The 105,071-nt window shown below is 37.4% G+C and overlaps 3 protein-coding genes across 3 annotated transcripts; 1 reads left to right on the forward strand and 2 right to left on the reverse strand.

Annotated features, from left to right (window-relative positions):
- The first annotated feature begins 494 nt into the window (after positions 1–494).
- Positions 495–49,710, forward strand: LOC134804467 (aquaporin AQPcic). The gene is made up of 7 exons (XM_063777517.1): positions 495–696; positions 27,971–28,069; positions 29,525–29,646; positions 34,335–34,604; positions 40,119–40,283; positions 40,521–40,646; positions 47,338–49,710. Exons 2-7 carry the CDS (start codon positions 27,982–27,984, stop codon positions 47,377–47,379), a joined length of 813 nt encoding a protein of 270 aa, XP_063633587.1. The 5' UTR covers positions 495–696; positions 27,971–27,981; the 3' UTR covers positions 47,380–49,710.
- A 4,658-nt stretch (positions 49,711–54,368) lies between these two features.
- On the reverse strand, positions 54,369–73,327 carry LOC134805154 (exostosin-3). The gene is made up of 10 exons (XM_063778454.1): positions 73,117–73,327; positions 70,452–70,577; positions 69,559–70,070; positions 69,156–69,461; positions 68,064–69,072; positions 67,274–67,476; positions 66,871–66,972; positions 65,040–65,214; positions 63,132–63,236; positions 54,369–55,039 (listed from the first exon to the last, which is right to left on the reverse strand). Exons 1-10 carry the CDS (start codon positions 73,234–73,236, stop codon positions 54,935–54,937), a joined length of 2,763 nt encoding a protein of 920 aa, XP_063634524.1. The 5' UTR covers positions 73,237–73,327; the 3' UTR covers positions 54,369–54,934.
- Positions 73,328–83,407: 10,080 nt separating this feature from the next.
- Positions 83,408–101,524, reverse strand: LOC134804322 (uncharacterized). Its single transcript, XM_063777331.1, has 3 exons — positions 101,226–101,524; positions 92,216–92,344; positions 83,408–92,131 (listed from the first exon to the last, which is right to left on the reverse strand). Exons 1-3 carry the CDS (start codon positions 101,239–101,241, stop codon positions 83,724–83,726), a joined length of 8,553 nt encoding a protein of 2,850 aa, XP_063633401.1. The 5' UTR covers positions 101,242–101,524; the 3' UTR covers positions 83,408–83,723.
- Between the last annotated feature and the right edge of the window lie 3,547 nt (positions 101,525–105,071).

Genomic DNA, 105,071 nt, shown 5'->3' on the forward strand with positions numbered 1-105,071 from the left:
TCGTGCAGCACGGACCCAAGATATTTGAATTTATTCGTATTCACGACAAAATCGTCTCCTACCTTTATGGGGTCGGGGTCCGTGCCGCCACATGCCATGTACTCGGTCTTTGCAACATTTAGTTTCAGACCGCCGTTCTCTAGGGCACCCTTCCATTGGTTCACTTTATGCTCCAGTTTCTGTTTGTCCTCATATCTTTTCTTCTTTTCTTATATCTTTATATTTCATACATTTGTAAAATAAATAAAGGATTTGTCGACCTGTCTGGCCTCTATTGTCAAGGCGTTAGAGTGTATGGCAGATATTTTTGAGCATCTCGGCCACTCCGATATATCTGATGGCGAATGTACCCAGAAATAACGTACCATAGAATTTACATCTATTTCACAATAGATGGCGTGGACATCAAAGAGACAACCATGTTTCCAGTATTTCCGATGGGTGGCGCTACTGTCGACGATTATAAAGCTATCACCCATCAGCACCCATGAACGCGGCTTCTTCAAATGTGCCGCTCAAACGACATCAAAAACTCGCGACAAACGGTTGGGGTGGATGGACACTAATTCTACTTTTTAAATAAATACACGCAAGAAGTTTTTAACTCAAATCGTGCTACGTGTAAAAAAATTGTTTAGTGGTTATATTTGCCTTCCTAGTTGAAGATATTTAGACACTTCGTTGTTCGTGTTTTAGGTAAGTCATCAAAACTATACCATTTTGTAAGCAGCCATTTATATTAATTTGGTTTAGGATTATCTTTTCATATTTCGTACGAGTACCGCTTACCTAGAGTTCTCGTAATGTTTGTATTCATTATAAAAGTGACAGTGAGCAATTGGTGAATTGGGTTAGATAAGATAACTTTACGCAATGATAGGCCAAGTATCTTTTCTACTTCTATATTTTGAGCATACCTGTTGCCAGCCTGTTGCCAAATATTTAAAATAGTATGATGTCTATTGTCTTACATTCAAGTATGGAAAATAAAAGGTAAAAATTGTATTGTAGCTATGAAGCACAGAGTATAATTTTGGTTTAGGGTTTTTATCGTGGTAAAATCTACACATTAGTCTTAAAACTTTAATAAAGTTACCTCGTAGGTCATAAACGCTTTCTTTGTATCGTAGGTACTCGACGCTTCTTACGCCTTTTTTCCTTTCTTTAATATGTATAAAGTTTGTTTAAAATTAACCTCGTAAGGCCCAATAAAGATTTACAGCTCACAATTCAGCGTCCTATAATAGGACAGTTTTTATTCTAATTGCTGTCATCGAATATGCCTATGTAGGTACCTACTTAAAATTATTTTTTAAATATTTACATATTCTTAAGTAGGTATATCCTTTCTAAAATGCCTTGGGGCGCCATGAGTGGACCTGTTGGCCCTTACGACGTTAAGAAGCATTTAACGCGAAGTGTTTTAGGGCGGTTTCAGGCTAGCGTTTTATACGCGCCTATATGCTCGTCTTTGGAAGCGCGTGTAGGCGCGTATAGACTAAATGTAGCTAAATATAACGCGCGTGTACACGCGTAACGCCGAAACGACACGACACGTACACGCGCAGAAAAAAACGCTCGTCGAAACCGCCTTTAAGATTCTCGTTCTGCAATCTCGCGAACGTATTTTTAATTTAACTTTTTATGCATGATTTTTTTTATCTACAATAAACAGGACACAATTGACTGTGGGAAATAGTAAAAATAAAGTTAATAAGTATAAGTACCTAGCTAATATGTAATACTGCATGTACTAATATTTGACCTCCAAAATAGGTACATCGACACGTAACACAATGAAATCAATTAGGTGTTGTAGGCACGATATACTCGAACATCATCATCATCATTCTCTTGCCCTTGTCCCATTCACTTGGGGTCGGCGCAGCATGTCTTTCTCTTCCACACCTCTCTGTCGCCCGTCATTTCATCATTCACTTGCGTTCGTTTCATATCATCTCTCACACAGTCCATCCACCTTTTCCTCGGTTTTCCTTTCCTCGTACTTCCCTCCACATTCATTCGTAATACCTTTCTCGTCACATGACTTTCATCCCTCCGCATCACATGCCCGTACCACGCTAGGCGATTTGCCCTTACTTTTTCTGTTATGGGTGCAATTTTCAGGCTTCCTCTTATATAAGTACTCATTCCTTATCCTATCCATTCTCGTCACCCCACACATCCATCTTAACATTCTCATCTCCGCTACATGCAATCTCTTTTCATCCGTCACCTTTAGGGCCCAACACTCTGATCCATACATGACGACAGGTCTTATGATTGATTTATAAATTTTACCCTTCAACCGAAGAGGCATTCGGGCGTCGCAAATGGTTCCCGTGACGTGTCGCCATTTCATCCATCCTGTGCTAAATAAAGGTGATGTAAACAGGTGTTTACAAAAAGTATATTTCATGTTTAAAAGGATTGGCTCTTACGCGAATGTTTATTTTTATAATGATTACCTAATACTCTGCCGTTATCGAACAGAAATATTTCTAATACGCAGATAAGATCTGTATAAAATCTCTTCTCACACTTGAGTCAAACTTAACAATTTACATAAAGCGTTATACTTATGTTTTACTAGCGACCCGCCCCGGCTTCGCACGGGTTAGTTATACACCTAAACCTTCCTCAAGGATCACTCTATTGATAGGTGAAAACCGCAAGAAAATCCGTTCAGTAGTTTTTGAGTTTTTCGCTAACATAAACACACAAACAGACAGACGCGGCGGGGGACTGTGTTTTATAAGGTGTAGTGATAAGTAGGTTTTCAATGAAAAAAAAACACCGAAAGCGCAAAATAGGTGAAAGATAAACTTTTACTTGACATGATTTTTACCGTAGGTACTGTCAGAGCGCCAAAAATGTTCGTAAGGTTTCCTGCTGCTGCGCCGACATTTACCTACCTAGTTATTTACCCTAAAAGTTTTGCGACGCTGACAGAAACTAAAAATATACGTTACGTGCTTGTTTACGTGCAATAATTAATTTTCATAATTATTTGTAAACGCGGCACGAGCACGAGGCCGGACGAGGAAGAATAAAATTAATCCATTTGTCCCTGACGTGAACAAATAGGAATACATTAATTCCCAGTTGTCCGTGGGGACTATAGCAAATAATATGTTTCTATTTTTGCCTATTAGTAGTCAAGTTAGCACACCTAAATTTTTTGTTAGCCACTTTTTTGTAATGTACAATTAGGTATGGGATTCAAAACCGGCCAAGACGATCTCAAGCTCAGTGTAGGGTTCCGTAGTTCGCGTTCGTCACATTAGGCGGTCGGTACATTACAACTGTTTTATTTATCAAAAACGGAGTCTAACACCATTTAAAAAAAAAATATTTTTATTGCTATATGAAAATACTGGTTTACTAATGTGTTGCAGAAAGTTTTTTGACATATATGTATTTGTATTCCATAATGTTACTTGGCAGAAATGTCGTTTGGCAGAATTACCTTTCGCGTATATCATTTAGCATACAATCATTTCGTAGAGTTTTAAAATCCAGAACCATGTTTTGGCATACTGTTGATGCTCATAATAGACTTTTAAACGAATATTGTTTTCGCAGATAAGTACATGTATTGCATAATATTTAGGTGGCATAAAGTTATCAAGTTGAGTCTTCGTCTACGAGGAATGGTGTTAAAGATTTAATAAAACTATTACCCTTTGTCCTTCCACGGGTCTCAAACTATCTGCATACCAAATTCCATCTACTCGTAAATCACTTTAGCGGTTTGAGCGTGAAGAGGTAACATACAGACGGATAGAGTTATGATGCAATTGCTGTTTGCTAGTTTTTAAAGTGTGTTTATACGGTAAAATAATCAGTAAATATAAAGTCCGTCGAGTAAAAAGATTAGACTTAGATTAGACCTATCTTAATATTATTCTCTAACCTAATGTATTTTTCTGGCATGTGTTCGTTTTTGTTGAGGTCGCAGTTCTAACCTAACCTACTTTGCTCGCAGCCGTTCGTTTTTGTATGACGTCGCAGTTCTAACCTAACCTAACCTACATTTCTGGCAGCCGTTCGTTTTTATAGGAGGCCGCAGTTCTAACCTAATATAACCTTATTTTCTGGCACAGGTTCAATTTAGTTGGGGTCGCGGTTCTTACTTAACCCACTTTTCTGCTAATAGCAGAAAATATCACTATGCCATAATAAGAGTATGCTGCAGGATGATTGTGGTACATAAAATTATGCTAAACTAAAGTCGGCGAAACTAATCTTCTGTTAAATAATATGCTGGAAAATGTATTGTATGCGTTGTAATAGTAATGCCAAGTAATAGTTATGCAAAATTATCATTCGACTAAAAGTGTTTCTGCGATACATGTTATGCGAAGTGTATTTCTGACAAACAATATTATGCCAGATGAGGGGAACCCGAAACTATTAGTATGGTGATTCGCAAATCGAGATAAATATGACATGGCTTATTTTTCTACAAAAAGAATTGTATTCGATAGAAAATTTATTTTTAATAAATAATTACGGTCGGCAATTTTTCGTAAAAATGGGTAACCGCGGTTAAAAAAATGAATATAAAATTTATGGAGAAAAAACGTCAACTATTTCACTCGAAAACGATGCGGAACATTAATTTTAAATTTTTATGAGTATAATTAATGCTATCCAGGCATAGGGATTTTCGCTCATGTCATCTCGGAAATGGGTATATTTGGTATTAATACATTCAGTATAATTTCCAGGGCGCGTAGCCAACGTGCCAATCGTTAATCGTATCGTAGTCATCTCTCTCTATCACTCTTCCAAACTAGTGCGACAATGACAGTTGCGTTTCGTTCACTACGGAGCGTTAACGATTGTACGTTACGTTAGCTACGCACCCAACACAAATGATTGCGGACATCTTTATATTTTACTCCAATTAAGACGTAATTAGAGTGACAAAGAAAGAATGCCCGCACTTTGCGAACTTCAGCGTTCGCGGTAGGCCCCTCTGCACCAAAAATGACAGCCTTATCAATCAACGTGTTAATTAAACAAACGTACCTTTAATTCCGTTACTTAAACATTAAAAAAATACTTTAATCGCTGACTGAAGTCTGCGCTGACGCCTATTTACAGAAAAAGCTGATCGGAATGTGTTTATTAACCAACCAAAACTTAAAGGTGAATCCAATTTAGCAATTTGTAAAAAGTAACGCCATTATTGTTTCCAAATCCGCCCCAGCCCTGCGGCCTAGTAGTGCCCATGATATGAGCCCGGCTGGCTGGACTGTGCACAATCCGAAGAACACATTTTCTCAGAAATTTAATAATTGTCATATCAACCGAGGCATTTCCTTACATGGATATGGATTTCCTTATAATAAATAGGTACATATTGGCAAAGTAAACTTTGCACCGCGTACCTAACTAGGGCTGGCATTGAGACGTGAAAATCAAAAGTTATATCGGCAATCTTGTTACAATTACCGCAGTGGTGTTACATTTTTAGTGTCCCAAGCGTGATAATTGATTAGCCATGAGCTGCCGGAACCGCGCCTGCGACCCGGTTAGAGACAATGTGTATTCGAATATTTCACATCGCCCCTCACAATACCCATCGACACATGCATGTTATAAAATATCATAATATCTACATATACGTTCCTATCACGTAAATCTGAGCTTGGCATTATTTATTAATTAATAATTCTCTTATTTCAACTTAGTAAGTAACGAAAAGACGCAACCTTCAGTACAGTAGCTCAGCTTTTGAATTAATTTAGGTACCTACTTGATGCTTTATCAACGCCATAGGAATGCTATCTGTCCCATATTGTTAAGACCATAAAATTTATCCGTCTTCATATCTATTACTACAATGCAGAAATGATAACCATGCGACATGTCATGTAGCTGCTGGCAAGTATTCATGTCGGAGTGACGATTGGCCCTGGCACGCAACGGCGGGCGGCTTCTGAGTAGATTTGTCTTATGTGACAATTACACCGAGACGAACAAAACCGCTCCAATAACCCAAGTAGTACAACCGTAGCCAATCTGACGTATTCAAGTCACCCATCACACGGACGGCTAACATGTCTTGTCATAGTATCGCTATCTTTATGTCTGTCTCAATGCAACATGCTAAGAACTAGAAAGAACTAAGTATTTTCAAATAAAATGAGTTGTGTTCTTAACGAGTAATCTGAAATTTTGATAAGAGTCCGAGGTTGCTAAAGCAAACAAAAGACGCGTAATTTTCTTTTCCCTTGATTAGCGTACTCATACCCTGACGTGAGATTGACGTTGTCATCTCTCTACGTGTCATAAAAATAACCATTAGCGGGTGTGATGATATTTTGCAATAAAACAAAGATTAGGCCTGTTTACGCTAGATAGTAATTACCTACCGCCACTTGAACGAAGTAGCTACGCACCATTCAAGATAAGGCATATTTTCTTTGGCCAGCCTGCAATATTTATTGTAAGTTCCTCATGTCATCTGTATTTTCGGTACGCAGCAATTCATAATATGTATAAAAATTCAATTGCATAAAAACACTGAAAATGTTCTTATTCGTTAACCACATTCTAAGTGTAAGTTATGACATACGATGTATTCGTGCAAACTCCGTGCAAATATGTACATAACGTTTCACTTCAGGCGTTAGGGTAAAAGGTTATTTTTATAAATAACCCAAAACGGTGCAATAATTACGTAATAGTAATATTTAATCTGCAGCGAAGGCGGGCGGGCGGTCCGAGCCATGAAATACGATATGGAAATGCGGACCGGATTTCCGGCGATGTTAGCGCCGCTTTTCCATTTAGGTATTTTATAAGACTGTCCTTGAACCCCCATAATTTATCACTCACGAACAATAAGAAAAATACACCATTGTAGTTACACTCATTTCCTGCTTATTTTCGTAATAGCTTAGCCAGAAATATCTCGTCGTTGATTGATCATGCATGATCGCATTGTTATGAATACCTTATTTACTTTATTTGTATTTTTACCTACCATATTACATAAATAAGAGAATAATTACCTAGCAATTAATGATTTAGTTCGTCATGTTGCTTTGTGTGAATGGTATGAGTTGGTACCTGGATAATAATGAGAATTACTACTGTGCATAAAAGCGTAGTCATAAAAAGCTAATGATCTAAGACATCTAAGTGATAATTATTTCAGGTCACGCAAGGTGCATGGACATAGTACTACCTGTTCAGAGAACTTATGAGCAAGAAGTATACCTCATAGTACCTAATACCTACTTAGGTACAAGCTTAAACGCTGTGCGCGCTGCTTGAAAGACCGTCTGTCTTTACGTTATCCTATAAAGGTTAATAAAGAGGAGATACGATACCGTTTAACCTCTTGTCTGTGTACGATATTGATTAGGATCCTGACCAAATTATTAACCAACTTTTTGCGTTATTTTTAAAACGTATTTTTCTGCTCTATACGGCACAATCGAGATTTGAGCGACACGATTGTTGACCACACACATGCATAAGGTTAAACAACATGCCAAACGCATTCCAAAGATTACATAATATTTATATTTAGATATAACCTACTCGTATATTTACATTTGTGTTGGAATCAACTATCAAACTAAATTTACTAAAGATATTACTTTTGGCTGGTTGGAGATACTTCAAAAAACTGGTCAAGTGCGAGTCGAACTCGCGTCCCAAGGGTTCCGTACTGCACACATTTTCGAACGAGCGAGCAAAGCGAAGTTCATAAGTACATTCAATTTTTCCACACACGGCTGGCTATCTTTAATTTTGTTCGAAGTTCGCAAATTGCTGGCATCTCACCCTGTCACTCTAATTACGGTTTCATTGGATAAAAGAGAAATCCCCGCAATTTGCGAACTTCGGTGTTCGCGGTAGACCCTCTGATATACGGCTCATTTAGCTACTCGTACTTAAACCAATTATTTGTTCTGTTTGAACACTAACCTCCTAACGATCATCCTTCGACCTTCGCACTAGCTGTCCATACCACGTTTCACGTAAATCAATTGCGGTTGTGGCCCTGATAGAGCTTATCAGCAATTCTTATTCTTAAGTCCGGATCACGCTTAATTGCAGACTTCTTATACGTTTTTCCAGTAATCTATAGGTATCGGGCCCAATCGCTTAACAAAAGATAGAACAAAATCGACGATCTCCTTTGCAGGAAGCATGCACATGTCGAAGGCTCCGGGCCTTCGACCTTCGCATTCAGACACTTGTACTATAATTGTTCTGTGTTTAAACACTAACCTCCCGCAACTCGGCCTTCGCCCGTGCGCTTCAAAAAGCTACTGGGGGATGCTTCGGATCTTCGGCCCTACGCGTAGCTCGGACTTCGGCCTTCGCAAAAGCTGACCACACCGAGTTTCACGTAAACCATTACGGCTGCGTCCCTAAAACAGCCCAACCGCGTTTTTTTTCTTAAGTCCGACTCACGCTTGACTCTAGATTTCTAATAGGTTTTCCTGTCATCTAGAGGTAAAGAACTATTATGTGTATTTTTTTCAAAATTTTAGACCCAGTAGTATCGGAGCTAAGGGGGAGGGGGGAATGGTCATTTTTGCCTATTTTCTTAAACTATTTCATATAAAATTATAAAAAAAATATATTTGAGATCCTCAAAATAAGCCCTTTCATTTAATATGTAACACGATATGGTTTGCAAAACTTTGTTTTTTAATTTTCTCATATTGCCCCTAAAAGAGCCCCCTATGCTTAAAATTCATTTGTTTTTATTACATATCCGTCTTTGGGTCACAGACTTCCATATGTGTACCAAATTTCAACTTAATTGGTCCAGTATTAGTTTTGGAGTAAATAATAGGCTGTGACAGACGGACAGACAAACGCACGAGTGATCCTATAAGGGTTCCGTTTTTTTCCTTTTGAGTTACGGAACCCTAAAAATATCTCCAACCAGCGAAAATGCTTTGACTTTGACTAGACAAAACAAAGTCAAAAATGACGGTCGACTACAAAATTACTTAGTTACCGCAGCGTCATATCCAATTATTGAGTGAGATCGTGACAGACAGCCTTGGCATTGGAAGCGGAACCAGTTACTGGGGACCAGCAAAAAGCACTGGCTACTGAGCGCGTATATAGATACTTAGGTAATCACCTCAGTGATTCATGCCGATTCTCTCATTGTTTTTGCCGTGAGCCGTGATGGAGGCAAACGGCCCGCTTGAACCACCTGCAACTCGAAAGGTGTCACATGCGCGCCGCCAACCCCATGAAAGTAAAGGTGTAAGGATTCATAGCGTTGACATCTTAAAGGGTCTAATGCAGATTGCTTTCGTTGCCTAATACGGGCCATTAAACATGAAGGATATCTACAATTCCCATACCTATTATGTAGGTATTCTAGATAGGCGATGTTTCCAAAGACGACCTATTTAGGTAAATAAATCAAAGTGTCTTCTGACTAACTAGAATCTGTTTTCCTTAAAAGATTGCGATTTATTTGCCAGTAATGATTAATTCACCATACAATTATTTTATCAAAGGCTTGTGCCTACGCATCTATTGAATGGAATGAGAAGTACAACATGCTATTTAGGTCATGTTGTATAATTATTTAACTTGAATCGCTTACAGCATACAGAAACAACGCACATGAACATTCGTTTGCTGCCCAGCGGGTAAGCTTAATCTAATCGAGAGGTAGGGGACCATTGGGCAGTCGGGAAGCTCGGGCACCCCCTTGTAACTCGTCTTTATTTACAAGGGGGTGCCCGAGCCTGCTGACTTTTTACTAAGAAGGGAAATCTTTTTTGCAAAACTCAAACGGCTTAAGCGATTATGTTCATTATAGTTTTTATTGACAGGCTTTAATTAAGCTTAAGTTTCATGATTTTTCTGGTCCTACACGGTTTAAAAGTTAAAGAGAAAGAGGGGGACAATTTTTGCTCGTTTCAAAGCGATTATTTCCGAAAATGTTTACTGTAACAATATAATAATCCTTGAAGACCCTTATTTCTTTTAAATGGTACCTACCTATCCAACGAAACACTACAGCGTTGAATCAAAAATAAAATATTCCCCACTTTACGTGTACTCGCAGGTGAGGTTTTTATTTTATCATTTGGTCGGAGCACAAATGATCAGTGAGCTAAGCCGCGGACGAACAGACAGATGGACATGGCGAAACTATAGGGCTAAGGGTGCCTAGTTGACTACGGAGCTCTAAAAAGTATTTGGGATAGAATATAGGTACCGGTACCCATATATGAATAGAATAGAATAGAATATGTTTATTGCTCACATATTGATCTTACTCTACAAGTACAATAAGGTTACAACATGTTACCCTACAAGGGCATTGCAAATACACGTGCATATAAAATATGTATACACATAAGAAAGGTACACTATAATTTATCTATTTCTACGCCTATTAAATATAACAAAATTATTATTTTATTATCTATGAATTATACTTATTTTCATTGAAAAACTCTTGCAGGGAGTAAAAACTGTGATCTATTAGGTAGGTTTTTAGCTTAGTAACAAATTTTGTGTATGTTTGCTCGTTAGTTATTTCTTTTGGAAGGTAATTATAAATTCTTATAGTCATTACGTGAGGGCTCTTGTTACTAATTTGTAAGTTACTTGATAGTATGGCTATTTTATCTTTATTTCTTATATTTATGGCACATGTGTGGCGGTCTGTTGCTTTTGTATATAAACTTGGATTCTTGCGGACAAATTTACTGGCTTCTAGAATATATAGACACGGTAAAGTTAAAAATTTTTATGTTTTTAAAGTGAGGTCTACAGGTTTCAAGGTTTTTAATATTTGTAAGAATTCTTATGCACCTTTTTTGCAGTATGAATAGTTGTCTGTGCTATTGCCCCACAAAATGATTCCATATTGGAGGCAGGTTTGGGTAAATGCATAATATGCAGCAACGGCCGTTTTAAAATCTGTGCTTTTTTTAATATTTCTTAAGACATAGGTAAATCGAGAAAGTTTTGTACTAATTTTGTCAATATGAGATTTCCAATTGATATTTTCGTCGATATTTATACCAAGAAGACTGCAATTACTAATTTGTTGGAAAGTATTATTCAGGTATGTGTAATTTATATCTATTGGGGATCTTTGATGGGGTCTAAACTGTATAAGGTTGGTTTTTTTAAGATTTAATAGTACTGTTCTTCGACTTCTAATTTCGGTATCAAAACTTCGGGTTAAATTGTAATTTATCACACATCAACCTATCTATGTCAAGATCTCAAGTGGGAAACTCAAGTCGAAAGGTGGGCGTAGAATTCCTACAAGCAGGCTCCACCATTGTGCTTAGAAAGCGTGTCTGAGGAACAACAAAAAATTAATGGAAGTCGAATTTGTACTCCGTCCTTTTCTTATCCGGCCCATTTGAACGAAACGATATACCGAAGATTTTTTTCCCCAAAATAACTGAGTCACGGACTCTCCAGAGCGTAACCCCGTCGTTTTCCTCCTCGGTTCTGGGATACAATTATGTTGGTATACGTTGGCCGCGTGATCATTAAATTTATGCTCAAGAAACAAAAAATCTCCGGATAATTGACAGTGCGGGTCTCAAGTTCGGCCGGCGTACTCATACGTCTCTACCTACGCCACTAGCTGAATTATGTTTTAGCATTGTGTGTTATGGACAGCTTTCAACAACCTCAATCCTCATAAGGTTTTAATTTACCCCTATTCTTTTGTTATTTTACACGACATATGTAGTGGATAAAATTATCAATTTATCATATAGGAACATAAAATGGACCTAAACTTTTAATTAGAGTCTCTTGAATCTGTCCTCACATTATTTATTAATTTTATTAAACTAATATAGTAGGTATTCGTAAGACTTGACCGGTGACCAATGCAATGCACCTATGCTACGCAATGCAATGCATACCTAATGCTGGTGTAAGTGTGGTATTTAATTTACTTAATTTCTAAATGATGAGGAATTTTTATCTGAAAACGACTTATAAATTTATAAAAATAAAAATAAGTTTTTGTACGGAACCCTCGGTGGGCGGGTCCGACTCGCACTTATACGGTTTTTTATCCTACTACCTAATTTGATTCCGCTCTGCCGAGTTTTACTTTTAATATCAATGGGCATATAATTTGATAGTTCGTTAAACCCGACTTTAAATGTTAGATTAAACAATGATAAGACGAGAGAATTGAAGTTTTTTTCCAATTATCGCTGTTAATCTTTTAGAAAATGTGTTTAACTATGTAGGTTACATTCTTTTATCTTCGCATACTTACCTTATATCGGAGCGAAATTGCCTTGAGAAAGTATTCTCTTGTAGGTACTTTTAACTATCATATGTTTAGAGTAGGTACCATAATAAATAATAACCGTCAAGTAATGTGTAATAGATTGAGTAATTACATACATAGTTGAAGTATGTAGTATTATGTAAATCGATAAGAAATAACCGACTCCACTTGTCATGAGACTCATGAGCAAGGTTGTAAGCGGTGCGTAAAGAATCAGATTTCCATCTCATTTCGCTAAGCTAACTGAAACACTTTATGATAAGTGTGATATCGAGCGTTGTCGTTTTGTTAAAAGATGTAAGGTAAGTATATGCCGTTTTTCTCAGGATTGACGCTTGTCTCAGGCTATTAGGGAGAAGTTATCATTGTTGACTACGTTGTTGACGTTAGGGTCGAAGGTTTCACTAATCACTAAGTCACAAAGTACCTACTAAGCAAACACCTCATAACTACCCCGCCTACCGTCTGAGTACTTTAATTTATGTAGCAGAAAAAAAACGTACATCGTTACCTAATTGAAAAGACCGTCATAATATGTTACCTATAAGTAAACGATAAATTTATAACTTCAGTTTTTGTAGACATTATTAGCAGGTATATGGGGACATCATACAATCCTTTTAACTTTGTACATCACAATTTACAATGTAACGCAAGTACTTTTTTCGTGGAATTACGATATTCTCAATTAGGTATTTTTTTTTAGCTGTTGTACTATTCCGATGCGAGCGTAGCCGCAGGGCGTCACTTATTGTCCGAGATAATAAATAGCTCCGCTCCGCTGGGATGTCGATAACGGAAAATGAATCTTTGATCACTCAGTAATCTAGCTATGCTTTAGTTTGGTTAATAGATTTGGATTGTTAGAATTGAGTGATATATTCAAACACTTATACATACATGTACTTATATGTATATATGTGTATGTACCTATGGTGATTTAATCACTTGCGTTGTCAATTTCGTGTGAGGAAAGAGACTAGGCGCCGCTAATTGCTACATACGTACTGCACACATCTAATAACTTTAGCATAAGCCCTTATACGAAAGAAATCATCCGAAATCATTAATAAAAATTTACTAAGCTAAGTAGGTAGGTATGTACATGCATACTTATTTATAATGCTTTCAATACAAGTGAATAGTAATAATTTTGTAGTAGCGAGCTTTGAGCATGTCGTGACGAGGACTCTGAGAGCATCGCTCTGTCGTGCCACGGCGTGCCTGTCGCAGGATCCTGCGTGAGACACTACGCGGAAACAAAATATCCACATCCAGCATTCAATAAAATTAATATCTTAACGACAATTACCATTATTGTGTCGGTACTTTTATTTTGGTAAAAACAAGAAATAACGGTGAGAGATTTGGCATAACACTCAATGGAAGCTTACTTGAAATTCAATTCACAATCTCCTTAAGCGCCGCTTCGGTCAATATCCTTAACTGTGCAAGTATGTATGAAATTCTCCTTTCTTTAAACAAGGTACTTTGGTTCTATTTTTGGAAGCATATTTATGAGCATGATCTTACGAGTCCGGTCCGCCGCCCGCGCCTCCCCCGAGGGAAGCCGGCCATTACCTTATTTCCACATGCCATTTCTAGTTTCCTATGTCTGTCCTATCAGTCACTTAACACTTTATTTAAATAGGACAAATGCTACTATGTAAAACTATGGTGATAAATCTAAATGCCGGGGCCACACTAACTAACGGGAAACGCCGGGAAACTATCGCGATAATTGACACTTTTCATACGGCCGCACTGGGATTATCGCGATAATCGCGTTTAAAAACGGCGTTTCCCGCTAAGTAGTGTTGCCCCGGCATAAAGGGCAAATAAACTCGATAATCTTGATAGTTTCATTATGGAATAGATGCGCTAAACCGTCAGTTTAGAGTTCCATAGCCAAAACAGAACACTTGTAGCACAGAAAACCGCCTAGGTGGTTGGTCTGCGACTTGTAGTTTCGTCGTCGGTTAAATTGTGTTCTAATGTATGGGGAAGACAAACTAATTATAGCCAGCCTTTTATGAATGTAGTATGATACCTTAGGGTATGGTGCTTTACGCACACTAGCGTCCCTTCCCCTCCCCCTGACGCATCATTCAAAAAGGGGGGGTCCCCTTTTTGCATGAAATATGTCCCGGTTCACAGTTTTTTACATTTTTTGAGGAAAGTATACATTTTAGGAAAAAAGTGTCAATGAAAGAAATAAGTAGGTAAATTCTTAATAAAAAAGGTCATATCCATTATTTTTATATGATGCACCATATTCATGTATTAGCTTGTTAAAATTCGAAATAACATAGTTTTTACTTAGGATTCGAAACTCATTTATTATACACAATGTAACACGAGGAATCTGAATAATTTTAACAGCGTATTCCTGATCATATTTAGAGACAAAGTTGTCCTATAATTTTTTTTGAAATCCGGCTAGTTTCAGAGTTAATACCAATTAAAAAAAAAAACAAGTTTTTATTGTTACATAGTACAAAACGCCTTTTTGATAGCGATGTTGCTACTATGGGGCGTAGTCTAAATATCCTTATTGATAAATGTCAAAAAGTGACAAGTAACAAAATATATATGTAATATATATATAAAAGAAGGAAAATATGTAATATGAGTTTAGGTCAATTTCACAAAAAAGATTTTTTTTTGTTTTTTTTTTTTTAATTTTTTTAATGTATTTGTACATAAAAAGTAAATGCTATTGGTAAACTTGTCACCCAAAATGGATTTTTACTTTTTTTTTCGTAAACTTAGCTTTTGCAAAGTGTTACTTGTCACTTTTTGACATCTATCAATAAGGATATTTAGACTAAATCCCATAGTAGCAACATCGCCATCAAAAAGGCGTTTTGCACTACGTATCAATAAAAACTTGTTTTTTTTAAATTGGTATTAACTCTGAAACTAGGCGAATTTCAAAAAAGTTTATAGGATATTTTTGTCTCTAAATATGATCAGGGATATGCTGTTAAAATTCTTCAGTTTCCTCATGTTACACCGTGTATAATAAATGAGTTTCAAACCCTAAGTAAAAACTATGTTATTTCGCATTTTGACAAGCTAATTCATGAATATGGTGCATCATATAAAAAAAAATTAATATAACCTTTTTTATTAAGAATTTATTAAGGATTATTTCTTTCATTGACACTTTTTTCCTGTAATGTATACTTTCCTCAAAAAAATTAAAAAACTGTGAACCGGGACATATTTCATGCAAAAAGGGGGGGTTGCGTCAGGGGGAGGGGAAGGGACGCTAGTGTGCGTAAAGCACCATACCCTAAGGTATCATACTACATTCATAAAAGGCTGGCTATAATTAGTTTTTCAAAAAACACAATTTGACCGAATCATACAGTGAGCATCAATAGCAACGGATAAAACAACGCTCCATAGGTATGTACCTGCCATCCTGGAATAATTTTCCTAATAGAGATATAGGTACTTATCTCTACAGTTCACGATGTAAAGTAACTGTCACAGTCTAATTGTGCTATACCTATAAATACAAGGATTTAAATTTTTGTTAAGCTATTTCAAAATTCAGATTAGGTACTACTCGTATAAACTCAACAAAAACATATATTATACGAGTAGGTACGTCCGTGAGATCTTAGAAGAACCTTCGGGTCTCGGCTATAATCGGACGTAATCGTGTAATAGAAAATGACAGTTTCAATGACTTTGGTTGACGAATTAGTGGCAGTCCAACACCCAAAGAGTGCAGTCGTTTTTCTCGTCTTGAACTATATAGAGCAGTTAATACCATCATAATATATTCGTTATTATTTCATTAGATATTTAAAAAAAATGATTTTAATGGAGACACGAGACACGTTTCAAAAAGGGTATATCTGTAAATAGTCAATCGCGGGAAATTGTATATAATGTATATAAATATTTTGCGAAGGAAGCGGCAACTTTTAAGAAGAGCGATAATTGAAAATATTTTAATAAACTTCAAGACCGGGTGATAGAAGCAACAGGCATTTCAAAAAGTACTTTAAAAAGAATTTTAAACGAAGCCAACCAAAAATTTGCGAAAAAAAAATTTTAATGGAAAAACATGATGTGCGACTTAAAAGGACACAATTTTTATCTAAAATAAAAAAATGTAGAAAAGAAGGAAAAGAAATGGTGTATATGGATGAATCGTACATACACACCTCGCACGTTAATGGCAAAGGCTGGTCAGACTCTAGCAACGCAGGGATTAAAAAACCAATTTCCAAAGGGCAACGTCTTATTATAGCTCATGCCGGCAGTGAAAATGGTTATATACCTGGTGCGTTGCTTATGTACAAATCTACGGACACAACGGGAGATTATCATAAGGAGATGAACAGCGAAAACTACGAGAAATGGCTTAAAAATCAGCTCATTCCAAATTTGCCGCAAAACTCTGTGCTAGTAGTTGATAATGCCCCATATCACAACAAACATACCGAAAAGTAGAGCTTGCATGCCGGACAGATTTTCCGATATTATAATTCCGGAACTGATACAACTGAATATCGAAAATTCCGGAATTGGATTTAAGTACTTTTAGTAGGTTTTAATACGTTTATTATTGAAAATTGTTAAGAAACTACACTATACTGGTGTTTTTGTTGTTATTAAGTGCCTCTTAGTCATTCAGTGAACTACTTATACCTACAGTATAGGTATATTTTACTTTTCTGTTTGCTAAAGCATGGGCTAATAAAAAAAAGCATGCGATTTACTTGCTTAGAATAGTCAGAATAGTCTGAATCCTACATAAGCGTATTTTAGGAATTGAAATTCAAAAATATTTGGATTTTTTATCTTCGACTCAGAGAGAATACTAGGTTAGGAAGAGTAGGAAGCTATTATATTTAACTATTTTATAAAATTATGCATCGAATGGCTAGCAACTATAGTTTCTCCAAATAAATACCCCGTATGATAGAACTGAATAAAAGTAACCATTTTAATAAGGTGATAAAATATAGAGGTGTAATAAAACTTACTTCAAATAAAAATATCAGAATTTCACATTTTTTGTTGTTTTTTACTAAAAAAAATCGAATAAAAATATGATGAACCCTGATTCCGAAACCAGTTCCGGAATTCCGCAATTGGAATCCAATATCGAAAATCAGTTCCGGAATTGGAAACCATCCAATATTGCAAGCCCTACCGAAAAGATGCCAAATTCGAATGCCCGGAAACAAGATATGATAGATTGGTTGAAAACTCGCAACATTCCAGTAAACACCCGACTAAACAAACCCGATATTTACGAAATTATCTCAAAACACAAACCAGAACATATTCAATATACAATAGATAAAATAATGGCTGAACATGGTCATTCTGTTCTGCGGTTACCTCCGTATCACCCAGATTTTAACCCTATCGAAAATATATGGGCTCAAATAAAACAATATGTAGCCCAGCGTAATGTTGATATGAACATGACAAGCATCAGGAATCTTCTCCAAGAAAAGGTTAATATGATCGGTCCGGAAGACTGGCGAAAAGTTTGTCAGCACGCAGTTAAATGTGAAGAAAATTTCCGTAAATACGAAAATAGAATTGATAACTACAGTGACCAATTTATAATTGATACACATGACTCCGATAGTGATGATGATAGGCTCACACCATAGCATTAAAAATGGTAATATTAACGCAGTTTTCTAATCTTGAAGTTTTACTTTTATATTATAAATTCAAATCTACTTCTCCTTATTCTTGGTCGTGACCTCATGACTGAGGGACGTGACTTTATTGGGCTATTCTTTCTGTCACTGCTCTCCAGGCCGTTCGATCTTCAGCCATTTGTATAGTTGCCTGGAGTGAAGTCCTGGTAACGTCTTGGACCACATCTGTCCATCTTCTGGGTGCACGCCCTCTGCTCATTCGTCCATCGACACTCCCAGTAATAATACGTCTTTTAATGCGTGTGCGACGTGCGTGCCACGTCTGATTGTATGATCGAAGAAAATCCAATATGCGATAGGTATTCTCAGCTCTATATAATTTCTTCCAGAAGCGATACATTGTGAGATGACATTCTGTTTTCAAATTTACCTCCGGTCGAAATTCAAATTCTGATTCCATTTTATTTTAATTATGACAATAAGTCTAATCGCTATATAGTTATCTAGCGAAATTTAATTTAAGTTCCTTTAGATTAGGGTTTATTTTATGTTGATGCTAATTGTCCACTTAACTTTTTACGATAACTTCAAAAAGTTTTATCAGCTATTAAGAAAGCAGATCAGCAGTATCACCTTCGTACGTTACCGCCGATAACCGAAGTCTTTTTCTAAATTACGAAGGTTCTTCTAAGATCTCACGCACTGTACTACATAATTTATACACCGAACGAAGCCTTGCTTTACTTTTAAACTAAGAAATGAAACCATGCATCCTCTCGCAAACCGAATACAAATTCTAATTCAGTGACAATATTTTCTTAAATGCGATGCGATGTTTTCTTAATAGAGAACATGCGCAAATTTACCAATGCTAATAAATGGTTTAATAAAATAAGTATTCTTGTTACAATTTGTTCTAATAATATTATTGCGGGGCATGGTTATTTTTATGACTAAGTAACCTTCGTGGAAACCTTAGTTAGATTAACCCGCGTTACATGTATTTTCCATTTATATGCAATTATTGCATGCCTTTACCATTAATGATTGCATCATTTCCTATTCACTCACAATGTGTCCGGTGCATGTCATAAGGCCTCGCAGGCTGCATAGGTTTCACCAGGTCTACACGGTAATGAATAATTAATAAATAATTCTCGCTACAGCAGTGTAATGATTGCATGCAGGTAAAGGCCGCTGGCACTGCGCATCTGTCAATTATGGAGTCACGAAGGCTGACCGTAACACGTTTAGTCAACACTTTGCCCTTTGGGACGTTGCAAATCAAGGATTCGTTACCTCGTAGGTATCCCCAAAGACTACTTGCGTCACATTAGATAAAGTACTACACCTTTTACTTTGATAAGTAGGGCTTCATTCAACTGCAACCGATGTAATTCCAAATTAATCTGATTATCAGTGCTAGAAGAAAAGTCTGCAGCGATTTTGATAGCCCACGCAGTGCAAGTGTTATTTATACGTCATAATTTCATAGACGTTTGACGTTTTAAATGAGACTTGCACTGCGTGGGCTATCAAAATCGCTGCAGATTTTTCTTGGTCTAACTCTATCTACTTTGCTGTTGAACAGATTCGAAGTCGGTCTCATAAAACCTATTGGTAAATACTTATGTAGGTATCTAGTAGATAATATAGGTTGAGTCTGTGCGGAAAGAGAAGAGTAGTAGAATGTATTGGATCCCATACGATACGTTTCACGACTCTTCCCTTTCCGCACAGACTTCTATAACAAAACGGTGGTTACGAATTATTACTTATAGCAATCAATAATAAGACATAACTTTTCATATATTTCATATACCTAAATAGCAACAAGTCTAATAACGTTGATAACTTGATAAGTTATATTCTCTAATTGATACAAACGTATTAGGAATCAATTTTATTATTGCCTTCGTCCAACCCCTATTTTTCCTTTCAATATAAATAAGCATGGGAGGGGTGTCCGATATTATTTGTAGGTAATGTAATGACTTCAATCTAAGTGTTACTAATTATTACACGATCTGTACCAAGGTTTCCCGTCATGAAAAATATGAAACCTAGAATTAGTGCTTAAAAGAGTCAGTCAATGTCAGATGATTAGACACGCCGATAGATCCCAGGGAATATTACGCAAAACTCTGCGTAGAGGGCGTCACTAACTCAATCACATGGCCTACCGTGAAACACGACACTCGAAAGTTTGGTTTCTGCCTCTCTATCACTCTTGCTTATTCGATATAGAGAGGCAGATAGCGAAATTTCGATATTCGCGTTTCGCGGTAGGCCACCTGTAAACAAACCGCCTTGATGCATCAAATGTCATAGTAAAAACTTGTCAAAAAACTGTTTAAGGCGTAGTAGGTATAAGTTGCTCTATGGTTTACTAAACAAATTAGTGCTGCACTCTGGCGGCAGAACATTGCAGTAATACTGCCTATTAGCACATTGCATATTTTTACTTGCGGACTTTTTAGTCCCGCTATATCCTAGTTGCTAGTTGCTAGACTGTTCACGGATAAAATTAAAAGCAAAGCTTTAATATCATGCGTGTTGACGTAATTACAGGTATGGAAGTAGGTATTACAGAAACAGATAAACATTCAGTAGTCCTGCGGGCTCAGCACGGTTCCATTTTGATCGACTATCACTATGCGCGTCCCTTTCGCACTTACATACTTGTTAGAACGTGACAGGCATGGTGACAAGGGATAAAAACTCGACCGTGCTAAGCCGCCTGTAAGACGTTAGTTTGTAGCAACTTCTTCACTATCCCACTCTGCTCATAAAGTTATAGCACTTATAGCACATCAATTTGTTGGCATGTTGTCACTGAATATCTGTGCTCTATTACGATCTGGCCAAGGCTTGCAGTGGCGTCAACAGACGCGTTCCGTACACAAATCATAAACGTTGTTATAGACTACAGTTATGACTGCAAGAATTACAGGCACGTGGTCGAAGCTGTTATCCAGCGTCCTAGATTTAGCCCACGCAAGTGCTTCATATAACTTTTCATACTCATACTAGGAGTCATGATCGTTTAATGCAACCATAGTGTACGAGTAGTACCACTAGTACCTACAGATCTTAATAACTAAGTAAGTATAGTGAGCTGTAAACGTTTATTCATAATGTGCCCAAGCAATATTGTAGCTCGCTGTACATTCAGAGTCATACAGGCCCACGTAGGACATTGCAATGTCACATTTTAATTTACAATTATTTATATACCTAGTATGGCCCCAAAAGCGTTCGTTAAGCTAACTAATGTAATGTGATTACAGTGATTACTGTACCAATGCTAAAGTAAGTCCAGCTAAGCTAAAAGTTAAAACAACAGAAAAAATTAAACGTGCCTACTGATGCGAGCACACCCTTGAGTCAAACAAGTTTTGATAACATCTAAAGTGTGTATCTCCCGTAGAAAAAAAACAGGAGCGTAACATATAATTATCAAGAGATCATTGACCCCTGTTTCATAAGTCAGAGGTAATCACTAATCATATAGCTACAAACGCTATGAATACATAATTACACTACCTAACTCCACCCGGTTGCATTCTTAAGAAGTTCGGTTGCCTTTGACTAACTAATCGCAAGGATTGACGCAGGCGCTGATGTTTACGTTATTGGCTGACATCTGATCTTCCATCTCTGAGGAGAAACTAGGCCTTATTCGGTAAGTCTGGTTTCCCCTGAGTGTTTTCATTAATCACAGAACTTGCAAAAGCTCTCTCTGTTTTCGCAGTTCCCTTGCAATTTGTGCTATATAGGTTCCACTGTATGTACAGTATATGGAAGAATTCCTCAGAGATGAACATTAAAACGCACATATTACAAACCTCATAACGTGTGTGTCATTTTGATGTTCACGGGCAAATTAAATTCAGCACACGGTACGCGATACCTACGCAAATGTATTATAAACACACGCTCGCTTTTAATTGTGAAATCAAGGAAGTTAAAATGAAAATTTAAACAAACTACGTTCCCAAATGTAACGAGTTATATGTACATATAGTGCCAACATATTAAATTAACTTACCTAACATGCCTACTGCATCATTAAGATTACATACAGTGTATAAATGTATATATATATATATTAATAAATGACATGTTTTTAAATAGATGTAAGAGAATATATGTAGATAAATCGCTTTAGTGATTTAAAATACCTAGATTAAAAAGTATGTTGTATAACAGGTAAGCGAAGTTCAGAAGCGAGTTGGGTATGTACTTTCCATTCCACTCAAATATTTGTTCTTGAATGGTCCTTGAACCTCCTAGCTAATGTTCCCACATGTCGATATCGACATCGTTAACTTTATTTTATCTCTAACTACATATCTAATCATAATATTTGAGCCACAACGATATATTTAGGTCAAAAAAACATGGAGGTATTGGAAGGTCGACACGATCCGGGGACAATAATTGCCTGGAATGTTCCTACATTAGATTATCACCTCGGTATATGAATTAAGGCGTAGGTGGTTGAAGTGAGAATACAAGTAATAATGTCTCATGGGCATTAGATACAACTTCGAGGATTGTTGACAACTTTAATAAAAAGTAGCTCCATTACACCCTTTCTTACCTATTTAGTTTAATATTTCAAATTTTATAGAGTATAAAATGTGCACAACCAAAATTTGCATAATTTCAAGCATATTACTTGTCGGGGACTTGACTGGCTTATCATTATCATAAAGCTGAAATATAGCTCCATTAGAACAATGAATACTAAGTAATCGGTCTAAAAATTCTACGTACCTAACTACCATTTTTAGACTTAAACTTCTGTTATGTATAATTTCGGTGCATATAAAAATTTAAATAATTAACACGTCACAAATACAGGCATGGAATTTCTTGAAATGTATAGAAGACTACAAAACGCAAAAGGCGCTGTTCTTATTATCAATGTTTTCATAAAATATTAGCGACAACTACGTATATTGGAGCCATGAGCAAACAAGGTAACGTACCTAAATGTAGCTAAGTTACTCGTACAGCTCAATAAGTATCGAAGGCGACGACTGGTCGACCAGGTCCCGGCCAATGGCAAAAATACTATTCATATTAGTTTCCTATATGGATATTGGTTACTAATGCTTGTTGTAAGGTACTTCTACCAACAATGTGTAGTTTGCTTTTATGGCAAGACGTAGGGCCGCGGCCAGGGCTAACCGCCTAGACAGCAGGCCTAATGATATAACTATAGGTAGGTTAAGTATTTAAATTAATTCTGAGGAAGACCCGATAAACTTGTGTAAGTAGGTAACACACTGCGAAACTACATACTATAATTTAAAATTATTATTTATTAACACTTGACTGCCTATCCATCAACTCGAAAAATCAAAAGCACTCATGACACACATCCGCCCATCGCCACGCCAGCAGGTCACACGCTCTGATGCTGATGCCAGGAGCACATTCAGTAGCCGCATTGCATTGCAATTTGCAGCCGTACGCGTCGTTGGTACATTGGTACCTACTATTAACAGGGGACGCACACGCGGCCTGAGGGTTATATTTTTGATATAAGTTTATTCTTTGTTATGAAATAAATTTAAACTGCTACTAGTTAAATTTAAAGTATTAACTTATGGCTGTTTCTCGCGCTGTAAAGATAAAAAAGATAACGATACCAATATTATGTATAGTATTATGTGTAAGCACATCTACATACATCATCTTCCTCGCGTTATCCCGGCATTTTTTGCCACCTGTGGCACCACCTGGGGTCTGCTTGGGAAACTAATCCCGAGAACTGCCAACTGACCTTCCAACCATCTTGTTGCAGTTAACAAGGGTAAACTAGACAAGACCTTATTAGGATTAGTCCGGTTTCCTCAAGATGTTTTCCTTCACCGAAAAGTGATTGGTAAATCATCATCTCCTAGCCGTTTTCGGCTACAGCGACTGCTTTTCTCCCGCTGAGAGCGTCGCTGGTGCGCTCTCAGGTGACTGACGTTGCCAATCTTTGCAACAAAGATAAATATCAAATGATATTTCGTACTTAAGTTACGAAAAACTCATTGGTACGAGCCAGGGTCTGAACCCGCGACCTCCGGATTGAAAGTCGCGCGCTCTTACCGCTAAGCCACCAGCGCTCTATGTAATATGTTATGTCTTAGATAAATACATTAAATAAATTGATTGTCCATTGTACTAACCTGGAAAATTCGGCTTTCCCCAAATTTCTTACATGGAACCTCAGAGAGAACCTTTGTTTACTGGACTATCCAGTAGGATAGTTTAACCACGTTAAAATGACATTATAATAAGAATAAGAATAAGAATATTTTTTATTGACAATAAAAGTTTAACAGGTACGTTACAGTTAACCCCGCACTAGGCATGGCCTGTATCGCGGGGTCATGATCATCACGAGTTACCAGTGATAGAAAATTATAATTATGTATATTAAACATAAGAAAAGGAATTAGGAAAGAAAGAGGAGTGTGAACTTGTGTGTTTGTAAGCTTGTTGTGAGAAGGGTGGTGTGAATGTAAATGTTTATTAGATTTAAGTGTGTTCGAGCGTTATGAAAAACTGAAACTGAACTCGAGGAATGAGGAAGTAATCCTATGAGTATGTGGAGTTAGGGGTCACTTGGGAAGGATTCAGAATTTCTTCTGAATCCTCGTAGTTCCAAGACTTTAGCAGGTTTAGTATACGAATTTTTGCCTCATATACGTTACAGTGCCTAATGTCACAAACTTTAACTACTTTATTGTAAATGTGCGGGAAGAGAAATGCCGAGAAGCGCTGCGCAAAAGAAGTGAGAACACGAGGTTTAGGGATACTGTAAATTCTACTTCAAGTGAGCGATTGATGATCCGGCAGACGACTGGCCATAATTTGAGTATATAAAATAACACGTACAAAAACAATTTGCGAACACTCAGGACTTGGGCTTCTTTGAAGAGTTCAGTTGTTGGATATCGACGGGGTCGCCCCAAACAGACCTTCAGAACCGCTCTTTGTGCGCGCTCCAAAATTATCATGAACGATTTCCCAGAGCCTTCCCAGGCAAGTATACAATAGTTTAAAATTGATTGACAGAGGGCTAAGTAAACAGCTTTAAGTATATCTATCTAATATTAATACCTACCCAACTAGCAAAATAGTCGTATAAGAATTGATTTACTCAGCCTGTAATCGTATAACAGCCGAGTTACGGTTGTTGAAGCACCAATATATCGTATAATAGCGGTTAACTCGACTATTTAGCAATTTTCGCTAATTAGTGCTATAATCATGTCGTATAAACGTTTATAGCACTATCTTTTAGCACTTTTATTCCACCTTTTAATAAATGCTGAGTTAGCGCTACTAAATCACTTTTATTCAGCATAATTGTTCTATTAAAATCATATAACAGCTATAGATTAGCTAATTGTCTGAATAAGGCGCTTTAATACAACTGTTACTTAACTCTCTTCTCTGTTGTTATAAAAGCAATCAAATAACCATTTGGCAACAATGCTGCTGTAACAGCGCGCTTATATCATAAATCGGGTAATGGGGTTCAAACCGCTGTTATAGGAGCTGAAGTGTATTTACAGGTTTTATTCAAAATGTATTCAGCTTAGAGTACTTTTAAAGAGTTTTGAACTACATTAACATCACAAGTCAGCCATGTTGACGTTTCAATATAGTCCGGTGGCCTACTGCATGAAACCCTACCTGACAAAAAAATAGAATAATCCTACTCTGTAGGGGTAGCTGACTTTTAGTAGCATCAACTGTTCTTGGTCGGCCGCGGCTTAATTTGGAAAATTTTGCGCTAATGGCAAAAAAGTGGCACAAAAATTCATAAAAAAAAACCCCATCGTATAATAGAATGAAACTTGCATGGTAGGATAGCTGCCTTTGAGGACAGCAAAACAAAACTGGTCAGCTACATCCTGTGTTGGCAGGTTCTTGTGTCCGACCGAATTTGTGGTACCACGTGACAGCTACAATTTACCTCATCGAAAAATAGAATCAAAACAACTGATTGTAATACCTACATTAAATTTGTTGACATATGTCTTGGTCGGCCTCACCTTAGCCTGACAGCGTTTTCAGTCCGTCCGCATTAAAAAAAAAGTCAATGGCAGCTATCCTACCATACAAGTGACATTCTATTTTTCGATGAGGTAAATTGTAGCTCACTTGGTACCACAAATTCGGTCGGACACAGGAACCTGCCAACACAGGATGTAGCTGACCACTTTTGTTTTTTTGATGAATATTTGTACCACTTTTTTGTCATTTGCGCAAAATTTGCCAAGTTAAGCCACGGCCGACCAAGAGCAGTTGAAGCTGCTAAAAGTCAGCTACCCCTACAGAGTAGGATTTTTCTATTTTTTTATCAGGTAGGGTTTCATGCAGTCGGCCATCGGACTATAAATCCATAAACATGGCGACATCATGTGCTATAAGTGTAGCAGTAAACGCAGTTACTCGACTTATAGTCGAATTAATGAGATATAACAGAAACTAGATCGTGTAAGCAAATTTTTACTTATTTTAATTAATATTTTTTTATTGTAATTTAAGAAAATAGGCAGCCCATGAATATATATGAACCAGTGCCTTTAGTTTTATCAATAAAGTATTTTTCGCGCTAGGTTTTACTGTATTACGTGTACTTACAGACAGTAAAAACTTATGTACACAATCACGGTAAAAATAAATGTCATGGATGACAGCAGTAAAAAATACTTAAGTACCTTTTTGTTTTATTAGACACGCGAAGACGATTAGGCCTCAAACTTAATCAAATAATTGAAATATAATCGCTTACCTGAGATCGTTTTTAGCACATATTAGTTGAATAAAAGCATTTACTGCACTCTTACACATTTAAAATGCCGAGTAAAAGCAATCCGGCTACCTTTACGAAACATTTTTGCTGAGAAAAAGCAGTGCGGCTGCTTTTATAGAACACTTTTACTGAGTAATAGTAAATTGCTAATGTTTATAGAACAAATAGTCGAGTAAAAGCACTATCGTTGCTATTAAAACACTAGAAGTGCTTTTATCCACTTTTACTCAACTCTTACAGCATCGATTTGCTTCTTATACAGCGCTTACTCGATTTTTATAACACTTTTAGTCTGTATAAGTGCGCCTTTTCGCGTTGAGTAAACGCTTACAGGACTTTTACTCGACTGTTTTTACACCGTTTATAGCACCAAAAAGCGAAAATAAAAACGTGCTCTCAACTTTTATAGCACATAGATTTGCTAGTTGGGTACCTATCGTAACCATAACATGTAGTTTAAAAAGTATCTATCAATTAGAAATGATTCTACTATAGCCATAAGTTTCCAATGGTTGACTGTACATCCTAATAATTTGCTTATTTCATAGGTACAATTAGTAGGTATGTAGATTATGTATTATATCTATTTTTATACCTACACAGCGCTCTATAATTATACTTACACAGGAACATGAAATGGCCACAATTAAATTTAGGCCCCGTATCATAATTGTATAAATGTCAAAATTAACAATGCGGAAATTAGATTTCCCATTTCCTAAACTGTCACGTGAGCAACGTCACATGATGGCGCTCGGCGGGATGATGGGGCGTATTCGGAGCGTAAACCCTGTACTAATTAGAATAATTCACGTCCAGCCACAATACTACTCGTACCTATTCGGCCATTAGCCATTCATTACCCTAGCTAGACGGGTGAATTATCGCCGAGTCACCGACGCTCTTTGTTGTCCACATAACGAACTCGCGGACGAATTCACTGAATAATGTTAATCGTCGGAACAAACGAATGTTATCTGATTTACTAAACTAACGAACTATGTCGTAAACCTTTCGAGCAATGAAGGGGCGTCGAGATTCATACTTATCAGCGTATTCCATCATAAACTAATTTACGCGTTTCCTGCATAAACAGAGCATATCATTAACAGCGTCTACATTTTTTTAAAGCTCCGCTCGATCCACGGGATGGGTTTACAGACCATTTAACAAAAAAGATTGTAATATGTTTAATTTTTACAGCATAAACGGTCATGGGTGAGTTGGGCACGAAGCTCGGCTTTGACGAGTTGGCGGGAGGAGCAGCGGGCATCAGCAGGGCGCTATTGGCAGAGTTCATAGGTAAACAAAACACATACGAGTACAAGTACACTCCTACATGTCAGATAGATAGGATGATATTGACCTATTTACTAGTTATCGGAATGGCGTGAAATTTCCCATGCGTGTGTCTCGATGATTAATATGATAATGGACAATCTATAAAAAGTTACCTTGCCTACGACTACCAATTCCCTAAACGACTTTGTTTGAGTAGTTTTTAGGGTTCCGTACCCAAAGGGTAAAACGGGACCCTATTACTAAGACTTCGCTGTCCGTCCGTCCGTCCGTCCGTCCGTCCGTCCGTCCGTCCGTCTGTCACCAGGCTGTATCTCACGAACCGTGATAGCTAGACAGTTGAAATTTTCACAGATGATGTATTTCTGTTGCCGCTATAACAACAAATACTAAAAACAGAATAAAATTAAGATTTAAATGGGGCTCCCATACAACAAACGTGATTTTTGACCAAAGTTAAGCAACGTCGGGAGTGGTCAGTATTTGGATGGGTGACCGTTTTTTTTTTTGCTTTTTTTTTGTTTTTTTTTTTGCATTATGGTACGGAACCCTTCGTGCGCGAGTCCGACTCGCACTTGCCCGGTTTTTGACAATTATAGGTAGGTACATAGGTTTCTGATGTTGTTCTAAATAATAGAAGTCTAGTGGAAAATATTGTATCAATTAACTATTTGTAGCTATTACAGTAGGCATCAATAGTAGCATATGAAACAAAGCGCCAGAAGTATGTGCCACCCTCGATTACTTTTCCAAATGCATAGAGATATATCTCAGTAGTTCGAGTTCAATAATATCTGCAACAGTTCAATAATTAAACTTTGTTTTATAATTAATATAGAACAATTATTGTTCTATATATGGACATAGAATGATACCATTGATGCATAGTCTAGTATATTGATTTTGATGCTGACTGTACATCGATAGGTAGTTTCATAGAAGCGACATTCCTAGGATTTAAAAAAAGATATAAATTTTTAAGAAATCAAAGTTTCTTCATACCTGTCTGGATTGTTTATTAATCTTATATCTTTTTTTTTTTGACGCAGGGGTTAATGCATTTACGCATCTCACCCCCGAGATGGGGAAGCCCATTGGGGTTGGTATGTGGGACTCGTTCCTTCTGGTATCATCCTCTGCTAGCCAGAGGGGAGGAGAATACCCACTACTAACATATATCCCCTACGGCGTCACCCTTTTTGCCGTTATAGTCCCTGGTGTTCACTTAATTATACGGCAAATGATGATGATGGAATTTCCTTTTGCAGAGTTGCTCCTTTTGACTCACAGATTGATTTAGAAAGGGGAACCAATCGAATGTTTGATGCAAAATTTTGAGTTAAGCCACTCTTAACAAATCAGACAAAATAAAGTGGCCAATAACTATAGCAGTCACCCTGCCTACTCTTACATGTGTTTCACGTAAACTAGTTTATGATAGAAACTGTTTTTGTTCAGGAAACCTGATCCTCAACCTGTTCGGCTGTGGTGCCTGCGTGAACATCGCGCAGACGAACGCTGCGACAGACATCGTACTCATCGCCCTCGCCTTCGGTTTGGCGGTCTTCGCCATCGTCTCAGTGAGTACCGTTTTACTTTACAATGGACGTTTCATACCGTTAGTATTCACAACCAAATTAGCTTGAACCCTAAATGGCTCACCAATTAAAGTCCGTTGAGTTTACCTAATAAGTTTAAGAGTGTTCTCAAAGCATAGAAAGCCTTGCCGGTGAAGTAAAAATAACCTTTCAATCTTAACCTCCTGACTATGACAGAGTTCAAAATTTGCCAGCTTAAATTGAACTCTGTCAAATTGTAAAGAGTCAAAACTTCAAATTCAAACCTTATGTACTAAGGGTAGGGTGCCGGTCATCAGGAGGTTAAAGAAATCTTTGTCTAAAAATAGAATCAGACACTTTTCCTACCTACCGCTTTATGCCCTTGAACTAATATATATACCTACCTAAGGAATATATTAGATTTCTAAAACACCTTGTATAATATAACCGTTATTTTGCCCACTTGGAACTATCTACCTACCGGTTTTACTTAAACATGGTTACACCCACTACTACTCGTATTGTTGTTTCTAAAGCCCCCTCCAGACTATGTGCGTGAATCGCGTCGCGGAGCGAACATATCGCGAAGTTGACGTATGACACCACACTGGCACACTTCACGGTGATTTCGCAGTTTGGTTAGCGGCAATATGGCGGAAAAGCAACAGCTGATCGAGTTTAACTGTTAGTTATCTATGGCATCATACGTGATTTAGCTGTTTTTCCATTTTGTTTTATTGTAAAACCGTAAAATACAGCTGCTTAATATAATATAATCATAATATAATTAATATTTATCTTGCCACAGAGGAGCCAAAATATTGTGTAATGTGGAGTCTTGCAAGTTCGCGCTTCGCGTCTCCTTTGACGCGGGCCGAAATACCGACAAAAAACGGAGAACTAGGCGCGAAGGCGTGAACAATCTGCGAAATCGACGCCACACTCGCGTTCGCGGCTTCGCCCGCGATTCACGCGCATAGTCTGGAGGGGGCTTAATAATCGCGTCGTTTTGTCAACGCAATGCACGAGAAATGTCACACCTTTGAAACCTGGAGCCATATTCGACTTTTGCTTTTTGATATTCTGTGATATCGGAAATATTTGTTTTATTAAAATGGTCATGATCTCGTGATAGTTAATTGATAGCACAAAATTTGTCATGTCTACTTTAATATACATACTTGGACTTCAACGCATTGTGCATATCATCAGTGAGCAGTTAGGACCACATTTCATAGCGCTGACTAGACGCCGGCGCCGACGATTTAAAAGAAGGCTATACCTATACCCAGTTATTTATATAGACATACATATTAAAAAATTTCAACCTCTTAGCTAGTCCAGTTTTCTAATATTACGGTACAATAATATGTAATTCAGTGAATATAGATACTCAGATGTAAAGGAGACTAAAAAAGTTATCACTACTTTTAATTAGAGGTTATGAAATGTCTAATCTGAAAAAAACGGGGTATATCTAGTGTGTATATTTATGTCGGCGAGTGTGGGGTGGCCTTAGGCTTAGGTTGTTCATTTTCATAATAAGGGATATGGTGGCCATGTTAAGAATTATCATTCAAAATGTCGAACACTGGTAAAATCTATGCAGCATAATACTCTATCTATAAACAAATGCTGCAATCTTGGCAAGATTTGAATTTGAAAGAAAACAAGTTTGTTTCATTTAGCAGGGAAAGAGTAAATAGTTCGTAACATTGGGCCTTACTGACCGGTACACTAATAAAATAACGGAGCCAACAGCCAACTAACGTCATCGGAGTATGTGCACTATGTGATGTGACACCGCTTCGTACCACCTGGCAATGAGCCCTAGCTATTTGTCTAGTAACTCTGATGATAAAAAACAATTTGATTTCTAAAACTATGATTATTGCTTTGTAAGCATTTTCATCCCTAAAATCTTTATTAGTCAAAAAGTAAGAGGACGTCCAAGGCTTGTAGTGTTTCTTAATCGAGGATTATTGTCTATTTCGTGATAGTAGACAGTAATATTTCACTTTTGGAAATACCTACCAACGTGTGATTATAAAAAAGTGAAAGTATGTATATTCCGTTGAGTTTGACTAACCAACTAGGTGATATTTGGCTCATAACAGTCATAACTCGATATAAATCCGTCCAAAAAACGTCTCGTTAAATCAATATCGCTCAAAAAATATCAACAGCATCATAGATAAGATAATTCATGTTGTAATAATTTACTGAACGAAGCCACTTGCCAGCGACATTTGTTAATGTTTAACAGTAATCGCAAACAGATGTAGATAACGTATACTCTCTCTAAAGCATCTGATTTAACTCTGCTTGCTTTAGCCGTATATCTTTGCACAGGGAGCTAAGCTAAGGCGATATTTGTATTGACTTAGTGTGTACAGTAGTTTTATGCCTCTGTTAGTAGGTTGCCTGGCTTTGTTGGAAGTTCTTCTTCTGTTCGGACTTCATTAGTCGCTTTTATACTTCACCGTGATCGCCCACGGTCACGGCACGTTCTACCGTCACGAAAAAGCAGGGGAGTTCACCTAAATAAGTAGATGCCGTCACTTTTAAATTACCGTGGGTGGTAGTTGACGTCCACGATTTGTCTTCAACATTCACAAACCATGTATGTCTACGGTAAAGTACAAGCGACCACAAAATTTGGAATATACAGGGTGTCCCATAAGTGACACGTCACAGTGACACTGGAGGTAGACCAGGCCAAGAGGACCCAAACCAACTTAACATGACCCCAGTAAAAGTGGCACGGTTTTCGAGTTATTGCCAAATTAAGGTTTTTCATGAATTTTGACCGTTTTTAACATTGTTGGTGCCAGTGTGCACTCGGAAAGGTCTCGAGTTAATTTTTTTATGTGTACGGCATCATGAATAGTTAATTAAGATAACAGAATAGGTATTTTATCGATAAACAATGTAAAATGCAAAAAAGTACTGGTTTAATCTTGAATTAAATTCACAGCGAAACATTAATTTCGGCTTTGACCACCTGTCGTGAAAAAAAATTACTAGAAAAATAATGAGCAAATAACGTCAAGCTATTGAGCATGTTATGCAGATTCAAAAATGGTATGACACATGTACCTTCCTGCAATAAAATAGGAATTATTCGAAAGTCTGAATTACGTGAAAGAAAATTAACTTGAAGTTTTACAAGACGGTGCCAAGCGTACATACGAGCCGGGGTAAAACAATTCGAGCACCTATAGTAAAATAAAATTATTTTAATAAATTGATTAAACTTCAACCTGCAGTGTTTTATTTTCTTTGAACCTTTATCAAATCAATGATATCCTTAAAAAGGGAGATAACCATTTTCCATCTCTTTCTTTTAGGCATTTGGCAAATACTGAATAGGCGTTTTTTTTTTATTTCTGTATCCAGAATTAGATACCTATCTTAACATAAATCGTTATTTTTACTAAGTAGCAACGGATTGCAGATTTCCTAGTTTTAACTTATTTTTTATGAGGCTTTCGAATAATTCCTATTTTATTGCAGGAAGGTACATGTGTCATACAATTTTTGAATCTGCATAACATGCTCAATAGCTTGACGTTATTTGCTCATTATTTTTCTAGTAATTTTTTTTCACGACAGGTGGTCAAAGCCGAAATTAATGTTTTGCTGTGAATTTAATTCAAGATTAAACCAGTACTTTTTTGCATTTTACATTGTTTATCGATAAAATACCTATTCTGTTATCTTAATTAACTATTCATGATGCCGTCCACATAAAAAAAAATAACTACGAGACCTTTCCGAGTGCACACTGGCACTAACAATGTTAAAAACGGTCAAAATTCATGAAAAACCTTAATTTGGCAATAACTCGAAAACCGTGCCACTTTTACTGGGGTCATGTTAAGTTGGTTTGGGTCCTCTTGGCCTACCTCCAGTGTCATTGTGACGTGTCACTTATGGGACACCCTGTATAATCAATAGTCATAGAATCTAGATCGGTAGGTACTTTTGTACATCCCGCGGATCCCGCCTTGTAAGGCACAAATCGGAGGCAATACTAATATTACTAATAATTACTCTAGCACCTTATGACTACTGTTTGTTCTTGACCTAAACTAACCTAAAAAGAACCTGGTATAGTTCTTGTTAAGTTAATACCAAACCTACCAGCCTCTTTTTAGGGTTCCGTACCCAAAGGGTAAAACGGGACCCTATCCCTATTACTAATTAGGGTTCCGTACCCGAAGGGTAAAACGGGACCCTATTACTAATTAGGGTTCCGTCCCCAAAGGGTAAAACGGGACCCTATTACTAAGACTCCGCTGTCCGTCCGTCCGTTCGTCCGTCCGTCTGTCACCAGGCTGTATATCTCGTGATCTGTGATAGCTAGACAGCTGTAATTTTCACAGATGATGTATTTCTGTTGCCGCTATAACAACAAATACTAAAAACAGAATAAAACAAGATTTAAGTGGGGCTCCCATACAACAAACGTGATTTTTGACCGAAGTTAAGCAACGTCGGGCGGGGTCAGTACCTACTTGGATGGGTGACCGTTTTTATAGTTAATGGTACGGAACCCTTCGTGTGCGAGTCCGACTCGCACTTGCCCGGTTTTATTTTTGTTGAGACTATACCTACTTGACGCATTGAAACAAGTAGCAGTGTCGACAATGGCTTTAACTCTTGTTGCTTAGCAATTTTAAACTTAATATGATGGTTGTGTGCAGGCGATAGGTCACGTCTCGGGAGGGCACGTCAACCCGGCGGTAACGGCGGGCCTAGCGTCGGCGGGTCGCGTGAAACCGGCGCGCGCGGTGCTGTACGTGATCGCGCAGTGCGCGGGCGCCGCCGCCGGCTCCGGCCTGCTGAAAGCGCTCACGCCGGAGCGCGCCGCGGGCAAGCTCGGTGTCACCGCTCTCGGCAACGACGTTACTCCGCTCCAGGGCTTCGGCATCGAGTTCTTCCTAGGTTTCATACTCGTCTTCGTTGTATGTGGAGTAAGTAGTTATTTGTTATATATTGTATTTAGGCAGTGTTCCAGTCATCGCCAATCTGTGAAAACCCAAAGTCAACTTGCTTCACAGTGCCCATGCCTGTAACAACCTGTAATGACAAAATAATCTATTAGGTACTTACCTCTGTTAATTGAAATGTCATCAACTGTGCCTCATACGAATTGCGAATATGGCTTTTGTAAATCATCATCATTAAGTTCAGAGTTATTCTCTTGTCGGTGGAGTATCTTCCAGCTTTCCCTATCTTGCGCCAACTCTTTGACTTTTGGATATTTTTGTAAATCCATTTTCATAATCGGTTATAATTATAAATATTGGTTAGAAATGTTATGATCATGACTTATGACCTATTGATTCATTTTAAATTCATTTAATTGTCGACATAATGGTTTTTTCTACTCAATCTATTTATCATAGTCACCATCAATTAGTCACGAACACCGATTATATATAGATACTGCAGTCATAATAGGTAGGTAGACTACGACCTCCAAATTTGTAGCATATATATTTATATACGAGTACTTACCTCTTGTATTATATTGTTTTTTTTTTCTAAATTCTAAATCTTTGGACACTATAAAAACATAGGACATTAAGTAGGTCAAATACATAGGTACATACTCAGTACATAGTAAATGGACGTGAAATGTCGTCGATATGGTATGTACCCTATGTAGGTACAGTTAGCATCAATATTAGCGGATGAAACGACGCGCCTAAAGTATCTGCCACCCTAGAATACTGTTCCAAATAGAGGTATATCTAGTATCTCTACAGTTCGCATTAAATAATAGGAATCTGTTACAGTCTAATTGTGCTAGGTACATATAGATACATATCTATTTTGTTAAGATGTTAAGAGTTAAAACTAACAGAGCTTAACAAAGCCGTTAGAGAATGACTTTTGACGCGTAGTTTGACCCGCAGTTTTTGGTGCTGACTGTACCTAAAGTGATTAAACCATCAACTGTATAGTTAAGTAAATGCCGTAACATTAATTTGTATTGATGTTGGTTGTGTAGAAATCCACAACCACATTACCGGCTCAATGACAAAACGTTATCTACCATGCAGCAGGTAATTATTCAACGTCGATCTCTCGCGCCTGCGGGCTACGAACCTTTTAAAATAGCACGTAATGATTATAATGATATAATAACGTCTACGTCATGCCATGCCATGAGTACTTTGCTTATTCACTATTTTTTATAAAAACACCAACGTGGGCCGCGGGCATGGCTTGTGTTTTTCACTGCCACATAAATTATTAGAACTGTATTAGGTAGTTATAGGTAGGTAAGGGGATTCGGGGATAAAATACCCAGTTGACCTTCAAAACCTTAACAGTCGAGTCACGTATAAAATTGAATTTGTTTTTTTTATTTCTAATAATTAAGAACTTGGGATCCTCAGGCACCAAAGATTCAGTAGCATCATAAATGTCATAATATTAGGTATATTATGCGTATTTGCTAGTAGTGCCTAATACTTATTATATTTTGATAAGTTCTTTCTATGCCTCATATAATCACGAAATTGTGGTGTCAGTGAATATCAAATGTGGTCTATATTAAGTCTAAGGTAGATCTCAAGTCTTTAATAAAGTTCTTTTATTACATATAGTTAGTTCAAAATAAAATTATAAACATGATATTAGCGGACGGATGGGGAGAATCAAAAATTCAAAACAATACGTGCATAGCTATAGTATCTTAATACCTTTAAACGAGCAATTAATGTTTATTTATATATTTCGGGGATCTCGCGGAAACGGCTCTAACGATTTCGATAATGTTTGCTATATGGGGGTTTTCGGGGGGGTCTAGCTAGGTCTTATCTCTGGGAAAACGCGCATTTTTGAGTTTTTATATGATATTTTAGTATAATTTGAGAACGTAGACCTAGGTCATTTTAGCGGATGATTAAACGGCGACAAATTCGACAGAATTCTTAGAGAGGATAACAACTCAATAGTATTTCAAGAAAATACCAGCAGCGTCACTCCTTGGCGTTCTCGTCGTCGCGTGATTGACTACGATATTGTTCGCTTGTCGGACTATAGGTAGACATAAAAGTAAGTCAGAATCTGCATAATCAATGTTTTTATATTTGACTTGGACGTAGCTACATAAATCACATAGGTACACCGATTAACGAATGATTAGAGCCCATTCAGTCTCCCCGGAGCCTAGCCAAGATGACAATCGTTGAAAGAAAACGCCAACCGAATACTTAATGTATGCGGAAATAGTCACGTGACTTTTCGTAGCATCTGTCATCCCGATATCCCCGATAGTCTATTCGGAAAGGATAGACTCTATCGGGCTCTATATGTATTGAGGATATATACATAGGTATAGGTAGAACGCATTGGATCCCATACATTTCACGACTCTTCTCTTTCCGCACAGACTACATTTTTTATTGAAGTGAAAACTTCTTTAGAGGCTATTCATAAATTACGTCATTTCAAATTAGGGGGGGGGGGGGTCTGGACATCGGATGATGTTAGCATGGCGTAGGAGGAAACGGGGTCATTCGAAGCATGATTTTTGGAGGATTTTAGGGGAGGGGGGGCAAAAATCGTCAAAAAACGATGACGTAATTTATGGACAGCCCCTTAGCGGCGCTGTGCACTTTTTGTGATGGGGCAAAAATTTTAAACTCGCGACAGGTCACGTGACCGTAAGATTCGTAAGACGTAAGACGGACACGTGACGTGGTCGAAAAACTGTTACAATGTCATTGAGTTTTCACTTCTGCCGGCACTGCCGGAGTGTTTTTTTTTTTTGGCGTTTGTCACATGTACGAATATCATCTTGGCCAGGCCCCCTGCTGGGCGCCTTTCTCGTCAGCGATTCCATTGTATTTGCTCCTTTTTATTTAAACGGGGTTTCTTGGACTCAAATTTACTGTAGGTATGTGTATTGATACATGGTCTAGGTCTCAAATTTACTGTAGGTATGTGTATTGATACATGGTCTAGGTACTTACAATAGGTAGTTACAATCATGATCCGGAAATTATTCTACTGAACTGAACTTGCCAATTTACTTGGAAGCCGCACTCGCTGAATCATTCAATAAAATGTTATTCCAACGTATTACAATACAAAGAACTATCTAGCAGATAAATGAGTCATTATATAAAAACCGCAAAGAATATCAATGATACGGCGTTGATTACTACTACTTAATCAATGGCGTCAGTTAATAGTAGTTGTATGATTAGGTAGGTACAGTATCAATGATAAATAAGATAACAACACTGCGCGAACCGCGCCCATATATGTATATTTTTATGTATAGGTACATATTTACATAATATAAATATTATGGGACAATCTAGCCCCACAGTAAGCTCAATAAGGCCTTGTGTCGTGCTTATATATACATATATATACTTAATAAATATATATACTTAAGTCGAAGTGCCCGCGCGAAATCGCCTGTTCATACAAACGTAGTCCTCATTTTCCTCTCTGGATATTAACATTATTGAAAATACTTAGACACAGTTTGTTGTATATCAACCACAGCTATGCAAATTTATATGAAATCTGTTTTTTGCACCTAAAAATCTAAAAAAGTCAAACTTTAATTTTTACTTTATTATGTTTTTGCTAGAAAGTGCATTGTTTTTGTTCTAAAAATAGATTCCTCGTCCTTAATTTATCCGAAAATGATATATACATAGGTATAGGTATCACATGCCCTAATATGTATTAGAGAAATGTTGCTTCAATTGAAGCGCGGCAGCGTCTAACTTTCCCCCTTCCCCCCACTAAATGTGCCGTGGCTCTCGATGGCTCCCGGTCTGAATCTACTCAAAACAAGCTAAGAGTCATTAACTGTGCCAAGTTTCAGCGCATATATGTGACGTTCCACGGGAAAAGGTACCTTATGAGGGTTTCTAGTTTCGGAGATATGAAATGTTTTGTAAAGAGGTGAAAAAATGCTCAATTTTTTTTTATTGTGTGATCTGAAACCTTAATGCGTAACGTTTGTTTACCTGTTTTTATTTTTGTTATAAGTTAGTTATAAGCCTAGTAATGTCGTCTCAGAGTTTAGTAGAAAAGGTACCTTATGGAAAAAAGATTGAAAATTCCCAAAAAAACTAGTCAATACGGGAAAAGAAGTTTGGTAGATTGGTAACTGTATTAGCATTCTGCAAAACTAATTTGATAATTTCAGTTCTGGTTGGGGCGCCTCGCAAATATTATAACCGTACATAGACCGACATCACAAATCCAAGTAGATTGCTATTAAATACCAAAGTTACTCTCGTCAAGTCTTTCTTAACTAGAATAATCTTCATTTGGTTTGGTCGCATGCAGTAAATCAGCCATTGGTTTGCTGAAAAATGCCAATACCCGACGCATTACCATATGGAATATCTGAGGTCATTGAACCTCAATGCCGCTTATCTTCAATAGCAACCGAAATATATTATTGATAAGAAATAGACGATTTATACCATCTTAACCCCAAAATATTATTAGTTTATCCTAACTGTTCCATCATCATCATGCCTCATCATGTAACTTGACCACAAGGTACCTTTTCATTACATACAAATTATTGGTCTTTTTTAAGATTATTATGACGAAGAACTAATTAAATTTGGGGCAGTTTAATGTAAATTAATATTTTCTATTCATAAAAGATAAACTGTAATATGATTGATATTTTGTAGTGATGTATTATTAGATTTATTTCCATAAGGTACCTTTTCGTAAATGTATGGAGCAAATACTGTTATTGTTATGTAAGTTTAAAGTGGCATAAGGGGTTAAATATAGTATTTAGTTGGGGTTTTAGGATTTATTTCATTTGAATGACAGAATTTCTTTCATATGTGCTCAGAAAAATTGATTGCGTGTCACATTAAAAGTAAAAATATTCAATTTTGTGATTTTATATGAAAAAGTCAGAAAATACATTTTCACCTCTAAATCGGTATTGTTTTTTGCTTAAACTGTCTGTCAGTGTCGTTTTCTAATAGATAAAATTTAAATCTTGAGAGCTCATTGCAATCAATCGTAAAAATGAAATAAAACTTTATTTTCAAGAGATTGGTTAGTATACACATAAATCAGTCGATATCAAAAGTTTCTATTTGCATTACAGAACAAGTCGCAATATTTTTTTAATCTCAGATATATAAGGTATTATTATTTGTAGTCAACTACGTAACTTACTTCAGGAACATAGTTTTTTAGGCGGCTAAACTTAAAACTTCTCTATCGTAAAGTTGCTCATTTCACAACATTATTTTCAAAAAATCATATCTCTGTAACTACGCAACCTAGAAGGTTGATCTTTTGTGTTATCGATAGCTTATTTATTGTAGATTACTGGGGTATGCATAACTCCATACCCGCCATAAGGTACCTTTGACCGTGGGACGTCACATATAGACACAAAATGCAAGGTTCCCATTCAACGGCGTACACTATCAAACCAGCTATGTATATTGAACCTTCGTGTTCAGGTCTGCGATCCGAACAAACCGGACGGCAAGCCGACGGCGCCGCTGGCGATCGGCCTCACTGTGACGCTGGGCCACCTGTTGGCCGTCGACTACACCGGCTCCGCCATGAACCCCGCGCGCTCCTTCGGCTCCGCGCTCGTCGCCAACGACTGGGCCAACCACTGGGTAAGATAATACAAAATTAACAGAATAGCCCGGTGACGGTCGGCCTCGCTGTGATGCTGGCTCACCTGCTGGTCGACGATAAACCAAAATGAAATCTCTAGCGACTAGAGCGACTACGTTTCAACGCTGTATTATATAATAAAGACTGGACCCAATCGAAAAAAGACAGTTCCTGATATGTGATATACCGATAGAACCAACGACGATAATATTTGACAATGATTTTTTGACTTGCAGGTGTACTGGGCCGGGCCTGTCGCGGGAGGTGTCGCGGCCGCGCTGCTCTACGTGCACGGGTTCTCCGCGCCACCTGTGGACTCCGCGCCGCCGCGGTACCGCCCCGTCGCTGCCGATGAAAAGGAGGTACCTACCTATCAATTTTTAAGCCTGGACTGCGAAAAAACAAATCCGATTTTACATTACGTTCTCAGTGCTTAAGGGTTTTGTCGGCTGTGGTAAAATTTTTGCACAAAGTAGTAACACGGGTCTTTCAAATTCTGATTTTACGTTTTGAAGCGCTATTTTGAAGTCCTTAAATATGTATTAGTAATTTGAGTAATCACAGCTGTCACAAAACCCTCAGAATCACACGGACTGGTCTCCAAAACCTGACCTTACCTGACAAAGCGAAGATCTTAAAATATGTACCTACGAGTGAAATCCTGCTTCCATCCGAGGGTTGAAAAGTTGAAATTTTGCCACAGTTTAAATTTTAATTACCTATTTTATTAGAAGACTCAACTGAACACCTAGCGTCTAGCCAAGCGACCTTCGCCAAGGGAGAGTTTTGATCGAAGGTGTCAAGTTCCACTCCCTGACACCGCAAGGTTGTGGAACTTATCGCAGCCATAATGTGTTAGATTTGTTAGAATATCAAGTTATATTTTGTAACAATGTTTCTACATTATTTAAGAGATTAATCATGGCTAACAATTATGAATATTTCGAGGGCCCAACAGCAGCAGATATAAAACTTTGGCGCATAGACACCTAACTAAAACATACCTACCCCAGTAGAATTCATTTCACGTTTTATGTGCAAAATACATTGATATTATTACTAGTGGCTCTGTGAGCTGTAGACCTCGCGAGCAGAGCTTGAAATAACATGGTGCTAAGAGCTTTAAATACGCCGTGTTTTTTTTTATTTCCGTTAATTTCAAGGGTGCATTCCTGAGCTTAAATCAAGTAACTTTCTCAAAGACACCGATGTTCTAATTAAGTCCATTTCGGAGATAATCCATAATTTATTTTTTTACTATAAGGCCTCTACAAGCGTGTACACTTGCCTTAGGGCCGGCTTACATATTGATTAGTGTTTAGAATGAGTTCATACATTTGCTACTAAACTTAAGTACAATCTCGGTCGATTGATGTACGAAATGACATTGATATGTCACAGATTTCAATTGTTTGGTTGAGTTAAATGTAATGCCCGTGTTACAACAACGCTATATGCTACATTAAATTACTTTTTAAACAAAAAAACTATACCCTATACCCCGAAGTTAACGGAATTCAATAAAAACACGGTGTATAGTAAATTAAAGAAAAACAATACGAAAATTATGTGTAAAAAAATACAAAAAGTTATAATATCCCAGCATACAATTACTGGGGATCGAACCCAGACCCTCTGTGCAAACAGAAAAAGCGAACGTTTACAAACTGAGCCAAATAGTTCTTAGATGGGTTGACGAAATTTAGCTACTCCTTCTCAAATTAAAATTAGTTAAAATTAAATATCTAAATACCGCCTAAACCAGCGATAATTTTTTTCTGCATTTTTTGCTATTAACTCTGTAAACATGTTTCAAAAAGAAAAAAGTCTTATGATATCGATACGACTATTTGTTTAGGCGCCAGGTATCACGACTCCGCCATTTTTAAAAATTTCCAAAAACCGGATTGACAAAAAAAATTTATGTAGTCATAAAATTCGGTCACAAAATTTCACGAGAATCGGTTAAGAATTGCGACCTGTAGAGGAGAACATCCGGACATACGAAAGCAAAATGCCCGAGTCAAAACGTAGACCTTCGCTTCGCTTCGGTCAATTATTATATACATTTCTAAGTATTGCAATTAGAGAAAGTAAATTAGAAAAACCTGCGTGACATCAGTCGACCTACCCAGGTTAAATGCAATACATAAATGGCTAATAACATAAATTGGAGTCGTTACAAGAAGCCATTGGCGTGAATATCAATAACCATCGGGCGCGAACTACACGGCCAGGCCAGGGCCGCGCGGCGCTCCCCGGGGCACACCCTCGCTTTCCAATACTTTATTACCACCGTAGCTTTTCAAATCAACATAAACACTCATAAACTTGCCAGTAGGTATAATAATACAGTCAATTGTTTATTCTACTCGTAGGTACCCCCAATTGATTTTTAGCTCAGTCAAGAGCATTGAAAACGTGTCACTTTGTATGGGAATTTCCACTAAGCCATCTTAACAAGTAAGAGGTAATCGTAGTATTTCTAACTCTACACTAGTAATTTGAGCCTGTTAACTACCTTTGCGGTATTTAATCTATAACACAGTCGCATTAGTTGCAATATTATCCGACTGTACGTATGGATGATTGTATAATGTACCTACATATATGTATACATATCTCTTTAAAGAGCACACAATGCAGCCAAACCAGCTTTATGAGTACATGAGGCATAAGTATATGGGGTAGTTGGATTCATCTCTAAACATTCATATGAGGGAGTTGCTGGACTTGCTAGGTAGTTTATTTTTTACTTAAACTAAAAAATAAAGGGTTTAATTAAGTTCTTATTTGTCCAAATTACAGAGACGCGTTTAAAGAGTTTAACTTCCAAGATTTGTCTCGCACAAACATATTACGGCAAATCAAATCTTTTTAAAAATATATATGTAGGTATCAAGTAATTAAATATTTTAGTTCCACATGTATATTTTATGTACAGTCACGCTCCGTGAATGTTACGCCATTTAGGGTTCTCGCAAAATTGGACATTCCATAGCATAAGTATGGAATAACCAATTTAGCTAGGACCATAAATGCCGTAACAATCGCAGAGCGTGATGGTATGAATAACTAAATGACTTGTATTGCAAGCGCGCTGGACGCCTGCCCGCCGCCACCACAGCCACTGCCACTGCTTGGACAGTGGAGCAGAGCGTAAGTTCTCATGTAGGCCTTTAGAGGCAAGAAGACTGCACTTGCACTATTTAAGACATTGCACCAAACCGACAAATTACAGTAAAGTTCTCTTTGACATGACAGCTGCCGTCTCCGTATTTAACGTTTAACCAAATCGTTGATTGTGCGTGATGCTACTAGCCCTTAAGGTTCGTCTATTTAATACGTCTCATGAAAGCTACAGATTGTAATACAAGCGCAAATATCTTTCTGGCCAGCCTTCAGTGGGCCCTTTCTTAAAACTACCTACTTAACAACTTACAATTTTACAACCATAAAGTCGAAAAAGAAAAATTGAGAAAAAGCCCAAGTTCATAGGTCAAAAGTGTGTCAAACGAATCGACATTACCGGTTTACACCTGTGGGTAGACGTTTAACTTTATAAAATCGGGTTCAGCTCGTATTAGAAGTTACATGTTTTTGATGTTTTCATGAAATTGACCCCGTGAGCCCGCGACTGCACCTGCTTGCGAAGTGCTCGCTAACTGATGTCGGGTGCAGTGCGTCAGCGGTTTGTGAACGGCGCCCTAGCGGTGTAAAGCCTCCTCCACACTAGTGCGCGAATCGCGGCGCGAAGCTGCGAACGCGAGTGTGGAGTCGATTTTCGCAGACAGCGAAATCGACTCCACACTCGCGTTCGCGGCTTCGCCCGCGATTCACGCGCATAGTCTGGAGGGGGCTTATTGCTATGGACCTTTAGCCCCCATTCGCACGGGAGCTTTTTCAACGCGCGTTAAAAAAGCGTTTGAATGACACAAATGGATAACCATGTATGTATTCACACGACAGCGATGGCGCTTTTTGTCAAGCGTTGTTGGGTTTTCGACTTTAAGCCTTGGTCGTTAAGTCGAATTTAGAGTGTGGACAGATTCAAGCGCTTTTTTAACGCGCGTTGAAAAAGCTTTCGTGCGTATGGGAGCTTAGGGAACTAGCTCGTCGTAATTTCCCAGCGTACCGTAATTTAGCACCTAATTGTCGATAGCTCCGTATCAGTGTTGGGCATTCAAGAATAAAATCATTATTTGAATAAGAATTTGTAGGAATAAAATCATCTCGATTTTATTCCCGTCAAAAATATTCAAATAATTTTGGCCGGGAATAATTCGTATGAGAAAAAATTGAATGAGAATAACATATTCTTAATCAAATAAATATAATCATGATTTTTATTCGAAATAATATTCCACGAATAAAAATGTGGTCTGGGTACCGTATCGGTACTAATTACGTATAGTTAGGTAGATGTAATAGTAGTTAGTCTCTTGTCTAATTTATACCCATTTTATGGAATAAAATCTTACAAATCGACTGTCGCATAGTTTCAGTAACCGTATTATTTTTAATTTACTAACCAAATCATTAGGTAAATTTAGCTGTTCTGGGGGCCTAGCCAACATGCCAATCGCTTGCGCTGCAACAACGAAGCGCTTTCTGTCTCTATCACTCTTACATATTAGTGCGATACAGAGGCAGAGATAGCGTTTCGTTGTCGTAGCGCAAACGATTGGCATGTTGGCTAGGCCCCCAGAACTGCTAAATTGTACCCAAAGATTTTGTTATTAAATTAAAAACAAAAATTTTCATCTTGGCTAGGCACCTTGGGTGCGTAGCCAACATGCCAATCGTTTGCGCTACTACAACGAAACGGTATCTGTCTCTCTATCGCACTAATATGTAAGAGTGATAGAGGCAGAAAGCGCTTCGTTGTTGGAGCGCAAGCGATTGGCATGTTGGCTAGGCTCCCAGAATTGCTAAATTGTACCCAAAGATTTGGTTATTAAATTAAAACAAAAATTGTCATCTTGGCTAGGCACCTTGGGTGCGTAGCCAACATGCCAATCGTTTGCGCTACTACAACGACATGGTATCTGTCTCTCTATCGCACCAATATGTAAGAGTGATAGAGGTAGAAAGCGCTTCGTTGTTGGAGCGCAAGCGATTGGCATGTAGGCTAGGCCCCCAGAACTGCTAAATTGTACCCAAAGATTTGGTTATTCAATTAAAAACAAAAATTGTCATCTTGGCTAGGCACCTTGGGTGCGTAGCCAACATGGCAATCGTTTGTGCTACGACAACGAAACGCTGTCTGTCTCTCTATCGCACTAATTTGTAAGAGTGATAGAAAGAGACTATACGCAACTCTACGGAGCGTTAACGTTTGGCATATTGGCTAAGCACCCTGATCGGATGATAGAACTAGATAGTGTATAGCGGAACTCTTCAATGTGTACTGTACCTAAACTAAAGTAACAAATATCAATTCAATCCGACTTTTAAATAGAAGGATGAAAATCAACTTACAAAATATAATCGATTGTACTACAAAAATTAACTTAATTCTAAATAACATTTTAATTGAATAAAACCTTATTTAGAATGGTCCCACTTCTAGAATAATTATTCTGTTTTTTATTCCGCATTTAAAATAAAAGTCACATGATTTATTCACCTTAATTTTATTCTAAAATAACTAGTGCAAGAATTATTTTAATTCAAATCGATTGGAATAAGAATAACATTTCTGTTTTTATTCTTATTCTTATTTAAGTAAATTTTTGCCCAACTCTGCTCCGTAGGTATATAGGTAGACAAAGTGTGCCCACAGTGAACGGAGTTAAATTCTTCTTTTTGGAATTATGTACCTACATAATACCTATATACGTACGTATACCTATTATTAAGTTTGAGTTCAAGTTTTAAAAACTATCAGTGGTATTGAAACAACAGTTTTATACCGATAATTAAAAAGCACTTGATTGAACTATTGCTATGCCATGGCCGACTTCAATCTATTTAAAATAAACTGACGCCAAGCTACGTTTACCTACAGCCAACTAATTAATTTACTTAGGTATTCACTTTGTCTTGATGATAACTTTTAACATAATAGTAAATGGTCACATTTTGTTAAGTGTCTCGTATCAGAACATCAATAAAGGTGTATAATATAGTAACATTAATGAATCGACGATGTTTTTGTTTGGAAATTAAACTACAAATAGCGAACGTCGCTTCATTCGCAAATTCAACTTTATGTCGAATTGCAGTCCTAACGCGTCCCTAAAAAGTCCATGGGCGTAGGCAGGTACAGGCAGGTACCCCTGGAGCTCAAATTTTACATACAATGCATGGCCCTCTGTGGCCTCTGCCCCCCCTCCCCCAGGCCTGTCAACTCGCCACCCCCTAGTTCACTGGCTGGCTACGCCCTTGAAAAAGTACCTGCTCGCATCAGGCGGCCTATCAACTTATCACCGGATGCGATTTGTACATCGCTCCGATGTGCAAGCGGGATGTCGCTATAATACGCGTATAGCGTTGTCTCGCTCAAACATCGGAGCGACGTGCAAATCGCATCCAGTGTAATAACTGCCTTACTCAGTAGCGTTCAACAAACTGTAACGCCCTTAGAGGCTTAGAGCATTTAGTAACTGGGGACGTCGTGGCTGTCATTTTCTGTACAAAACAGTTTGCCGATTTTGCGGGGGAGGGGACGTCAAATGTATATTGCTAGAGTTAGACCAAGAAAAGTCTGCAGCGATTTTGATAGCCTACGCAGTGCAAGTGTTATTTTTACGTCATAATTTCATTGAAGTTTGAAAAATAACACTTGCACTGCTTGGGCTATCAAAATCTCTGCAGACTTTTCTTGGTCTAACTCTATTTCTACATGATTTCTACGTAACATACAAATAGCCATGTCATGTCACACAAAAGTTTGCACAATTGTGCAAGGTTTTCGGCAGAGGGCTATGCTCTTAAAGGCAACTCTAGTTATTAAATGCTCTAAGCCTAAGGTAACGCCATTATTGTGAACTGCGATGCACCTGTATCTATTTATTAAGTATGTAGTTCAATAATGTGTGTTCTGTGCAGCTGAAGCGACTAGACGGAGGCAAGGCGGAGGAGCTTGCCTGAAGCCGCGAGTCGCTCGTGCGGCCCCGCCCGCGCGCGCGCCTCGCGCTCGGCGTCGGCGTGACCGTCCCCAGCGAAACACAACCCTACTACCGACACCAATATTGAAGCCAACTGCTCTACCCGCAGACATATAGCTGACTAGACTACACACAAGCACGTACAAACAGCAACACTTCTAACTGTACTTCGGTGGACCTTATTACAAAAGGCCAAAAGGCATATGGTTCACCGATGTACAGCTAACAGTGTGGGCGATGGTACTACGCATGCCATATAATGTTCTATACGGCACGTTGCACAGACGGGTTTCAGACGTTAATAAAGAATAGTTTTTACTCAATCCTGCTGGTACCTTTATCTGTATGTACCTATTGTCTAACTAATAGTTAGTCTCTCTAGATTAGAATTAGAATCTTAACACAAAATAATCAATAAAAATGCAAATCGTTGCAAGCGTCCATCACGTCCATGTATTACACTAAAATTGACACGCTCATTTTCATATAAATCTGGATACGTGCGACGTCTATTTAGATATATGTCTGTGCATCAACCCAATGAAAGCGAAACTCGCACACAACGAAAATACTTTGATTTCGCTACAACACTGTCTTCAGCATTTTTCCAAGTTCACATAAACTTATTTCTATTAAATTAAGTATATTTATCTTTATAATCTGCATTTGTATTGTCTAGTCGCCCACAAACCAATCAAGACAAACACGATTTTGATTCTTCAGAAAAACATTCAAAATTAGTAAATAGTTATTTGACGACCGGTCTGGCCTAGTGGGTAGTGACTCTGCCTGTGAAGCCGATGGTCCTGGGTTCGAATCCCAGTAAGGGCATTTATTTGTGTGATGACACAGATATTTGTTCCTGAGTCATGGTTGTTTTCTATGTATTTAAGTATTTATATATTATATATATCGTTGTCTGAGTACCCACAATACAAGCCTTCTTGAGCTTACTGTGGGACTTAGTCAATCTGTGTAAGAATGTCCTATAATATTTATTTATTTATTATTTATTATTATTTATTTATGGCCCTATACACTTTCGACATACGCACGGAAAGTGCTCTTTAGTGCGGGAAAGTAGTACTGTAAAGACCTTTAATTATGGGCGGCTAGAGGGTAGAAATTATTTTAATAAATGTGTTTGTCTTCCAAGTCACCTCCTGCGGAGCTCTAACTAGCACATATACCTAATACCTATTTAGATATAATTAGGTACAACTTTCCACGAATTGATTTAGTTTAATCAGCACTGGATTACACAATTATATCGATTCCTTCTCAATCAATAGTAGTAACAATGAAACTATACGTATATATTGAATAATTTTACGGTTTAGACTCACTTGTTTTAAGTCACTCGCGCGACATGTTTCGGAAAGCCTAAGTCTCGTTTCTCAAGCACTAACAGTGCGAGCAGCGTTCACGACGGCCGTGTATCGTGTACCGGCCGTGTATATTAGTTTAGTATGTCTCACAACAGTTTAAATTCGATTATACGTATATATTCACTATTCACATAGCTGAGTTAGATCTACTTGTATGTTAAAGTGATTATGGAATAATAAAATGTTCTATTTTAATGCACCTCTATTAGCACTTACACTTATATAAAACAATTTCCCAGTGGACATTTTAATAATGGTGCTAGTAGAGGTCGCAGTGAACGTTAATTTAATTAACCATATGTTTTAAGTAATCAACTTTGTACCGAGTATGGGAATTTTCTGATACAGTATGAAGTGAATAAAAAGTTTCCTTCTAATACACCTAAAGTAATAAATGCACGTGTAGTTAGTAAGTTATCATCTATTTTTATATAAAATTAAATTTCTTCCGAGTATGTTTAAAAACATACTCTGTTCGAAATCGTATAACATTACACTACGATAAGTGTACATAAGTGTACGATAAGTGTATTGAAGAGATGATTTTTGCATTGTGAAATATTTCAAGAATTCTTATCAATATAATTTCCGAGATTAAGTACTCAGTGTCGCCTGTACTTATTGTACCAAATCTGCATGTGTTCAGGTTCCGGGATATTCATCTCTTAACCTTTTGACCGCCACCTCTATTTTATATAACAAACAAAAGTAAACTTTATTAGAATGTATTAAGGTTAGTTTTATACTGTCACCTTTGTCGGTTGTAGCCGGCTGTGGCGGTCAAAGGGTAGGGTCAACTCACTAGAATTTCTGTGAAATTCCTTCCCGCCTAGTGAAGTTTTACCCGTCGGTTTTATACGTGTGTATCAGTTTAACAATGATGTCTTTAGCAAATAATTTTGAATAAAATAACAATATTTTACCGATCCAGTGGTTTTATTTTATTAGACGTATTTAAACATTTTTACAAGCAACTGCTTGTGTTGCAAAGCGTCAATTAATAAAGTTAAAATATTTGATACAAATTTTCTATGACAAGCACATGGTATAATAATATACTCCGCCTGGTACTCCATTCCGAGATTCGCGTATGACCTAACTGACACGCGCCTACGTCATCATGCTGTTTACAGGTTCTCAAACTTTGAAATGTGGGAGAATTTTAACCAACGGTGAAAATTATTTTAACGGCATTAATTTTAAGTTATTCATGTAGAAACATAGTAAAATAAAACAAATCTAATGTAAATTAAACTTTATTTATCTATACAAGACAAACGTTTAAAAAAACTAATTCACAGTTACACATTAATTACCAAGCTTACGACGTGAAAAGTTTGAAAAACACTGCGACTACTGACACTGAGCGAGAAGGAAATAACAATTAACACGCGTTCGACAAGGATGACGGTCAGGGCATGAAGTTATCTAGATCCGAATTGTCAAATGTGCACAGCGCTATCCTGTGTTGCCAGTAGTATAAACAGAATTACCCGAAAGTCTGAAATTTCTTTCGTGAATCGGAAGATATTGCTAACGAGTAATTAAAAATGACGTGTTATTGTAAAATTTAAGCTAAAATACATATAAATGAAAATTATAAAATTATAAAGAAATATTTTAACTTATTAACCATAGGTATAATGTACCCATGTAACATGTTATGTTGAAATAAAGTGGCAATGTTATTGTGACGTAGGCCCGTGTCACTCTGGGAATGGAAGACCATGTTTTATTAGACCATGGACAAGCACTTGTTTTCCTTATTTTATATTTTACTAATAATTACACTCACGGATATATACCGCGAGTTTGTATTGTAGGTATGCATAATAATAAGATACCAGCACCAAAGAAGGAATTTCTTTATTTTTCTTATGTTTAATATGTATGAACTTGCAGTTTTATCTATGGTACTTTGACGATACCTACTAGCGAACATGGACGCATAATTTGAACCCATTTACACATATAAAAGTGTGAAATTTTGGAGGCGGATTCCTTGTTTTTATTATAATTTATATGGTTATGTAAAGGGTGACTAAATTATAGGCATATTTATGTATAAATGCATATTTTATTAAATACTATCAACATGCGTTTATAAAATTATTAAATTGTACGTATGTACACAAATTATAATAGATTATTATATTAATAACAGATTCCGAAAAAACTGATTCATAGGAATACGCTGGCAGAATGTGACAAAAAGGGCCGAGAGAAATCTGGTTTTGGTTCATTTTCATCAAAAAAGAGTGGATGTATCACCTAAAAACCAATAACAACCTAAAAGGCCAATGTACGGCACGGTGAATGATACGTGCCGTGCCCTAGTAGCTTTACAACGACTGCCTTATCAGTGTCAAACTGACATATTCTCTAGCGTGTGCGCAACTTACTTTCTATGCATCTCGCTGGTACAGTCACCGGCAATAATATGTTACACAAAAAAGGCTGCAAAAATATCTAACACGAGCTTATTTGTAGAGCCATAAGAGCGTGTCACAATTTTCTGCGGCCTACGAAGAGGAACATATTATTGCAGGTGACTGTACCTACTCGCATTAGTAGATGCATAGAAAGCAAGTTACGTAGATGTTAGCGAATATGTCAGTGACAAACTGATGGTAGGTGTTGCCTAGACCTGAAATGCTCAACGACCGTAACTAATGCAAGCATGTCGATGAAAAGGGATTACATTTATTTATACAATAACGCGGAAATCTTATTAAATAGGTACACACCCGCAAACTTCAGTTTACTCTATTTAGCTAAATACCGCCTAAACGTGACTGCTATAGTTATTGGCCACATTATAGAAAATGGCCACTCCTAACAAAAGCAGAAGGAAACAAGTCAATGAAGCCTAATTGTTTAGAGTGGCCAATTACTATGTTGTGGCCAATAACTATAGCAGTCACCTAGGCATTGCTAACACAGCGTTATGGTTTGATGATAGTCAGAGAATTCACATATGTACTTTCCTCTTAAAGCCACACAGAAGGAGCAGTATTTAGAGAGGTGAGTTTACTCCAAAATCAGTGATTATGCCGAATCTTCTGAAATTGACTAGACGCAAAAGAAGATTAGGTATAGTAAAAAAATGGTACACATTTCGTTTCCTCTTGTCGCCAAATTAATAGTAGCCCAAATTATCAGTCTTTAATTTTTTTTACGTCACAACGACAACTATTTTAATGGAAATGAATGCTGCTGGATATGTTACAAAAAGTATTTTATCAATTCTTATTCTATTGTATATTGTAAGGCTCTAATTTTAAATATCTACATATTATACTATGTTGCACTCTTAAAAATAGTAAAAAATAAATTATGATTAAGGTCCTGTATCACTTAGGTATACTTGAAGTTTAAGGGGACATCCATTAATTACGTGAGGGCTTTAGGGGTGGGGGGTGGCCAAACCGTATCTCACTAAGAACGGTTTCGCACTACGTCCGATCCGAATCCGAACCGAACCCGTGAAAATATGGTCCGTAGTAGCCGTAGAACTATTTCTATGGTAAGTTACGCACCGCACACGTTGAATGACACGTTGAGACCCGATCTAGTGCGTAACTTACCATAGAAATAATTCTACGGCTACTACGGACCATATTTTCACGGGTTCGAATCGGATTCGGATCGGACGTAGTGCGAAACCGCTCTAAATTTCAATTTTATACACTAAATTTTTTCGGGCAAAAAATATAGTGTAAAAAATTGCGAGAATTAGATTAATTCAAAGTAAAATATGTTTCTATAAGTACAATATGCCCTAATCTGACACACTTCTGCTACACATTAAAATCCATGAATATATGTAAAATTATCTATATAGTATTGATAAGTAAGTATATTGAAGATTCGGTCCCCGTCGTCTTTACAAATCTTAATAAAAATATTAAAGCACATAGCGTTTCGATGAATAAATCAAACGCATTTATACAATACAACATTTAAAAAAAAATTTTTGAAGAACTCACACGAGATTTAAGACAAATCTCACGACATCTCACCAGGGGGAAGGGAGGTCACAAAATCCTCAATAACTCCTCACGTACCTAATTAACGTATGCCCCCTTATTGTCCCCAAAAATTAAACGAATGACTAAATATTTTCTGAATAAACATAGAGTTGGCACATAACTAAAATATAAATGAATAAACAAACATAAAAATAAATGTTCCTTGAGATACATTTTACATCTACAAACTAGTTATACCGACAATATTTACATTATAAACCTAGAGAAGCCAAGTAGTAATACTTAAGTAACGTTAGGTTTCTATTGAATAATTATTGATCACCAAAATCATTTATCCACCATACGTGTGATATTCCCTAAAGCAAATAAGCGTGAACAGATTTTTAACCATATCATAACATTATCTAACTACGTGGATTGATGTTCGAACTACAGATATACATACTAAACTATTTTTTCAGTATAAAAAATATATAAATTATAAACTAACTAGTGACTTAATTCTTAATGCCTAAGATGGCGAACTGTTAAGAGTATTAGAAGTTAAGGCACAAAATTAAATTGAAAGGATTTACTCATTTGCCAGATTCGTACATTTTGGCAGTTCAAGTTCAACATGATATTATAGGTATATAAAAATTAAACCAATCCTAATTTGACCTTCATCGAGAATTTTCATCATTATTTTATTTACGTACAGCGTACTTATGTGTGTGAATGTTAATAATTGTTAACATTCTCAACAGTTCTACGAGTATCTATCTATCTTAGTACTGACTCGCAATGCAATTTAATAAGTATGTACATTTTTGTTATACAAATACAACGTCTTCCTCGCGTTGTCCCGGCATTGGCAACCAATCCCAAGAATCTTTTTGTCGGAGTACTTATACTATTTTTTATAATAAAGATAATAAGATGAATTATTCACTCGTTTGTCTACTAAGGTCATAATAGGTTATAAAATAATACCAGTACCTACCTACACAGTAAAAATAAGTATAGTTCATTATAAATCAAAAATCTTACAACAGGCGACACAACCGGTAGGTAATAAAAATATCAAATTAAATAGGTATGAACCATTAACACGAGGTATACAATGTATCTATCTATACGCCAATAATATAAATACAATGCGTATTTATACAAATATTATAGAGCGTCATATCTAATATAAAGCCTCATTATTATTAAAGATACACATCATCAATATTTAAACTAAGTGTTCTAATATGTCATTCACATGATTTACCAGTATAATTTAATACATACACACGTATAATATGAACAATAAGAAATCAAAATGGTATGTGACCATATTCTATGAAATATAACCACGGCGTGTTTCCGACGGTGGGGTATTCCATGACAATGTCGCTTACGAAATGCTTTTGCCTTGCCTGGCTACCTGAACTGAGTCATGAAATATTCCCAATATTTTCAGATGTGAAATATTTACGGAATACCCCTACTATGTTACTCCTCAGTTTTTTTTTTAATAAATGTATCTAAATTTTAATCTGGACATTTTTTGTTACAGCTTGGCTATAACATTTTTAATGTTTTTCACCTAAGCTAACCTAACCTACCTTTGAATCGCCACAGAACTTGATATCTTCACTTTCCATATATCATTGCATTGATATTATAGTTGAAATTTTCCAAGGTGTTTTTTTCGGCTCAAACATTAATCTGTGAAACAAAAGGCATTGTTTCTATATGCAGTACGGCTAGCTACCGAATCCCTTACGAGTGAAAAGAACGAGCCCTTTTTCTAATTCAGAGCTAACACGTTGGGTAATGTTGGACGATCGGCCGTCCACATCTGGGTCAAAGAAAAACGTGTTATCTTCGAATGAGCTAGCTTAACACGAATTTGAACCGAATAACGGCGCGGAAGCAACCGAGAACACTGAATATTAAATCTAACAATTGTCTACCAGAATCTGTGGGCCCACCGCGAACTACTGACCTCTCGTTCGTACGTTAATTCGCCTTTCTATCACTTTAATACGCAAGTGCGATGGAGAGACAGATAACGAAATTGCGATGTTCGATGTTCGTGTTAGTTCCTCTGGCTCCTCTATAGCATTCCATCTCGATAGACTTCGTCTTAATACCGGTATAATGTATCGTTTGGGTGCTGACCTGCCTGTTATATGAACTTGAAACATTTCTGCTTGTCGTGTGGAATGCGCGTTTTGAAGAGAACGGAGTCGGCTCGGTATTGTGTAGACAGCAGTGGAGTGTAGCCCATAACCTGTAACAAACAAAAAATAATTTAGTAGCAGATAAGGGTTAGAGATGAAACGTGCAAATGGACGGAGTTCTGCAAATGGGAACCATCCCACACAATATCCACTTATAGTTTTACTTCATGTTCTATCATTATACGGTCCGGTTCTCAATAGGGTATTATACTGTATTTAAAATAAATTATTTTACACCATGCATGAAATAAAGCACCAGATAATTATTAGAAAAACACAGATATGAGTTATTTATAAACACAAGTTCTATTTAATTAATCGGATAGAAATATAAAAAGTAGGTGAGTTGACCGTGACGTCACGGTGTAATGTCATATATATAAAATCGAAAAACCAGAACGGGATAAAAAACGAGGGAAGAAGCGAGATGGCGCCTTACAAATTTCTAAAAAAAGTTTTTGACACGTTTCTCAAAAACGACGCATGTATGATAAGAAAAAACTGTTTAAATCTATTATCTAAATATGGGAATAGAACTAGAGCATAAAAACTATCGCTTTCGATGCGTATTTAATTTACAATAAGCAAAAGAAATTTTCATAACAATCTATATTTTACGACGTTCGGCCGTTTCTCGGCAACTCTCGGTTAGTTTCGTTTCGGTGGTTCTACAGACTAGACCAAATTATTCGTTAGTTAAAGTAACCTAAATTATGTTTGTCATGTTGGTATACAGTTATTTCGGCGTTTTTTTACACGAAGTAAAATAAAAAGTGCTGTCATCCTCAACCTTAGTCTATAGCCTAATATATGAGTGACTTATGCCATATATGACTTAAGTTATCAATCAAAATAATATTATCATATTATTAATAATTTGTATTTTGTTGTTTAAAATTTATTTTTGAGTTATATTATTCAGATTGACTTTCACAGCTTCGGCAAATATTGTAATTCATCCGGGGAACGGGCTGCCGAGATGGGCCAAAAATACAAAGTTGATAGCAAGTTGTAATGTAGGTAGATAAAGTGCATGTTCAGTTATTTTTGAGCGACTTGATGAAAATAAGCAAATGTACAGTCAGCAGTCACTCAAATATCGTAATATAACTTTGTTGCCATAGAAATAAGGATGTGTTCCGATATAGTGGCGAAATATTGAGACACAAAAGCTGCTAATCTACAGTGGCTCGGACACTAAGAGAGAATGGGAGAGGATCGTGCCATGACGAGAGCGTAGTTGGGACAACGAAATGAGAGACGCCCGATTGGATGTCCTAGGTACCGCTGGAACGACGTAGTTGCTCAAGATCTGCTCAACCTCGGCCATGGCGACTGGCGAGAGCTATCGCAAGACCGAGAAACATGACGTGAACTAGTGTCGGAAGCCAGGACTTACTTTGGGTCGTTGCGTCACCGTAGCCGTAGTAAGTAATGTTAATATCCAGAAAGTAAATGGGAACTACCTAAGTTTGTATGAAAACGCGATTTATGGGCGGCGGCCGTCCAAATAAATAATAATAATTTTATGTTGAAACAAGTTTTAAATAAATATAGATGAAAAAATACAATCTTGCCTTTTATCAAATCACATCATTTTTTGAGAAAATTGCGAATTAAGTTATCCAAATAACGGCTACAAATAAGAAATCCCTATCACAGTTATAAACCCTGGCAGGGTTGAATACATAATAATGTCGGTATTTAACTAAACATAAGACAAACTCTTTATTTCATTTACGCGAGCGGAGCTGCGGGCCCGTCTAGTTTCATATAAATTCCATATTAGCAAATCGTTTTGACAGTTCTAAAAAAGTAACTGATTTGACTAGTAGGAAAATACCCTATTATTTTTTCGTGGGGTTGATTCCCGTTTTCAAAACTACGTCCAAATATTGTTTCACTGCACCCTTTCCAACTGTTAATGGAAAACATATGCCTCGAGTATCTACGTATTTATGCTACATATTCATATACACTCGGCGTCACGGAAATCGCACACCCACGGATTTTTGTTTCAAGCCGTTATAAACCTTATGTTGTTGAAGGTAAAGTATGAGTGTGTGGGATCATTTTAAAGAGAATTTAACCCTTCATTTAAAAACAATGCAATAGTTACTAAAGAGTAAAAAAAAGGCACCTTTTTTAATAAGAAATAAAAATCGTATATTCATGCAAAAAAATCAACAAATTAAAACACAATAAAATCAACAAATATCGGAATACAAATGCCTAAAACTAAACTTAAAACCTAGTGTTGCCTCCTCTGGCCTTAATGACTGCCTCCATGCGAGCCTTCATGGACCTCACGAGAGACACGACGTATTCTTGAGGAATAGCATCCCACTCTTCAATGACGGCATCTCGAAGCTGTTCCAGGGTCGCAGGTGCAGGATTACGTGACCGCACCTTCCGTTTTAGCTGATCCCAAAGGTGCTCTATGGGATTCAGGTCCGGACTCCTTGCTGGCCACTGCATGACGGTGATCCCAACCTGATCAAGGTAGTCCCGAACAATCAACGCTGTGTGGGAGCGGGCGTTATCCTGCATGAATGTGAATCCAGGACCGACAAATTCGGCGTATGGAACCACATGGTCCTCCAGGATCTCTGTGATGTACCGATGAGCAGTCATGGATCCCTGGCCTCGACCACCACCAGTGCGGGAAACACAAACGAGCTCGGTTTTGCCGGCGAGGGAAATGCCACCCCAGAACATGCAGGATCCTCCTCCGTATCCGACGGTTTCTTCAAGACAGGCCTGTGAATAACGTTCCCCTTGCCTCCTGTACACTTTTCTGCGCCTATCGTTGCAGAACAGGCACACCCTGGTCTCATCGGAGAAGAGGACAGCCTTCCATTGGTCGACCGTCCAATCCTTGTGTTCGCGAGCAAACTCACGTCTGACTCGCCGATGCTCTGCCGTCAATTTGGGACCCGTAGCCGCTCTATGGGGCATGATCTTCTTCTCCCGCAACCTTCTTCTTACTGTAGAGACACTCACCACCGTTCTCCGAACTGCTTGCAGCTGCTGCTGCAGCTGGACAGCGTTGGAGAAACGGTTCCGCAAAGACGTCGACACAATAAAGCGGTCGTCTCTTTCGGAAGTGCAGCGTTGTCCTCCGGATCCAGGCTTCCTGGTGAAGCTTCTAGTCCTCTGGAATCGATGAACTGCTCGGAGAACTCGGAAACGGCTTATGTTGAGTTGTCGAGCAACCGCAGACTGCGTCATTCCTGATTCCACCAGGGCTACTGCTTGAGCTGCTTCTGCTTCCGTGGTATCCATTTTCTTGGGGTGTTTTCTTTCTCCAGCTGTTCCGGTGTGACCTCTGTGAACTCTGGATACCGAATGACCCATATTCCACTTTTACCCCCCCTTTTAAACCTATCCAAGGTAACGCAACTAGCGACCCTTACAACGCGTATTGTAGGTGTTCTTTCAGAACGCCGTAATTTCGTGATTATTATTATTTTCCCCAAAAATGCTTTACTCATGTTTTAATGCTTATTAATTGTGCTTTTAAATGATGTATATATTGTGAGGGTATAATACATATGATAAGAGCTATATTCGCTTAAAACAAAAATCGGTGGGTGTGCGATTTCCGTGACGCCGAGTGTATTAAGTAAGGACACAGAGAAACTGAATCACTGCAGCACTTGAAGAAGCAAATATTTTAGCCACCAAAAGAATTCAATCATTAACAAATCAGTTAAAAGTAAGTAATAGTAAAGTGCGCATCGCTGATGGCACAGTACACTAAGAACAGTAGTGAATCTAAGGCCGCTCGGCAAGTTATTTGCCTACTTTTGCGTTGGCGCTTAGGGTTGTCACTTTTATTTTTAGTTAAATATTATTTGCGTATTATGAGTAGCACTACGTTTCTATTTATTATAATATAATGAAATGTTCTATCAATCCATAAATGAAGTATAAATAAAACGCTTTTTAAATATTTACATTAGGAAATGGCAGTTATTAAACAAATTATAAATTCGATACAGAAAAAAAATCCTCCGGTTTCTGCATGTTCGGAACGTTTTATTGTTTGCGGTTCTTAAAGTAAATTCTCATCCTTACGTATAACTTTAGTAAAAAGGTTTTAGGGAAGCATGGGCAAGTAGGTATTATGAAGAATGACAAGTAGTACGTTGCTTCTGGAAAAAAATATATGGAAAACTTGGCATAATTAATAGAAGACTTTTTTCAATTGGGATATGTACGTTATGGACCGAAGTTATTTTTCATCAACCCTCCCCAACCCTCCCCCCTCTGCGTCACCCCCCCACACCCCCGCAAAGGGCCCGAACCGCGGTTTTTCTAAATTTTTAAGAAAACCGTTCAAGATATAGAAAAAGTGTGTAGGAACGAAGTGATCCTTAGTAAATTTGCTATTTATCTCTTATACACACTATAGTGCTATCACTTATAGTTTTTGTGAAATCTGTCACCATGTATGCATTTTTTTTAGAATTTACGTTTTTTTTCTTTTGTAAGATAACTTTTCTCAAAATATACTTACGATATCGCTAAATTTTGTTTAATTTAAATAAATAGTTAATATGTTCTTTAAAATGGTGTATTATTTATTTCTAAACTCCTTCATTTGACGATGCTATGCCATTTTGAACATACATCGTCTTCAAACATTTCTAAGCTCACCGAAGATCGTTACTATTAAATTAACCACTTGACTGTGAAACAGATCGCACGGTCGCGTTTTTATAGCTCGCCTCACATAGAAGGTAGCCTATAGAAGTGGTGTGCGCGTGCCTCCGTTAGGGGCAAAATATACGCAATGCGACAATATTAAAAACACGTTTTAACATTCCTGACAATATACCAAAAACAATAATCTACGTATTTCGGTCGGGTTATTGAAATGAAATGAAAATTTTTATTTGTTGCCCACCATAACCCATACCACATTTAATGTGGGGAACAAACAAAAAGTGAGACTGTGACAAGGACAAGCAATAGTACCGCTTTCTTGCTACTCCTACTGAAAGTTCTATAAGTGTATCTTTTAACAACAACAACAACAAGTTCGGTCATTTGGCCCCTTCCCCGTTTCCTCTCTATTATTGTACCTCTATGTTGCCTCACCATGCCTATCACGCTCTAACAAGTATGTAAGTGCGAAAGGGACGCGCATAGTGATAGGCGATAAAAATGGAACCGTGCTGCGCTCGCTGACCGAATTTTATACAACACAAACGAGGGTGAACCCACGATTTTTGACCACCGCACACATGAAAAGTTCATCATCTTCTTCGCGTTGTTCCCGGCATGTTGCCACGGCTCATGGGAGCCTGGGGTCCGCTGGCAACTAATCCCATGATTTGACATAGACACTAGCCATCTGACCTTCCAACCCAGAGGGGAAACTAGGCCTTACTGGGATTAGTCCGGTTTCCTCACGATGTTTTCCTTCACCGAAAAGCGATAACTAACGCGAGGAAGAAGATGTGTGTGGTGATCAAAAATCGTGGGTTCACCCTCAGTTGTGCTGTAGGTACCTATAAATTTCGGTCAGGATCCGTTTCATATACAGACAAGTGGTTAATAACGATATTAGCTGACATTGAAAATATTTGAAGGCGATGTATTTTAAAAATGGCATAGGATCGTCAAAAGAAGTAGTTTAATAATAAATAACACATACATACATATAATCACGCCTATTTCCCGGAGGAGTAGGCAGAGACCACGGTTTTCCACTTGCTACGATCCTGACATACCTCTTTCGCTTCCTTCATTTTCATTACATTCCTCATACACGCTCGCCGGTTTAGGGTAACGTGCTCTTGACCTGGCCTTTCTTCAGGATTTCCCCGATCTGATCAGAGAAAATCCGCCAAGGTCGACCCCTTCCAACTCCCACTTCCATTTCTCCCTTATACACTCTCTTTGAGGCTAACAATTTCTCTCATTCTTTCCACATGTCCAAATCATCTCAAAATACCTTTCCCAATTTTAGTCACTACATCAACATTCAGTCCACACTTTTCCCTTATCACACTGTTCCTAATTCTATCTTGCAATCTCACACCACACACACTTCTCAGCGCTTTCATTTCCACTGCATTCACTTGGCTCTGATGCCTCTTCTGCCATACCCAACTTTCGCTACCATACATAATTGTAGGCACCAACACCCCTCTATGAACAGCCAACCGTGCTTTTTGCGACACCTTCTGGCTGCTCATAAAAGCGTTAACCCCTGGAGCGCCCCAGAATTACCGTAGTATGGAACTCCTATACTAGTTACCAGCACACGTGTCTGTTTAGGGCGCTCCACGGGTTAAGTGTCCCATTCACACGTTTTCCAGCATTCACTCTCCTTTCAATGTCTTTATCATGCTTACCGTCCCTAGTGAACAAGGTTCCCAGATACACAAACTCTTTCAATAAATAATACCCATTTTAAATAACATATTAACTATTTACTTAAATAAAAAAACCGGTCAAGTGCGAGTCGAACTCGCGTTCCAAGGGTTCCGTACATAAGTCCGACTCACGCTTGACTGCACATTTCTAATAGGTTTTCCTATTATCTATAGGTAAAGTACTATTTTGTGTATTTTTTCAATTTTAGGCCCAGGAGTTTCAGAGATAAAGGGGGGGGGGGGGGGGGGGAATGGTCGGACAGACAGACAGACGCACGAGTGATCTTATAAGGGTTCCGGTTTTTCCTTTTGAGGTACGGAACCCTAAAAGCGTGAAAGATATCGTAAGTGTTATTTAAGAAAAGTCATTAGAAGAAAAAAAACACTGAAAATGCTAAAAATAGCATCTTCCGTGACGTATTGCGCAAAAACTATAAGTGATAGCAATATAGTGTGTATAAGAGATAAATAGAAAATTTAATAAAGATCACTTCGTTCCTACACCCTTTTTCTGTATCTTGAACGGTTTTCTTAAAAATTGAGAAAAACTAGGTTTTGGACCCTTTGCGGGGGTGTGGGGGGGTGACGCAGAGGGGGGAGGGGAGGGGAGGGTTGATGAAAAATAACCTCGGTCGACAACGTACATATCCCAATTAAAAAAAGTCTTCTATTAATTATGCCATAATTTTAGCTAATTTCACTGAACTAAAGTCCGGGTTTGAGGAGTCGTTATTGAGACACTATAATATTTTTTTACTACTCGTCGACTGTAATTTTTGAATTAAGATTTCATATACCAAACTGCAAATGGGTATTTTTAATGTACGGGTCCCAACTCAACTATAATATTCATTTCGATACAGTTTAGTCAACTATAATGAAATTGACCAATCACAGCTCGTCGCGGTCAAGAGGACGAAACAAAACCATAGCTCAAATTAATTATTAATTTTAGGTTGTATAGTAGAAACAATTGGTTCATAAGTCAGAAACGCGCATGTGACACCCTTAATATAGCAACATCCATAGACTACGAAAACCACTTAGTGTTGCTTGTTAGTCTCCATAGGCTATGGTGGCCAAAATCGAGAAAATAACTGTCTAAAAATTGAATTTAGCGCGGAGCAAGTACCAGGGTCTCATGAGTTACGAGAAGGTGTCATTGACCAACTAACGCGGTGGCCGGGGCGCGTACCAGTATTATGAAGGTATCGCGGCTGCTCCCGTATCTTAGCTGTATACTTTTGGTTTGGTTTGTTTGTATGATTCTACTAGTTTAAAGTATTATTTTTGTTGATTCGTAGAAAAAGTATTGTATACAATAGTGATATTCAATCTTGTTTTACTTATACTATTGCCTCTGTTCATAGTCATGATCAAAAAAATTAAGGCCTACCGTCAGAGCAGACAAATGCGAGCGGGCGGGTAGCGTACTCGAATGCGCGCGATCACAGTCGCGGTACGGCCCACACTGCCGCCACCGTATTCCCCCGTATATTATGCTAATGTGTGCGTGGCAGCGCGTGCGTACACGGCGCCCGGCGCGCACGCACACATTCAAGCCGGCGGCGGCACATTTCTATGAAGATTCACTACTCACTACTGTTCTTGTACTGTGCTGATGGGGACATGAGAAAACAACTGGATGCAGTTGTGCCTCGTCTAGTCAAAGAGACCGTCACGGGCTACCCGGGGCGGCGGAAAGTTCAGCGTGACGTTACCTGGCGCTCATACTCTTAAACTAAATACAAACCTGGGAAAAGAACTGGATGCACTTATGCCTCTCGTGGAAGTGCGTCTCGTCGGAGGAGAGCGTGACGGGACAGCCAGGGCATCGGAACGTCCAGCGCGACGTCACCTGCGAACACGCACACATTGTTAAATCCGCTCATTAGTTTATATATTGCCCATAAGTATGTAAACGGAGGACTTGATAATAGGAAATTACAACTGGCAACTTTGTAAAAAGTCTCCAGCAGAGCTTAAGAGGATATGACTATTGCTAGTATGGCGGCCGATCTCGATACGGTAATTTCCAATATTTGATTTGCCAATATTTAATTTATATGAAAACTATAAAAGTGACGTCACGGTCAAGTCACTTACCTTTTCACTTTTTTAAGTTCTAATTAAATCATTTATTAAATAGATTTTGTGTCAAAAAATAACTGCTCTATGTTTTTCTAATAATTATCTGGTGTTTTATTTCGTTGAAGGTGTGAAATTTATTTTAACCCATTAGCGGCTGAATTTTTTTTATGTCGCCGATTTTGATGATTTTCAGATATATTACTATATTAGGCCTCAGAAACAGAAATATGAAATTTAAATTTAAATCCGACTTGTAGTTTAGAAAAAAAATACTGATGCCGCATGGCATCGCTAGCCCTCTACCGTGTCATTAAAAACATTTTGTTATTTGTCAGCATTTATTGAACATGAAAGTTATAATCACATTTGGCAAAAGTCCTGCAACATTGCAATCTGGATTGTCTTTTACACTGTTCCAAAGCACATTCTACGTACATACTCAGCACATGTTACCAAATAATGACCAACCCCATCATAGCGAATATCATCAGCAACTCGAATACCGGTCTGAGATTGTCGCAACCCTTGAGGACAGACCGTTTATTAAGAAGTCTGCATACGTCTGTGTAATGTAACCAGCTGTGTAACCAGCAAGTGATAAAAACTGTCATCACAACGTAGCATGATGTTCCCAATTCTACTATATTGACTAGAAAATCAGTGACTCGTCGTATAGGAAGACCCGGTTTATGGTTCTATCTGAAGTTCTCTACAGAATGGAAACCGGTATCGCGATGTCTTAGATGTAAACAGCATCACCCTACCACACCAGATATCTTAATAACAGTCAGTGATGTTACTAATGAAGTAACAACCAACTAAGTGGGTTGGACCTTGATAGACTGTATGGGCAAGAGGTTCAACATAGCCACTAAAACTTAAAATCCTTACTTTTTTGACAGTAATTGTATTCGAGATATTTAAATAGCCCGATAATATTCTAAAATCATGATGAAAACGCTAACAAATAGGGGAAAATAAAACATAGAACATGTAACACATATCATGTGATCTACATAAGCGGCTAATGGTGCCGTCCGGCATCGGAGAATTTTCTCATGCCATATACAAAATCTGAAATCAAAGTTTAATATTCTATGTATATCATTGCATCAATTATACATACCACGTCCTGATAAAATACATAACATAAATATTTTACTAGAAAAACAACTATTTCTGACCAGTTTACTTAGAATGAACACCAAAAATTTGTATTTTTTTCAATACTCAATTTTTGGGTACCTGAAACCAGTAGGAACAATTCAAGTTGCTTAAAATATGTAATTAAATTGATAACTGATATCCTTGAGTATCTAATTAATCACAAAACTCCTTAATTTTCTGCTTATTGTATCCTTAGAGAGCGAAATACTAAGCACAGGAAAAGCGATGCCGTATGGCACCGCTAGCCGTTAATGGGTTAAATACAAGAAACATCCCTCTACTTATGCGCGCTTCCGCAGTGCCAGGAGATGGTACATTGAACTACCGATATCTACCGATTAATTTGCCCCCGAGGGGGTTCAGCTTAAAAGCGCCTTAAAGCCATGCTACAATAATTTCCCACCTTGACGGGAGGTTTCCTAGTGATGTGCGCGACGAGGAAGTTCATGGCGATGTCCTCGCAGTTCATGAACTCGTCAACGTAGTCGCGGATGGCGGCAGGCAGCGCGCGCCAGTAGGCCCACAGGTAGTAGCGGTGCACGAACGCCGCGCCCGTCAGCACCATGCTCAGTTCGCAGCTGCAACAGTGTAATATTCCTTACCGTCCGGTTTGCCTGTAAATAGAGCCGGAATACTCTCGGCAGTAAATTTGTTTTATAGCAGGCGAAGTTGTTTAACCCCTCGTGCTAATATAAGAAAATTGAAACACGAGCGTAAAGAGTGGTTCTAAAAGTGGAATGAGCGTAGCGAGGATCATAAAGGGTTTATGATATGTGTATAGATAAAATACATTACAGCCCTAGGTCGAAATCTAGGATTTTGCGAACCGCATCGCCTATGTATAATAACACCTTTTACGAGCAAGTGTGTTGAATAATAATTTCATCATCTGTTCATGCTCATATAGGGTAATATTCCATGCAGGCGTCGAGAGCATTATAACAGTTCGTTCTACTCCCAAGAGACCTCATGGTTTTAATGCGGAGGTAATAAATGTCACATGTGTGTTGGCCACTAAAAATATAAAGATATTTCCTTCAATTCCCTTTCATTGTGTATACTTAGCGACCACTAAACTACTGCTGTACCTATCTCTTATTAGGTAAAGACAGATATATACCTTTCGATTTAGTCGTATTGCAATTTGTACACCATGCTTGATAAACACGTAATGATTCAGTATCGTTGCAGCCTTAGCCATTACTTGCTTCCTATTTGGTTTTCAGTTTACTCGAATATCAGTCTCTTGTATCGTTTCGTTTCAAGCCTGAAATTAGCTGTCACATTATACACTTGGATGTTCAGAAGCTGTTGGATCACATAATTATACTTTTCCTTACTACGTATAAGACTACTTTGCTTTGCTTCGCTTTAAAGATTGCGCAAAGAGGGACTTGATTGCCTTCCATATCGACCACCGAGACTGGGAGAGGCTCGCAGAGCAGCGGACGGAATGGCGCAAACGTGTTGTGGAGGGTCGCAAGTTTTGTGATGAGACCTGGTTCGCCACACTCGCTGACAAGAGACAAAGACGACGACAAGGTGTCTCAGTACCGGTTTCCGCAAACTTCTCTTGTCAGACCTGTGGTAGACCATGTCGGTCTCGCATCGGTCTATTCAGCCACCAAAAACGGTGTTTCTCCGGTGTTACACCATAAATCGTCTGCTATAGACGAAAAGGCCTATGATGATTGATAAGACTACCTACCTAGTGAGTGATGATAGTTCCTTTCCTGGTACTGTTTTTTTAGGGTTCCGTACCCAAAGGGTAAAAACGGGACCCTATTACTAAGACTCCGCTGTCCGTCCGTCCGTCCGTCCGTCTGTCACCAGGCTGTATCTCATGAACCGTGATAGCTTGGCAGTTGAAATTTTCACAGATGATGTATTTCTGTTGCCGCTATAATTAACAACAAATACTAAAAAGTACGGAACCCTCGGTGGGCGAGTCCGACTCGCACTTGTCCGGATTTTTTATGTGGTACCTAGTCAGCAGACCAGTCGCCTGATGGGAAATGGTAACCGTCACCCATGCACCCCGCAAAGGATCATTCCACATTCATCACGGTCTGGGCAGAATCCACGAGATGCCCGCTTGTTCTTAGTGTGCCATGTACAAGAAGTGGGAAATGAGCCTTGCTCCTTCGGCGGCTCTTACGGCTTGACTCGCAAAATTTTTTTGGTCCACATGTTGCCTTCTAACCTTTACATCTACAACAAAAGACAAGCGTTACCTGTAATTCGAGTTGTAAAGAAACCCGTTGTTGTAGTTGAGGTCCCAGGCATGGTATCGTCCGGGGAACCCCACAATGCGGTCTCGGTGCTCGCGCCACACTCTGCAAAACATCCCATTAGGTATGATTAGAACATTTTTATCAAATCATAGGAGCCTTTTTCTATATTATGCCGCTAAAATTAGTTAAATGGTACTCGTTCTAGTTCAACTAGTTTCCAGGTCCACTTTCATCAAACCAGAAATCAGAAAGTGTACCTGAAGTTCAACATGACCTCGTCATTCCTGAGCTGCCCGTCGCAGAGCACGATCGTTACAAGCCCCGATGCATATGTTTTCGTCTAGTCAGACCATTTTTTGAGGTTCTCGCGTTTGTACAAAAATATGTCGGTGTAAGTAGGTACCTGAAGGCGAACACGATCTCGTCGTGCCTGAGGTGCGCGTCGTCGTCGACGCAGAGCACGGCCTCGGTGTCGATGAGGTCGTACGGCAGGAAGCGGTTGTTCAGCGAGTTGCGCACCGCGCGCACCACCGCTACGGGCGCGCCGCTCTCCGGCCAGGCCAGCGAGGCGGACGGCGGAGTACGCCCGTTCCATACCACCACCACCTACAAAACCGCACAAAGATAGACGTACAGTTAAAGCGACACAACCGCATCATCGCATGCGAAACAAACTACGACTATACATTTTGTACTATACAAACTAGGGCTCCCGATATCCGTGCTACACCCCAACCCGTGCGTCCGTGTTCTTAGCCCCGGCGGTGCTAAGCGTCCGAACTACACGAACCCGTCAAAGTCCGTGTCCGTGTAGTGCGTTCGGCTCCGGATGTAGTTGTTGTTGTTCTGTTTTTTTTTTTCGTATTGCTTGTGATTGGTAATGTGTTATTGTTCGTTATAAACTTTTCATTCTTCGCTATTATAAAGAACGCGTCCGATCGACACTATAGGTCGAGAACGGGCCGGACCCTTGGATCCGGTCACACAGGTAACACGGGTACACGGATCTTAATTACACGGACCCTAATTACCCGTTCCGAATGGGCCACAAATCCGGTTTCGTGTAACACGAGAACGGGGCCCCGGAGACGGGTACACGAAACCCGGACGCTACCGCGAGCCCTAATACAAACATGGCTGTTGGGTGTTCAATATGACGAAACATGATTTTATCTGTTGTAATCGCCGCTCACCTTGTTCAAGTACGGTAGACCGCGCAGGCGCGCGACGGCCGCCGCCAGCACCGCCTCTCGCTCGTACGTGAGGATGACGACGGTGAACTGCTCCCGCGGGCGGTCGCCGCCCAGCGCTTCGCTGAACTCCTTGCCGGCGCCTCCCGCACCCGCGCCCACCGGCCGGAACCCGGCTGCCGATCCCATGAAGCGCGCCTCCGATGTCACTGGCGGATCCCACGGCGTCTGCGGGTACAGCGCGAACGGGTCCGCCCACTCGTTCCATAGTTCGTACCCGTGCACCAGCCCTATCGAATAATTACGGCGGTATGTCGGGCTTGAGTACGGCGCCTCCAGGGGCCCAAGCGTCTCCTCCGGCTCCGCGTCTATCGCCGGCGGTTCCAAGCGTGGCGGATAATACGATTCGTTGAAGGCCGGTGTCCCGACCGTCGGCGCCGCCGGCCGCGCCGGTATGTTCAGGCGTGTTCGGATCACTGCTAACAGTGAATCCACCATCACTTGAACTGAGCTAAGGTACCGCTCCCAGAATAATCGCCCCTGTCTCCGAAATGCGAGCAGGTCGGCGTCGGAAAACGCTCGTAAAACAAAGTGCAGCTCAGGAACTCGAGCCTTGGGAAGCAATAGTACTGCACGTCGCCAATCGAGCACTTCGTCATAAGGCAACGTAATTCTGTCTCCACCTAAGACGACTGGAATTGCGCCGGATCTCAAACCTTCATACAGCCTTGCTTGCAGCAATGCCGTCGAGGTATAACTTGGATCGCTTGGAGCAAGAATGACGACAAAGGTAGAATCTTTTAGCAAGGCACGCCTCGAGCGGTCTGTGCCGCATAAGGCCCAATCACCAATAGGGTACACTGTACGTTTTTCGATGGGTGGGTCGCATTCAAATTGCAGGAAAAATACATCTGACGTGGAGCTCGACTTTGCAGTCTTTTGGAGTGCTTCGATCACAGATTTATCCTCATTTTTATTCAATCCATTAAAAGGCGGTTGCGAGCCCTGAAAACTAAACGCAGCTAATGTATTCGTATCAAATGATTATTAATCAATCTATTTATTTTATTTCGAATTGTAAATAATAATACTTACCTCAGTAAATATTTCCGTCTGGCGGGAGCTATTGGAGCGCAGTCCAGCCATACATCTCCGCCGGGTGGGCCAAGCGCTGGGGGCGTTACGATGTCGAATCCAGGCCGGAACTGATTCAGAGTAAACGTAGACTGTGCTATCATAGCCCTGCCAGTTGTAGCGCTCTTAAACGCGTCGCCAGCGCCCACAGACAACTCCCTTCGTGCTAAGTTAATAAGGACGTGGTTGCGACCATCGCCACCCCAGTACGGCAAACTTTTGATTACGGTTTCATTTAAAGACAATTTTAAGTTGTCATCTCTTGATCTGAAATGAACTTGGTACATTAAATAAAATCATATGCATAATACTAAAAAATTCATTTAGTAAACAGGATAGTATTAGAAGCGAGCGAAATTCTTACATTGAATTCCTTTCTGAAGAGAAAGCCTCTCCAACTAGGACTAGATAGATACAAGCTGCTTTGGGGTCTTGTGTAATATGCGCATTGTAGCCCAGTGTCTGTCTTACTGTCGTTTTCAAGAAGCCATCCACTTCCGCGCCAGCAATGGGCGCATACGTATCAGGGTCGTAAAAGTATACAGGAAAGCCGGATGTAAGAGAACAACGGGAGTGATCAAAACAGGAGTGCATGCGACAGTGGTGTTGGGAAGCAGAGGAGAGGGGTGGGAGGACGGGCGGAGGTTGTGAAGGGAGGAGAGGAGAAGGTGGAGCGAGCTCTGGAGAGTCTCGGCGAATGGCCTCGAGCTGCGCGAGGCGCGCCTGGTCGGCGGACACGCGCAGGCGCTGCAGCTCGGCGGCGGCGCGCGCGTGTTCGGTTTTGGCGCTGTCGGCGCGCGCGCCCGCTGCCGCCGCCTCCCGCTGCAAGCGCGCTCGCCGAGCTTCAAGCTCACGGAGCTCTGTCGATACTGATGCCTGTACAATGAAAACAAAATTAAGGAAAAGGTAAACAGCACTAAGTACAGAAGTTCCAATGTTTAATGTTAAGAGACGATTCTACGGTTAAGATAAATTAGAATGTGCAGTCCAACTTTTGTTATACTTACAAGAAGACTACCTATTGTATACAAGTTGATCTTACCTTAATTTAAATATATAGTATAAAAACTATAAGCTTACAAACTAAGTACCTACATGTTTAAGTGTCTGAAGTGTTTAAAGTTGGGTTGATATAGTTGAGTTGTATAGATTTTGTAGGACCTACACATACAAGCATGAAAAAACCTCATCTTGTCATAACCCTCAGTCAGGAGGAATCAAGAAGAATATTTAAATAAATAGTTATTTTATTCTTACCTTAATTCTAAGCATTTCTTCTATCCTAATCTTGAGATCTGCAGCATTCATCAATGAAAAGTCTCCATAGGCATCCAGAGTATGGCGCATGGGGTTGCCATCAAAGGAAAACGACAATGAATCATACTGAAACAGAAATGTACCTAATCAGTTTAGAATCTTCTACTTGTGTAGGTACTAGAAAAATAGTCTGTACCTAAATATATTTCTTAACCATAACCATACATTAATTTGCAAGTTTTTTAAATACTTTTAATAACAACATTTATGCAAACCAAACTAAATTGCCTTTTAAACACACCACCTATTCGGAAAAGGGCTTTTTCTTCCCTGCTAGGAGGGATCAAAGTGGCACTTTTCTTCCCTGCTAGGAGGGATCAAAGTAACACTTTTCTGTTCTAGCACACTATTTTTACATTTTTATGCACATTATTTTTTTAGCTTAAATAATCTGTTTAAGCATCAGATTGTGTCAACACTAAGATTTTTTTATTTTCCTCATAGTTGATGTGAGAAGCAGTATATGTCACACGGTATCAAAATTATTTCGTCTTGGGCGTTAACACTTGAATCCCTCATTACGCTCAGGATTCAATGTACGCCCTTGACGGAAATATATCATTTTGATCCCTTGTAACACAAACTACTATTATAAACCCTTAGCCATATTTTCAAGGTGAATATAAAGGCCATCCTGAGCATGTTTTACTAGGGGCCAAACCATAATCGCCCCCCAATAGTATGCTAGGATTGATTAAACAACCCATGTTGTAGGTAGGCACCCTAAAGTCATAAAAATTGTCTAATATATGTACTTACTAAAGAAAATAGGCTATTATCCAGTATTTCGCAGTAGCCATCATAGGTATTTAACAATGTTAGGAATTTATATGAGTGCCCTGCTATCAATAACAGTTATGTCAATGAAAATGAAATGAAAATGAAAAATAGTTTATTTTGTCAATCCCTCATCAACTCATCATTGCTAGAAAAAGTTCTAGGTATAAACATGATACATTGTAATTGTAATTAGCCTTTATTATTGAAGTTAGTTGGTACATAGTATACATTAATTCGGTTTCATAACTTTAACTTCAACTCGTCCTTTGACTCCCTCATCCATAGCTTTCCATTTGTTTCTTTCTTTTGCTGTTTGCATCCATTTACCTCCTCCTATTCTTTTTAGATCATTCGACCATCTAAACTTTTGTGGACTACTCTTTCTTTTATTACAACAAACATGATACATACTCGTACAGCAAGCCTAGAGAAGTTTCCAATTAATCTAAACTGTAAAGATTTGAATTCAGTTAAAGAATGTGGACAATTGGATATAGTATATCCCATACCTCATTTTTTTAAATAAATACAGAAAATATTTTTATACCTATAAACTACATACCCATAATTATACAACAAAAATAAAAATTAAAACTATAAAGTTATATACAAATGTATTAGGTATGGAACCCAAAGGTTCCGCAAAACTCTGCCAATGTACTTTTGCTGTATTTAAAGGGTCTAGCAGGCTAAGCGAACAAGAAGTGCCCCCAACAACGGATTTGGTCATTCTTTCAGGTGGTGTACTGGCAGGTCCTAAGAACTCTCTATGCTTAATATCAGTCCTCGATCTTCTTTTGTTTTCGAGTTATTCAGGATAATGTAAAATCATCACTGTATCATTGAAAGTGTCATATTTTGTAAACCATTCAAGTTAGATTAACCAAACAAAATTATATTTGACAACAATAAAATAGACTACAAAATGAATATGTTTAACCTGCATCATGTCCTTATAGTTCATTATAAAAAAAAAAAAATATTTTTCTTGTTATTATTTTTTATACTATTCGCGGAGGTACACCTACAAAAAAAAATGCATGAGTAGCCACTAATACCCACTATATACACATATAAAAAGATTTGCATAAATCTTCGTGCGTCATGTCAAAAAAAAAACATTATCGAACAAGGATCTCGGAAACGGCTCTAAACATAAAAAAACTCAAAAATGCGCGTTTTCCCAGAGATAAGACCTAGCTAAATCAATTTATCGCCCCCGAAAACACCCATATAGCAAATTTCATCGAAATCGTTAGAGCCGTTTCCGAGATCCTTGTTCGATAATGTTTTTTTTTTGACATGACGCACAAAGATTTATGCAAATATTTTTATATGTGTATATAGTGGGTATTAGTGGCTACTCATGCATATTTTTTTTTGTAGGTGTACCTCCGCGAATAGTATAAAAAATAATGAGAAGAAAAATAAATTGTTTTTTTTTTTAAATGAAGTATAAGGACATGATGCAGGTTAAACATATTCATTTTGTAGTCTATTTTATTGTTGTCAAATATAATTTTGTTTGGTTAATCTAACTTGAACGGTTTACAAAATATGACACTTTCAATGATACACTGATGATTTTACATTATGCTGAATAACTCGAAAACAAAAGAAGATCGAGAACTGATATTAAGAGTAGAGAGTTCTTAGGACCTGCCAGTACACCACCTGAAAGAATGACCAAATCCGTCGTTGGGGGCACTTCTTGTTCGCTTAGCCTGCTAGACCCTTTAAGACCAGGCAACTTATTTTGTCAATTATTTTCCTATTTTTGTAACACTACCTATAAGACAAATTTAGAAGGTGTAACTTCGCTTACCTTCGACAAATAGTAGTGTGTTACAAGCGGCACCACAAATAATATTACGGAGACCATTAAAATTACTCGAGACAACTTTAAATGCCCTAGCCATTGGCATAGACGGTCATTGAGTAACATTTTGCACGATTGAATGAGTTTCACCTACTTCTCAAAGGTAGTATATATAAAAACATATTACGCTAATAATTTTATTATCCCTAAATACAAGAATCTGTTTCATTCCACAGACGTAAGAAAGTCGCATGCATTAATTTCGTACGTATTGTAATAGTATGAGTACAACTCCGCTGTGTAGATACTTCAAGTCATTTTGACATGACATTATTTTTTTCATCTGGACAGGCTAAAGCTCTAAGCCATACTGCCTTGACAGTCGACGGGAATCGGTCGGGCATAGGTCGGGGCATGTCATGAATCTAGTATTAAACTGGATTGTGCAAGAGTGGTGGGGATAACTGACAGAACGGGATAGTCTTACGTATCTTTCAGTAGGAGTAGCAGAGAAAGCGCTATTATTGTTTGTCCTTATCACATTCTCACATATTTTTTGTTCCCCACCTTTTTTTAGTATGGATAATGGTGGGCAACAAATAAATTCGACCAATCACAGTGTCGCATTTGCGTATGTTTTGTCCCTCACGGAGGCACGCGTATACCACTTCTATACGATCCTACCTTCTATGGGGCATGTCGGGGGTAGTTTTTAGGGTTCCGTACCCAAAGGGTAAAACGGGACCCTATTACTAAGACTTCGCTGTCCGTCCGTCCGTCCGTCCGTCCGTCTGTCACCAGGCTGTATCTCACGAACCGTGATAGCTAGACAGTTGAAATTTTCACAGATGATGTATTTCTGTTGCCGCTATAACAACAAATACTAAAAACAGAATAAAATAAAGATTTAAATGGGGCTCCCATACAACAAACGTGATTTTTGACCAAAGTTAAGCAACGTCGGGAGTGGTCAGTATTTGGATGGGTGACCGTTTTTTTTTTGTTTTTTTTTTTTTCATTATGGTACGGAACCCTTCGTGCGCGAGTCCGACTCGCACTTGCCCGGTTTTTTTTCTTAAGCCCCCTCCAGACTATGCGCGTGAATCGCGGACGAAGCCGCGAACGCAAGTGTGGAGTCGATTTTCGCAGACAGCGAAATCGACTCCTCGATTAAAGACACGTTTCATGACAAACGACTGGTACGAAATCCATGTTGAGAATGAACAAATCGTCGACTTTTTCATCGCAGTGCGCGCAGTGAATTTTCTGCGATATATTACAGCGCGATTCTAAAATCGTGTCGCAAAAATTAAAATCGTGGTGCGCGCTTGGCCTTAGGTATTTACGTATTTTCATGAACCACTTTATGTACGTACCGAAATACTGTCATCCTTTTTTGCTGTGGGTGACAGTGCTGAGTAAAAACAAGATAGATATATATTTATGTTTGTGCCGTCAAAATGGGTGCTATTTGTATAAGCAATTGTACGTATAAAACAATATGTCTTGTCCCTATTATACATAGGGTTGCCAGATGGTCGGGATTTGGCGGGATTCTCCCGATTTTTAGCATGTGTTCCCGATTCCCGACGAAGGGAAAATTGTCCCGAAAAACAGCTTCACGTTGTAAAGCAATAATTTCATGTTCCGAACTGTCGTCGAGCGGGCGAGCGATCCGCGTCGAGCGCGTAGCTTACGTAGTGCCAATAATGTAAAATATCGTTGTTTTTAATACAATTACTTTAATTTGAATGTTTTTTTTTCCCGACTTAAGTCCCAAAATCCCGAAAAAATTATATTTTTTCCCGATAATAGCGCCTTTCGATCTGGCAACCCTAATTATACAGGTCTATGATAAATGCATAGCGCTGTCTCGCTTGCACATGTCATTCTCTACTGAAAATTCCGAACGTCGGGATTTGGCTCGGATTTGGTCTGGATCTGGTTCCGGCTTACTCGCCGAATAGGGAGCGTGCATGAACTATAGGGGGCAGTATCGGAGCCGTCAGATTTTTGGCGAGGAGTATTCGTGAAATACCACTGAAATATTATATAGGTCCATGTGAAATACACACTGAAATACAAAAATCAATATCTGGGAGACCGAGCCTTGCTCGGAAAACATATAAAAAGTCAAAAATGCGCGTTTTCACAGAGATAAGATCTAGCTAGATCGATTTATCGCCCCCAAAAACCCCCATATAGCAAATTTCATCGAAATCGTTGAGCCGTTTCCGAGATCTCCGAAATATTTATATACATAATAAATTTACGAGAATTGCTCGTTTAATAGTACATTATTGTCGAGGCTCGGAAGTAGCTACTTGCAGGCTGAGGATTCGTTTTAAACGGACGACCTTGGGAGTCCGTTTAATTGAATCCGAAGCCAGCAAGTAGCCTTCCAGCCGAGTCATATATAGTGCTTTTCTCAAAAATGGTGCAAGAAATATAAATATCATAGAAATATTTTACAAAAGCAACGTTCTTACGTATATATTTTCACAGAAAAAAGTAGAAACAATTGAAAAAATTAGCTTTGCCGCCTTTTTATTTTTTTAATAAAAAAATAGAAGTGTATTTTTCTGCCAAAAATACGTCAACCTATTTGAGACAGCTAAATAGTCGCGGTACTAATCATCTGTGTGGCTGTTTAATGGGCCTGTGCCTTCATTTGATATGGCCATTTCAACTTTTAAAAAGTTTGGAACTCGACAAATAATGGAATTTGTATGCAACATTGCAGTCCCAAAATCGAGACTGCAATGTTTTTAACTTTTTAATTTTTGACTGACCATAAACTACGCGCTTCGCGACCTATTTTTTAAACGGCAAAGTCGACTTTGCCGTCCATTTTTGAGAAAAGGTATTATATTATTATTAATAATTGTATATAGATAGATAAATAGAATGTAGGTACCTTTGATGCGATTCGGCATTGTTTACTGGTTTCATCATAACTAACCAGTGGCGGATTTGCGGCCTAAAGCGGCCAACACTGCAAATCCCCCACTGCTACCTACCTATAAAGCCCCCTCCAGACTATGCGCGTGAATCGCGGGCGAAGCCGCGAACGCTAGTGTGGCGTCGATTTCGCAGATTGTTCACGCCTTCGCGCCTTGTTCTCCGTTTTTTGTCGGTATTTCGGCCCGCGTCAAAGGAGACGCGAAGCGCGAACTTGCAAGACTCCACATTACACACAATTTTGGCTCTTCTGTTGCAAGATAAATATTAATTATATTGCGATTATATTATATTAAGCAGCTATATTTTACGGTTTCACAAGAAAACAAAATGGAAAAACAGCGAAATCACGTATGATGCCATAGATAACTAACAGTTAAACTCGATCAGCTGATGCTTTTCCGCCATCTTGCCGCAAACCAAACTGCGAAATCGCCGTGAAGTGTGCGAGTGTGGAGTCATACCTCAACTTCGCGATATGTTCGCTTCGCGACGTCGCGCCGCGATTCACGCACATAGTCTGGAGGGGGCTTTACAAGTAAGAGTTATTTTAGCAGATTCGATTACTATTTTAGTATTTTTAAATGTAAAAATCAATATTTCACGAATTGGATTCTTTTTTTAACTGTTCATTAAAGCAACTTAGAGTTAGACCGAGAAAAGTCTGCAGCGATTTTGATAGCCCACGCAGTGCAAATTCAAATTTCTATATAATTATGACGTATAAATAACACTTCCACTGCGTGGGCTATCAAAATCACTGCAGACTTTTCTTGGTCTAACTCTAGATTGTGCGGAAAGAGTCGTGGAATGTATTGGGCCCCATACATTCATTACACGACTCCTCTTTCCGCAGAGACTCTATCAAAATCGTCATTTTTATAATAAAAAAGACAAGAAGAAACCGAGGTAGTCAGAAATGGGAAGGATTCATTCCCATTTGTCCCCGCCGGCCAGGGGGTGGGCACAGATGGGAATACACCAAGTAAATTCGTTCCCGTTTATTGTCCCTAAGTCCCTATTCACCCCTTTTGACGGTATTATAGGCGTTAACATGAGTTTTTCAATTATATTATATAAGTGATATAGATAGGTTATACACAAACATAAGGAGCACAAAATATACTTCCATATTTATTTCTTTATTTAAGAAATCTGTTATTTTTGTTTCGCTTTCCATTCATCTTTATGACCTTTGTTAAACATAAGCTTGTCTCTTTCTCTTTCGGTGAGCGGGAGCTCGTTAGCACGGGTCTATATTAATTCGCATAACGCAACGCAACTGAAAATCGCGAAAGTTTTACCACTACACAAGAAGGGTCAGAAATCAGATGCCAGTAACTACAGGCCAATTTCTTTGTTGCCAGTAATCTCAAAGATTTTAGAGAAAGTTATAAAAAACAGACTTTCTAAGTATTTTATGTGCAATAGGATTTTGAATAACAGGCAATTCGCATACCGAGTTGGCGTTGGAACATCTGAAGCTTTGGACACTCTTATTGATGATATAACAAGTAAATTGTACCAAAAATTGAAAGTAGCAGGTGTCTTTCTTGATTTAAAAGCTGCTTTTGACACTATTGATCACGAAATATTGATTCAAAAGCTAGAATTTTACGGAGTCAGGGGACAAGTTTTAAACTTATGTAAGTCTTATTTGTCTAATAGGAGACAGTTCGTGGAAATAAAAGAAATAGATGACAGTTCTACAGAGGTGGTACACAGATCTAGTTACACTAAGATAACGAAAGGAGTCCCGCAAGGTTCAATTCTTGGCCCCGTATTCTTTAATGTTTATGTAAATGATTTAATATTATATTTGCAAAACGAAATCCCTGACGCAAAATTGGTTTTATTTGCCGATGACAGTAGCGTAGTAACTTCTGGTAAAAACCTTGACGACTTAAACGAGAAAGTAACATTTGTTATCGAGGCATGCTGTCGCTAGTTCACGGCTAACAGTTTGGTTCTAAACAGCAACAAAACCTACGCGATGCTGTTCAAGACTACTTCTAGGAATAATGAGAGGCTAGACATAAGAATGATGGATCAAATAATAAACTCTGTTGACAATATAAAGATACTTGGAGTGTACATCGATAATTTATTAAATTGAAAAGAGGAATTAAAATCTGTTGAAGACTCAATCGCTTCGGGTTGTTTTGCTTTGCGTAGTCTTAGGAATGAACTGACTATGGAACAGTTAAAATTAGTATATTTTGCTCTCATAGAGTCCAAACTTCGATATAGCATAAGGATCTGGGGTAATAGCTATAAATACAATATGGATCGCGCTTTTATTGCACAAAAAAAAGCTATTCGCGCCATGGTGCGTATCCCGCAATGGGAATCTTGCCGCGAACACTTTAAAGAATTAAAGATTTTGACAGCTCCGTCTCTTTATATTTTAGTTCTCTTGACAAGCGTCGTGAAGCATCGGGATTGTTATGTTATGAGTCACAGTCTGAAATGGAATTGAGACTACAGTCGAGAACAAAAAACTTTCCTGTAACTGCAGCCTCGCGACTAGCGGTGCCCATACAACCATTTCCAGTCGCCGTTACGACGCGGTGTTGACACATCTTGTGTCGACACCGTCTGTTTCGGTCACAATTCCAGTCGCAGAGTCGTCGCCGTGTCGACACAGTTACCAGAAATGGGGAAGGGTCGACACATGACACAAAGTGACATAAAGTGTGGTCGCCGTGTGCACACATTGTTTCGGGTTTGCGACTACTTTATGCCAAAATCATTCGTTCATTCGTTCATTTTGTTCCTGTCAAATGGAAACTGTCAGATGGAAAAATACTTAAATAAAAATAAGTGACATTAATACGCCATCTCTAAAACGGATTACAAGACGTAATTATATATTGTTTGCATTTATATTACAATAGGACTTAAATTATTATGGGGAATTAAACTGCTCGAGTGATTTGATAAACTAAGTGTAATATAATCAACGCGCCACCACATTGTTTTAGTTTAGCCGGAAATGAAATTGTTTACTTCTCAGTGCCTGTGTTCATAACTATATTATTTGAAGCATTTTTAGTACTTCGATGCGTATACTATACTTAAATAACAGAAATAACGCTTTACATACTACGAAACTTGTTAATTATGATGTATAAATATGGTTTAAGGCTGAGAAATATTGCAGTCACAAAGTAGATGCAATGTTTCGACTTTGTGTCGACTCTGTGTTGACACATGACACGCGCTGTCAAAAGTAATAACAAAGTTACTGGATTTGCAAAATGGCTCCTTGTGTTGATTTGTTTTCAGATATTCTCAAAGTGCAAAAATTCCGTGGTCAGAGATGGGCATTAATCGATTAACTGTTTATTCGACTAATTCATGGAATAAAAAAAGTTAATTCTCAAATTTTAATCGCGATTAGTTTAGTCGACCTAACATAGATTGAAATTGAATTAATCTAAATATTAATCGAATAAATTACTGATTAAATCTCGATTGAAAGTTGACAGGGGGCCATTTTTGTACGTAAAAATAATAGAAATGTCTTGCATGCAGATGGTAGCAAAACACTTTGTCATAAAAGTCGAGATGGGTGTCGATATATAGGTTTTAGGGAGTGCCGATTTCGAAAATAATGACCATTTTGGAATCCGAAATGGCGGCCATGCACTGTGTCATAAAAGTCGTCATGGATGTCGTTTTATACGTTTTAGGGGGCCCCAATTTTGAAAATGATGACCATTTTGGAATCCAAAATGGCGGCCATGCACTATGCCATAAAAGTCGTCATGGGTGTCGTTTTATAGGTTTTAGGGGGCGCAGATTTCGAAAATGATGACCATTTTGGATTCCAAGATGGCGGCCATGCACTATGTCATAAAAGTCGTCATGGGTGTCGTTTTATAGGTTTTGGGGGGCGCAGATTTAGAAAATGATAACCATTTTGGATTCCACTTTTATGACAAAATACGTAGCCGCCATCTTGGATTATAAAATGATCATCGTTTTCGAATTCTGCACTCCCTAAAACCTATAAATCGACATCCGTGACGACGCAAGTTATCTTTATTTTCAGATCTAACAAATTGCTACAGAATACAAAGGACAAAAAAGAAGCGAGGAGGTAATGAAACAAGCAAAAATACAGATGATTTCTCGACGCAATTGGATGATTCTTAAATTGTGTCCAGATTTTTTTTGTCATAAAAGTTTTTATTTTTCACATATTACTCTCACAAGTTCCGTGACATTTCGACCTTGTAATTTTCTAAGTAAATGTTTTTGTTTATCTATGAGGATCTCACTAGAATAGTATAATCAAGGTATGTTTATATTTTATGAATGAAATAGTAACGCAAAAAAAATATATATTTGTGTCTTATATTCCTGCCGAAGACTTTTATTTTACCTTTTCCTTCTACACAAGTTTGGCCAAGTAATAAGAATTTAGGGCTCTCAATTTTATTTTGACTTCTACAACAGTAAAGCTACGAGGCCATGTTTGGTATCGTTTTCGTATAAATTCGCAGTACCAAATTTAGTTAAGGTATCACATTGTCACCATTCCGAAGTAAAAACATATAAACTTATTAAAATACTTTCTTTTAAACTCCTCTTCACGCTTAAACTGCTGAACAGTTTTAATTTAAATTTGGTACACATATATTTTGAGTCCCGAGACAGGATATAATAAGTTATCTCACAAATCATCCTTTAAAGGTGTGAAATGAGGTGTAGGGGGGAATTCAGAATTGACTTCTTGAAGTTAATACTGTTTAAGTTTAGGTTTGAAGTCATGTTTTTTCATCATTTTTAACTAAATCAAAGATGTAGACCATCCCAAATTTCATATAAATCGGTTCAGCGGTTATTGATTTCCCGTACAAATTTCCACGCCACTTTTCACACCTTCAAAAGATGATTTTGGTTATAAGATCTATCCTATGTCCTGTTCCGGGACGCAAACTATTTCTATACCAAATTTCAACGAAATCGGTTCAGCGGTTAAGCGTCAAGAAGAGTTTCAAAAAACCGGCCAAGTGCGAGTCGGACTCGCGTATTAAGGGTTCCGTACATTAAGTCCGACTCGCGCTTGACTGCACATTTCTAATAGGTTTTCCTGTCGTCTATAGGTAAAGAACTATTTTGTGTATTCAGACGGACATACATACAGACGCACGAGTGATCCTATAAGGGTTCCGTTTTTTCCTTTTGAGGTACGGAACCCTAAAAAGATTTATTTTTATTTTGTGGAATGGTGTCAATGTGATATCTTAAATGGATTCAGCACCCCAGATTTATACGAAAACGATACCAAACACGGCCTAGCACCTTCACTGATATAGATATATCAAGATAAAATTGAGAGCCCTAAATAAACTTTCCAGAGCGGATATCTCAAAAACTATTCAACATATCGAAAAAATTTACTGAATAAACTTGTAACAAATTAAATTAACTTTCATTTTGTATAAGTGGCCATGTCGCTGAGATGCATAGTTTCCGAGATATAATCGAAAAACGGGAAAATGGGACCTTCAAAGCCCCCTCTCTCCCCCCCGCTCAAGGGCTACAGCCGGGGACTTTTGATATGTTCACCTCCTAACTTGTCAAACCGAGTTACGGAGTCAAAAATTGTGTTCCGAGCATTTCCCTCTACAACTTTTAGAGCATTCATTAAAAACTTAAAAATTAAAAACTTTTCTGTAAAAGGTTGACGGGTGTTGGGTGTTTATATGGTTTCGGTCGATTATTATCATTTGCATTGCCCATGATGACTTACTAGAATTACGAGCACACGAGACACTAATAGTAGTTTGACAAACCTTGGTTTTCAAGAGGTATTTTATATTGACATTTGCTGTCACAAATGTGCTGTCAGATTTAGTCGCAAACCGCACGCAAAGTGCACACAAATGTGTCGACACCTTGTTACGGAAAAGTGTAGACACGGCGACGACACTTTGTTTCGAAACAATTCTAGACACATTGTGTGGACTCTGTTACGACACATCTGACATTTAGTTACCACTTTGTGATTCTGCGACTGGAATGGTTATATGGGTGGTCTCGCACACTGCCAGAGTTCAAGCAGTGAAGTTGTTTAATAAGTTGCCTGTCGAGTTCAAATCTATAACATGTCATAAGAAATTCAAATCGAAGCTAAAAGTATATTTGTTGGAAAAAAATTACTATAGTGTTGATCAGTTTTAAGTAAATATTATTATTTAATGTTAATAATTATGGACAAATTTTATTGGTTTTTGACATATTGTAATTTAATCGTTCTATATGTATTTTAATTAGTTTTAATAATAGGCTCAATTATGTATTATGACTTTAGGTATTATTGTAAAATTGTAAATGAATATTTGTAAATTGTAAATAGGCATGATTTATTTAGATAATAATGTAACATTCAGACACAATTGTATTATTGTTTATGAACAAATGAAATGAAATGAAACGTAATACTCCTAATTCAAATTGGCATAACATATATTACGCATAACTTTTAAATTGCATAACATTATTCCGCATAACTGAGTACGCATAATGTTAATGCGCATAACGTAAATTGTCATAACGATGACTTGGGATAAATGTACTAAGCATAACGTTACTTTGCATAATTATTAAATGGTATAAATATAATGGAAGAAAAAAGATTGTTACGTCACCAAAAAGCGGTATTTGGAAGCAATTGCAGCCAATTTAGTTTGGTCGGTTTTCTCCATCCTACCGATTTATATATGGCACTGACAAAAGTAATGTTGATTGTATATATTGTTTTATTTATTTAATTAGATCTGAGGAGTTAATTAGGATGTGAACATATCTATTATCGGGCTGTTAGAAAAAAATACCTAACATTGAAGGCTAAGGTGGCAGCGAATGACCCTAACCTAACCGAGTTATTGTGTTTTTGCCCTTATCCATCTAATTGGCTCGCTTTATAAAATTATGCTAATTCATTTTGTGACAGTTAAAGTTATAGTTATTAATGTTTATTTAAATTATGCGAAATAATTATTATGAGCAATAAGTGTTATGCTTTTTTATTATTATGACTATTCAATGTTATGTCAAATCAGTTATGCGAATTCATATTATGACAATTAATGTTAGGCGTATTAAGGGGCACCCCGTTAACACGTGCACATTTCTCGCTTGCCCAGGTGCGACTAAAGGCAACTTGTACAATTTGTCACAAGGTAAGCGCTTCAGTTTTGGAACGAGAATTTTCTTGAGTTATAATATGTAAATCATGAGTGTTTTTGCTGTTGTTAATAGAAGAAAAACAAATACAAAATGCAAACGTGTTATTTATTTATACTTATGACCATCGATGGATGGTATGGGTACTAATCAACATTTCTTATATATTAGAACATATATATTTAACAAATAATGAACGTTTATCAAAGATTACTTAGCAAAACAATACATTTAGTTATTTATAAATTAAGATAGGAAATCAAATATACACATTTTTACTTAGACCTTATATGCTATAAGACTTATAAGCGTTAGCAAGAGATCCTTAATTCTATGTATATGACACTACTCGTAATAAACATTAGGTACCTAAAGATCTGGATTTGCCCTTTTAAAGTCAGTATTAGAATCGAATATTTTAGATAAAAAATTTGCCAATCTTAAAGTATGGTTTACTGAATCATATTCCCTTGATTGGAATCAAATTCAACTATATCATACTTATAACGGCGACCATTATTATTGTGATGAGCTAACAGATGAGTAAACAAGACATTTGGAGTAAATAGTAAGTCACATTTTTGGCATTTTAGTTTAGGTATATTGGAATTTGCTCTGCACGCACCAAAATGCCTAGATATACCATCTTCATTTAAAAAATGCAACTCACAAGTACACTTGTAAAGCTTTGCAGTTTCTTCTTCGATATGTTCTGTCGTCAATCCTACTGTATTTGCATCATCGCCCGTACTTGTATAATTTGCACGTAAAATTTCTGAATCAGAATCGGTATCGCTTTCTGAGAGTTCAGAGTCTTTATCTTTGCTATACAATTTAGTGTCATTTTTATTCTTATCAAAAATGCACGGATCAAATGCGATTATGTACATATTCGACCGAAGAAAATCAGGATCTTGTTCATGACACCTTGTATGCGTCTTCAATCTTCCAACAGAAAGATACAAGCCACATTTTAAACACTTTGACCGTTGTTTTCCAAAACGACAGATATGTTTAAGCATGAACTCCTCATTCCTAATACAAATCTCACATTTATTACATACAAACATTTTATAATCATAAATTGCTCCTTTGAATTTTAATTTTGAGATATTTTCACTCGTCACTTCCAAAGTATTCGCTTCGCCGAGGAGAATCACTTTCATATTGCTATAATTAAAACTGATAAATTCTTTGTGCATATTCACATGACTTTCATAGTCCGTCATATTCATTAGCAATGCGCAATCTGGGCACTCCTTTACATTAGTGAAGTCACATTTATGAACATCTTCTCGAAGTTTATCAATGATTACATCACAGTTCCTGCATTTATATAAAACGTAATTTTTACGCAAACAAAAAGAACGATTTATCTGCAAGTCCCGTTCCCGATTGAAAACAACTATCCTATACGACTCCATTGTAAGGTTAGGACGATTGTGAATTTGTTCGTGGTCAATTCTCGATGCAGACGAGTTAAAAGGTATACCACATAAAGTACAGGGATGATTTCTCAGCTTAAAACAAGCATTATCTGAATGCTTAAACAAAGAACTTGGTTCAATGAAACAGCCACACTGATCACATTTATAAACAGTTAAATTAGGATCTCCTTGTTGTATGACATCCATCTTAATCCTACACTCGAACCTGTATATAGAATTTCTCAAAATTTCTACGATTTTTTCATTTGGCAAAGTTTGAAAGATATGTTTTACCCACAAGTTATTATCTGCAGGCAAATAATAACTGTCAAAATATAACAATTTGAACTGGCTTCCATTTTCATGTACATTTTGATGTTCTATGTAACATGCTTCGTCAATGTTTAAGTTACACAACTCACAAACTATTGTTTGTGTCACATGTTCTCCAGGCTCGTAATGTCTTTGACTGTGCTCTACTGCTTTATCATATGTATCAACAGAAACCGAACAATTTCGACAAATATATACTATACTACCTGGAGTACTTAGTAATGACGCTTCGGCGACCCCAACGGAGTTATGTAACTCTGTTTCGTGGCTTTCGTCATTGGATGTGTTAGTGACGTTTTTAAGAGTTCCGTGATGGTCAATATCTATTTGATCTAAACTGATAGTAATAGCACTGCTAGCAGATTGCACATTATTTGATTCTATCATCTTAGTGTTATCTGTTATAAATTGGTGAAAAGTCATATGCAATTTAAAAGCGGCTTCGGATAGTTTGATTTCGCAAATATGGCAAGTTAAAGACGATACTTCGCTGCATATGTGGCTATTCTTAGCTGTTATAGTTAGAAAATGTACAGCACAAGAGATACATTTTGGATATTCAGGTAAAGGTGGATTGATGTGTTTTCCATTTTGCAGGTCAAAGAATGTAAAATTGTTTAATGTCAAGTTTTTTCTTTCCTCATGTAGACTTTTATGTAGTACAAAAGAAGCGCTACTAAATATTAGACCACAGTATTTGCAAGGTAATTTTGCCATATTTATGCAATTTTCGTGTATGTGACCACCTTTCCCCATCTCGGTTTCGAAGCATTTACAAGTTTCACAATAGTAATTTGACAGATTGAGTTTGTCCACAAGTCGATTTCTATTTACCGCCTCAGATACAGGAGCATTCATTGGTTGACCATTATTTAGATAAAAGAATTTAAAATTTTTGACCGATAAGTCTTTGTTTTCCTTATGTAAACGTTTATGTGTCATCATAGATGCTTTGGTGAACCTTAGACCACAGAGTTTGCAAATAATTTTTGAAAAACTCTTGCAACGGGCCTGTAAATGTGCATTTTTTGTAAACTTGGTCACGAAGCATTTACAAGTTTCACAAAAGTAATAGCTTAGATTACGCCTTGGACGTTTGGCTTTAATGTTTAAAGATCGTTTTAAATTTATGATTTTACCTTCTTTACCTGCAGGTTTTATACTTGACACTTCCGCTTTAATATTTACATTCCGTTTCTTAATTAGAACTTCCAGTGTATGAGAGTTCATAGGTTGACCATTGTTAAGGTTAAAAATTTTAAAATTATTTAGTGTGAACTCTTTCATTTCTTCATGTAGGCGTATATGTGTCATTATAGAATTGCTAGTAATCGTTAGACCACAACGTTCGCAAGTCACTTTGGTGAAGTTCTTGCAACGTGCCTGTAAGTGGAAAACTTTTTTATATTTAGTTACGAAGCATTCACATGTTTCACAATAGTATAATGTCATATTAATTTTAGTACGCCAATCTTTATCGTTTCCAGGTAATTTTAAGTGTAGAGCTTCAGTTTCATTGTGTGAAGGTTTTGTTATATTCACAACTTCGAGGTCTTCACTTTGTTCAATGCCCACAACTTCTTGTATAGGAGGATTCATTCGTTGACCATTGTATAAGTTGAAGAATTTAAAATTGTTTAATGTTAAGTCTTCCTTTTTCTCGTGAAGACGTCTATGTGTCAGCATAGAACCGTTGGTAAACGTTAGACCACAGTGTTTGCAAGTCATTTTCGCTAATTTCTTGCAACGAGCCCGTAAGTGGGTATTTTTTCTAAAGTGGGTTACGAAGCATTTGCAAGTTTCACAGAAGTAGTATTTCTGACTAAACTTTGTACTCATATCGTTGTCTTCTTCGTATGTTACAGGTCGATTTATTAATGTTGTGCCAAGATTCACAGGTCGTGCAATATTTTCATCTTCATTGTCTACATGTCGATATTTACTTTCATCTAGAGCTTTATTGTTCGAAAGGGATTCACTGTTTACAGGGAGTTCAATGTTTGTATCTTCGGCTTCATTGATTATAGGGTTTTCAAAATTGTCAACTTCGGAATTATTATTTATGGGTCTTATTAAATTTTCAACTGCAGTTCCAATGTTTATAGATCGCTTTAAATTTTCAACTTCAACCTCATTATTCACAATTCGTTTTATATTTTCAATATCAGTTTGAATGTTTGAGGGGTATTTTGTATTTAAAACCTCAGATTCAATGTTTATAGTTTGTTTTACACCTTCACCTTCAGCTTTATTGTAGACTAATCCTATTATATTGTCAACTGCAGCTTGAATGTTTGAGAGGCATTTTGTATTTATAACCATAGCATCGTTGTTTTCAGGCAATATTATACTCTCTACATCAGGTATAATATTTATAGGTGGTATTAAATTTCCACTTTGAGCTTCATTGTTTATAGGTGGATTAGAATATATATATTCTCGTTCTATGTTTACAGGTCGGTTTACATTATCAAAGTCATCTTTGTCGCTCACAGGTTGTAATAAGCACTCATCTTTAGCTTCTACGTTAATAGGTCGCTTTACAACTTCAGCATCACTATGTATAGGGGTATTTACAACTTCAACCTCATTATTCACAATTAGATTTATATATTCAATATCAGTTTGAATGTTTGAGGGGTATTTTGTATTTAAAACCTCAGATTCAATGTTTATAGTTTGTTTTACACCTTCAACTTCAGCTTTATTGTAGACTAATCCTATTATATTTTCAACTGCAGCTTGAATGTTTGAGAGGCATTTTGTATTTTTAAGCATATCATCGTTGTTTTCAGGCAATATTATACTCTCTTCATCAGGTATAATATTTATAGGTGATTTTAAATTTCCACTTTGAGCTTCATTGTTTAATAGACGTTTTATATTTTCAACATCAGCTTCATTGTTTATTGGTGGATTAGAACTTGTATATTCTCCTTCTACGTTTACAGGTCGGTTTACGTTATCAAAGTCATTTTTGTCGCTCACAGGTTGTAATAAGCATTCATCTTTAGCTTCTACGTTAATAGGTCGCTTTACAACTTCAGCTTCACTATGTATGGGTGTTTTTGCAACCTCGAGTACAGGAATATCTATTGGTTGGCCATTGTACAGGTTAAAGAATTTAAAATTCTTCAATGAAATGTCCTTTTTTTCCTCGTGTAGACGCGTATGTGTAATCATAGATTGTTTAGTAAACATTAAACCACAGAGTTTACAAGTCGTTTTAGTCAATTTACTACATCGTGCCTCTAAGTGGACATCTTTTCTAAATTTGGTTACGGAGCATTTACAAGTCTCACAATAATAATATGTAAGATTACGCCTTGTTTGCCAGTTTTTGATACTTTTCGCAGATCGTTTATTTTTTTTTACTTCAGCTGCATTTTTCACAGTTCCCTTTATAATCGCATTTCCAGGTACAGGAAGATTCATGGATATGTTTATAGTTTGTTTTACACCTTCAACTTCAGCTTCATTGTAGACTAATCCTATTATATTTTCAACTGCAGCTTGAATGTTTGAGCGGCATTTTGTATTTATAACCATATCATCGTTGTTTTCAGGCAATATTATACTCTCTACATCAGGTATAATATTTATAGGTGGCTTTAAATTTCCACTTTGAGATTCATTGTTTAAAAGACGTTTTATACTTTCAACATCAGCTTCATTGTTTATTGGTGGATTAGAACATATATATTCTCCTTCTATGTTTACAGGTCGGTTTACATTATCAAAGTCATCATTGTCGCTCACAGGTTCTAATAAGCATTCATCTTTAGCTTCTACGTTAATAGGTCGCTTTACAACTTCAGCTTCACTATGTAAAGGTGTTTTTGCAACCTCGAGTACAGGAATATTTATTGGTTGGCCATTGTACAGGTTAAAGAATTTAAAATTCTTCAATGAAATGTCCTTTTTTTCCTCGTGTAGACGCGTATGTGTAATCATAGATTGTTTAGTAAACATTAAACCACAGAGTTTACAAGTCGTTTTAGTCAATTTACTACATCGTGCCTCTAAGTGGACCTCTTTTCTAAATTTGGTTACGGAGCATTTACAAGTCTCACAATAATAATATGTAAGATTACGCCTTGTTTGCCAGTTTTTGATACTTTTCGCAGATCGTTTTTTTTTTTTTAATTCAGCTGCATTTTTCACAGTTCCCTTTATAATCGCATTTCCAGGTACAGGAAGATTCATGGGTAGGCCATTGTAGAGGTTAGCGAATTTAAAATTATTTAAAGATAAGTCCTTTTTTTCTTCATGTAGTCGATTATGTGTCACCAAAGACGCAGTAGTGAACGTAAGACCACATAGTTTGCAAGTTTCTTTACGAAATTTTTTACAGCGTGCTTCTAAGTGGATATTACTCTTTATTTTGCTTACGAAGCATTTACATGTTTCGCAGTAGTAATATGTTAGATTACGATTTTGACGCAAATCTAGCTTCTTTTGGTGTCTTACTGTAGTTTCTGTCGCTGAACAATATCCATAGGCCTTGTTATCTTTCTGCAGTTCTTGTGGTGTATTACTAGTTTGTTCGTAAGAACTGGATTCCAAATCACTGAGTGTTTTTACATGTTCATTTAAATTTATAACTTCACGTATTGGAGGACTCATGCGCAAGCCATTGTAAAGATTAAAAAACTTAAAACTTTTCAATGACAAACCTTTCCGTTCTTTGTGTAGTCGCATATGTGTTATCATAGACGCTTTTGTAAACGTTAGACCACAGTATTTGCAAGTCGACTTAGTTAAGTCCTTGCACCGTGCCTCTAAGTGGACATTTTTCTTATGGTTGGTTACGGAGCACTTACAAGTTTCACAGAAGTAATATTTCACAACTTTCTTCGTACTCCTGTCTCCATTATGCGCAGGTCGTTTTATATGTCCGATTTCAGTTTCATTATTCACAGGTTGTTGTAAACTTATGATTTCCGGTGCCAGTACAGGAGGATCCATGGGTTGACCATTGTATAGGTTAAACAATTTAAAATTCTTCACTGTCAAGTCTTTCATTTCCTCGTGTAGACGTCTATGTGTCATTATAGATGCACTTGTAAACAAAAGGCCACAATGCTTGCAATTCGCCTTGGCAATTTTTTTACATAACTTACGTTTATGGAATACGGCTTTATTAAACTTAGTTAAAAAGCATTTACAAGTCTCACAATAGTAATATGTCATATTACGCCTTCCCAGTTGCGTTTTTATAGGTTGTTTTGTATTTACAAATTCAGGCTTGGCAGGATTAATGGGCTGCCCGTTGTACAGGTTAAAGAATTTAAAACTCTTCAATGTCAAGTCTTTCCTTTCCTTGTGTAGTCTTCTGTGTGTCATCAAAGAAGCAGTAGTGAACGTAAGACCACATCGTTTGCAAGTCCCTTTGGATTTTTCTTTACAGCGTGCTTCTAAGTGGTTTTTTTTCTTTAATCTGCTTACGAAGCATTTACAAGTCTCGCAGTAGTAATATGTTAGATGATTCTTTGGACGCAAATCAATCTTTTTTTGATTTCTTACTGTAGTTTCTACAGTTGAACAAAATCCAGAGGCATTGGTATCTTTCTGCAGTTTTTGTGGCGAATTACTAGTTTGTTCGTAAGTACTGGATTCCAGATCGCTGAGAGACTGATCGGAGGACCATTTTACAGAATTAGATTTGTTGACTTTATTCGAATCGATTCTTTGTAAAACAACTTTCGCTTCACACAACGATTCATTTAATTCTTGTAACTTATCCTTTTCTTGATATTTATTTGCCGTCAACTTCACCGGGTTATCTGAAATTACATCACTTTCGATAATAGTATAATAGTTAGGTTCCGTATGATTTTCAGATTCATGAGAGGTTATTATGTTGTAATCCAATGACATGTTACAAATTCTGCAGTGTATGGGTTTAGAAACTTCTAGACCACAGTCTCGGAAATGATAAAGAAAGTTACTTTCAGTAAAGTGTACTGCGCATTTAGAACACTTGTATAAAATTCTAGTGACATCTAGATCACCCAAATTGTATACTAAGAAGTTGTTCGAAACCGAATGCTGTCTTTCGTGACTTAAAGCATCTTCTTTTTTGAATATTCGATTACAGATAGTACACTTCCAATTAATTAACATTTCCATATGCTCAGCATGGTTTGCTGCAAATTGTGATGAAGTAAAATTGATGTCACATTTATTGCATTTAAACAAAATTGACTTCAATACTGGAACAATTTCTGTATTTTTTCTTTTCATCTGTAGAATATCGTACAAGTGTTCAATGAGACACTTCTGTGTATCAAATGTTTTTTTGCAATGAAAACATGTATTACTCCATCCCAAAGTTTGTTCATGGTTCACAATTTGACTATCTAACTCCTTCGTAGTATTGTTTTCGGTATTTTGAATTATTTCACGTGGAACTCCCCCATAATTAATTTTATGAATATTAATAAGATGCGTTCTTAATACATGAGGTGCAACGAAATTTTTCGCACAAATTGTGCATCTATGTTGCTGCGTCGTTTTATCCAAGACACGTCTGTATTTTGATCTTTGTAATATTTTTCCATTATTCAATTTATGAATATTACTTCTATGATTTCTTAAGACCTGAGGCGTAACGAATTTTTTGTCGCAAATTGTGCATTTATATATACGGCGTTTATTTAAGTCACTCGCTTTGTGATATATTCGTACATGCTTCTCAAAAGCATTAAGTTCTGGAAATAAAATTCCACAAGTGGCACAATATCTTCTCGATTTGTGTAAATAAGACTGTATATCAAGCAACTCAACCTTTGGTTCGTAAGATGTTACCAACTCTTCAAAATAGTTTTCGTCTATTGAATCTGGATGGAGTTTTGGATCCTTTGCGAAGGACAGCTCATTTTCCGGATAAAGTTTATCAGAATATTCACAATGGTCTTCATCATCGGAAACTAAGTTCGACTTAGACCCAAATATAATTTTGTTGGAGTTGAGAAGATCATCTTGATATATGTCGCTGTCAGGAATTTCTGAGCTTAGAGCATCAAAGGAATTTGGTACAATTTCCTCTTGTAAATATGGTTTTCTATCTTGAACTGAACTTGTTGTAGATTCAAATTCTGGAAGAAAAATAATAATTAATTAATTAATTAGTCACTTTATGTCATTAATTCAATAAGGCGATAAGTTTAGTGAACATTTACCACTATCGTAAAAATTGAGGACTTCTTTTTTTATAACAATTACAGAAAACTCAAGCGGGTTTTCCGTTATGATTTGATTCTCCATTACATCCGGAGCTTCTTTATCAAAATCATCTGCCATTTTAAAAACTGCAACAAAAAAATAAACAAAGTTTCAATAAATATCACTGTATAAAATATAATGTAAGTGTTATTACAATACAATCCGATATGTATTTTCTTCGTCCTAAACTTTAACCATCTTTTCTGCGTTGTCGTTTTTTCAATCATGCAACTTCAAAGATTTAAAAAAATTTGACATAGAGACTCCATTCTTTCACTAATAGATAGCGTATGTTATATAGTTTTAGGAACTACTAATACGTATGCTTCTTAAGCTTCTGTTCGAGGTTTGGCATTTGGCATGAAACAAAGAGTTGCCAGCAACTTAAAAATAAAAATATTTAGCTACAGCAACATTGGTCCAAACTCTGATTTAAACTCACGATTTTTACACATTGTTGATAATAAAACGGGACTTAAAACTTAATTGTACGCGCCTAAGTCTACTATCTTTATCTATGTTCATAAAATCTATGAAGGGTATGTCTACCCTCCATGATAAAATAATTTTATTTATATATTTTTTAAATAAGGCAACATAGCGGTAACTTAAGACTCTGAATCTGGTAACCATGGAGTACAAAAAAAAAACACAAAGAAAATGTGCTAATTCAGTTAAATTCCACTGTTTTAGCAGATACATAAAAGCTTCTGGAAAGCGTACTGACCGTGAATAAATGTATGAATACAAGTTGGGGACCTGTGTTACATGGCGTATAACGCTGAAAATTGTACTAAACATTAACACTAAGTGTAATGGATAGATAGATGTGCCTAAAGTTATTTGTTTTACTAAAAACCTCTTTTAAATGTGCTTTATATATACAGGGTGTCCCTAGCCATTGGACAAAGCCGAAATGTACATATGCATTAGGGTATTTAGAACCAGTATACAAAGTATCATAACAATCGGTGTAGCGGTTACCAAGAAATTAACAAATTACGATTTTTTTACTTTGGAGCAACCTGTTTTTTTTTTTATTATAGCCTTTTTGTCGTGGCACCCTTATTAATGCTGTTTGTTTGCTCTTCCCTTTTTTCTCTATTAAATGTTTTGGGTGCCCGCTTGTCGGCATAGGCCTCCTCCAGTCTTCTCCATTCGTTCCTATCTCTGGCGACCCTGCTCCATGTGGCACCAGCAACAGGGCTGATGTCATCATCCAATCGTTTGAACTGCCTTCCTCTTTTTCTTTTGCAGCCCCTTGGGTACCACTGGATCACTTTTTTACTCCATTTATCTATGCCTCTGCTGGTATGGCCTGACCACTTCCATTTCTGTCTCCTAATTTTTGTTACAATATCATGCACCTTGGTTCTGCTTCTTATGACCTGGTTCCTTATCCGATCGACTTTTCTTATTCCTAGCATACTTCGTTCCATGGAAACTTGGCAGATACGTAACTTGTTCAGTTGGTGCTTGGTGAGGGCCCAGGTTTGGCTTCCGTACATAAGTATTGGTAAGACACACGTATTGGAGCAACCTGTATGTGTTAGTAACTCTTGAGGTAATAAATAGTATGAGACCTTCTTCGACAGTTTTGATTATCTTTTTTATTTACGACATTAATAAGATTCTGACTTTTGACAAATGTCATCATTGCTGCACATTTTCAAACAAATTGTCAAAAGCACTTCCAATGATTAATACAGTATGTTTCTTTTTGTTGTCGATTATTGGAAATAACTTTTGTTTGATAATTATTTTTTTTATCTTTTGTTTTAATTTAAAAAATATTACCGTTAGAGCATTTCTGAGAAGTAACCATACGTGGGATTTCAGGGTTTGTCCAATAGTCCAATGGCTAAGGTCACCCTGTATATTTCAGTTATATTTCCATACTTAAAACATGTGTTAACAAAGAGTACCATGATATTAACATAAATATGCTTTTATTTTTTGCAAACAAGAGATAATAGCCTACATGTGTTGTATTTAATTTTTTAATATATTTCGTATTAAGTAGACAACAAACATGTTTATCAAATTTTTATACACCGTGTTTTTTTTTATTTCCGTTAATTTCAAGGGTGCATTCCTGAGCTTAAATCAAGTAACTTTCTCAAAGACACCGATGTTCTAATTAAGTCCATTTCGGAGATAATCCATAATTTATTTTTTTCCTATAAGGCCTCTACAAGCGTGTACACTTGCCTTAGGGCCGGCTTACATATTGATTAGTGTTTAGAATGAGTTCATACATTTGCTACTAAACTTAAGTACAATCTCGGTCGATTGATGTACGAAATGACATTGATATGTCACAGATTTCAATTGTTTGGTTGAGTTCAATGTAATGCCCGTGTTACAACAACGCTATATGCTACATTTAATTACTTTTTAAACAAAAAAAAAAAACAAAAAGGAAAACAAAATTTTTTTTTTTTTTAATTAACTATGCCATTTAGTTCTTATAAACGTACTTAACTATACCCCGAAGTTAACGGAATTCAATAAAAACACGGTGTATAGCAATCTGTCGTGTTATTGAATGCTTTTAATATAATTATATTAATTATTTGTACAGTCCACCATTTTAGTTAAGGTTTGAGAATAAATATAGCAGAACAACATTCTTAAACAAGGAGTAAGTTCAATAAGGGCCATGCAATACATAAATATTCATAAAACCATTACAAATACATATTAGACTTTTATTTCTAAGAAAGTATATTGCTCTTATCTATTGTATCTGATTGTATTTCTGTTTTCTTTTATATTGTATTCTTTTATTGAGGTGTGCAATAAAGAGTATTTGTATTGTATTGTATATTTTGTTGTTATCGTTTTCTCCCAATTGTGTTTTATAATAAAAATTAATAGATATAATCCTGATAGGTCCAAAAATAAGTTTAAGTAGTTTTAGGTCTTAAGTTTATTTAAAGGTTTTGTTACCTATAATCAGCTATAATGTAACGAACTTGAAAATATAGAAATGATTTCGTAGGACCAAAGATGCTTGCGATATCTGTTTGAGAAAAAGGCTCTTTATATCAAATGTATATAGATTGAGAACACGAGGCCACTCGAATATTTGTGAAACATAAAATACTGACAGTGATATCGTTTTATATACCTACTCATGGACAAAATTAGAGGAACGCAGAAAAAAAGGTCTAAGTAATTACTAAATTACAGCACCTAAAGTATTTCGAAATTAGTGATTAAACTATTTTTTCTTTTGCGTTCCTCTAAATTTGACCAAGAGTGTAGTTTGTTTGTATTTTTGTTTATAATAATAAAACCCGATTTGCGTGTAACAACACGATAAATTATTTACTTACATTTTAAAAGAAGTCTGAAATACATTGGAATTAAATTTATAATTTATTAAATTAAAACATTAGACAATGTGACAATGTTATTGACTTTTTCAAAAGAAAAAATATTTCTATTGATAAGACCATTTTATAATCTGAATGAATATTTCGATAATGTGATAATTGTAATTATAATTAGATTATTATTTTATTATTGCGTTAGTCTAAGATTTTGCATGCCATATTGTGGTAGACCATATATTAAGTGTAAATACACTTGATAGCTACTATATGTACCTATAACACCCCATCCATTGACATGTACCCATGACAACTGTAAATCTAACTGTGTCACTGTAACTGTGTAACTGTGTCATGATAAATAAATTGAATTGAATTTTATAATAAACGTCCCTAAATATAATTAGATCTTCCTCATAAATATTCCTATAAAAGGTGCCTTGCTTAGAGAGTTACTGTCATGTAACTATAAATTTTGTAACTAGTGTAGCTACAGTACATTTACTGCTACCTTTCGACAGAAGATTAAAACTGTTAGAACGCCATTTGACTTTGATCATTATTCTTTCACTGATATGTGTTAACTTGTAAAATATTAATATTAACGCCATCTATTCGAGAGTAGGCTGCAGGTTATAGCGCCATCGCTCGAAAAGATTGCACCATACCTTTGGCTTACAGTCGAGTAGATGGCAGCATAGGATAAAATGTAAAGAATAAGGAAAGGAATGGTATCCTTACTTATTTCCTTTTTGGAAGTTAAAAAGAATCTAAAATTTGAAACTTTCAGGTCCTTTATTTGTATTATTTCCATATATTATTTTAATATCCACATTATTGTGATAAATTGCTCATTTGCTATCTATTTTACTAGATTTTGTTATAAAATTTAACATGTGTCATCATCCCTATCCTCTTTGCTTGTTTTAGTTAAGTATATGATGGGGCATGATGGTGATGCAAAAGCGAGGATGAACTAATATTCTGGGGTGATGATGGTATAAAATATAAATATGGCTGCTATGGGAGAGAAGTGGCTTTGAGATTGAATAACCTCAGATATAACTCTCCGCAGTGAGGTACCTTTTCTACTTAACTTTAAAACTACATAACCACATTATACAATAAAAATAAAAACAAGTAAATAAACGTTACACATTATGATTTGCGCAAAAAAATGTTTTTTTATTTCACCTTTTTACAAAACATCTAATACCATAACCAAAATCCCTCATAACCTTTACCAGTTCTTTTACCCGTGGAACGTCACAAATGTTTAATTTAAATTATTAAGTATGACATACTAATGTTATCAACATTCATTTTACATGTGTATCACAATTGATTCAAGTATTGACTTGACAATACCTATGCAATATATGTACATGTAATTTCCTTTCGTCAAAACAACAAAGCCAAGTGTAGAATAGTATGTTAGGTTAGGAGGTTAGAACAGCAATTTTAGTTACAAGTTTCACCACCATGTAAACAATAAGTTACGTTATGTTAGGTTAGATTAAAACAACAAAAATTAAGTGCTACTTGCACCATTCCACTAACCCGGGGTTAACCGGTTCATCCTGGAGTTACCATTGTTACCCGTACAATTCGACACTGGATTAACGGTTTAACCGGTTAACCCCGGGTTAGTGAGATGGTACAAGTGGCGCTAAGTGTAGAAAGTAGGTTAGGTTAGAACTGCAATTTCTTATTGCATGAATATTACTAAGTTAGGTTATGTTAGGTTAGAATAAAACAACAAATACAAAGTATAGAACAGTAAGTCAATGTAGGACTGTCACCACAGAAGGCATGAAAAATGTTTACAATAATAAATTGGTGTGACCGCTGTGTTTGACTTTGTCGTCCATTATGATCACTATAGGTTCATTATTGGCACCAACGGACTGTCATAAATTCAAAATTAAGTACTTTTGCTTTACCGGCTAACCCCGGGTTAGTGGGATGGTGCAAGTGGCGCTAAGTATAGAAAGTAGGTTAGGTTAGAACTGCAATTTCTTATTGCATGAATATTACTAAGTTAGGTTATGTTAGGTTAGAATAAAACAACAATTACAAAGTATAGAACAGTAAGTCAATGTAGGACTGTCACCACAGAAGGTATGAAAAATGTTTACAATAATAAATTGGTGTGATCGCTGTGTTTGACTTTGTCGTCCATTATGATCACTATAGGTTCATTATTGACACCAATGGACTGTCATAAAAATTCAAAATTAAGTACTTTTGCTTTACCGGTTAACCCCGGGTTAGTGGGATGGTGCAAGTGGCGCTAAGTATAGAAAGTAGGTTAGGTTAGAACTGCAATTTCTTATTGCATGAAAATTACTAAGTTAGGTTATGTTAGGTTAGAATAAAACAACAAATACAAAGTATAGAACAGTAAGTCAATGTAGGACTGTCACCACAGAAGGCATGAAAAATGTTTACAATAATAAATTGGTGTGACCGATGTGTTTGACTTTGTCGTCCATTATGATCACTATAGGTTCATTATTGGAACCATCGGACTGTCATAAAAATTCAAAATTAAGTACTTTCGCTTTTTAGGGTTCCGTACCCAAAGGGTAAAACGGGACCCTATTACTAAGACATCGCTGTCCGTCCGTCCGTCCGTCCGTCCGTCCGTCCGTCCGTCTGTCACCAGGCTGTATCTCACGAACCGTGATAGCTAGACAGTTGAAATTTTCACAGATGATGTATTTCTGTTGCAGCTAACAACAAATACTAAAAACAGAATAAAATAAAGATTTAAATGGGGCTCCCATACAACAAACGTGATTTTTGACCAAAGTTAAGCAACGTCGGGAGTGGTCAGTATTTGGATGGGTGACCGTTTTTTTATTTGCTTTTTTTTTGTTTTTTTTTTTTGCATTATGGTACGGAACCCTTCGTGCGCGAGTCCGACTCGCACTTGCCCGGTTTTTATATTGCTTTATTACAAGCTTTTACTTAACTTGCATTGTATGTACCTATGTATGTTTGTACGGGTCAAATTAAATTATACCCACTTCCCGGTTTCCGATGAAGCTGAAAATTTACATACATGTGTAAGTCGGGTGACAATGCTATTTTATGGTACATGGAGCTGATCTGATGATGGAGACAGGAGGTCTCTTGTTAAAAACAACGCAACGCAACCTAATTTTATTGTGTTTGGGATTTTTAGAATTGTCTCGATGAGTATTAGTTATCTGTGGAAAAAAAGTACAGTCAGCGATAAAAGCTTGTAACAAAAATGAAAATTTTGCCAAAAACTTCTTAGGTTCTTAGGATTGTTTATTTTATTATTATGCATTGGAATATTCAGATATCATTGTTTAGTTATGTTAATCAGTTGATTATGGTTGGTACTCCTATAGCCCTAGTCTCATTATATTCAAGTGTATGTGAAGTCAAATGTATTACATGTGCTTGATCAATGGCGAGAGGGGTTATGGTCAGTGCTATACCGTTAGACTTTAGAATAGAATATAGAAATTATAGCTGTATTAAACACAACCCTGATATATCCTGATATGTATAATGAATAGAGTCCGGAGTAGCGGTGGCAAATTTCACAGAGGGAAATGGAGTCGCCTAAGTATGTTTATGATTAAACGAATAACGATTAAATGATTAATTTTGCATAATACTTCCTATAATTATCTTGCGAGCATTAAGGAAGGTTGCTTAAAGTAAGAAAATATCAGATTGATTAATGGTGATATTTGTTAAGAGAATTTGGATAACAACACAAAACATTTACAACATAACATTTCCATGTTCCTGAAATCGTTTAAGGAAAATAAATAGTTTTAAGTACTTGCAATTTACGAGTAATGTTATACTACTTCAGGTAAATAAATAATTTATTCAATCTTAAAAAGTTAGTAATAGATAACAACTCCATTGCCCTCTGTGTGAAATTCAGGGTTGTGCCTGCTCAGTCACTACAGAGAGCGCTCCACTCTTGGTCAATTGGTCAAACTAGTTCAGTCTTTTAGACACGTGCCAGCGTCACTGTTAACCATTTCGTTCAGTTTATTTTTTGTTTCACTCATGTCAAGCGCTCACCAATCCCACTGAACTAATGGACCTAAATACCCATTAAGAGTGTGCAAAAAGATTTAGTTCCATTTGGTTCTTTATGGGATTTCATTCTTAATAGTTCTTCGTTCATGACCGACACAAGCTTTGTGAAATTTGCCACCGCTCCTGCAGACACTAATAATGAATAAATTTAATTGCCTTTTTATGTTTAGTCATAATTATAATAACGATTTCACTTCATTTGACTTAAATCATGTAATATGTTACTTATATTTGTTTACAATCGCTTGTTTTTAATAATTTAGTTTCGAAATGTGCATTTGGTGATTTATTTATTTAAGATATTAGTATGCACCAAAAAATATAAAAAAAAATGTTAAATTATTGATGTATTTGACATCAAATTCATAAGCTTGATTTTAACTTAATCTGAATGCCCCTCTAATGTATTAATCTCAAATCTAAATGAGTTGGATGGTATATCATAATGAGAAGCCTCTTTTCAACCCCTATTTCATAGAATGATACTTGTGTTAAAAATTAAGTACAAACTTTCATTATGCTCCAAATCCTGAACAGAAAATCCTTTGTACTACCCTATTATTGTATTATTTTATTTGCCACATCCTACTATTAATATAAATATGTAACTAAAATTATATCAATTTGCTTAGTAAGTAATATGGGAGAACTATTTTGAGTCTGATCTTATAGACCAATTTGTACTACCACTAGACATACAATGTTTCACTGGGGATGATGTAATGTAACCTGAGATTATAAGAGAAACAAGACACAAAACTATCCAAAATGAAACAAGGTCAATATGGGTGTGTGTATAGTTGTGTTCTCCAGAAAGTTCTCCGTTTACAAAAGGCAGCACATTTTCTAGAATGGCACAACTGTAGGTGTCTGGCAGCGGGGTAAGTGTGACTGGCCTTCATACTGGGGTCTGTTTACACATTGATTAAGTGTTTAGTGCGAGATCATACATTTGCCACTAATCATAAGTATCAAGTAGCAAATCTATGAACTCATAATAAACATTAACATCAATCAATGTGTAAACAGGTCCCATTATAAATGCCAGCCACACTTATCCCACGGCCATACTTACCTCAGGGCCACTTGCACCATTCACTAACCCGGGGTTTACCGGTTACACCTTTGCGTTACCATGGTTACCAGTACAATTTGACATTAGGTTAACGATTTAACTGGTTAACCCCGGGTTAGTGGGGTGGTGCAAGTGGCGCTCAGTATATATAACCTAACTTCTGACTTTATTGACAAGAATGTTACAAGTACGTAATTTTGAAAACAGAGTTATAATCAGTAATTAATTTCAAAGATGGAATTGATCTTAAGCACTGTCTACTAAACTTCTTCTGTTCATGAATACAATTCAGTGGTGGCTCAGTGAAATTGTATGCAAATATGCCGTTACCAATAACTAAAATTCAACCAACCAAATTGACCAAATGTAAAAACCTTTGAATTGTGTGCTAAAAATGACAGACACGATATCATATAAAATACAAAAATTTGGAATTTAAAACAAATAGAACGAACTTACCGCTTCTTTCCCGCATTTATTCATGACGCATATTTACTCATCAGCCACTTTCCATCTGTGATGTGATGAACTTGATGAAGATCTATTTACTAGTGTTATTGTGTTATTTACTTACTACCTAAAGAAAGTAGAAACATCTAGAGTGCCAAGTGCCCGCCTATAGTTTACGATCCATGAAGCGTTTGTCTTTTCGCGTAAAAATATTCAAAGTCTTATTTATACAGATTCATTTACTAATCACTAAATATTAGTAGTAGAATGTTATTTTTTCTGTTAATTATATTAATTATTGAGCGACTTATCCGTTCGATTAATAATAATGTTGAATAATAATAACAGGAAATCAGAAGGCCACTTCGTTCGATTCCTCATCTATCTCTATCGCTCGAACATGCAAGAGCGATAGAGATAGAGAGGCAGATAACAGATTTTCGATTTTTGCAGGTGGCCGTAGTTGGCCGTTTTTTCTTATTGTTTTTAATAATTTTCCTTTTTTTTCTTTATATGGAATTTTCTTCTCGGTTTCTTCTTAAGCCTCCTCCACACTCGTGCGCGAATCGCGGCGCGGAGCCGCGAACGCGAGTGTGGAGTCGATTTTCGCAGTCAGCGAAATCGACTCCACTCTCGTGTTCGCGGCTCGCACAATGACCTTGGTGTGGTGCGATAGTCTGTTACCACTATAAAGTTGTCGCCGTACGTGCCGTTAAGGACGCAGCTATAAGTTAGAGCGAGAAAGACGCAGCAAGCCAGTGCGGCGCACCAAGGTCGCGGTACGGTGCGGTAGTCTGTTACGGCTTTAAAGCACCCCATTCACACTCCTACCTTGTAGTCCGCCTCGTAGTCCGCCTCGTTGGGTGGGATTGTGTATGGGGGTTGCGGATTACGAACCGTCCTACACAGGCTGACGCAACTAGGATCAAAAAAAGGTTTTGTATGGACTATAGTGGCTTAGCCATAGCCAAAAATAAACAAAATAAAACGCCAGTGCTATTCATCTGTCATGTCAACTGTCAGCCACATTGCTTTGTTGTTTGTCATGGCGGTTCGTAGATTTTATTACGTATTTCTAGCAATTTCTTTTTTAAAAGCCTTCGTTATTTTCCAAAACAGTCAAACGTGATAAGAACATACAGTGAGTCTATAGATTTTGTTTAAATGCCACCGAAAACTAAGTTGTTTCAGTGTGAAATATGTGGAAATTGATACACTCGCGATAATCGCAGAAAAGGAAGTTTATGGCGAAATTTCCATTAGATGAAGACCGGTAAGTATTGCTTTAGATACTTTTAGCCTTATTTTGGTGTAGCAGGCTATAAACACATCGAAAATTAAGGCCCCAGTACACAATGGGCCATCGCCGGCCACTCCAAGGGACGCAGCCATGCGGTAGAATGAGATAGCAATATCACTTGCTCCCTCTAACGCATAAATGCGGGTAAATCTTGACTTTATGGACCGTCGATTTTTGGGGTGGGGAGGGGGGGGGAGGGGATAGGGGATGAGAGGCCTACCCCCCAGTCCAAACCCCATGGCGCGGAACCCCATGGTTATGGAGATATCTATGGTTAAAGTTTGTATGGAATTACTATGAAATAAGGGATTACAGCAAAATTTTAAGGGGGAGGGGGTGCGGGGTGACGGGGGGCGCGCTTCGCCCGAAGCTGTTGAATCTGGGTTAGCTCCGGCGCTGCGGAAGAGCAGCCCTTCCGCCCTCGCGTGACTAAGCACGCTCACTACACTCGGCTCCGCAGCTTCGGCTTACTGGTCGCCTTCGGCGACCAGCCTCAGCCGCTCGCCTCGCTCGTTCCCGCGCTCCGTCACGGCGGGCGAGGGCTGCCCTCCCTCCGCGCCTCCGTTTTTGGAATTGCTCTCTAGGGGTAGGACAGACAAGACCACGTGGATAGTGGGGTGCTCTGATTCGGTTTTAAGTGACCTTGACATTTTGGGTAACTTGAGATTCTGGTGACCAAAGATTTTGGTGAACTTGAGATTTTGGTGACCTTGAGATTTTGGTGACCTTGAGATTTTGGTGACCATAAGATTTCGTGACCTTTAGATTTTGGTGACCTTGAGGATGGTGGTGTGGTATAAAAGGTAATATAAATTAACACAAAACGGCACCTATCGACATCTGCTATGACATTTCTCCTTTATTTCATAGTAATTTCATACAAACTTTAACCATGAATATCTCCATAACCATGGGGTTCCGCGCCATGGGGGTTGGACTGGGGGGTAGCCCTTTGCACCCTCTACCTCCCCCATACCCAACACACCCTCCAAATCGACGGTCCATAAAGTAAAGATTAGCCATAAATGCGTCCCTTGGAGTGGCCGGCGATGGCCCATTGTGTACTGGGGCCTTTAGATATTTCATATCCACTTTCATTGTGAACTAGGGATGTACTACAAGTATCGATACGAAGTATCGATATCGACTGCAGCCTGATTTTTTATCAATGTAAATAGTAAATAAAATAAAATGAGTGAATTTCCTGGTAACTTGCATACAACATGACTATAATTATTTCTCCGAATATTTTTAGTGGAAAATTATCTATCATCTGTGTATTAATGGAATGGACATTATATTATATATTTTTGGAATCTAGTAATAGGGGATATTACTGCAATGTTCTGCCGCCAGAGTGCAGCACTACCGACTCTAGAAAATTCATAGACTAACTTATACATACTCTGCCTTAAACTGTTTTTTGACAAGTTTTCACAGACTATAAATAATAATGACATTGATGCATCAAGGCGGTTTGTTAATAAGGGCCTACCGGTAAACGCGAAAATCGAAATTTAGTTATCTCCATCTTTATCGCTCGAATAAGCAAGAGTGATATCTCTATCACTCTTAGAGGGTTAGATAACGAAATTTCGATTTTCTTGTTTCGTGGTAGACCCCCAGATTGTGACAGATAGTGGTAGTGGCGCTACCTACGCAGAGTTTTGCGTAATATTCCCTATTATTTAAGATTTTAACCTAAAATATAAGAAAATGTATGTGTCTCTGTTTTAATGATTAAATGTTTTCAGATGCAGGCAGTGGGTCAAATAAGTTGTTATGGAAGACTTAATTTTATTATTCAAGAATATAATAGATAAAAAATCATTTAATCAGGTGAACACACATTTTCCTGTGTTACCTGTGGATCGTCGAACCGTCGGGATGTATTTTAAATTAATTATATTAAATTATTTAAAAAAATCATTTTACATATTTTTATTTTAACAAATACACATTTAAGTCCAACCATGTATTAGTCCACTCAAAGAACACTATATATAACATACGACTTAAATGTGGACTCGATTCTAACCTGATTTCGAGTACGAAATTTGTTGACAGGGGCCCATGTTTCAACCGATATCGATAAAATTCGCAAGCGTGTAGCATACTACACTATTTAAGTATGTTATGTTGGTACTATTGTTCTTTGACAGTTCTTTGTCGTACATGTTGGTAATGATTGGATAACCAAACATATACACAGACCAATCAAGTCGCTAGTATAGAAGTCCCGTCTCTTAAAACGTAGTGATTATATTCTCTTTGGGCCTACCGCGAACCACGTTTGACGTGTTGCCTCTCTGTCGCACTTGTAAATTTGTATTTAAGTGTGACAGAGAGGCAATACGTCGAACGTGGTTCGCGGTAGGCTCTCTGAAGCCTCCTCCACACTCGTGGTCGAATCATGGCGCGAAGCCGCGAACGCGAGTGTGGAGTCGATTTTCGCAGACAGCGAAATCGACTCCACACTCGCATTCGCGGCTTCGCCCGCGATTCACGCGCATAGTCTGGAGGGGGCTTGATATTGAGGAAAGTGATGAAAGGCG

Source organism: Cydia splendana, chromosome Z (genome assembly GCF_910591565.1).
Source record: "Cydia splendana chromosome Z, ilCydSple1.2, whole genome shotgun sequence".
Lineage (NCBI taxonomy): Eukaryota > Metazoa > Arthropoda > Insecta > Lepidoptera > Tortricidae > Cydia > Cydia splendana.

Coding starts and splice junctions, on each gene's coding strand:
- LOC134804467 (XM_063777517.1), top strand. CDS start 27,982: ATGGGTGAGTTGGGCACGAAGCTCGGCTTTGACGAGTTGGCGGGAGGA. Junction 28,070..29,524: donor GCTATTGGCAGAGTTCATAG/GTAAACAAAACA, acceptor GTTTTTGTTCAG/GAAACCTGATCCTCAACCTG. Junction 29,647..34,334: donor CGGTCTTCGCCATCGTCTCA/GTGAGTACCGTT, acceptor GGTTGTGTGCAG/GCGATAGGTCACGTCTCGGG.
- LOC134805154 (XM_063778454.1), bottom strand. CDS start 73,236: ATGTTACTCAATGACCGTCTATGCCAATGGCTAGGGCATTTAAAGTTG. Junction 63,237..65,039: donor CTAGGAAACCTCCCGTCAAG/GTGGGAAATTAT, acceptor GCGTGTTCGCAG/GTGACGTCGCGCTGGACGTT. Junction 55,040..63,131: donor GCATCCAGTTCTTTTCCCAG/GTTTGTATTTAG, acceptor TGTTTGTTACAG/GTTATGGGCTACACTCCACT.
- LOC134804322 (XM_063777331.1), bottom strand. Junction 92,132..92,215: donor CCTCAATTTTTACGATAGTG/GTAAATGTTCAC, acceptor TTTTTCTTCCAG/AATTTGAATCTACAACAAGT.